The sequence below is a fragment of the Phaseolus vulgaris genome, chromosome 1, assembly GCF_051622355.1.
Source record: "Phaseolus vulgaris cultivar YP4 chromosome 1, ASM5162235v1, whole genome shotgun sequence".
Taxonomy (NCBI): domain Eukaryota; kingdom Viridiplantae; phylum Streptophyta; class Magnoliopsida; order Fabales; family Fabaceae; genus Phaseolus; species Phaseolus vulgaris.
This window is the reverse complement of record NC_143498.1, coordinates 53,319,967-53,461,654: the sequence shown is the minus strand read 5'-3', so window position 1 is coordinate 53,461,654 and position 141,688 is coordinate 53,319,967. Positions and strand designations below refer to the sequence as shown.

The following is a 141,688-nucleotide window of genomic DNA, read 5'->3' as shown; positions in this document are numbered from 1 at the left end:
GGGCAAAGCAAGAGGCAACAACTGAGCATACATATTCTGCAACGAGAGAACATTATATGCAACCGGTATTCATGTCATAAAGTTCAATAGAATAAGAATGTTTAATAAATAATCACAAGGAGATAGAAAATATCAACTAAAGCAGGAAACAAAATAGACAAACTAATTACCTGTTGGGCAATTACTTCCTTCTCTTCTTGCTCTTTAGCCTTCACTTGGCTCTGCGCTTCAATCTTGTCCTTCACCAGCTCATCAACTTTGCCCGTGTACTCACGGATAAACTACAACATTTAAAAAAAGACAGTGAAAGAAAGCACAAGATAACCCGATGAAAAAAAGACATACAGGTCAATGTATAATTAAGTAATAAAAGTAAGCAGCGCAAAAGGAAAACAAACCTGTAAGAGATATGGGAAGGCAAAATCAATCATATTGTTCATCCAGGCCAACTCGAGAGCAATGTCTGCCCGGATCAAATCGTAGCAAACAAATAGACACGAGGCAAAGCATTCTTTCTTTCCCTGCATAAACATGTAGAAAGATGTTAATCATGTTAAATGAAAAGTTTCTAAAAATGGATTATATGCAGTTGAAATTGAATTTGGTACCTGATCAATGAAATAAACAAGCAACTCCTCAGCAAGTTCACGGTCACCAGATTGTGAGGCTGTCTCCATGGCATCTTTGTAAAGGTTATCCTTTTTAGACAAGGCAATGGACTGCTTCCATCTACCTGCCTTCTTGTAAATGTAAGCAGCAACACGCCTCATCTCAAGAAGCTCATGCTTTTCAATCTGCATTCCAGATAATAATAACGATAATCTATCAGGTTCCTAATATTGAATTGAAAATAGTCAACACAGAATAAATGCTGCAACCTTCTGTGCAAGGCCTATTTGGTCAAAGTTATCATGAAAATCAATCGACTCGCGCAATCTATCATAGTCTTCCTCCTCAACATATATTTCATTCAGGGCTTCATTAACAGCAGACACATTGTTACTCTGAACTGCAACCATGTATGGCTTGACAAGACGGAGTTGACCAGCCTATAATACATCACAGAGAAAACATTCATCAGTGAAATAGAAAAAAAGATATTAAGTGAAAAACTAATATCTGATGAAACTGTTGCCAGTATTAATGCTACCTTTCGCATGATGTCAACAACACGTGCATGATCAACACGGAGAGCAAGGACATTCAGAACATCATTGATAAGATCAGGATGCTCTTGTAAATAGAAATGAACGGCCTTGTAATACAACTCAACATTGGCAACTTTGATAACAACATCTTTGAATTGCATGTGATCCCATGCTTCAGGTGAATGGTTCATGATGGTTGTTGCAGCATTATCAAACTCGTCATATTGGATGTACAAATAGGTCAGCTCCTTCCAATGTTGTTGTTCATCACAAGCCCTTATAAGCTTTGGAATGTTGAGTCGGGTAGCAAATAGTTTGATATGCTCCATAAGCTTCTCAGGACGATATCTAGCATATAGAACTCCCAACTCAGTGAAGATACCCATATGTGCCCGTTCTAATCCTAAACCACTCTCCATGAGGGATATTAGCTCGTTGAAGCAACCTCTATTTTGATAATATTCACTGACCTCTTCCAAATCATCCACCTACCAAATTCACAATGAAAACTGACTTAACAAGCATCCAAAAGTGTATAAGCTCACAAGAAGCAGACTCAAGTAATGCTCAAAAACCTTCCAATCATCACAAGTTCTTAGCATACATTTTAGTATAATATTTCTCCATTACATTTTGAAAGAACAAATTATTCAACCTTTATAATTTCAAAATCAGATGACAGCTAAATAAGGAAAAACAAATCAAGTTAATTTAAAATTTTAATTAATGACTTGGCAAATAAAAACAACATTTTACCTGAATAATAATGTTAAGTCCACATATCTGGGCCAAGCGGAACTCCTCTGCATCAACACATGCAAAGCAAACTTCCTTCCATGTTTTTGCACTGTTAGCTTTCCTTGCTGCATCAACTGCACCTTGGAACTGTTTCAACTTCACAAGTGTAACTGCCAACTTGGCCCAGTTAGATATAAAGGCAAATATGATTTTGGCAGCTTCATATAGTTCTTCATCATACAATCGGTCACCGACATTTTGTAGATTGGCTACATTTGGCATAAGAATGAATTCCTCAATGTCACTGAGCCTATCAATCTTTGCATACGCATAAATGAGCTCACTGTCCACCTTGGGTTCTTTAGTCTTCTGCCTAACCATCAGCAAGTATCTCACCAAGTCATGGTAAACATTGGCATTTTCAGCAGCACGGATAACATCCAAAAATTGTGTAGTATCATCTGCTCGTATAAAGGACTCGATGGCATCACTCACTAGTCCTTCCCTTAGTTGAGCTGTGGCCACCTGACTCCAAACAGCATCTTCTTCAACTCGGAAAGCAAACTCCACAGCTCTATCAATGCTATGAATATTATCTAACAAGACATTGACTGCTTGGACATTTAAGTTGAACTTCTTGAAAATTGCAAATGCTTCCTCATATAATTGAGCCTCAACAGCCATTTCTCCAACTGCAGGCCCATCAAAATTATCCAGTCTATTAATATAATCCATAACTCTGGATGGATCGGCCTTTATTGCTGTTAAAATAAGTAGATTCTGCAGATTAAAGTTCCCACTGAATGCAGAATTCTGAAGGACTATCTTCTCAAGAAGCTCAATCAATTCATGAGGTAGATCAGCAGTCATGAAAGCCTTAACAGCAGCCGATACTTGTTCAGGGCTCTTGCTTTCAGGCAGAGCTGTGGATACAACCTGATCAATAAGTTGCCTTCTGTAGGCATTATCAGGGTTAAGAACTTTGTCCCAAAGATCACCATCCATCCTCTCAACAACATATCTGCAATCCAGATAAAATCATGTAACCATTGTATCCAAGGACAATTGTTTAGAGAAAAAAATATATAAATACAACCCACAAACCTTGCTTGTAGTTTAAACAAAGAATTTTTGTTTGTCACATTGATAAGTTCTTCATCACATTGTCCTCGCCTATAAGCTACAACTGCTAAGGTGGGATCACGTTTCTCACAATATTTGCCCACAACTCGAGAATCATAGTATGGGTTGGTAGTGAGAAAATGTTCTGGATTATTGTTGCTATCAATGATGATTTTACCCAAAGCATTGTGAACATGTACATCCTGGCTTCCCTCGCTAACAAGATGTTCCAAAAACTGTGAGAGCAAACGAAGCCGGTTCCTGCATGCCAAATTAACACCAGAGAAAATTAGAAAGGTGAGCACAAAAAAGTGTAGGAGTAGAGAACCAATACTACCTCTTCTCACACTCCTCCACAAGGGGCTCCACTGGCAGTAAGGAACGAACAGAGAGAATCAAGCCTTTGATAAAATCTTCTGGACACTCATCATCTAAAAGCTGCCCAACGACTAAAGGAGCATTCCCTGGGTTCACCTATAAAGCAAAGCAAGGCACACAGTTATGAGTCAGACTGACAAAGTAGACAGTATTCAAGAAATAAAAAGGCTACTGAATTATAATGCAAACTATAATACCTTCTGAACATAACCTTCAATGTAGCGAAGCATGTTGCTTGTGTATAGGTAGTGTGTTAGATCCGGAACAAATCCAAATCGGTCACAAACATTAATCAGAGGTCGTGCATCTGGAAGCTTAGCCTCCATTAGAAAGTTCTTTGTTTTCTCAGCATCATAGAAACTTGATTCTCTAGTCACACGCTCAACCTCTTTGATTTGTCCAGTCTTTGCTGCTGCCTCAATGTACTTAAAGTGAATGTCAGGATCCTCACTGTCCCATATTCAAGGGGGGAAAATTAGCTGATATCAGACCATTTCCCCTTTACAAATGGCATCACTTGTCCACCAGAAAAATAGTTCTATAGAAATGAAAGAATTACCTGGAGCTCAAATATGATCCCAGGAAAAAATACAGCCCTTCATATGACCTGAATTGCTCAAAAAGCTTTATGCAAGGATCAACGCCTAACTGTTCACAATATTCTTTGGCAACCTAGACAGATATTAGTAAGCTTTTAGTTTTCAGTCAAATATTAATAATTACATGTTATAGAAGACAACTATAGTTTCATACCTGCACAATAATCTGTAGGTTGCCTCTAAGATTGACAAGCAATAGGTCTTTCATGCACTCTAATGCCCATTCTCGTGACAGAGTACCAAAAAACTCAACTAGTGACTGCAAAAACCAAAAAACGACCAAGTATGTTTAAAACTAACACAATGTTTCAATAGACAAAATTATAGAAGCAATGGAGCACACAAACCTGTGGTTCAATTGCATGTGTATTTACAATCACACGTTTTACATCTGATAACTCTGTGTAATGCTGCACCAAAATAATGTAATCAATAAAAAGGGGAGGCTTCTGGGTTAAGTAAGAAAAACAGTAAGAATAAAACACATTTGGTGAGTCATTACTTGCAAAGCTCGCACATAAAGACCAGCTTTTTCACAAAGTTGGGCAATACGAGGACGGTCATAATGACTGAACATGCCATTAGCCAAAATTGCATCTGCAACATTAGGGAAAGTAACCAGATTTATCTCCAACACCTTGGTTTGAAGGAACCCATGTTCTGGTAGATTTGGTTTCAGGACATCTAGGAGAAAGGCTGTTGCCTCACGGATCAGATTTCTCTGAACATGACAAAAAGAAGGTAATGCATGAACTGTCAACCGATAATAAATAATTACAGTTAAAAAAAAAGGAAAGGACTGGGTGAATGCTTGTACATACAATCAAGACAATGCCACATAAAGAAACATTTCACTCATCAACGATCATGAAGCAAGAATATTATATTACTAATCACCATAATGACTTAATCATATTAGATAAACAACCTGAAGAAACAGATCAGTTATGGTGTTGTAATCAACTGGGCAACCTCCCTCCATTTGCGACATCATTAATGCAAAATTAACAGCACCCTACAAACCAAAATGAAAAAAAAAAGTTGTTCAATTAGTTAGTACAACTACTAATATTGCAGATTGAGATGAAAAAAGTAAAGTTCCAGAATTTCCATTCAGAACATATATAATTTGATAATCATTTATCTAACAGAGCAGCAGAAAATGGAAAAAATACAAAGAAACAGTTCAACACAAATAGTGAAAATGAACTACATAGGGTACTCCCGTACCTGAGGATCTGTCCGGAGAATGGTTTGCAAAAGGAAGAGATAGTCAGGTGTATAGCCAACCTGTATCAAAAAGTAATGAAGATTTTCAGGTGCAAATATCCAGTAAAATGCAGAGGTAAGATATGAAATGTTAATATAACGGCCAATTAAAATACTCTAGGCCACAGAACAGAACAGAGTATTATTTGATACTTAAACAAGCCTCTACCTGCTTAGAGTATATTAGAATCTTGTCAAATTCCCTTCTCTCAGCAAAAGCAGCAACAACTTTTGGTGTAGCTCTGGCTTTGATGTATATTTTTAAAGCAAGATCATTGTCCACAGTCTACATTGAAACAAATTAATCAAAATTAAAACAAAAAACCCATTTCATATAAAACAAAATCAACAAGCAGTAGTATACTATTAGGTAAACAATTAAAAAGAAACAAAAAGCAAAAAAATAAAAAAATAATCAGTTTAAAGTATTTCAAAATTTCAAATGCAAGCTACCTTTACAAGATCTCCTAGATCCTCACTGCATTCAAGCTTGTCCTCTGCCAACCAGTTCTCCAAAAGGTTTTTCTTGTTCTGGTTCACTACCAACCTTGACAATTCTAATGACTCAAAGGCATTCAGCTTTCCTCTTGTCAGAAGTGTTCCAAAATACTGCAATAGTGGAGGAGTTTGCCCAGCTTGCACAGGAACACTCTGCCATAGAGAACAAAATTGTGACACTTTACCCATGAAAGTCTAATTGACTATGAAAAAGGGCAAACAGTTCAAATTTCCTTTATCCATAAAAACAAGCAAAGATGAATGCTTAGGTTAAATTTGTTGAGGAAAGAGCACAAACAAAATATTTGATGGCTATGTCTGTGTTTGGTTTTCTGTTGTAACCACATTCAATGGGATTTTCCCACTTTCCAAAACAAAAACACAGGAGAGTGTCTGTCATGTTTGATTGGCATTCAGTTAGTTGAAAAGAAAGACAAACAAGCACTATAACTCATCACCAGACCTGAAATTTGGCAACTGTATCAGGTGTCCGAAGGATTCCTTGTGGAGACTCAGCTGCAAGCTCAGCTGCTTCTTTATACTTAGTTTGGGCAAATAGTTCATGGAATCGTTCTACCACCTATAATGTCAACAAGTAGGCATGTTAATGCCTAAAATTCCCACAAAAAAAAGCAATAAAAACAAAATCAATTTAAATGAAGATAAGATACTCTAATCAAATAATACCAAAAAATAATCAAAATATTTTAAAAAAAATACATCACCCAAAAAATTAGCATGCAGATTTCGTTAATAGAGGAAAAAAAGTAAATGACTAAAGAAGAAACGTTTGTGGCCATACGGAATTCAGGTCACTCACATGACCTCCTTTGACCCATGCATCTACCTTTTAGAAGCATACAAATTTTCTACATAAAAAGGTTCATGGTATTAAAGAGATACAGAAAATATCAGCAACAAAAGGAGAATTCTGTTGAACAGATATGTAATGACCAGAATAGAATAAGTAAATGGTGAAGAGAAATATCAGTAAGAATTCCTTAAAAGAGAATGCTAACAATTGTCTCATGGAACTGCATAAGGAATCCAAAGAGAAATTTTTCATGGGAAATTTATCAATGCACTCCAGCGCGACTTGATTAATTTCCAATGCAATCTCACTGTAACTTCCTTTGAAAACTTTATTTCCTAATTCATTAATCAATACCTTTAGGACACTCATTGCCAACATCCTTTTTTAAAACATTGCACATTGTACAGTAGAACGACCATACCAAACCAAATATTACAAAAATTGGCATTTAGCAATTAAATAAAATCCCATCAAAGATAGCATGTAATATCCAATTTCTTAGAACCATCCTAAGTGCTGAAAACACCCCAATGACCAAATAGCAAGTTTGATATGAAAATTGACATACCAATTTCTCAGCCCCAGGAAGATTTCCTCTCTTGGCAAGATTAACTGCTAGCTCCAAATTGTTTAGCTGTGACAATAAAAAAATGAAATTTGTTGAAATGTCACCTTTTTTCCCTTTACAATAAAAAAATGATAACAAGATCAGATACATACTTGACCACTGACAAAATTCACAATCGTTTGCTCATTAACAGTAGCCAATAACACCTGGCCCCTCCTGTTAATAGCATAAAAGCCTCCAACTGATGTAGCTTCTGATGTCAAAAATATAGGATCGGGACTAATTCTGTTCCTATATACAGCAGTAGCTGTCTCCAAATCATAGACAAATAGGAGACCAAGTTTCGTAATCACATAAATCAAACTGTATTTGTGGGATATCTGTCAAAAGAGAAAATTATGAATCAAATACCTGTACAGTTTTATAAATGAACAATTCTAGCAACTTTTGTACCTGCATGGAAACTGGAAAATCATCAGCAAAATCTGGGGGAAAGAAAAGGTCTGCCTGTTTCTTTGTAAACGATGGCTTCCCTGCAAAGACATTTGATAAGGTAAGTTCCAGATTGATGATCAACCAAATCAAAGATGATAAATTATACAAATGATTTAGCTATAATACAAAATATCTATCCATGTTCAAATATCCTCATTCATTTCAGTATGCTGCTCCCTTTATTTGTGAAATTAATCACATCAGCAGCTTCGCTGGCTTATCATTAGATAGAAAATCCAACAGAAGACTGTCATCATCACATTATTCAAAATTTCCAATCATTAATTCAAACTTAGTAATCCCTGTAGCATGGTCAATTTTCTAACAAAAAGCAGTATATTTCATTATTATTAACCGAATCTATTGCCAATAATGAGTAACCTCCTCCATACTGCTAGTGTAAAACATTATCACTTCAATTTATCCATCCACAATTTGAAGTTTAAGAAATCGTTATTCTGAGTTGAAGAATTTAGAATAACAAGACAAATGTGCCCCTCTAGGCATATCTTTTAAGAAGGATCATACTTCTCCCACAATTCTGTTCAATAAAGTATATGACCAGTTTAAATTTAGATTTCTGATTTAAAAAAATAAGATGTGCAATTCTGTTCAATAAAGTCCATTAGATTAATTAATACTGAAGAGACAGATGTGCAAAAGAAGATATATACAGACCTGGCTGTGCACCCAGCTCAATAACATGCAACTTGGATATAATTTGACCAGCATTAAGTGTCTTAGTGGCAAAAGAAATCAAAATAGAAGGATTTTCATTCCCAGGAACCTGTCCAAAAAGCACTTCAATTTTTCTAGTATGATAGTAACATGATATAGAAGTATTTATTGGTAACTACGAAATTAGCGTAGGAAAGTAAACAAAGAAAAGATACACACTTTAAATTGAGCAAACGATGCAGCATGCGCTTCAAGAGCCTGGCTTCGCTGTTGATCCACAGAGAAGAGCTGCATGTTTCCTTTAACCAATTGTGGCCTCTATAAACAACACAGCATACAAAAATAAAACCAAGATCAGACTCAAACAAATTCTAGTAAAAAGAAAATGATTATTTTTAAGGATAACCTATCCCAATAGCGTAGACTATATAAATTGTTTTAATCCAACACCTCCTCAAAGATAAGTCCTTTGAGCTTGGAGTGTTGATTGACACCACATAAGCCCATTTTTTTTCCTTTGAAAGCTTGAAAGGGCGACAAGGATCAAACCCAGACCGCTTAATCAAGGAGGTTCTAATACCATGCCAAGAACAAACTGTCCAATAGCTTTCAATTTTTAAATTTTAATACCATAACAATGGTTGCAAGATTTTACACATGTAAATCCAAAGGAAACCTAAAAGAAATAAAGACAAAGGAATATGAGAAAAAAATCTAAATAACTAAAACAAGAATCATTATAAGCTATTTACTATCTACTAGTGAAAAGGAAACACTTTTGTGTCTCTATATTTTTTAAAAAGTAAATGAAAAATAGAAAAAAAGGAATAATGGTGGTCAAATAATAAATGGTGAGTGATTTGTGGTGTGGTGTGTTATTGGAGGAGTGATTTGGAAAGTGTAAATAAGATTGTGGGAGAGAAATAATAGTGGTATTTACAAAGGTAAAATAGTACACCAAAAGAATGTATCTCCATTATATATAGTTATAGATGAAAGACGCTAGAGAGATACCTCAGGGGAACCTGGAGCAATACCAATCAAGACCAACCATTTTTCTGAAGGATCACATCGATAATTAATTATTTGATTGTTTGCCAAATTCGCTGTTCTCTCAAACATCTTGACAGGTTCTGAGTCACCTACAAGTTACATATATCACACAGAAATATCCTAGTAAAACATTTGAAGATGAGCAACAATTACAATGAAAAGCAATGGATAAACTGAAAAACATAATAGCACAAAACTAAATTGTCAAGTGGAATTGCAGTTCATCAATTTATTACCTTCAATTGACCAATGGTATACAGAGGTTTGTGTCACAAGACCCAACAACTTGGGGCTAATCCATTTCCAAAAGACCACCTGCACATGCAATGAGAGCATTTCACATGGATTAACAAAGTTCTCATCTTCAACCATCATTTAATAGTGCTTCTATAATTGCACGTAATAGTTACCTGCTCAGGCATCTGATAGGATTTCATCTTCGCTTTCATTTCAATGTTAAAAATTTGTAGGTGGTCTTGTGTTGTTCCTTGGAGTTGAGCTTCAAGAGAAGGATGCAACTTAGAAGCAAATATAACACAAAGGTAAATAATAATTAAGATGTAATGCAAACAGAAGCTTGTGACGAAATCAAATAAAACCTTGAATTTTCTCCCAATAGTTGGAATGGTATGAACCTTTAGCCATTTTTACCAATGGTTATTTCCTCTCTGCTAGGGGCTTTTTTTTTTTTCTTAATATGCAACCACTTTCATGGTTATCAAATGATGGTATCGTGAATAATATATATAATCACAATGTGTAATTGGCCTTAGGTAAATTGTGAATGGTAAATACACTATCTGAACAATAAATCATGGAAAAAATACGTAACAGGTTCATAGCATTACAACCAATGAAATCAGTCCATCTTCGATAAACCTCATAGGGACAAAGTGGTAACCTATTGGTGACTTCCCCTAATAGTCATATTAGCTCAGCATGTCAGAACTGAAAGAAAATTACAAAAGTTTTCTTCTCCGACAAAATTATATCACTTAAGATCATGATCTTTTAATTTCAAGTATCATGTGTCATATTAGTAATTAAGAATCAAACGCTCCTGTTTCACAATAACGTACCCCTAATGGACAGGATGCTTAAAGACACACGCACTCGATAATCTAGTAAGTAGAACTAATGCTTCAGAAGCAAGTAAGGATCATAAAATCAAAATTAGCTCAGACTGTCTAGTTCAACTAAGTTCTGATACAATGCACGAAGCGCATATGTTATTTCACTCCTAAACAAGTTGAGACTAAACTATTTTGCTTCAATAGCAAAAAAAAAAAAAACATAAGGAACGTAAGCAAAAAAAAAAAGTAAATATATAAAGAATAAAAACTCCCAAAAAATCTCAATATATACAATGTTATGAAAAATCCAACTCAGTACCGAATTGGCTTTAGTTTGATTATCCACACCATTACTAGCCACAAACACAAGTTACAAGTTCATGAGAAGAATGCAACGAACTAGTAGCCAACCTTTCAAGGCAAGGATTCTGGAATTGGGATTCATAAGAGCGGAATCTGCAGTAATAGGCCTCCTCAGAGGCTGATTCGGCATGTTCATATCAACGATAACCACACTATTCTGCGGAGACGTTTCTCGAACGCATATATACTTTTCGGACTCCATCGTCACATGCGTGAACGTGATGAACTGCGGATTTATGCCAATGCTTGGCAACTGCAATCACAAATCACGCAACACGAGTCAAACCACTCTCAATTCAAAACACAGTCTCACTCCACAGTTCAGAAAAAATAAACATCTAGATCTACTCTAACTCATTAGTAAGAAAACGAAAACAAAGTAGCTCAGTGAACTTCGCAACAGCAGCACCGATCGAATTGGTTGCGGAACACTCCATTCGGAAAATGAAAATCCAGTAAAGCATAAGAGTGATTTGCAAAACTTCGATAGCTATTGTCAGTTATAAAAATAGCAGGTGCAGTTACAGGTAAGTTGAGAAGTGGAGTTGCGAATTAAGCTAAGGAAATCGAGAGAAAACGAAGAGCTCGGAGAACTCACGGTGAGAGCTTCTTTCATGGCGATCGGAGCGTTCGCGGCCGCCATGACGGCTTGGATGGAAGAGTGAGATCTGCGGCAGCGATTGAATTGGAAGAAGAAGAAGAGTCAAAAATCGGTGCGAGATCTGGAAGCAAGTTGGACCCCTCTAAAGCGAAAAGAGGGAGAGATCTACGGGGAAGAAATAAAAAAGGAGGTTCTGACACTAATAAAGCGGACTTAGTGAGAAACAGAATAAGAAGAGAATTGAATTCCTAAGAAAAAAAATAAACGACAGAGAAACAGTGCATGAGTCTATCGTGTTATTAGCTAATAAAGCAAATTTATGTAAATAAATTTCAAAATTAAAATGTTACATATTAGATTTACAGCCTAGCAATTAGCATGCCAGGGATCTGAGTAATTTGATAATGATTTTGTTCATAACTGCCTCAAAAATAAACATTAAGAAATTAATATTTCAGCAAAAAAGAAGAATGTAATAAATAAAATCATTAAAAGTATAACATTTACTGAAAAAATTATATACCTAAAATAAAATATTATTATTTTAATTGAGAACTCCAGTTTATTTATTTAAAATATAACATCATATTAGTTTAGCTTTGTTTTTACGGACAGCGGAACAGTGTAAGGATCCAACTAATTCTTCTTTTGTATCTTTTTTTTTAATTAATTTTACTTCTTCAAGGGATAGTTCAATTCAACACAAATTGATATGAGGACTATACTAATTTAATGTTTGTAATTGATCATTTATTGATGACTATATGACTTTAATGCTTGGTTGTTATTAGAGAAGCTCATAGTAAATATGTAAAAATTAAAGGATTTTAAAAGAAAAAGAAACAGACAAAAGGCATCGTCAGAGAAATACTGTTAACTCATTGGTGATTGATGTTTTACGTCAACACTATTTTGATTCTTTTATAAAAAAAAATAAACGACAAAGATATAATTAAACTAATCTAATTAAATCAGAAAGTATAACATCCTAAATTTATGTAAGAAAACAACAACAAATTTCTTATTACAAAATTTTTTTATTCCTTGATTAGTAAAACTATTAGCAATAGTATTAGTATATATAAATAAATAAAAAATTTAATGCAGATTTTTCAATCGAAAATAATATAATATAGATACTTCGAATGATTTTATATGAATATACTAAGGGAAGTAATATAATCTCAAAGCATTATTTTCATTGAATATAAATAATGCTAAATGCTTATACTTAATCCTTTTAACAAATCATTTAAAATAAACATTTCAATTCTATTTCTTCGTGTTTTGTGCTTTTAAGAATACTTTAAAATTAAAAATCTACTGTGATAAAAAAGAAATATAACTACTAAAAAAATAATTTGATATTATAAAAATATCAATCTTTAAAATTAGGGCATTTATAATAAATATATTTGTGTATCTAAAATCAACTCTTAAAAAGTTTTAATCTTAAGTAATATTTTACTTTTTAACCTTTTACTTATGATAATTAATTATTATAACAATTATAACCCTATATCCCTAAAAACATTTTTTAAGAATTCTTGTAAAACTATATTTGGTTAAAATATTTTAAAACAGCTGTTAGACATAAATTCCCAACTTGAAAGGATTATTAAAACATTGTAACTGAATTGGTAAAAGGACATCAAATAAAATCGTAATTTCCAAAGATAATTAGTATATTTAATCGCCATTGATTTGTTCTAACTGATGCAAATTCAAGAAGAATCCCAGGAAGCCAAAAGAAACAGTTAATTGTACTTAATTCATTCCAATAAAGTAATCTGAATAATAGAAAAGACAAACAACAACCATAATAAGACGCATATTGTTATACACTAGAAAGAAAAAGTATTCTCGAGACATACACACAATTTTAACGTTTTGCACCACAAATATCTTATTAGAGTATATATTTTTAAAGTTAATGGGCTTGAGCACAATAAACAGTATACTTTTTCATACTGTTAAGTCTCATCTAATATTTTAAAATAATAACTTTAAGGACGTACAAGAACAAGTAATTGTGTTTTTATTTGAACACACGCCTATTTTAGACTACAACGAAAAATTTGTGTACATGGAGATTATTTTAATGGTGTTAACCAACCACAACATCTCCAGTTGAGGGTAATCTTTCAATAAAAATCACTTTTAAGCTATTTTTCCTACAACATAATAATAGCTTCAAAACAAATTCTTAGTTCAGCTAAATATGAGCCAAATACAAAATACATGCATTTATGAGCTTGCATCAGACGGAAGAATCATAGCAATTAACTAAGAAAGAAGAGCCAAAAATAACCCATATCATTATCAAATGTTTGAACATGAACACGAAAACAATAAAAGTCAAACCCACAAAACTGTAACAAGATGAAAATTTGCATCTAGCTATTAAGATAAATGTATTATGGGCCATAACAAATTCACCAAAATAAAAATAGATATCGCTCAAAAGACGCGGTAAGATTTCCCCATGGTACTCTTCAGATACAAGCACCTAACCTGAAATTAACAAAAAATTACATTAGTTGATGATATTCTGAGAAAAAATCAACCAGGTACAAAATATTCCAAGGATATGAAAAATAAGGACTAATGTAGGATTGAGACTGCCATGTATGGTCCCCCAAAGTCATCCAAGGGAACAAATTTCAAAACAACGTTAGCCAGCATACGCCAAAATTTCATTCACTGATTTGATATCACATTTTGTACGGTTAGTAAAGAAACTACTCTTAAAACAGCCCTAAAAGTATTCTCTCGCCTATTCAAAACATTAAACTTATAAATAAATAATGCAACAAAATTGTCCAAGGAACCTTAGTAAAATACATTAACTAAATTGATAGGTGTATTCAATACAATAGGAACTATTTCCATATATTTTCCTTAATTATATAGATTGATTATGGGAGAATGTAATACTTAAAGAACCAAATCAGGTTTAATCCGTAGAAATTAACAAACATATAGGAGGGCTTACAGTTGAAATCAGAAAGAGAAATGAGATGGGAAAAATCTACATCACCGTAAAAGCAAATGAGAAAACCTATGTGGTAAGCATATATTCGATCCACGCAAATAAAATGATGCTAACCATTTTTGGTTGCACAGATAAATTTGCTCATGAATCAAACATATAAGCAGAAAACGGCTACAAAAACATGTTTTCAAGAAAAAAACACAATAAAAAATAATGTAACAGAGACGATGATTTTAATAAATATTGAGTGAATTACTCACATTTTGCCAGTTCTTTTTCAACAAGGATACTAGGAAGTTAACACTCAGTTGAACATTTTGGAAGATTTGTTTCTCCTCCATGCTGACATTGCCCACGGCTACTCCCATGCAGAGCACCTTCTTGAGTTGAAATTTGACCATAGCCTTAGACTCATTTACTTTAGACTCAAGAGTTTCCTGGTGAGTAACAAGTGTAGGGAACTTTCCTGCAAAGTTACACAACCAATAAACTCAGCTACAACAGAAAAAAACAATGTAAAATTTATATTGAACATAGTCCACAATATGCAGGGAAGGGATCGTTAAAATGTGAACAGAAAATTATTCCAGATAACATAATGCAAAGCATGCAGTTCCTATTTACTAGCAAAATTATATATCATGTGACAAATGACTTATAATAAGACTACAATGTCCTAGTGTAAAAATGATAAAAAAAAAAGACAAGCAAATCACCATAAATCTAACAAGTTAAAAAAAAATACCCTAACCCAAGAAATAAAATTGGAATACATGCCTGCCTTGTTTAGACCAGGACCCAACAGACGTGGAATCTGCTTAATAACTGCTTCAGAAGCTAAAAAGGCATGGTACTTCTTAGCTAGCTTCTTCACCAACTTCTTATTCTTGTTAAGCTTCTTCAAGGCTTCCACATCCATCCAGTCCAGACCTATCTTCTCGGCCTGCAGATTAGAGCAAAAAACATTAACACAAGAAACTTAGCAACAACTGAACAACAATTATCAACAAACAAGATAAAAGCCACATGGCTGACTTTCATTTCATGGATTGCAAGTACAGAATTACAGAAACGTTGTCATTTCAACTTTCAAGATAATGAAGCAATTACTAACAAAAAGTAAATTTAATCAATCAAATAGCAAGATTCTAAAAGAAGGAAACAGAAGAAATCAAACATAGTTCTGCAGTCAAAATTAGCATACAATGTGCATGAAATACTTAAAAAAGATAATAATAAAGCTCGAGTTTGAAACACGTCAAATAACAATGAAATTATTTTGATGAATACAACAGGTTGATACCTCTTCGACATGTTGTGCATCACCAAGCATGCAAATTTTCATCTTGGGGCGAGGAATGTGGGGCAACTTGACAGAGCCGCTGAAACGCTTGTCCTTTTGTGGATCGTAGTTTTTCAGCCCAATCTGGAGTTCGATAGTCTCCACAAATTTGCGATTCTTCTCCTTGGAATCGGCCATGATTCCAGTGATAGCTTCTCGCAAGGCATCACTCTGAAGCTTACTACACCACAAACATCAAACAACAAATCAGAAAGACATAACACAATAGTAAATCTTATTCGTCAATGAATAGCAGTGAGGTATATTGTACATATAATAAAAAAGCGTAGTTAAAGAGGCAAGAAAATGTAGAACAGAAGCAAATGGAAGGAAAAAGCATAGACACCTCATCTTTTTCAATCAGCGACTAAGGATCTCTCACAGCGCTGTGAAGAAAAGAATCACACAGACAAAATGGTTATCTAGCGGAGCAGAACAAAGAGAAACAAAAACCCAGTGGCAAACGTTCAGAGTGTAAATACCTGAAGTCGATAACCCTAACTAGGTCATGCGGCTGAAGGAATCTGTATATACTATGGACCGGGGGAAATAAGTGGGCCGGGCCTGGTTTCCATTCAAAATGGGCTTTACCCAAAGGATCTCATTTTTAAAGGTTTTTTGTAAAGAAATCTTAAAACGATTATTTTAATAAAAAATAAATTACGAAAAATCATATCAACACGTAATCTTCTTTATCTTACTTTCATGACTCCATTCAAAATATATATATATATATATATAAGGCAACACCACATCTATTATTTTCGCCAAAATGCAATTGAGTTTTTTATTTATTTCCAATAATAACAATCCATAAGTTTAAATATTTCATGTGATTACAGTTATTATATATTATTAATAGTTAATTAAATAAGTGCGATCAGTATTTATATTTTAAATTAAGAGTTTCTAAACGAAGAAAAATAATATAAGTTTTTTTTTTAAATAAAATAAACTACAAATGTGACATTAGGTAGACTTAGTATTTTATCAGTAGTAATGTTTATAATTCATAAACCAACAAGACATTAACAATAAGGTTTTTACTTTTATGAATAAATTTGATATTCACTATCAAATCATATTATATTATATTATATTATAGATAGATATCCTGAATAACTTTCTTAGATGTATCATTTCAGAGTTAGACAACATGAATACTAGTTTAAAAGTCATTTCTCTAACAGAAGTAGATTTAGCAACATCACAAAGTGAGGTTTTTATAAAAATAAACACCAAAAATAATCAATATTAATTAATGAGTCATGATAAAAACATATAAAAAATAAAAGAACTACATTCAATTCAAAACCTAAAAAAAATATTAGTGGGTATATTATTTTCGTATCACAGTGGATTAAATCATAATTTAACTATGATATTTTGGGTGTTTACTCTTAATTAGAAAAGTAAACAGAAAAGTTATGAATGTTATGATCTATACAAATTTGTTTTTCTATTGATAAAAATGAGATGATAAAACTGCAAATACTCGTATTTTTTTAATCCTTGTACATATGTCATTTACTATGAATAGAAAAATAAGATCTAAAAGTTATTAATAAAAATTAGTCGCTTTTGAAAATTTCAAACAGGCAGTCATAAGAAAATTACCAAACTGGTTATCACGATATACATTTTTTTTTCTTTTTAAAGACTCCTTGAATACACTGTATGTATATTTTAATACATTTATAATAATATACGAGAAGTTCTAATTTTTTTGTTAAAATAAGTTTCATGCTTTATTTAATGCACTTATCTTCTGTGATTTAATTTATTTATAAATTTTATTTTATATGTGGTTGTTACTTAAAAATATTTTATCCTTTTAGTTTATTTGTCGGTTTATTCTAATATAAGTTAATTTTTTATTAGTTATTAATATATACTTTTGAGGTAAGGATAGTGTTTTTGTATGTTAATATATACTTGATAAACTTAAAAAAGTTGTGGAGTTCAAGAAGCCCCTACTAATTTGTTTGATGTTTGCATTATCCTTTTTATTTGTTTTTTATCAGAGCATGTTGATGTTTGCAACACTTAACATCGTGAGCAAAATTATTGGTGCAATCCACTTAAACTGGTTTACTTATTTATTTAAACTGTTCATTGCAATCCACCTTTGCAGGTAGAAATCAGAATATCTAGACATATTTTGTTTGTTTAATAACACATGAGTCTTCTTCCTGTTCAAATCTCTAGAAAAAAACACATTTTAAGTAGGTAACTAAACGAATAAGTATACAATTGTATCTGTTTTTTTTTTTATCAACAAAAGAAAATATAAATCAAAGAATGATATAATCCTTATACAGAAAAAAAAAATATAGAACCTCACTTCAAATTCTATCACAAACTCCAAATAGAAATTATCAACAAATCCTTGTCCCAAAAAACAAAAGAAATTCACCCTCTTGACAAAAGAGTATACCATTACATGAAACTCCTTAATACATACAAACATAAATTCAGGTTCACCCTTGACAAAAGTTAGGAAATATCATGACATCAAACTTCAAAATACATACAAACATAAATACTTTATCAAACTAGCCTCCAACCATAAAAGACCTTTCTTTTTTTTAATCAATCCCCTATAAAAAAAAACACAGTACTTTAACAAACCACAAACACAACAAAAACAGTACATAAAATTGCAAGTGGGTGGTTGTGTGCAACGATGAAGAACAAATATAAGTCGCAAAACCCATTTTTTTTTAAAGAAAAAAAAAGTATACATAATAAAGGGAAAGCAAGTTATTTTATTCGAATTTGTATTAATTAAATAAAGATTGTACCCATATATTCTCACCCCGCATTACAATATTGTGCCACGAAAAAGCTCCCAACTAAAAACTTCAGGGATACAATTGGACTTGGAAAGAAATTTGCAACAAGACATCAGAAGGATATTACCAAATCACAATATTTCTTTTCTCGAGACTCATAGTAAGTTGGAAATCAACACTCAAAAGAATGCACTGCATTCATGAAAGAAGCTATTCTTGATTGATCTTTACGAATGCCATCTGATGCACAAATGCCACTGCTGACATCCACCCCTTCAGGCTTGAGAGTGGATAGAGCCTCTGAAACATTCTCAGGATTGATCCCACCGGCTAAGAGCCAACCGTACTTGCTTCTAATTTTTGGTAGTTTCAACTGTGCCCAATCGAATGCTTTTCCACTGCAAAAAAGTCTTATTAGTTCTATGTTATTAACATTCACGGGGAAATGAAGATTCTTACAACAAGTTGATGGACATTGAGCTATACAAGATGTATGCCTTTACCTGCCACCTTGTGCACTATCAACAAGGACCCAATCAACTAGAGAACACTCTTCCTCAGAAATAGTGTTCGAAAGATTCCCATCGTCATTTGCATGGAGAACATATATTACACGATTTTCCTGAATTAAAGATGGGAAAGCTAACCGGGAACCATGTCCATGAAGCTGCATTGTCCAAATGTTATGTAATTAAGCATTTAACTATCTTAGACAGTACATTAACCTTAGGCAAAAAAAGTACCTGCACAAATTCAAGGTTTGCCGCATCAGAAGCTCTTAGAATTGTTTCTGAATCATCATCCACGAATACACCCACAGGCTCTGCCCCATAATCTCTTGCAACCTTCGATATCTCCTTTGCAACCGAAAGTGAAATAGAACGTTTTGAGTTAGGCCAGATGATCATTCCAATTAAATTTGCACCAGCTTCAGCTGCCATTGCAGCATCTTTGGCTGATGTAATGCCACACATCTTAACCAAAGGTTGACTCTTTCGCATCGATGAGCTTGAATCATTTCCCCCATCGGTAAGTTTGCAGGAAACTTGATGCTTAAGAAGAAACCTTACACTCGTACAAAATTCCACCCTCTCTCCCCTTAAACCTACAGAAATAATTTTAAAACATTTGAATATTAACTCTTTTATGAATTATGACCTAGCCACCGAACATGATCAGTACAAGCAAAGACATGAAATTAAGTCCACATGACATGAGGATAAATGCTATACAAATCATGCGACATAAAGGAAAAGTAGGACAAAGAATTGGACTACCAGAAATTGGTATTTTGTGGAAATTTGCAGTTCTGAGTCGCAAGTAACTCCCAGTGGTCGAACCTGCAGAAAAAGAACGCCAAATCTAGCAAGGTCAGCAGATTTTATTTTATTTTTGAATTGCAGGGTTTGACATATGGACATGGAAACTTCTTTCTCACTGATGATAACTTGAAAATGCTAAATAGATACACGCTTCAAAACAAATTTGAAAAATATGCACATAATATAACACAGCCTTATCAAAATTGTGAAGAAAAATAGCATTTTAAAGAACATAGTCTGTCTATTCAAGTCCTTTTCATGACTGCAATAACAACGGCAACTAAGCCTTTTCCCACGAGATAAGATTGGTATAAGAATCAAACCATGTCACAACATTCTATTGTGGATCACGCCAATGGGCAAACTATGAAGGTTTCACCTATAGTTTTCCCTGGTCTTCCTCTACTTACCCTTCATCTATTCTACCATCCTTATTTGGACAACTTCAACAGGACTTCTACTACAGATCTAAAGGGAATATAGTATTTTTTATGACTGCAATATAAAAAAAAAAAAAAAAAACACACGAATATGAGCTGGTGACAGGCCCTGTGAAATTTAAGGATAACCTTGTCTCAACTAACAGAAGTTACCTCTGATAAAACCAAATATAAGAAAACAGGGGAATTGAAAATTGCAATCCCTAAAAATTTATGTTACCTGTGAATGAGGACAGGAAGGGCCAAATGAGCAATAAATATTTTTTCTTTCGGAGAAACCAGTCAACAGTCTATAACACTTATACATGAATGAATTGCTAAATAAGTCTCAAAAATTCACAAGCATCATAAACTAATGTTTGGTCATCACAAAATCTATTCAGGTAGGAACTTCATCAAACATATGGAATCCAAGTGTATCAGGTAATAACCGGAGTGGCAAGGATTACACAATGCTCGTGAAGGATTGCAAGATGGGTAACGCAAGACCGTTTTAGTGGTTCAGCCATTTACGAATGAGAGAATTTTGATAACCCAATAGCAGACCCAAGAAGAATGCAAAGTGAAATGATCCATAAAAGGGGATGAAAAGAAAAGTGATGCAAAAAATATACACTTTTTGGCATTACAAAAAAGAAACGTAGTTTGCCGAAGCCTGATAATAACAGCATGAAATGGGTAAAGCAAGAAACCTGAAAGCATGTTGACAGCCACTAAATCGTCGCTCTAGGATGGGATTTGGAGAAGCCGATGTCGCAGGTACTAAACTCAGGGCCTGTGTTTTTTTTATGTTAACTTTTTCTGTATTGAAAATTATTGTTTTTTCAACATTTCATCACTTTCAATAAATAAAAAATTAAATTGTGTTTTAATGTTTTTTTTTTAAATTATGAACTGATAAAAATATTTTTCGCAAGGCATCACTCTGAAGCTTACTACACCACAAGCATCAAACAACAAATCAGAAAGTCAAAACACAATAGTAAATCTTATTGATCAATGAATAGCAGTGATGCATATTGTACATATAATAAAAAGCATAATAAAGAGGCAAGAAAATGTAGAACAGAAGCAAATGGAAGAAAAATGCACAGGCACCTCATCTTTTCCTATCAGCGACTAAGGATCTTTCACAGCGCTGTGAAGAAAGGAATCACACAGACAAAATGGTTATCTGGCGGAGCAGAACAAAGAGAAACAAAAACCCAATGCCAAACGACCGGAGGAAATCAGTGGGCCGGGCCTGGTTTCCAAATAACTCAAATGGGCTTTTCCCAAATGTTCTTATGTTTACTTTTTTTAATCCAAATATGTACTTTTATTTTAATCTTTGGGAACAATTAAAGCATGTTTACCAACTGTAAAATTTAACTTATTTTAATAATAAATTATATGAATAATTAACTATTTTTAAATCTCATTTTTAAATTTTTTTGTAAAGAAATCTTAAAACGATTATTTTAATAAAATAAATAAATTACGAAAATTCATATCAACACCCATATTTTTGGTTTATGCCTCCATTCAAAAAATAAATAAAATATAAAAGGCAACACCACATCTATTATTTTCGCCAAAATGAAATTGAATTTTTTATTTATTTCCAATGATAACAATCCATGAGTTTAAATATTTCAGGTGATTACAGTTATTATATATTATTATATTATTATTAGTTAACTAAATAAGTGTGATCAGTGTATTTTATTAAAGAAACTAAGAGTTTCTAAACAAATAAAAATAATATAAGTTTTAAAAATAAAATAAACTACAGATGTGACATTAGGTCGACTTAATATGTTTACCACTAGTAATGTTTATAATTCATAGACCAACAAGACATTGACAATAAGCATATTTATCATTTTTCATTGACTTACTACATATGATGTCTTGTAGTACTTATAAAAATCTTGTAATACTTATAAAAACGGGTTTTTTTTCCTTGTAGTTAATAGTATAATAAATTACGAATTTGATGTATTAAAACAATAGGAGTTGTTAAAAGAGGAAAAGAAATACAAAAGTATAATTTTAATAGTTATTATTTAAACAAATTCAAAATATAAGTCTTACTAATGTGATTCAGTATTGGTTTGTGTTGCATTTACTAAAAAAAAATTGTTTAATAGGTGGAACACTTGTTTTAACTATGATGGAAAAAATTAGGTTTAGGGTTTCGCACGTTTTTCATAAAAGAAATGCAGGTGTTGATAAGCTTGCTAACTTAAGTTTTATTCATAAATAGTATTTTTATTGGTAAAATAGACTATCATCTAATATTTTCTTAAAATTCTTTATTAATAGATTAGATTACCTATATATATTTTTTTTAATATATGAGTTTTGGTATAATCTTCCCATATTTTATTGTATTTTTTTTAATAATATTTTTTTATGTGATGACAGATGATTGTTGTTAGTTGAGATGTCAAGTTTCACAATGATACTTTTAAAGGATGAAACAAAATTATATTGTTTTGTGATCCCACCTTGACCTAACATGCAAGATTGTTAAACAGATCACACATTAATTCATTAATAAATTAATGTGTAAAATTTTAAAAAGGGATGAAAAAAAAAAGAGAATGTAAACATAAAATTAAATAATTAAGAAAAAAAAGCATAGTGTATGCACCTAATATACAATTGCTCAATCTCATTCGGTTCCACCCAATACTTTGGCAAAACTCAAATCCTAGCCTCAAACTAGCCACACAATAAATTCCAGATGACAGCTCATTGTGCCTACCCCTTCTTCTCTTATGGCACCATCAGAGTAATGAAGTTTTTTTTTATATATAAATGTTAAAATAAAACTTTATACAGCACAACTTTTTCAAAAAATAAGACTAAATAATTAATCTAACCTAAACTATTTTTTAGTATTTCACTCAGTAGGTTTAAAAAAAAAACAATTTCTCTCAATTTCACTTGAGAAAAATATTTGAAAGAAATTCCACATGTTGAATACGTGTCTATTTCGCTGAGTGAAGTTCGTACAATTAAGTATTTATGTAAAAAAAGTCAACACTCAAAATTTAACATTTTCATTCTAAAATTATGCCATTATTTCCAAATTATAATTAAAACCAAGTTTCAAGATTTCAATTAACAAATATATTTAACCAATACCATAATTTAAGCATAAATTTCCACTTCTACAAATTAAAATTATAAATTTCACATGCAAATAGACCCTAATAACAAACAAGCCCTTACATTTTCCCCAAACAAATCTCAACTTTATATATATATATATAAAGATTTTTTTAAATTGTAGTATTTTATAGATTTGACACTTTGCAATTTTTTTTACATCTAATATAATATTTTTTGTACATAGAAAATAAAAGAATTTGGGCAAAATATTTTGTAAAGATTCTCAAGCTACCATGTAATGTCTCCTAACATGACCTTCTAAGACATTTTAACTAATGTTGTTTTCCTCAATTGTTTGATTTGTTTATCATTGATCTTAGTAGGTTTTATTTCAATAGACAAGTTTCATGCTATCTTATCAACTAATTTAAATTTAAACAAATCTTTCAATTGTCAACTTAAATGTTAATCAAACAACTCTGATTATAAGAAGGACAAATAATTGCATATTATAATTATAATTACCTTAATTAGTATAATTATATATGATGAATTAACAAATATTTTACATATTGTTTTAAATATTTACGAAATAAATTTCTATAATTATCTCATCTCAAATGGTGTATATCCGGAATTTAAATGCTCGTTTCTTTTAATATACAAAAATAAATATTCTTTTAAATTCTTACAAACTATAAAAACACAATTATTCTCTTTCAAATAAATTAAATCAATAAAAAATATTATCTTATCTTATTTTTAATCAAACATGTTTTTAATAAATTAGACTAATTTTAATTTAATAAGATAATTTAACACTAATTACATTTTTTAGTTATATTATATTTTAGTTTTTATTATTCTATTCCATGTCATTAATTATATTAAAAACATCAAAAATATAACTAATTTTCATATATCCATATTTTTTTAAATATTCATAAAATGACACACACAGATACCACAGTTTAAAATTTTCAAAAAATAAATTTCTACTACAATCATTAAATTGAAATTTTAATACATTTTTAAATTGATCCTTAATGGTAATTTTAATTAATACAATACGGTTTGAAATTTTGTATATATCTAATAACTATTAGATATTGTTTTATTAATCCTATTACGCACATCACATTGTATAGTAAATTTAATAAATATAATATTATTAATTTTAAAATATATTTTATGAAAAGTTTCATTTATCATGTAATCAACCCATACATTTAATATTATTATTTTTTTATAAAAATTCGCATGTTAGAAATCATTATAAATCTTGATCTTTCAACTAACACAAGTAACAATAATCATTTGTCATTACATAAAAAAAATTATTAAAAAAAAATACAATAAAATATTAAAAATTAGATCAAAATTTATATATTAATAAAAACAATACACAGGTAATATGTAACTATTAATAAAAAATTCTAAAAAAATATAAGATGAAAGTCTACTATACTAATAAAAATATTTTTTATGAATAAAATCTAAGTTATCAAGTTTATCACCATAAACATTAAATATTTACAAACACACACAAAAATAATTATTCATAATTATGATTTTATAAAAAAAAAAACCTACATAAGTGCATGTTTTTAAAAATATGAAGTTTTCAAATTTAAAAACATAGAATAAAGATATGATCATTATTGCTATGATGAATCTTATTGTTATCTCCTTAAGTCCCAGCACACTATCATCACAATTATAAAAAATAATCCAATCATCTAACCAAAAGTTACAAAACTTAAATTCTATTAATTATATAAAATTTCCCACATTTTCAACTAAATATTATGCATGTTTCCTCCAATTTCCATGCATATTATGTCATCTAAAGTTAAAGGATTAAAATTATCATTTTAAAATGTAATGTAATAACGATAAAAGAAAAATCAACATAGGATTCAGCCAATACCAGAATTTTCAAATTAACAAGTCATTATTGAAAATTAATTAAGGAAAGTCTAGTCCAAATTCTAATCCAAAAACTTCTCTATCTAAAAAAATCAAGACTATGATTTATTTTTTCATAAATGATTCAAATTTAACGATTTGTGGTATATTCTAACCAGACAAAAAGTAATTTAACCGATCAAAACAATTTTATATACACAATTCTAACTTCGATCCATATTTTTGCTCACAAATTGAAATTAATAATTTAAATTATTTAAAATAAAAAGTAGTCTCTCTTCAAACATTTCCAGGTTTTAGAAACATCTTAATAAGTAAATCTATATATAATTTAACATCATAAATGTCCTGTAAAATAAGATATATATTTTATTTATATAGTATGATTTATATAAAAAGTATTTATAAAAAACATATGGATAAAGATGGTAGTTTATTTAAACTTTAAAAACTTTTGAATATAATATGATAAACGAAACTAATGATTGATTATATATATTTTTATTCAAAATAGTACAATTTATAATAGAATGAGAAGTGATGTCATGGATGAGATGAGGTCGAAAGTTGGAGAGGCGTGTTCTAACCCAAATCATTTGCTGTTACCTCCTAATTTGGCGACTCATACTCCTAATTCATTGCTATTTGTTACGTTTTATAATCATGTTATGCATTAAAACATACAAGACTTTAACATTCCCAATTCAATGTCTTATTCCAAAATTAAACTCATAAAAGTAACATCTACTTTTTCATAAATTAAAATTAGCGTCGGAGTGTGGAAAGGAAATATTAATTTGTTGCTTTAAACTTGCAAATAAATTAATTTTATCTTATAAGAAAATTAATTACATTTTTCTCTAAAGGTATTTATTAACGTAAATATTTATTATTAATTAAATGTGATTGAAAATTAAAAATAGTACGTATGTTAAAAAATGTGATAGAATTGGATCACATGCTCAACAGAGTCTATGGACCACAAAGTGCGACAACCATGATCCTGTCCCAAGATGGTTATCGGTTTTATTTTAAACCGAATAATTGTTTAATAATGATATTTTAGAAATTTCAAACATACGTGTCAACGTCATAGAAAACAATCAATAACTGATTTTTTAACTTCTAACAGATATTAATTTTTTTTTAATGAAAATACGAAAAAGACTTTATTGAAAGATAAATAAATAAATTTTATTATTGTGTAATTATCATATGGCTAGAGGAGTTCCTTACTTGTCCCCACATCGAATTTTCTGGTGTATTGGAATTAACTTGCAGAGCCTTCACACTGACGCACACAGCTTTAAAAACCCACAAACTTCACGTTTTTTTTTACGTTCATTTCTCTTTTCATGCCACCACGGTCCCACCCTCTTCTCTTCGTTTCACTTCCTCCATATCTCATCCCTGCACTCTTCTTCTTCTTCTTCTTCTTCTTCTTCTTCTTTCTTTCTCTGTCACAGATTCAAATCTTTCTCTTCCTCTTTCAATTCCCTCAATTTTCAAATCAAGGAAATAACCAATTCCTTTCATACTTCACTCTTTCTTCATAAACACCAACCAGCCAAGCTATATCCAGCAATGTCAAAAGAGCAACCAGATTGGCCAGAACCCATTGTTCGGGTTCAGTCTTTATCCGAAAGCTGCTCCGATTCAATCCCTGAAAGATACATCAAGCCCTCTACTGATAGACCATCATCCACAAGCTCGAATTTCGATGATGCCAACAACATCCCCATCATCGACCTCGGAGGTCTAAGTGGCGCCGACCATCGTGTCTCATCCTCAATTCTTGAGCAAATCTCAGACGCTTGCAAGGAGTGGGGCTTCTTCCAAATCACAAACCATGGTGTTAATCCTGATTTGATGGACAGGGTTAGGGAAGCTTGGCGTCAATTCTTTCACTTGCCCATGGAGGTGAAGCAACAATACGCAAACTCACCAAAAACTTACGAAGGGTATGGAAGCAGACTTGGAATCGAGAAAGGTGCTATTCTCGATTGGAGTGATTACTATTATCTTCACTATCTTCCCTTGTCTCTCAAGGACTGTAACAAATGGCCTCACTTGCCTCCCCAATGCAGGTAAATTCACTATCAGTATTGTAAAGAGTTGGACAAAACTTTGCACACAGTTCTGTTCTTAATATACTCAATACTAATTTGAATTATCAGAATGTTAGAGATATAATAATCGTGTTATGATTGAATTGATAAAACTCTACTCTGTCTGATTCAAGCTTTCCAATTAAAAGATCAGTAATTATACTGAGATAAATCTCTGATTCTAATTGAAAAACAACATTAACAACATCTGAAAGTTGTGTCAAAAAAAGAAGACATGAAGTTTGTTTTGTTTGTGTGGTGGGAATTAACAGTGTGTTGTTTGATGTAGGGAAATGTTTGATGAGTATGGGAGGGAGTTGGTGAAGCTATGTGGGAGGTTGGTTAAGGCTTTGTCGATAAACCTTGGATTAGATGAAAAGATTCTTGAAAATGCTTTTGGGGGGGAAGAGATAGGGGCATGTCTGAGAGTGAATTTTTACCCTAAGTGTCCACGACCAGAGTTAGCACTGGGTCTATCATCACACTCAGACCCTGGAGGAATGACTATGTTGCTTCCAGATGATGAAGTTCCTGGTCTTCAAGTTCGAAAATGCGACAATTGGATTACTGTGAAACCTGCACGCCATGCTTTCATAGTTAATATTGGTGATCAAATTCAGGTAAATCATCTTCAATCTCACTGTTATCCCTGTTCACAAATGTTTTCCTAGACTAATTCCTCACACTATTGGATATTGGAGATTCCACTCTAAAAATTAGAGCATTTCACAAAATAGTAGAAAACCTCATCTCATAATCTGCATAAAAATAAACATGGCCACCTACATAGGACACCTGAAGTTCAGTTGTTGCTTTAGTTTTTGTTTTCAACCATGGATGTGGGGAAACGTGTCCTTTAGCATCTTTTTTTGAACATTTAACATAATTTTCCACACCACTTGTGTTGAAGGATGAAATTTAAAACGAGGAGTTTTGTTAATACACTCAAATACCAAATATCTAGAAACTGACTTTTACTATTTTCAATGTATATAAAAATGTGTTCAAACGAGCATGTTAAAAATATGTTGTTAGTTAGTCAATATTTTCAACTGTCTTAATTAAAAGTAATGACAAATTAATTTTGTTATTTCTATTTAAATCTTCCTAAAGGGTAAAGATTTTACAGCATTAATCGGTTGAAAATATTATAAACATCAGTGCTTTTATCATGATGTTAATTTATAATTAGATGATGGTATCATTACATTTTTAGATTATTACTTTATTATTTACATATTTAATTATTTTAGATGAATCAAATTCCTCGGAGTGGAATAAAAAGGTTGAATAAGTGATTAACTTTCTTCATGTTTACGACATCTATGATATAAGTTTTGAAAATTAGGCACTTACATAAAGTGGATAACATTTTGACGCTAAAAGTTTAAGGATAGAGTCATAGGATTTGATGTAAAAGAGATTCCTTCACAGTGTCGAAGAATATATCAAAATGGCCCATCGAGCTAAAGGTCAAGAGTGTGAAGGAATCTCTTTTATCTTGGTGAAAAAAAAACATAGAAAAAGCTGAGTTGTGCTTTTTATCTTTGTGAACTGTAAAAATTCCACTGTAATGTAACTAATCAATAACCAACTTTATGAAATCGGAATCATAACCAAAACACAGTCACCGTTGACACTCGTGTACATCGTGACTAGCAATTATTTATGTGTTTAACTATTCAAGATCCCATAGGCCAATATGTTTCTTATGAAATACTCTTTCCACTCTCATTCAATTATTATTTAATTTGCAAAAAAACTTCATTATCACATATTGTTATCGTTAAAGACTTCATGTAGTAAATTTCACATAAACTAAAAATCAAGACTTTCATAATATATGAGTGAATCATCTTATAAATTGATTTTATAAGGTTAATTTATACTTAAAGTTCACTGTCAAACCACCCATAAATCTATAATCTCACGCACAAGTTGACAATTTCAACGTGAGAAAATGTTAGAAATCACACCTCAACTAAATATTAGAATATTTAATAATTTTGTTAAGATGACCTATAGTTAAACTTACTTCTTAGTATTGAACCAAATGAAAATAAAGTCAATTTACAATACATAAATAGAAGTAATTATCATTCTAAGAATTGATTTTGTGAGATATGTTGAACTTAAACCCACTTCTTAATAATAATAAAAGTTAAAATAATATCAAATAAATAAAATGTATATATTAACATTACTTATTTAAAAATAATATGCAACATAGAATAAATTATTTAGAAATTTTAAAATTTTCGGGTGATTGATTTTGAATAATTAAGAAGAACCACTTCAACTTTTGGATGCGACTGGATTGGATATATGTGTATTACCAATATTTCTGATTGAAAATGAATATTTGTTTGTACATATAATATAATGGTTAATGGTTTGGTTGTGTTAATGTAGGTACTAAGCAATGCAATTTACAAGAGTGTGGAACACAGAGTGATAGTAAATTCAGATAAAGAGAGAGTTTCTCTTGCTTTTTTCTACAACCCCAAAAGTGATATACCCATAAAACCAATAAAAGAGTTGGTAACAATAGATAGACCCTCACTTTATCCACCAATGACCTTCGATGAATATAGACTCTTCATTAGAATGAGAGGACCTCGAGGTAAATCTCAAGTTGAATCTCTAAAGTCTTCTAAATGATTCATGCTCTTGTACACTAATTTTATTCTTCACATTCTAAGTCTATATTTTCAAATGTAATTTTATATTATTTCAAATTTTTCAGTTAGACCAAATATATTCTACAAGTTTGAAATTGGGTTTAGGTTTTTAAAATTATTTATGATCCATGCATCTATTAAAATTTTAATGATACACTTGTTTGTTAAGTAATTGTAGTAATATATTAGCTAGTTTAATAATTATCTAGTAACTTGAAAAAGGTATAATTAAGTTTATTGGGTAAACAAACGTTAGAGCATTTGTTTACCTTTTTTTACATAAACTATTAGTTATAGCTTGTGAGTTTTTTTTTTATCTGTATATACTCACTATTTTTTTTTATCAATGGCACCATTCCTTAACACTTCCTTTTCGTTTAAAATATTATCATTAAAAATATTCAAATAATAAAAATATTAATTTTATTTAATTAAAATATGTTTTTTGAAAAACAAATAAACATATCATAAAAATATCATTCTCAATAAAACATGATCAAAATATCTGTATACACAAAATATGTTTTGTTTATTTTTGTTTTTTTAAAATAATGTATACACAAAGACAAGTTAGTTGTGATTAAATAATTAAACACGTCTTACCAATAATCTCAGTTGTCACCAAATACTTTTATTAATTAACTAGTTTATGCATACTCAGTTTTTAAACTCCTAATTCTAACTTACAAATTTTCAACTAGTTTATAAGTTTGATTTTCACACACGCCTTGTAAGTATTGGGTTGCAACTTTTTTGCAGTTCTTGTAATAAAAAAAAATAGGTTGCACTTCAAATAAAGAGAAAATTTAAATAAATAAAAAACTTACGATATAATTAATATTTAAAAGTATAAATATAAAAAATTTGGTTTTAACTATTTTTCTCTAAACAAGAAAGTAAATTATTAAAAGGTTTAATTTTCATGTACCATCACTTTAAAAAAATTCTACTACTTAAATGAAAAGCACTCTAAATACAAATTTTAAAGTAACTAGTTATTATAAAAATCAACAATAATATGAAACAAGACAATCAATAGTGTAAATTATTTTTTGCCGAATCAATATATTTAAATCAAATTTTAAAAATTGTATACCATAGCATTTTCTGTATGTAAAGTTTACCTACATGCATCTTTATCATTTAGTATGCAAATACAACGATGATTGTTTAAGCTGAATTAATAATCTTAAGTTTAGATATAAAATACGCTGCTAATTACTACAAAAAAGTTTTAAATCACATTTAATGACTCTACAACCTCAAATTAAATTATCTCTTTTAAATGATACATTTAGTTTGTATAAAAAAATCTGAATGCATAATTTTTTAGAAGCAGATTCACGTGACATTGTTTTTTAAAACAATTTGTCTTAGTGTGGCAGTAATGTTTTTTGTTTTCTTGCCGTCTTTTATTGTATAGACACATTCGTCACCCTTTAACAAGAATTAACATATGACGTCGTATTCAACAAAGACAAATTTATATTAAATGTTTGATGTCAACTTAAACTACTAATTATATAAAATTCAAAAAAAATGGCTTAATGGCAATACATGTTTAAATAGTATACAACATTTTAAATTTAAACATTGTCCACAAATTAAAAGTCACACTAAAAATTAATAATACATATTCACAAGTAAGGGTCATTTATCTTTACAAATAGATTGATCATCATAAACTCAACACGAATATACGTATAATTTATAAAATGTATAGGATACGGAAATACGAATCTATATATTATAAAAATTTGTTCCTTATTTTTGTAATCATAATAAAAAAAATTTACAATAAGTTTGAGTTTTTAGAAAATTAATCTATTTTTAAAATTGTATTAGAATCATGCTAGAATTGTCAGAAATCTAATAAATATTTATTAAATTGGAAACTTCACCGATATATGTACTACGAGTGTCGGTGTTCGATACGTATGTCAAATACGGACACACCATTTAAGAGAAGTGTCTTAGTCTCATAATCTTTAACTTAAGTGTACAAATAGTTCATTTTAGATCGAAATCAAATACCAACTATTGGATACAAAATATATAAAAACAAATCCCAATTGAAAATTATATATATATAAAAATAAATAAGTATTCTTAAAACAAGTTACTTGAGGTGTCAGTCTAGCTGAGATGTCAAGTAGTATAGTGATGCCTAACATGAAATTTTTTTATATAAAAAACCTTAAATTGTAGACAAGTTCAAATAAATAAATTTATTTCTAAACTAATTCTATTTTATAAAAATACTTACTTATTTTAAATTTGTATAAACAAAAATTATTTCTAATTCCAAGTAACCTTTGTTGGTGAAGAATCTTATAAACCACATTCTTGAAATTTCTTAAAATCCTCGATCTTTCTTTCATGGTTTCTGAGAATCATAAGCTGTGTCACTTTCCATTTCCCCCTCTTATCCGAATAACAATTTGTGATCACAAAAGTGAGGGGACAAATGTTACGTACCAGCTAACATATCTCCAAATAAAATAACACAACAAAGATTCATTACAATAATTTATACAAAACAAAATATTTTAAATATAATATTTGCAGTTTGATCTCTTTCAAGTGCAAGAATCATCACACCACATGTCAATGTATTTATTGTGTTTCACTATACACTCAAAAAATATTAAATAATTTTTTTTAAAACTAAAATAATTAATTATTATTTAATTAAATTATAGACTATTTTATAAACTAAAATAAATATTGGTTTTTAAAATAATTTGTATTATTAATAAAAATTTATAAAATAATTTTTAAATTGGTATTTAATCTCTAAGCTACCAAAGTTTTAGCTACTTAAGTTTTAGCTACTTACTACTCTATACTTTATATTCTAAATTAGTTCCTATTAGTTTTTCAAATATCAATTTAAAATTAATCTCTAAATTAATATCTAATTTAATTAATATAGTAATTAATTATTTTTTCTCTAAACTTAGTTGTTATTTAATAATTTTCTTATAATAATATGTTATTATTCTTAGAATTTACTTCCAACCTATATTTCATTACTCTTATAACATTTATATTTTAATTAATACTTTATTTAATTATCAGACAAAAATAAATGTTTTTAAGATAATTTGTGTTTATTTGTATGACTAGTCTGATTTAAGATCTATAATATTCAATTTAGTGCCTATAAAACATACTTGAATAAGGATGACTTATAAAATTAATGCTTTAAACTCGGTGTATAATCTTTCCTACAAAGGTGTTATTGATTTCAAATTTTTCTATATTTATACATTATTTCCGTATAGATACATTATCATTACATTTAAAAAGTAATATATAAAAAATAAGGTAAAATAATAATTTAAAACTCATACAAATTAATTTACAATAAAAAACTAATACATTCATTGCCTATAAAACAACATCAATTAAATATTTAAAATGAGACAACTCTATGAAAGTTATATTAAGATTAAACTAAAAAACTAAAACAAGTCTTACAATATTAATTACATTTGACAATCTTCATATATTAGGTAATCTCTAATGATTTTGTATTCTTCGAAAAGAAGAATAGAAAAAACATCAATTCATTTGTACTTTATCATTGTGATGTGAGTTGTCATTGAAGTTTAGATACCTATTGAATTTTTTAATTTAATATTTATATTATCATTTTAAAATAAGATATTTTATTACAAAAAATTATTATATAAAAACTAATTTTAAAAATAAAAATTAATTAGTTACCTTATTTACTAAATAAATACTATTTTATAAACTAAAAAAATTATTAATATCTAAAGTAATTTTTATTATTAATAAAAATTATAAATTAATATTCAATTAGTTCTTAAAATTTTAATTATTAAATTTATAATATTTAATTTAAAAACAAATATTTTCACTTATTTATAAATTAATATTTAATTAATTCTCAAAATTGTAGTTAACAACTTTATAATCTTTAATTTAAAATATATATATTTTCACTTTTGTCGGGGCTGATTAATTGAAAGGTTAAATTATAATGTTAGTTTTAATGTGTGATATGGGATTTTGATTTTTTAATTTTTGTAATTTTAATTGAAGCTTTAATTTCATATATAGTTTGTTTTGTTTACTATTATTTAAAGTTATAGATTTAGCATATTCGTTTAAGTAATTAAAATATAAAAATTAACCTCTTAAACGAAGCACCAAGTGGGTTCTAAATGGTGTCAGACGATTCAACTTCCAGGGTTAAGTCAAAGTTTTCACCAAGATCTGCATCTTCAGAAATCAGATCAAAAATCGAATCCAAAGATAAAAAACTGCAAATTAGGTTTTTAAGATCGGGATTTGGGAATAGAACGATATATGCAAAATACAAAATTAACACGATGTTAATATTAAGTTTAATATCTTAAAATATAAAAATATAAAAAAATTATATCAAAATTATGGGTTTTAAAAGTAAAATTAATAAAATGATAAAAAAAAATCAAAATCACGATGCAATGAAATACAAAAGTTAGCAATTCAATCAAAATTAAAAATATAAATTGTCTCACCAAAACATGCACAAACCCTCACGAAGTAAGGATTTGAAGTATCACCATTGTTTATTATTAAGTGGTATTTGGTGGATCAATTCAACTTTACTCACTTATTAGTAAACTTTAAACTCGATTTGGTTGGTGAGTTAAATAACTAAGTTCACTTAGTTTAAAAAATATGCATGTTTTTTAATATAAAAATTGGAATTAAATTTCAAATTATTGGAATAACATCATTAAAAAATTAGCATATTGATATATATATATATATATATATATAATATGTAAATGATAATTCTAAATAACACAAATAAAATCAAAAAAATATTTTAAATTAATCCAATAGATTCATTTTAAGTTCAAAAGTAATTAATGACTTGAATGTGATTTTGCCTTAGTTAATGGTGCATTTATTGTTATGACTAAAGTTTCGTAGATATTTCGTGATTTGTGAAACACTTCAGGTTTAGGGTCATATTTTTTGTGGGGAGATGCGTTTGCGGATAAACTGACTAACTTATGATTTATTCATAGAGACTCATTTCATTGGCATAATAGACTTCTATCCAAACAATTCTTAAAGTTCTTTATGAATAAATATAAATGACCTATTTATCATTTTTGTTAACATATGAGTTTTGATATAATTCCCCATTTTTTTGTATTTTTTATTTTTATTTATTCTTTTAATAATACATTTTTCATAAATGATAACAAATGATTGTTGTTATTTGATATGTCAACCTAAATAAGATGTCAAGTTGCATAATGATATCTAACATGAAATCTTTTATAAAAAAAACTTAAGTTCCAAATAAAAAAATACAACCCAAATAATCTAAAATTCAAGACACAATATAGTAAAAATACAAATTATTATCCGACATAAAATCATTAATGTCTTTGGTTCTTCTAGTACTAGAGTTAAAGTCTAAAATAAAAAGTGTTAACTAAACAATAAAATATTAAGTAATAAATAATTAAACTAATTTCATACCGTAATAATAATAATCTTACTTGTTAGTTAAAGACCAACCAATTTTGAATTAAAACGAGTGTCTCAACATTTTCAAAAACAATAAAATAATAGTATTTGATTAACACATGAGAACCAAAACTGAAGAGAGACTCGCTAATAATTTTATTGATCAAAACACTAATTGCATCACAAATCATTTTAGAGAAGTTTGGATGAAGATATAACTATTCCTCCAATAATTCAATAAGTCTAACTTATAAAAAAAATCATTATAAAGATTGAATTTAGACATACCATTTTCATTAACAAATTTAAGATATTATAAGAGATTTTTTTTTAAATAAATTTTTTTATGATAGACATTATTATGCAACTTGACATCTAACAACAATCATTTATCATTATATAAAAAAATATTAAAATACGGGAATATTATAAGAGAATTTTAGTATCTGATTTATATAAGAAATAAGAGGTAAATGAAGCAAATTGTGATAAAAGGGGATTTGAGAATTAAAAACTTACATTAAATACATCCATGAGTGTTCATCATTTATAAAAGAAACAAGTTGTGGTGAATGAGAAAATGGATAAGTTGAAGCATCTGAGGGAAAAATGATTGGATATGTTTTTCATAAACATAAGAATGTGACATCGGATTTGAATTTTCTAAACACGGACAGCGTCCAAACTTAGAATTCTCATATATTCATTAAACATATCCCTGTTCTTTATAAAATAATTACCATTCTAAATTATTCAATTCTTTTAAATAATAATTAGATACTCTTAATTGTCACGTGCTTAATTGAAACTGGGCATAAACTAATATAAAATGTTTTATTTTGTTACGTACATGATTGAGCCATTTTCTTAATTTGAATTTGAATGTGGCGAAATTCAATTGGCAGTTAGCAACACAATATACAATAATATTCACTAATGGTGGAAGCAGTTATTGATGTGGGTCACCTTTCTTTGTCTCTAATTGTTTTTAATGATAAAATAAGCTACCTTTCATTTTCTTTAAACACACTAGTTCCTTTTTGTAATTTTCTTAGCATTACATTAATAAATTCTTTTTTTTTATTAATTTTTATAACTTTTATAAAACATAATAAAACGTTTACATGGAAGTTATCTTTCATGAATAGATAATGAAAGTGGAAGAAAGATGAAGAAAAATAAGTAGAGTTCTTTGAAAATCTTTATTCTTATAAAACGAAATAAGTGAAACAAAGAATGGGGAAGAGATAACGCGGAAGACTTGTTTATTTTTACTGATGTTATACTGATGGAGTCTAAACGTGGATGGATGAACGGGTTATTTCCTTGTTTGAATTAACATGTTTGAAGATGAGGGTGCAGATAAGGGAGTGAGTTTTATCTATTTTCCTTTTATCTTTCATACGCAAAAATTACCGCAAATGTACATGTAGGATAATAGTATTTTACTTAAATATCCTCTTAAATATGGATATCTCATCGTTGTGTAAAAAAAGACATAATCGATTATGATAACTTGGTGACACAGTTGTTGAGAATCGATTTTGGCTTGTGAACACATGCAAGATAATCAATTCTCTCGGATCTCATGCTATGTGAAATTGATTTTGGACTCATTTTTACTATAAGATGAAATCGATTTTCTTGGTTCTCAATCTGTTGTTGACTTGATTTCGATTTCATTAGGGAAGATTATGAAGGATATGTTCATGTTTGCTAATACCACCCCTATATCTTGCTAAGCCCATACTTTATTATTCTTTTTTTTTTAAATTTGAAACAAAATAAATCTCTTTCCAACCTAATTTTAAACCCATCTATTTATGTATCAACTCCTAAATTATATTTTCAACACTCCACTAAAAAAATGCAACCTACAACTTTAAATTAATTAAAGATTAAACACATGAGTTTTAATTGTTACTTATAATTTATTCATATATTTATTTTTTTTATCATACAAAACACGGGTCCTTACAATAATAAGGCTTTAAATAAAAATATATATCTTGATACTAAAATTATATTATATATATATATATATATTAAAAAATTTGAAAAAAAAGTGTGGGCCTATGGATCACGGAACAAAAAAATAGTTTCGTCTCTGATCATGGACTCTGGAGTGTTGGATATACTAGAATGATGGCAAATTCTTCCTGCACCATATCAATTTTAACCTCCACCATATCAATTTTTTAAATTTCCAAAACTACCCTTATTCTAAATTAAAAAATCCAAAATAATAATTTTAATTGAGAAATAAAAAAATACATGCTGGGAAAAAAATTATGAACACAAAACTAAAAATAAATTCTGGATAAAAAATTTCAGAACTTAAAAATATGTTCCGAAAATTGAAATAAAAAATATTTCAGATAAAAGTTTCAAAAATAATTTTTCCCATTTTTGTATAAGGTTATTTTCGTCATTTAGAAGAGGTATTTTTGTCATTTTCTAGAACTGATTGGGTGCATGCTGATATTGATATGGTGGAGGGAGAAATGGCCTAGAATGATTTGCACATGACAAATTCTTTCAGTAACGTATCAATTTCAACCTGCATCATATTATATTTAAATTTTTTCAAAATTATTTTCTATTTTGGATTTGAAAACTCAGAATTCAAAAATACAATTAAAAATCAAAATCTAATCCAGGAAAATAAAACCCAAAATATAAAAAATATATGGTGGAAAATAAAATGGAACACAAAATCTGAAAATACATTTCGAAATTCAGAAATGTGTTCTGAAAATCTAAATCTGAAAATGTATTCGGGAAAAAGGATTTTAGAAATATTTTTTTATTCTTACCTTCCTTTCTTTCATCTAAGGTCATTTTTGTCTTTTTTCAATTTTTTTTTTATAATTTTAATGTAAAATCGGATTAAGTTAAAATTGATATGGTGGAGGGAGAATTTATCCTTACACAATGGAGTCTTAAGCTATGTTTGGATAAAGTTTGAGAATATAGTGTTAGGATTTTTCATGTACCCTTTTTAATCCTAAAACAGAGAATAAAAATGAGGATTTTACTGTTTTTAAAATAAAAGTGATAAGAAAGTCTGTGTGCGAAATCGATTTTCCCTAACGGGTCTGGAATTTCTTCTGAGAGTCCATATAAGCCCAACTTTAATTGGGTATTTGTTTTTGCACCCCAATAAATTTCTCCCTGCACCCAATCAATTTCTGAAAAAACAGTTTTACCCTTTTTAAAAGTGATTTCTAAATTACTTTTTCCAAAAAAAATTCGGAACATTTCCAGAATTCTTAAAATATATTATTGGAAAACGTTTTTCAGAACATAATTTACGGAATAAACTTTCAATGTGATTTTTGGAATAAATTTTCTAAAATATGTTCTGTAAAGAACTTTGACGAATTAGATAGATTATTTTAGTCATTTTACTAATTAATGAGGAGAAGGAAGGAATTAGACAGGGTGCAGGAAGAAACACCTTTTTTTGGTTTCTACAAGAAAAATTTGGTCTAATTTTCTTAGTAAAAAATCTGGTCTAGTTCAAAAACTTATTAAAAAGTTTATTATGTAATAACATCCTTAAATAATATTAGAAATTCAATGTCAATTAGAGATATATATTTTATAATATAATTGTATATAAATTTCATCTTACAAATTTTAAAATGTTGAATTAAATTTAAAATTCATTTCACGTTTCATTGGATATCTCACATCGACTAAAATTTTTTTTTTTTTATAATATAGATACATAATTTTAAGAAATGGAAAAAAATACACATCAATTACAATATACTGCTTACTTTTATCTAACTATGTCAATTTCTTAGATATAGAAAAAACTTTTTTATCATCCTACAATCTATTTTATTTAAATATTTTTTTCAAAAATAAGCAATATAATTTATTCATGCCTTTGTTAAAAATTGGATAGATGTTATCAAGGATTTGAAAAGAGAAAAAACTTCTACAGAATACCATAAGTATTGTAGGTACTCTTCTCCAATCACATTTAAAGTTTACTTTATTAATATATAATGTATTTAATAAAAAAAAATTATAAATTTGATCAGTATCTACATTAGGTAAATTTTGTTCTTGGAAAAAGCTCACATCCTTCTTTGCAAAGACTATGTCATGGTTTTCACTCTAGAGTTATAAATTTAGCCCCTTTATGTCCCCAAATTATTGGGGTTTACTTCAGTATGGTGCTGGATGAGAAATTGTGGCTTTTGCTTTCTCCTTCCCATGTTTTAAAAAGTAATTTCATTTAAAAAATATAGATTAAAAGATAAGGAGTACTAACAAACAATCAATGATTGAATTTATGCTATAAATGCATACATGAATAATAAATTATAGTTAAAAATTTAACTGCTAGTTTTCTAATCAATAATCATAACCGCACATTCACTAAAAATGCATCATTCCATTTATTAGAATTGATAAATCCTTTTTATTGAATATATATATATATATTTTGGGGTCTAAACGGATTCATTAGTATTTTTATGAATCAATTACACCATCTAACAGCTTAGGAAAAAAATAAAATAAAAGAAGGCATTTGATTTAAATATGCAAAGGATAATCACACAAAGCACTAGCTGCAGATTACATATTATACACAATTAGAACCTAGACAAACAAACCCAACAAAATAATAGGATTGAAGGCTAAATTAGTTTCACTATATGCTACAGCTAAATTATACATCCATGCAGAAACAGACAACATTTGGTGGTTGGAATTCAATCTAAAATTATCCTTGGGGGAAGGTGTACACCAGGAGCTTGTTCTGGATACGTAGCAAGTTTTACAATAGAACTAGATGTGAGGTTATACCTTCTCTGTATTTCTGTAAATCCTCCACAAAGAACTTCCTCCACCCAGTTCTCCACCTCCGAATTCCTGTCCGAGACATATTGAGCTGTAAGCAATTGGTCCATCACTTCTGTCTGAATCTGTAATACACATTCGGGTCCAAGAATCTTGTTGAAGTTACCTCTGATCACTTTCAACAATCTATCCGCAAGTGCATCAAAATCACAAGGTTTAAAAACAACTGTTTCATCAACCAGATCACACAAATTTTGCAACCAAAGGCTTCGGTTCTCAGTTGAGACATGTTCAGGGTTTCCTTCATTTGTTAGTTTCTGTTCATTCTCTTCGGCTGGGAGATTCAAATCTAACTGCCAACCTGATGCTGTATGTGCCCTTTTAGCTGTATCAGAGAGAATATCTGGATCATGAAATTCATCGTCACCAAACAACTTACGTTTGTTTAGGAAATTTAGATTAGGCATGGCATCCATTGAATTGTTAGTGACACCTCTGCTTTGGCTTCTGTTGTCTCCAATCACATGTTCAACGTGTAGCTTGATACCTCCCCCCTTTGCCTTCAGTATTCTTTCCAAAGAATAGTTGGAAGGTTCCCCACTATTTTGGTAATCTGAGAAAGATAAAACAAACACTGTATTGTTTACACTAACTTCTCGTCCATGCGAGTCTGTAATCTTTCCCGTTTTGATGGCCTGAGACAAACTTTTTTGGGCTAGAATATCTGCCTTGTCTACATTTTCAAGGAAAACCACAGACAAGGGTTTCTTGCAACACTCCCCTACAATAAAATCAAGGGTAGTTTTCCCTCTGAATTTCACATTGCATCCTTTCATTTCTTCAGAACTTAGATCCACAAAAATAAAGCTTTCCCGGCTGCCATACAATAACTCCGCTAGAGAAACGGCAATTTTCTTTTTACCAAGTCTATCAGGTCCAACAAAATTCATCCAGATGTCTCCAGGCTGATTTTCTCCACGGTGTTTAACCCTTTTTGTTGAGCTGCAAACTATTGTTTTGATGACAGCCTGTAAAGCTTCGTCTTGCCAGCTTACCTCCTTGGAAAGAGCTTCAAAAAGAAACTTGGGATTTTTTGCATCGACTTGTCCACAATAGTCGAAACTTAAGCAGGATGAAGACTGCGATGGATGCTTCAAGATATTCCCATCAGCCAAATTGAAGTTTGAAGAAAACCGACTTGGGATTTCCTTTGGAGGCTCCATTTTATACTGAACAGTAGGTTTTTTTAGCTTATTGCTGGTAGGAGAAGAGCATATTCCTAACCCGAGGTCTGTGGTTACAGAAGTTACAGATGTAGGAGACATTTGACTTCCATCACACACGCTTGAATTGGACATGTTGCACGATCTTAGGTCACCTGACTCGTGATCTTCCACTTTCTGAAACATCTCAGCAAGTTTTGAAGTATATTTCTCCTGCTTTGCCTTGAAAACTGCAGGAAAAGGACTACTTGAGTGTGACACAGGCATCATTTGCATGCCAACAGATACATTGGAGTTGAGAGTGATGTATTCACTAGGTGATTTGTCTGTGATTTTGCTGCTGCAATGGTCAGCATCTTCCTTTTTCTTGTCAGCACCACACTGAAACCCCACAACAGTTTGAAAAGTATTTGTATCTCGCTGGTGCAGGTGCTGGGATAACTTGTCGAAGTTCTTATGCAGTGGCCCAGATTCACTACTATCGAGCAAAACATCATTATCTTTGGTCTGCACTGAATGAAAGAAAAGTGGTTTTTACACAAACAAAACAAAAAGGACTTCATTGATACAGTATAAATCAATTGCAGATGCTTTACAATACAATCAACAGAACTAAAGTTACATTCAAAAAATGATGTGCAAGGATGTCTCGTAGGAGATGAAGGTTGGTTTCTGCTCAAAAGTTTAAATGTCCTAACTTATTAACTACCAATACAAAACGAGCAAATAGAAAAGATTATAATGCAATATGGTTATTTTGTTTCAATTAATTTAATATCACATGAACCAATAGTCCACGCATCAGATATTAAAGAACCGACACTACACTTGATCTTAGCCAAAAGGCTGAGAAAGACATCAAACTAAGTACAACATGGTTATACTAAGTACAATTATTACAATATGGTTATAGTCGCAAATGTGAGCCATTTGATTTTAAAGGCACAATTACGATCAGTCAGTAAATATACAAATGCTTGTTTAGTCTCATCTCCGTTCCTGTGCAAAAAAAAAATATCAATTCCCTAGAAAGGCAAGGATCAACCCATTTTAAACAATTCATCAGTGAATTAAATTTTAAGAAAGATACCCATCACAACTACAGAGCAAAATAATCAACCGATTTTAAACATCTCATCAATAGAATATTTGTAAAAAATTTACTCGTCACCACAGCAAAGCAAAATTGTGTAACCAGTTACATGACATCTTTGAAACAAAAATGACGGTATGGAATATTTGATACAAAAACAACGGTTCGATTTGTATTGATCAGCTGTTAATACCACACACCTGGACAAATTAAAGAGAGTTGGTAAAAGGAGTTTTAAGGCTTTTGAAACATTAAATTTAAGCAGATGTTACTAGACTGACCAGTTATTTTAGAAAAGCAAAAGCTTGTTATTTCAAGAATTGCACAAGCTTAGAACGATAATTGGGTACAACATTTTTTAGCGGGAAAAAGTAATTTGAAAATTCACAATACAAAATAGGTCCATTTCCCATTATAACTTATTTTTTTCACCCTAGCTATAGCTTGACCTTAAATCAAGTTTGTTTTAATTTTTCCCTTTTCAAGATGGTAAATAACCCCACTATTTTTTTTAAAATACCCTATCTGTGCAGATTATACAAATAAATTTATAATGAATCAGATTGACGTGTCTGAATGGTACACACCTTAACATTCAATCCCTTTGATGAGCCAAATTCTGCAATCTGTAACCACGGAGGCAAGCTAGATTGAGGCGAATCGACAGCTGAAGAAGCTGAAAACCTTTCCTTAGAAGCAACAGGGACATCATGTTCACACCTTTCACCACACTGATGACAGTTCGGAACACAATAAAACGATCCATTCTGTGGACCTTTCAAATCAGACTGTGACGAAAAAAAGCCACCAAATGGCACAAATGAATCCATTAAGCTGTAAAACAAAAAAAATTACAGTTTAGACAAAACATGCACAAAACTAACCACTACGTGAAAAATCCAGAGTCCACTTCGTCATTCAAAATAACAATAAAACTATCACCATAAAACCACTTACTTCATGTCCACAAAACCCAATCCAAACTATATGCTTTAAAATGCCAACAATAGCGTTTTAAAAATACTTTTTTTTACGTATATGATTGCAAGTAGTATAATTGATTGCTGACCAAGGCTAATTACTCAAACGTAAGTTACTTCCATCCAATCAGATTTTTTCCATACACAATCAAGTCTCAAATACTTGCAATCCGAACCCATCACAACTAAAACCAACCACTTGTGAGTACGTATTGAAAAACACTTGAGTCAAATTCATAAAGCTCATCCCATGAAAAAAAAATAATAAACAAACTTGCACACGGGGACATCAACATGCCCCTTCTTGAACTTCAAACTTTGGTTGATATTAAATATTAAAAATTAAAAAGTAATCAACACATGCACATACGTAGGTGACACGAAGGTTCAAGAAATGGAATGATAATAATATTTAAAAAAGCACGTTTTACCTGGACCTGGGGCGTTGATAGGATTCAGAAGGCTTGACAGAGGTAATAGGCAGAAGCTGCAAATCCCACTCTTTCTCTATGCAAGGAAACTTCCCCACGAATTTCAAGTAACTCTCATAACTAGCAGCGGCACCCATTAACCAAAACTTATCATAATGAACCTGCAACAGCTTCGCCAATTCCCCAACCACTCCCCTCAAACCCTCACCACCACCTTCTTCATCGCTCACAAAACCCTTCAAGTCCCCGAAACTCACCACAACACCAGGCCCCACACACTGCTCCGCCAAGCTTCCAATCTCCCTAACGCGCTTCCCCACACCCTCCACGTCCCCACGCGCGACCTCCTCCGCAATGCAAACCACCTTCAGCCCGGACAACTCCACCGGCAAAACCCCCTCCCTCCGCTTCTCCACAGCCTCCACAAAGCTCCGGAGAGCGTCGCCGGCGCACGCTCCAAGAAGCAGCGGGTTTCGCCCCCGGCTCCGGACCAGAAGCTCTCCGATTCGCCGGAAATTCTCGCCGCCACCGTCATCCCCACCGAAGAAGAAAGGAAACCGCCGCGGCGGCTCGGATAAATTGCAGAGGAAAATCGGCGGGCCGCGAGGGCGCAGAGGACGGAGGATGGCGAGTTTGATGTCGGAGCTCCGGAAACCGGCTTCGGCGAAAACTCGGCTTACGACGGGGTCGTCGAGGATTGACAGAATCAAATGCTGAAGCTCTACTTTGACGGAAGAAACAGAAAAGGGTTGTTGGTGGTTTTGGTTTTGGTTTATGTTTAAGTTATGGTGAGTTTGTTGGTGGTGATAGAAGTGGAAGTTGTCAGGGTGGCGGCGCTGGTTGGCCTGGGAGCGTTTGATGGCAGCCATGAGGGAGTTGGAGACGGGCGGGTCGTGGTCGGAAGAAAGGTGGCTGTGCGACGACGGCGCGCGGTCGAGGGAGACGGAGAGGCAGAGGTCGAGAGCCTTGAACTGCAGGCGTGGGGAGTACGCGCAGTTGCGGGCGCGTGAGCAGGCGTCGCGAAGTAGGGAGGAGGAGGGGAGGGAAAGCAGGGCAGAGACGGCGTGGAGAGAGGTGGTCTGGGCGTGGCCACGTCGGCGGGCGACGGAGACGGCCTCGTCGAGGGCGCGAGCGGCGTCGGCGGTTAGGCATTGACGCGCCGCTGCGACGGGCGTGGGCATCGGAGGGAGTGAGATTGAGTGGAATTGGGCGAAGTTGGAGTTTCCTTATTGGGGAAAAACATTAACGAGAGGTTTTTTCTCCTTTTATTTTGGGAATGCAAATTTTGAAAAGGCCTTTTGTGTTGTGTCGTGTTCCCAACTCAGTGTGTAGAGTGGGGACTCGTAATTTTTCGTTTAGCTTCCTCTCCCTCTTTAAATATTACTCTAACTCTGCTTACCATTAACTAACCAAGGATTAACTTAATTACATCTCTCTAATTACTTTTACTTCAAATCTCACATTATTAACAATTTTCCCAATTATAATACCTTTTTTCTCTAACCATATCTTTTAATATTATTTATATTTTATATTAAGGATTCAACCTCTAATTTTAAACATACTTTATAAATATCTGTATTTGAATAGTGTCTACGTATGACAATTCTTAAGGTCATATATATATATATATATATTTGTTTTAATATAATTTATTGTATGTTAAAAAATAAATGATTTAAGTAACAAACACATTTTAACTAATGTTGGTTTAACAGAGGAGAGGAGCATATGATATTTTTTTGAGTATCAAATTGTCTGCATCGTCGTGGTCTTCATGATCATGTTTATGGTTGCTTTCTTTTCTCACAGAAAATAAATAATAATAATAATATATATATAGAGAGAGAGAGAGAAATAGATAGATATAGAGAGAGATATGGTGCCTCCACTAACCTTCTCTGCCCCCACCTTCCACACTCCTCTTACCTCCTGTTACAAAACATTTTTCTTTATTCCTTTCAACATTTATTTTATTCAATTTTACTATTTAGAAAAAGGCCTGTTTTTTATTTTCTGAATTTCTAATTCATTGTTTGGATCAATTTCAATATACTATAGTCCAAATTAACCTTTCTTAAAAATTCTACAAGTTGAAATTAATTTTTATATAGACTATCTTAAAAAGAACTAACACCAGAAGCATTCACCAATTAAATTGTTTTTTTTACTTCTTTGTGTATTTTTATTCGTTGATAATTTATTAAATGTAATCATATGATAAATATATGTATACTTTAAACCTAAATGGTTCATAAAAACAATGTAAACAACTAGAACAAGACATTGAAGAGGGGAAATGACATTAGTGAAACATAAAAAATGAGTAAAATGACGAAAATACTAAACTTATTTTTTTTTTGTTTAAAAAAATAGCAGTCTTCGAGCAAGTTGTTAACCCATGATTACACTCACTAAACCTTCAAGTTACACAAATGGAGATAAGAAAATTATATTTAAAATTAATTTTATTTCTTCGTGACCTATCAAATTGTGACTCATACTAATTTGTGATTCTGATACGAAAATACACCTAGTTAGTTATATGATTTTATGATAAATCACATTCATTACATTTGAATAAAATAACAACCATATCTTTATAATTTTAACAAATATTCACCTTTATTTTGTTTTTAACAAAACTATATACCCATTTTTTTATATTTTAATAAAATGACCCTCTTATTTGTTTTAAAATTTTAATAGTAACTAAAACTTCAATAGAAAATTATGAAAACTAAAAAATAAATTATAAAATATAAAACTAATTTTTATAAAAAAATAAACATTTTCATTATTACATAACAATAATATCTAAAATAATTACATTGTTATTTAGCTGTATAAATTGTCTGTAAAAATATAATTATTTTTTTTGAAAAACCATAAACTACAATTTACTCATCAAAATTTGAACCTCGGTTTAAAGAGAATTCTAATCCAACATAAAACTAAGTTGAGTGAATCCATTAATCTACACAAATCCATACTTAAAAATTGCTCTAAAATTCCTATTTTTTATACATATATACACATATTCATACCAATTCAATTTAAAATTGAGTCTTTAATCAAAACTTTAATTGCATTTAGTCAAATAATACCTCCTTTACTTGAAAATGACTTGCACTCTAAATAATATCTAAGGAATAGTTAGACAACACACAAAAAATCAAGCTTTGTTTAATTAGTCGACAGAATAATTTTTCATCAAAATCAAGCTTAAATAATGACAAAAAAAAATCCAAAAAAAAAAACACTTACTATGAGTTAACTTTTGTTGAAATAGAAGTGATTAGAAATTTACCAATTAGTTCAAAGTAAGATATTATGTTAAAAACAATAAGAATAGAAGTGAAATATTACTTATAAAGATAAAAAAAAAAACTAAAAATATTAGTTAAAAAAAAATAAAAAATAGAAAAAAAGGAAGGGAACAAAAAGAAATATATATTGGCATGTAATTTTTTACAATTAGCATTAAAACTAATCAATTTATCCTTGCATATACTTTCTTGTATTCTTACATGCTCTTCCTCGTCACTTTTAGATGTGAAAGGTACACATACCATAAACCAAACACAACAAATTCATTAAATCTATAATTGATTTTTACAATTAAATTATGATTTAAATCACACATAACACATTTTAAAATAGTAATTTATTTTATCCATCTTCTAAATTATTGTTTGAACTCTTCAATGCAGAAAAACCCGAGTTACTTCAATTAAAGTCATATTTAAAAATTTAAACCCAACATTTATACTTCACGTGAATGAAGGAGCATTTTCAAATATGACTTTAGAAGAATTGTAGTGATTTTTTAAATACATATATATTTTTATTTTAAACTTGAATTTTACATATTTAAGTTAAATTATTTATTTCCAACGTTAAATGCTAAACTAAGTCCGTCAAGGTGGCCAATATCTTATCATATGTCTATTTTGTTTTTTTATATAAAAGTTCTCATATTAAATATTATTATAAAATTTGTTACATCAACATCGATCAAATAACAATAATCATCTATCGCCACATAAAAAAATACAAGTAAATATAAAAATAACAATAATCATCTATCACCACATAAAAAAATACAAGTAAATATAAAAGACTATATCAAAATTCATATATTAACAAAACTGATGCATAGGTAGTTTATATCTAATCATAAATAACTTTAAGAAAATACTAGATAGAAATTTATTATACCAATGAAATTGGTCTTTATGAATAAATTTTAAGTTAGCAAGCTTATCAACATTAGCATCCTCTTCCCAGAAAATGTAAAAAACTATAAACCTAATTTTTCCAAAGTAATTAAGACAAGACACAAGACAAATGTTCCACCTATTATGAAGGATACAATAAACATTAGTTATAACAATAAATGTAGCACAAACTAAAACAAAATCAAATACAAATTATAAATTAGTAGGATACGCCTTTTTTTCAAGTTTGTTTAATAACATATGATAAAAAATAAAATATTTTTAAACACTTACTTTTTTTTACAAATATATTGTTTTTTTAATAATTTTGGAACAATTTAATTTTTTAGATTTAAATAATTGATCATGATACCGATTTTAATCCCAACAAGACAATGAGTCAAACCAATGATTCCAGTCCAATTTTAAAATTAATGGTTTTACAACGAGTTATATAGATAGTGGGTAAAGTTTTTAAACTTTTTTTTACCAATCACTTTATTGTTTTATGACATTTGACCGTAAAAAAAGCAATGGTGTTGTAACATTTGGTAAATAATACTTTCTATCAACTCAAATAAAAAACAATTATATTTAATAATTATATATAATTTTTTGACTAATTCATTTTCTTTAGTCTGTATTTAAAAAATTCTTATACTTTTTTTACCTGAAGGACGGACATCTTCAATTGCTTAGAAACCATCTAAGCAATATTTATTTATTTATTTATTTTATGGAATAAAAAATTCAACAGACTTAATATATATTCTAGCAAGTATGAAATTAAATAATTTTATGTATATTTAAGTTTAAAAGTGATACTGTTAGAAACAAAATTCTTTTATAACTTATAGTTCATATATGCATATATAAAAGAATAATAAATTTAAGACGTTTTATTAGAGATTTTTTTTACAAATTAGTTTTTATTCAAGTTAATTTTAATCTTAAAAAATGTAAAACTAGTTTAATACTTGTCATAATCCTAATGAGTGCATCTAACTGTCTAAACAACCCTAGCTAGCACCTTTCTATCTTAGGAGTGGTGAAAAAAAAACATCATTAAAGCATTGAGATGCTCTGTTTTTTTTACTGGTACCTCACAAATTCAGATTTTGCGTTTACCAAAGTGATAAGATAATGCATTTTTTAAAATGTGGGAGTGCATAATTGATTCAACTCACGGTCTATATTTTTTTAATCAAGTTGGTGAGTTTATTATTACCCACTATAATCCAATACCCAAAGTCAAATCAACACTTTCATAAATAAATGTTTAAAGTGAGATTAGACACTTTTTTTTTTTTAATTTTTAAACTGAGAGAAATTATTGTTGGCCACTAGTGTATGAAAAAATCTGGTTATAAATTGAAAAAAGCTTACACTAAAATTGAAATTATGCAAAGTTGAGTGAGTGAAGTCCAAGTTATTGATAATGGGTATGAGTGTCTCCAACTCTTTGAGTCAATGGTGGCTAGCGTTCACACTGGTCAGAGGTCCAAGTCAATGTGTATTACTACTATTCTGTAACTTTTGAGAGTGGAGAGAAAAGTTAGAGTGGAAATAGAAAATATCTTATGTTTTTCCATAATTTCTCATTAATTTTTATATGCAAAACTCCAGTGTATTTATTTTATATATATTTTATATATTTTTAATAAAAAAATTTATGTTAAATATCATTATGCAACTTGATATTATTTGTTATCAGATGAAAAAATTATTATTAAAAAAAAAAATACAAAAATATGGTGAGATTAGACTAAAACTCGTACGCTAACAATATTTATATTTTTTACACATTAGATTAATTTATATAATTTATGTCGAATGTTTTCATTAGTTGATTGAATGAGAGTTTTAGTAAAAAAATTTCTTAATAAATTATAAGTTAAGAAAAAAATGATTTTTTATGGAGTTTATGAGAATATATTTGGAAATATATTAGTTGAAAAATATTACTTTCACAACATTATAGTTAAATTAGTTTATAGTCTTTTAAAATTTTATTTTTTAGTAAATATTTTTTTTACTTTTAATAGTTGTAATATGATCATTCACTATTCGTTTGTCAACCTCTTTATGACTCAAATTTTTCCTTCTACTTTAAAGCGGTTTTAATATCATTTCAAAAAAATCATTAAATAACAACTAATTTAGAGACAAAAAATAATTAATCACTATATTAATTAAATTAAATTAAATATCATTTCAATGACTAAAAAAATATTGATATATAAAATAGTTTATATTATTAATAAAAAATTATGAAATAGTTTCTAGAAACTACTTTATAAATTTTTATTAATAATTGAAATTATTTTAGATACCAATAATTTTTTTTTAATTTATAAAATAATATCTAATTTAATCAATATAACAATTAATTATTTTCATCTTATTTTTCTATTTTACAATTCTTTATATTGTATTTGTAAATATAATCAATCGCTTTGTCGTCAGCACAGATTGGCTCATCCGGGTGGCAGGGGAGCACGGCCATTTTGCTGTCATGCTCCTTATGGAATAAAAGCTCAGATTGGTCCCCTTTCCTTAATCGGTGCACGCCTAACGTCGAGTTTATGGAAGAGGTTTCTTTCAGCAGAGCAGAGTTGGCCCACGGATAAAGTTTCTTGTAGTCCGGAGTGGGAATGGAGGCTCCTCCGGCGACTGGTGGAGTTGCCTGCGCAAGGTTGGGGCGAGAGGTTGCGGGCCTCTCAGCCTGAGAAGAGGGAGCACCAGATGCTCGCGGTAGGTTATGCGCTTGGGATGGAGGGTTTCGTGATGAGGGAGGAGGATTCGCGGTGGTCTTTGTACGAGCCATCGCGGGAACTGCAAAGGAAAAAAGGAAAGGAAAGATGAGCGAAGGTTGTATAGGTCGACTCGATTGTGAACGAAGGATGAAAAACGAACGAACGAACGAAAGTTCGTTGTGATGAAAGTAATGGAAGACGAAGCCCTAAAGTTACGAAAAGGGAGAAGAAGAAGAAGCAACCCACAGCGTATGCACCAGACAGTTAATGGATGATGCGAATCGGTTAAAATGCAGCAAATATCAACAGAGGAAGTAAAAGAGGTACCTTTCGATGATCAGATAAGCGTTGAAGGGAGTGGGGGATTGAGAGAGTTGAAGAGCGTCGTGGGTTTGCAGAGGAAACTCAGAGCGTTTTGAGAAGGCAAAGAGATGATGAAACAGTGAAAATGAAAGGGGTTTAAGGGTTTTTCAAGCGCTTTCGGGAGCGCAAACGACAACTAAAGATGACCGTTGATGAAGCCACGTGTCGAGCGATTAGAAAGGTGTTTGGTGGAGCGTCAGAAAAGCAGAAGGTACGAACGTTTGGAATTCTGCGCCAGCGCCACGTAGATCGGCAGTGACGTGACCACTTAGTCTTTTCGCTGGACAAGTCTTCGCTCAAGACTGGGGGGCTTGTGTACCGTCCAGGTAGTCGGAAGTGATGACGTGGCAGCAAGCTACTATGTAGGCGTGTTAAGCAGGTCTCATGGCTGGCGGAAGGGAAGGAAGTCGGGGGGCTCGTGTAGTCGCCAGTTATTAAGTTGGCGTGCTCCGATCTCTAGCATACCTAAACCGGCGGTCAACGGGTTTGACATGAAGTCGCCGGATGTGAACCCAGACGACCACATGGTTAGAGATCGCCGAAGGATCAGGGAAGCTTGTTCCAGGCTCTCGAAGCAGAGGATAAAGTCGTCAGATCGTCATTTCCTAGCTAGCCAGAGGTTGAGGTCGGGGAACAGCTCACCTGGACATGCATGATGAAGCAAGTGAAGTAGATCATGAAGGCGGCCGGTGAGACCACAGGGAAGGTGTGTATGAAGGCACCCGTACTCGCCACGCAGAAGAGATCACGTTCCAAGGCAGCTTTGCGCTGAGTTGTTCCATGCATAAGTAACTTAGCCAAAAACCTGAAGAGTAAGAGGTGGCGCCCAAGTCGAGGATGCTCCAGATGGGGACACGTGTACAGTTGGATACGAGCCACGTGTCCAGATGTGTAACTATCAGGAGAGAGAAAGTGCACAGGTATATAAGAGTTTCTAACGAACTTTGAGGTACGCGCGTTTTAGATTACTTCTTTTACGCTTGCGAGAACTTGAGTACGCTGAGAGAGAATCTTGCACGGTTCCTGAGAGTTCTTGAGTTTTCTCTTAGTATTTGGTGGTTCAGTCGCTGACTTGGGCGTCAGAGCGTGATCGGCCGCAGCGGCGCCGTTCTGTCTTTTGCAGGTTCTTGAGGTGAATCACGGTGAAAGACGGAGGCTAACACGGCGCAGAAGTCGATCCAGGTTTGACGAGGCAAGGTTTGACGAGGCAAGGTTCTTGCGTCCCGGTCAACCGGCAGGATCAGTTTCTATTATTAATAAAAAATTATGAAATAGTTTCTAGAAACTACTTTATAAATTTTTATTAATAATTGAAACTATTTTAGATACCAATAATTTTTTTTAATTTATAAAATAATATCTAATTTAATCAATATAACAATTAATTATTTTCATCTTATTTTTCTATTTTACAATTCTTTATATCGTATTTGTAAATATATGAACCTCATATTAGATTTTTACGTTTTGAGATTATTTTATTAAAAATATTAGAAAAAGCATTTTTGAAGTGGGTTCTTTAATGAGAAAACCTTAAAAGAAAGTTGATAATATCTTTGAAAAAATGAAAAGAAAAAGGAGAAAGGGTGAAAAGGTGTGTTGAGATTAGAAGAATGAAGGAGGACCGCACACATATTAGTGAGAAGCGCAATATTGTTAGGGTTTTGAAGGAAGGAGCATCCCCTATCACCTTCACTTTCCTTTTACTCTCTCTCTTACCCCACCCCAACTCACACACACATACACAAACCTAAAAGAGCTATGGATTTGACCTCCATTTTTGTTCCTAACCTTCCAACCTTTTCATCTCCTTTTCCTTTTTCTTTCTCACTCTCCAATTTTATATACCATTTTTCCTTCTTCAACCTACCCTTTATTCTCCTTATCTCACTATTTTTTCGATTAATTCAATTCAAACTTTTTCAATCACAAAACTACCATTTCATACAATTTTTAATTATTAAGAAGTTAACTTTAAGTCTAATTCATAAAACCGACTTATAAGATGAGGTTTACGCTCACTTTTTTTTTTATCGGCAACAAAAAATAAATAAATGGGAATCACTTTAGGGGTGGTTCAACCCTTATACATAAAAAACAAAACACCTTACCATACTCTTACCACGAAACGCCTACCTGATTATCTAAGGAACAACTAAACTAACCACAGGAAAACATTAAATTACCATCCTCATACAATCCATTGGGTTCAAAACCCAATTAGAGTACTCGAAGGAAGCACAATGAGACTTTGCGTAAATCCACGACCAAACCTTTACTTGTACTAAGGCAAATACTTCGAGCGCATCTACCACCCCCCCTATCGAAGGACACGCAGTTCCTATGATTCCAAATACCACTCACAACTCCAACCCAAATTGCACCCCAAACGTCATTAACCGAATCTGAAACCTGACTTAACTTGAACTGTAGAAAGTTTGCCAAAGAATCCTTATGAATAACGAAGGATACGCCTAGCCACTTAAAACAAAGACACCAAACACGCCAAGCGAAAAACACGCTCACTTGTATACTATGAAATATCCTAATATCTAATCAATGTGAAAATTTCTACAATAATGTATGCAATAAAAATATAAACACAATTATTTGAGTAAAATTATGATGTATAGTATTTTTTAAGTCCACTGACCAGTATTATCAACATCATAAAAGTCTCATGAGATTTCTAACCAAAACCATTAATGTTTTCTTGTTTTACAATAATCAAACTCCAATATTATAGACTTGGTATAAGGGTATATATCCACCCTTTTACATATTCTAAAAAGACAAAAGTATGTTCTTAGATTAGTTTTTAACTTCCAATGTTATTTGTCATTGAACCAAATATCAAGGAGAACATAAGCATATTAATCTAACCACCTTACTTCTTATCCTTTGAAAGCATGCTATCCAGCATGAAAATAGAGGACAATCCTTATCATTTATAACCCATTCTTTCCAACTCATCATATATGAATAGTTATTTATTGGTAGACATGAAGATTGAATAAAAGTATACCATTAAAACTGATGCAATTGCTTAAAAATAGAATGTTATGACAGGAGGTATTAGTTTTTTTTATAACAATAAAGAGCAATTATATAATAACCATTTCAGTTATATCTAACCTTTTTATATAAAACATAAAACACAAGACACAAACACCCTAAAACACTACCGTCAATAATCTAACAAAACTACTAAAACCTTGGACAAACACTACACCCAACTCAAGAAACAACACTCCACCAACCTAAAACATAAACTAACGTACTAAATCGAGAGTAGACATACCAAAAAAACAAAACATCAATCTGAATAGAAAAGGTAAGCAAGGACAATTTAGAGGATATTAATGATCAAACTTTTAGTTGAACAAAAGAGAAGTTTTCAAAATATCCAACACTTCATCTTTAAAAATGATCTTATTCCTATGACGTTAGATCTCATTTATCATCGTAATGCAAACATTTTACAAAACTAAGTTAACAAAAAAAACTAAGAGCATAACACAAATTAAACTCTAAGAAGTAAATGTAAGTTGAATGGGATGAATTAAACACATGCAATAACAGAAATGAATGGGGTTTGTCTTTACTTTTCTTCTTTTCTGCACATGTCCACTAAAGATGAATTGAGGTGGAGGTGCATGCATGTTAAGAGAATTGCAAAACAAATGGGAACATACAGCTAATAATAATGTTAAATCAGATGACAGCAATCAGATGAAATGTTGAGCGTGAGAGAGAAAGAAGAGCAGCATAGGATTCGTAGGACACTGCTTGATAACGATCCAGAGGAAGATTGATTTCATCATCACAAACAAACAACAACATATGTATCAAGACAAACCAAAACTTCCAAGTGTCATGCCACAAATTAACTACTCCAGGGGGACACAATCGCACATCAATGGTTTACCAACACATCCACCTTTCTTCTACATACTCTTATTATTCTTATTTTTCCCATTTTTAAATGACTAATCACTGTCTGCAATTTATCTTATGAACATTATTACATGCAAATAAATGGTGATTTCAGATCATTCTCAAGTCAAAACTTTGCATATATATGTTGTTTTGGATTGCTTTAGGTTTGGCCAAGTAGTTGGTAAAGGTTCTCCAAAGGTGTATGCAAATAATTGTATGGTAGTAACATGAATAGTCATTTTCACACATCAATATTCATATTTAATTTTGTTGGCAGTCTTGTACCCACACAAATTTTGGAGCTATTTAGGGTTTTCACTAAAAAGTTACACAATAAAATGATAACACGTGTATATATCACTAAAAAAATTGTAAAATAAAAATTAATTTTAAAGATGAAAATAATTAGTTACTATTGATTAAATTGACGATCATTTTATAAATTAAAAAAATTATTAGTATTTAAAGTAATTTCTATTTGTAATAAAAATTTATAAAGCAGTTTCTAACACTACAAGAAAATCATGAAATAGAAACTAATTTGTAGAAACCAAAATAGTTAGTTGCAATAGTAACTAAATTAGAGATCATTTTAGAAACTAAAAAGAAATTTGGTTTCTAAATTAGTTTTTATTATTTTCTATTATTGTTAAATAATTTATAAATTGGTATCTAGTTTTTGCTACCAAATTTAGAAACTAAATAATTGGTATTTAAAACCTGCTAATTAGATACCAATTTAGAAACTATTTAACAATAATAGAAAATAATAGAAACTAATTTAGAAATCAATTTTTTTTTTTAGTTTCTAAAATGGTCTCTATTTTAGTTCCTATTGTAACTAATTATTTTGGTCTCTAAAAATTAGTTTATATTTCATGATTTTCTTGTAGTGTAAATTGGAATCTAACCATTAGTTACTAAGATTTTATCTACTAGATATTTATATTTTAAATCAGTCTCTATTACTCTTTTAGAGATTAATTTAGAATCTAAAATAGTAGTAGATAAAACTTTGTTAACTAATTTAGATACTAATTTAAAAATTATTTTATACATTTTTATTAATAATAGAAACACTTTAGATACCAATAATTTTTTAGTTTTTAAAATAATTTCTAATTAAATTAATATAGGGATTAATTATTTTTAGTCTTTTTATAGTATATATATATATATATAACATTTTTTTCTTTAATATTTTCTCACACATACATGCTAAAAATGAAATTATAGTTAAGGAGACACTCGTTTTAATGTTCACAAAATGTTTCGCTCAATAAAACACTTTTTGTTATTTTGAGTCAAATTATTGAAAAATAAAAAACAAAAAAAAGCTAACCACAAGTGGTTTCTAATGATATATGACTTGTCCTTTTCATAAAAGTTATCAATATTGATATATATCAATTTTATCATTTTTAAAATCACATATTTTTTATACTCCCATGAATATGGAAACGGGTTACATTTTTTAAGGGAAAAATGTTTGATCTCCATACACCTTTTTTGGGTGGGAAATAACACACTATTTCGTCTCTAATATAAGGAGTTAAAATCTCAAAAGTTGCATCAAGGAATTTCATTGTCAACTTAAAATATGCCCAAAAAACTAATTATCTTTTTAATAAAAATAAGGATAGGTCTACCTACAACATGGGTCAGCAATGTCTCAACTTCTTTTGAGTAAAAAAAGTATAAAAATTATAATATTTTAATAAAAATATATAGGTGTGAGTTTGACTACACTTCAAAGTAAAAAGTAAAGTATTGGTGCCCTAGCAGGTAGCATCCACTAAATTATTTTAATGATGCAACTAGTTTCCCATATATACTAAAGGGCAAGAACGTCTTTGAATTTTGGATCTTTATGTATTGTATATTGATCAGCACGTACAATACTACTTCTTTTCATTTTTGTGAAACATTACAAACACACACAAACACACATGTAGAGTTAAAAGAAAGCTCTTGAATCACATCACTATACTCCAAAATGTTTCATATCCATGTTTTTTTTAAAAAATTCATGCAAAAAAATGTCACGTTTTAGTTTTTTTTAATCTGCAGCTAAATGATAGTAAAAAGTATATGCAGAACTCAATACTTTCTCATCGCTGCTAAATTCAACAGCAAATAATGAGATTAGGCAATCTAGTTGAAAAATTACTTGTTTAATTCAAATGCCTCTTAATGGTTGGTGGAGTTAATTTGTAGGGATTAATATTAGTATGTTTTTGACTATTTGGTAATTGATTATATAATATGGTTGGAGATCGTACATCGACTAGAGATTGAGACATTTGGATGTAAATTTCACTTTATAATTCGATTTTATAAAGTTGAGTTAAGTTTAAAGTTAACTTATGCTAGAGTTATTTTGAGCTTATCTTAGTGATTGTTTATTGGTTTTATCAAGTCATCAATTATCGGACCGTTATTAGACCATCCATAATATATAGTCTCACGCATGAGTTGGTAGGACCACCCATAATATATAGTTTCACGCACGAATTGATAATATTTCATTTATTTGTTGGACTTATCAGGTCACCTGCTATCGGTCCTGTAATTGGACCATGCATAATATATAATCCCAGACACAAGTTTATAGTATTCCATAGTATATAAGTGGATGCAAATCTCACCTTATAAAACAGTTATATGAAACTAAATTAAGGTTAAATTCCATCTTTTAATAAATATCATAATCCAAAGTTCCAAAATATACTTAGTGTTTGATGAATTCAAATAAAAGTATAGAAAATTAGCGAGAGGGTCACTGTTAGATTGTTATCATGAAGATATTTAAATTATCCTGGAATCTACATCACAATCAAAAACGATAGTCCACTAACTGGGCACTATATTTTTCTGCCTAGGATAAACAAGGTGGCATGCTACGTGTAGCGATTTGCATCCACAAATACTTTTGCTCTGTTTTATACACAAAAATGAAATGATATATACACAAACACATGGCAAAACAATTAAGCTATTTTAGTTATAATATTATTATTATTATAGAGTTTCGTAAGCTTCTTGACAGTGTCATTTTCATGGCATCTGAGGGGACCAAAAAGACATACATTCTTTGTCCCACCGAATATAAATGGCTAAGATTTTGCAGAGAAACAAACGATCTGCATAATTTTCTGATGAAGAAAGTTAAAAGCAAGAGAATCTGCAGTTGGAAGATCTCTCAGCTCACGAATCTCTAATGTTGCAGCCTTTCTTTTCACACTAAATTTAGACTTCCTCTCTGTTTCTCATCAATTAATCATCACTTCTAATCAATTATTCGTTTATACTGTATATATATATATACATATTTATATTTATGACAGCAGCATAAAAGATTAGAGATGTTGATATCACATCGATTAGAGATTAGAGTCTTTCATGGTACATAAGTGGATGCAAATCTCAACCTCATGAGCCAGTTTTATGGGGTTGAGTTAGGCTTAAAGTACACTTCGTAATATATATCACTGAATTATATAATCTATTATCATATATTCCAGCATCTGCATATATATGATGATGCAAATCAATGTTCTGGACATTATTAATAAATATATAGCAAAATAATTAAAAAATTATACTATTTTAATGAATGGAATATGGAGATATTTTCAACTGAACAAACAACGTACTGATAGTGCATTTTTTTTTATGATAAAGATGATGTTTTAGTAGCTCTTATTGTAAAAGGCTTTCAAAGATTATTGGCTTGGTTATACTTTCTTCTTTTAGTTGTTGTTGGAATTCAAGGAAGAGAAAAAAGGAAAGGAAACTAAAAGTAAATGAAAAGTGAATTTTCTTTGAATTAAAGAAAAGTAAGTGAAAAATAAATACAAAATCTAATAATAAATTTGGTTGATGTAATAGAATAAATTTGATTATATATTAATATGTTTAGAAAAAAATTATAAAATAAAATTTTAATTATTTATTATATTATAATAAAAGAATAAATGTTTTATTTAGTTTTAATCGATTAACTTTACTTTAATTTATTATAATTCTTGTTTATAAGTAAATTAATCAAATATTTATGAAAATGGGTTTTCTTCACAAACGAGGATGAGAAGTTTTACGTAATTTTTTTTTTTCATGATTTTAAATTTCATTTTTCGAAATTTCTTCGCCTTCTTTCGCTTGATATGTTTCTATCTTTAGAAATAAACACACTGTTTTTTTTTATCAAATTTAAAACAATTTTCAAGTTAGATAATTATCATAAATTGAAAATAAGAAGGAAAACCAAAACGGGACAAGATAGTTCATAAAAACAAAAAATAAAATTATTTGTTTGACATGTTACATTCAAATGAAAACAAACCAAATCACATCTTAATTTTATATTTAGTTCGAATAACATTGTTGCCTAATATTTCAACATAATTTATTTATTTATTGTTTTATCTTTTAAGATGATTCTGAAACAGAGTCCATCATATTAAAAAATATTTGGAATATAACATTAATCTATGGACTAATAAATTGTTGGAGATTATTATTTACATGTCCCTTGGTTTTATATTTTTGTAGATTTTTTTTTAATTTAATAGAATCGATGTTGTGTTGTTAATTGCGTTGAAATACGCACGTCTAAATTAATTTCAGTCATAACTTTTATATTAAATTGTACATTGCGAAGTAGAAAATAATTTTTTTTAAAGAAACCACAAATATTTTTGTTCTAAATATCAAATAAGATAAAACCATTATCATAATAATTTTAAAAAGAAAATATTTAACGTTATGATGCACTTAAGACTTAAACCAAGAGCTGATAAATATATTTATTTAGGATTTCAATTGTTGAGTTTGTGGTGAGTTTTGAATGTTGATTATATGCTTGTTGGTGAGACTAGTTTTCATGAGTTTGTTTATCCTTTTATATGAATGTTAGTGTTCTTTTTTGCACTGTTATCTGGTCTTCAACTGGTATTTTCTTTTCATAAAAGAAAAACTCTGCATCCACCTCTAAAGGTAAAAAAACAGAGTGCTTTCTACCCTAAATATTCTCTAACTTTTCAACTTAATCATATACCACCTACCTAGTTCTGCACTTTCTTCCTCAATGTTATCTAACCTTCTATTATTGTAAATATTTGGTGAATGATTCACAAATTAATGTAGTGAAATATACAAAATATAATGGATATAATATTAAATATTATTTATATACGGTTTCGATATGATTCAAATATAATCTCATATGGTTTAGGAGTCGTAATAGTTAAAACAGTTTAAACATACTGTCATCTCTTAATCCACTAAGAAGTCTTTTAAGGAAGAAAAAATTGCAACGGAGTTTAAATATTCCAAAGCGGACAATACCTCAGATACAATGATTGATTCGAACAACGCTATCTCAATGAACCCTTAGCTCTCGACATGGAGCACAAAGCTCAAAAACTCCAAAAAGAACAATACCTCGGATGTTGTAATTGATTCCTCCCTTAACTTATCAATGATGGAGTTTAAACATCCCAAAACAGACCATACTTCGAATACGTTATCTCAACGGATTTGAGGTCGTAACATATAAACACAAAACAATTTATAGTTTTGTCTTGTTGTAATTTAAGAATAGGAGAATGTGGAGGTGATCCAAGTGATTAAACTGAAAAACAAAAAAAAGGAAAAAAAAAAGAGAGATTGTTTTACAAGTCCCCCTAGTAGTTGAAAGGAGTATGAAGTTGCATTCGTAAGTTACTTTTAATATAAAGATGTGATAATATTTGACTTTCAACTTCTTGATGGCCCATGGACCATCTCTTATCAGTGGCTAGTGCGCATCAATTGTATTCTTAAGTCCTTTCTTCTATATGCCTTTTTTTCCCAAATGCACTTTCTGCTTTTTTTAATCAATTCCATCCCTTTTCCTAAGTTTTTCTTTCTTTTTCTATGCACACTTTTTATTCTTCATATCAAACTTGTTTCAATTCTCTTTTATATTAAATTAAAAAATTCTCCATGTTTACAAGGGTTAATCATGGCTGTTCATCTTCAAAAAGGAAATCCAAAGTCAGAGTTCCAATTCTAACCCACTTGTCAATTCTCACATAACACAAAATTCTTCCTTCCCAACTCTAATATTCGACCAAACTTTTCTAAAAGCCATAATCATAACGCATTTTACCCTTTCTTGCTTCCTCATTGTTAATGCCAATCACTTGAAACTATTTATAAACCACCACTCAACAACAAGTGCTTTCTTTTTTCTTTCAAATTTTACTTCAATGCCCACATATATTAAAGCTATCTTTCCGAATTATGCCTTCAAAAAGTGGACAAAAAATCCCGTATAAGATTTTGTTTATTTATGCATAATCCATGACAAGATTTTATGATATTTACATAAACAGAAACTCCCTTTTTTTTATTATGTATAATGCATTATTTTGACCTTTTTAAAGGAAAATTTGATCATAATGATTAAGTGATCAACAAATTTCTTTTGGTGTCCATATCAGTTGCGTGGAGCGAATATTTTTGTGCTGAAAAAATGAGTAGCTGCATTCGAAAAGAATAATACGTCAGTGAATGATATGCAGACTTAATAGAATCAAATGATATAAATAATTGACAATACACGCTTTAAAAAGAAATGAAAGTTGTACAGTGATTCTACTATTTAGTTTCATTATTTCTGTATAATGAATAAAAACATTGCATGTGTGATGTGTGTGAGAGAGAAGCTAAAGATTATCATTTTAAATCGACAGAATTAAAACTCTATACTACTATTTATTCTTGAACGAGATTGAAATCAAAAGAATGATTCTCCTTACCTCTTGGTCGGTCTGCTCCTTCTCTCTTCATGTAAACTCCTTACACTCCGCGTTCTCGTGTACTTCAAGTTCGGATATACCTGCAAAAGGTACTCCGACACTCAAGTGAGATTTTAGTATTTGAGCACTCGATGTATTCAGTATAGAATGATGACGAACCTGATTCTTTGAATCTGTGCCTATTTATATGATTATCATGAACCTTTTGTTATTGGGTCGGATTAAAAATATGGATCATAATTAAGGATATATTATCTAGTGTTTAGTTGTTGATTGACCTTGTTAGGGTATGATGATATCGGTCTGCCTTGATCGGATAATGTGATCTTCATCCTATCGTTCGGTACACTATGTAAGACTAGTTTTCTACCTGTGTAATTTTTTCTGTTAGTTTTAATGTGAGTTACATAAAGTTTACACAACTTATGCAAACTCTGGGATATGAAAAAGGGGGTTATGGTTGGATGAAATATATTATAATTAATTATGAAGCAAGGAGAAAGACAGAGTTTGACGTTTCGGCAGCACTAAGGATTTTGTATATTTTTTGAACGTGATGTGCTATAGGTTTACCTTTTCGTGGTAATACATTCACCAGAAAGTGGGGTAGGCCACAGATGCCACTGCCTTTTGTGATGTGCTTGCGACTGTTAGTGCTTCAATTCTACAATCCTAACTAAACACAAAAGAGTACCTCATTAGTTTAAGTGTTTCTTCTGTTCATTAGACTTCTTAACATACCAACTCTTTTCTATGCTTCATTCATATAAAGCTACCCTTTCATTTTAATCTTTTATGTATCTGAGTGGAAAGAAAATATGGCATGGATTTCTCTTTCAAAAGGGGTGTTTGATTGCCTAAACAACCCCTAAGTTGAAGTAATATGTAGCCAATATTCTACAACACTCATGCACAGAGAAAAAGAGAGAGAAATTAAACTGATATATTGAGAGAATCGGAAATCTTATCAGTGGAACCAATTGGTACCTAGAAAACATTAATGTTACAAAAAGTGAAGATTGGTCTATTCTAAGGCCAACAACCATAGAAAATGAAATCAAAATGCTTATGCTAAATGATCAGTGGTGATTGAAATGGTGAGGGTGGAGTTAAAGTGACCACGAATATATTCAAAACCACTATCAGTTGCAGGATTGAATAATCTCACTACTCACTCACTCACTACTCACTCACTAACTCAAGCACCATTACAGAACATGCTTGTCGCATAAAGGGCGAGTGAGATAGGACTGCACTCTTTCTCTTTCAAAATTTCCATTTGCTTTTGGTGAAAACATGTCCTGATATGCTTCAACCATATCTTGAAATGAGATGATTAGTTTCTTAGGATTAATAGTGATTCATAATGAAGAGGGGGGTTGATGCCTGCCAAGGCATGCAAGTCCAATTTTTGTGTTTAATTTCTTTTGCCAAAAGTGGATCCCCTACTGGTGACATGACCCAAAAGAAGGAGAACAAGGTGAAGAAGAGAGGAAGACATGACACCAATACTAATAATTTCATAAGGGCACCAGACAAGGGTACCCCCACTTGAGCAGAACAATCAGCACCACCTTACATTATTAAGCCTCACACAAGGGGGCCTCCAAAACTCTCCCTTGCATAATAATACTTGTGCACAACCTACTTAATTACCAGTATCTTCTATGCTCCTTTTGTTCATGTAGGATCCAAGTGTTTATAGTACTTTTTGTCCCCACACTCATCACCACTTCATAATATAATCACTAAAGTTGAACAACATCAATTATTTTTTATTTTTTAGCACAGAGAAAGAGAGAGAATGTGGTTGCGTCCCCTCTCTTTGTGAGGATTCCTATTCTTTGGTATGCAGAGGGATGTGATCCATGAACTGTGGAAAAAGTTTTTCTTTATCAAGTAAAGAAGAAAAATATGAAAAGGGCATATAAAAGGAGAACCAAGATCTGTCAATAAATTTTTTTATTAAAACCACTCTTGCTTTTTTCCCTTCATGCCTTAAATAATTTTCACAACACTCACTACCTTTCCTTTGTGTTATTTGGTCAAAAGTTTATTCGTTTTTCCTTTATTATATTAATTGCACTTGTTCCTCTTTTTTTTTTCTCTATCAGGCCAAATATCTTTAATGGAAGAAATGTAATTCAATTTTGCTTCCCATCAAAATTATTAAAACTCATAATATTTAATACTTATTGTTCTAGACCAAAGACTTGACGAGTTCACCCTTAGAACATTCACTGTAGTTAAAAATAAGTGTATTTTCAACTTAAAATGTGAACATGTCTTTGCTCCTCATGTTTATCATGTATACAAAAATTCTCTTTCTCACATTTTTTTTTGATCGGTCCCTATTGTCAGTCTTGTTCAATAATAAATGTCATTGTCCACTTACAACTCACGATCTATACTTCTGATTTGTGCTGATATGATATTAAATAACCTTAAATAAGGAGATCAGCAAACAATCGATTTATACAACCACATCAGACTTGATCATTCACACTACACTTATATATTTAAGGTTTAAACTTAAAATTAGTAGTGGAATAATAACTCAATATCAATTGTTTCATATCATTCATAATTGAATTTGTTCTCTAACTATATTTAACAATTAATTTTGTTTTAAAAATCTAATTTTAAATATAAATAATTTTATATTAATAATTTATTAATTTTTTATTGTTGATAAAAAAATATATAACTAAATATTTATAAAGCACCACAAATGAGTTTCTTTTTTAATGAGTAATCTGGATTTGATCATCCTATGATTACTTTTTCACTACACTTAGATTTGCACACCCAAAAAAAAAATGAGAGAATTTATTCTTTGTCTAATTTCAACGCTAAACTTTTTTTTATTTTTATTTTTCCACAAACAGTTCGCTAAAGATAAGGGAAATTTAAAATGATTTTTTTTTAAAAATTTATTATTCGTGCTTGTGATTTGCATCCAAAATTTGGAGAAAAGACAAACACAGTGGCTGAAAAATAACCTAGCAACCATTATTGTGAGTGACCCACGCACAAGATTAATCTAATTCTTATAGTTTCGTTGTTTATGAAGTTTAATTTTAATTTTTAGTTGTTAATTAGAAAATTATTTTCAGGTTTCTATTGTTCATATCTTTTTTGTTTGTATCTTCTTCTTTCATCTAACTTTTAAAAAACATTTGGGCAACCCATTTTATAACTTGTTTAAAAAAACTTAAAAATGAAAACATAATCATATGCACATGTTTGTATTGAAAATTCTGAAAGTTTTGAAATTAAAAAAAAAGGAAAAAATAAAAACTGTGCCTACAACTCGATTTTGCCCTACCATGCTCCCCACCCATCACAAGTTGATGTGTTATTATCTCAATTTGAGGTATTCTGATTAAATGATTTAGAAAGTCTTTTAGAAGAAAAATATATAACAGTTAAACTAATTTATATATAAGTTGAAAATAAAATATAAAGAAATTATTTACCAAATATATTCCATTAATTAATTTATGTATAAGTTAGTGTATAAAAAAACATCAATTTTGTTTTGTCTAAAGTATGAGGGAAGAAGATCAATAGGTTAAAATGATTAATTACATTGATTTTTTTTTTCATTTCTATAAATTAGAGAAGAGTAACTGCATATATTATTCCAATTTGTTTTAGATAAATTTGTATTTGAAGGAATACTTTTAAGAGAAAAAAAACCTAGTTCAAAATAAACTATTTTTATAATTTAAAGTGATGCAAACTAAATTCTTTGGAACGAATTATAAATTCTTTTGTAGAATCCAATAATCGTAAACAAATTTTTTTATCACTTAAAAATATAGGATACTTTTTTTCCAAAAAAAATCATAAGATTTGAATTGAATTTGAAGTAAAGTTATAAGGATTATATAAATGTGAATACAGGTCTAAATTAATATGTACTTTTTATTGGTATATAATAATAAATACTCACATAATTGAGAATTATTTATTATATTTTGCCAGAACTATTTTAAAATCACATTTAGGACCATTTTTATGAGATAGTGTAAAAATCTTCATAACAAAACTGAATTAAAATTAGGCTCTATTTTAAAAGTAACACTATATCAATTCAACCAAATTTTTGATTTACATAATTAAAAATCAAATGATTTGAATTCATGTCTTGGACCATTTTGTTTGAAAATCAAATCTCAACTAACGAGAATATCTTGAGTTTTTTTTTAAATATTTTCAGAAAATAATGATAAATAATGAAATGAAATCCAACTTGTACTTTGTTATTTAAATCACAGGTCATACTCATATATATATATATATATATATATATATATATATATATATATTTATAGACATAAAATGATAAACATTAATTTATATATATATATATATATATATATGTGTGTGTGTGTGTGTGTGTATAAGAAAAGGTTAAACACTAAAATGGGGTCATAAAGTGGCCTACTTGCTTAGTGGTGCTGCTTCCTCTTCCTCTTCCTATGTCTTACCATAAATAGGAACTTTCCCTTTGTCTCAAATATCTTTCAGGATCCTTTTTGAATTTTCAAATAGTTTTTTTTTTAATAATTTTTTTAGTTTTTTCTCTATAAATTTAAGTTTCTTCCATAATTCAAATTTCATTATTCTTTTTCCTTATGATTCTAAAGAGAAAGCTTTGCATCTGTGCTTCTGCAACACTACTGTAGTCACTACTATCATCAAAACTTGTTTGACCTTTTTCATGGTAGCAGTGTATAATTACATATGCAATTGTCCCTCTTCCTTGTTTTTCTTCTCTTATCGTTTTCGATACAGAAATTAAGTTTCTATCAATTTTTACATAGTCATAAGATAATTGATGTAATGAAGACAAATAAAAAGTAAAAAATTATTATATATAAATAGTATAATTATTTTCTATTTACCTGAAACTTATTCTATGAAAAAAGGAAAAAAAAAATGATAAATGATATCGAAATTTATAAAATAATCCTCAATTCAATTTAATAATAATAGATGACTTTTTTAATTGATTCGATATGAACACTGCTATTCAGTACATTAAATTGTTGCCAAGTAGTTGTTGTGACCTGTGACAGAGGTTTTTTTTACTGAATAGTACCAATAATTCATTCTTCATTTTTCTGAAATTTTCTTCGTGTCATTTAACCATGTTCTTTCAAATTTTCTAACTAAAATAAATAAAAAATTCATATATTTTTTTTTTCAAATTTCAAATTACTGTCAAATATTTTTTTCCTCTTATCTCATACTAACTACGATTTGTGCAGTCTTTATCCTTCTACAAATTCCCCACAGTGTGATCAATTGGCCCAAGCCCAGTTATGATATTGAAAGACATAGAATATTACTATTGACATCTCAAATTTGCTATTAAAACTCTTCATCTTTTAATAAATGTGTTTTTTAGGTGCCCAACATTTAATACTTCTACAAAGTAATGATTTTTTTTTTCTTTTATATGTCTCTAAATTTGTATCGATATATCATCAAATACATAGTTTTGCTCTTTGTTTGAATTTCTTTTTTTTAATACACAACATAAAGGCATTTTTAATGTAAATATAGACAATCTTGTTTAAGTATTATATGAAAATATGTTTCATTATGTATCTTGACAATATCTTTTAGTACAATAAATCATATTTTCTTTGGGAGTGTATCTATGATGAAAACAACCTTTCATTCTGATGGAGTAAAATATTAGAGATGTTTTCATTAAAATAAGTGTATTAGAAAATAGATTTGAAATCTTACTCAGCTGTTAATATTAAAAGTAAACTTTAAGTTTAATTGAATTTTATAACACCATTTTATTAGATTATAAAATATTTTTATTTATAGTTTATTTGATATAAAAAAGGTTATAATTTAGCAATTAGGGGAATGACACTGCTAATGACTAAACACTTATTCCGGAAGTAGGAGATAAGAAGGTGACATATTTTTCTTCCTACACCCCCTACATTATTTGAAATACCAAAGATATCCTTTCACAGTTTTAGATGATTCCGGAATAGGAGTTTCGTAAGAAAAATATTTTCAGAATAAGAGTTCCATAAAAAAAGGATGTTTCTAAAATAAGAAATCTGGAAGACAATAAATCATTCTGAAATATCTTTCTCAGAACACATTTTTTTTAATTTCTGGATTGATAAATCCAAAATAAATAAAATATATTGCAGAAAATATGTTCCGAAAATATTCTGGAAAGAGCAATCCGGAAATCATTTTTAAAAGGGATAAAATAGTCTTATTCGAAAATGATGAGGAGGTGCAGGAAGAAATTTGTTAGGGTGCATGAAGAAAGAGCCTAATGTTGATTGTTAAGGTTTCCACTGGGCTACCTCAGAGCACTTTTGCCTTCTGCGCCCCATCATTACTAACTGCACTTCCATAATTTTTAAAAGTGACATTCTACTCTTCATGGGTTAATGCAATGGTGCCTTGTCCTTGTGTCAATTTTCTTGCTTTTAGGTTTGTTGTTTTTTTTACTCCATTGCAATTTGTATTCTATTGTTACAAATTTAAGGATTCAGAGAAGCTTTGGTGGTGATTTAAGTTGATTTAAGACTCCCATTGAGAAAGGTGTAGCAGAGGGAAGAATAGAGAAAAATGTAGAATATAGTAGGGGAGAATTAGGTTGAAGATTAAATTATAAGTTAAGGGCAATTAGTAATCACGGGGTGAAGAAAGTAAAACCTACATCTGAACCAATGATTGAGCCCAAAAATTGCTTCACAACAAAAGCGCACACAAAAAACACATACAACTTGAATAAATAAAAACAAGTTTATTCCAACATATGAATTAGTTAACATAAATGATTCCACTTAGGATGTCTTTTGTCTGTGAGAACTTTTTCATTGGTCTTTCTTTAAATATACTTCTTATTAATGAGAATAGAAAACTTACAATTTATTCGTTGTCCACTCTTGTAATATTCGGAAAGTGTGCATCAAAATGCGGAAATCAAAGTGTTCTCCAATATAAAACCATGATTGGTTATGAAATTTAGAATTAGAATTATGACCTTTGCAATTATTAACGTGAGACTTATATGGAACAACGAATCCCTTAATACCTTGATAAAAAAAAGGTTCTCTTTTTTTGTTTGATTATATAGGTTTTATTTATACTTGGACAATAATTCATTTGCGGTGTCAGAACGTCTCTTTTTGACTTCAAAGGCTGCTTTCAATTGTTAATTATTCTACACGTAAGGCTGGTAGTGATTTATCATACCAAAGACATTGATTTAATTTAGTACTTTAGATTCAAACCCTAGTAGAACCCTTGAAAATGACACATGCAAAAGGGTCACATAAAAAAAAAACCATGAAACTCGCGTGGTCTCTGCATCGATTGCAGACATGATTTGCCCACAAGACTAAACAAATGCACATTTACATAATAACTATAACATATATTCATTACATTCAAGTTCTGATTGCAAAGTATTAACAATTTATTTAGCAGCATCTAACTTGTAAAGAACTTATACTTCATTTTTGTATTCTCATTGCACTAAACTTTTGCAGCAGCTATGATTATACTCGCACCATCATGTCTTGTAGCCTTCTGCTTGCTGTTTTCTTACCCATTACTTTAAACTTAAAAAGTGGCACACACACATGCACCCCAGAATCTCTTTCTCACACTTTTCATACAAAACTTTTCAAAGTTTTTTTCAACCTTATTTAGATTAATCTCTCTGTTCATTTGTGTTGTCTGTGCATATTAATGTTTTAATGTTTTATGCGAAAAACTGCATGAAAAGGTTGATAATACCCCACATGTTTAGCCACCAAGTATGCAGAGTGATCCGTTTATCTTCTGTATTATTACAAAGAAATTTGTCAAAGAAAAAGTGACTACATGTAGTTGTCTGTTTCTGCATTTTGTATGTTCTAGTTTGAAAAACAAGGCACTAGCATTTAATTCGTACACACTTGAGCTCGAAAGTATTTTCTCCCAAAATTATTATTAACTAGATGAAACCTTTTGATGGAGATTCCATATTGACTAGAGATGAGGACAATTTATTGTATATAAGTGAGTGTAAATCTCATTTCATTGAACTGATTTTATGGAATTGAGTTAGACTTAAAGTTCACTTCGTAACACCTTTGTGTTATAAATAGCAAAAATAATAACTAAGAACAAATAAAAATAAGGTTATTGGACTGATTAATCTCGACAAATTTGAACTTTTCGCATATTCATTGGAGTATAAATTTTCGAATTGCAACTTGAAAGTTATTTACCGAGAGAGACAAAGTTCCTTAATAGGAACGATTCTATTCTTGGATTTTTTTTTATCTTCTTTATTATTTGTAATATTTGTTCTTTAGTTTGATTTTACTTCAGTTGTTATGTTATGCATTTTTTCTATTCACTGATTTGAAACTCTTTTGTACCATTATTTTAGTTTAAACAAGTCATAATTTTTAGATTTTCTATAATAAAAACAATTTTATGTCGTGTAGTGTTATATACAAAAACTACCATATATTATTTCCCAATCTGGAACATCTTTTTTTAAATTATTCCTATACGTATAGAAAAAAAATATTCATTTACACGGCACATAAAATAAACCCCATTTACCAATATTTTTAAAGAGGATTCAGTTGAAAATAATAAAGTGAAAAATAAAAAATAAAAGTTCTAATATGCGTAATGAAACACGTGCAAAGATTATATATTCATTTTAAGCATTGATTTTGTTTTAAAAAATGAAAATAAGTAGGATTAGTGTTGTCTGTTTACACTATAATCAGCTTTAGCACTAAATTTTGAGCCCTTAAGTGTACTTATTTGACTCCTCCTCATCAAGATTTGGTCTTCAACCCAAATTTTAAGTTGCCCACTGGGAAAGTACCCACCTCTAATTTTCTTCCTACTTTTTTTTTTATAATTAAAATGTGAAATAAACATATAATAATAGATATTATTTGTTCTAAAGAGAAGGTCTAACAAAATCATTTAATATGTTCTCTTTTTAATTAACATGGTTGTTCTATTTTTAGTTTCTATTCACTGTATTAGTTATATTTCATTAAATTTTTTATTCGTATTAAAGACAATTTAGATGTCTTAATACATCATGAGAATTTACCTATTAATTAGGTTTGATTATTAGTTGGATTTTACCTTAAAATCAATCCCAACATATCAATAATACTAATGAATCATTCCTAAATCCATAGAACCTGCTCATGATGTCACACTATTTAGTTTCATCTTTATGATATAAAAAAAAATTAAATTGATTGAATAAAAAAAAAAAAAATATATATATCTAATTTTTTTAAAATTAAAGATATATATATATATAATTATTTTTTATAAAATTTATTTAATAAATAATCAAGCTTTTGATATATTTATTATTGGATTAAAACGAAAATGAAAACAAAATTTATATTTATTAAATATTAAATCATGAATAAATATAAATTTTTAGGTTATGAACGAAGATAATTATAGTAGAACTGGTATCTGCGACCAAACAGTGCAAAGAATTGGTCGTTTGGTTTGACCGTCATTGTGAGTCTGGGTCACCCTTTTGAATCATTGCTATCGGTTTAGAAGATTCACTTTAATTCTAATTAAATTATCGATAGCTTAAAACAGGACATTAATTAAATAATTGAGTTCAGGTACCAAATTTGAAAATCCAAATTACAACATAGGATTTAAAAATTAAATTAAATAAATACCCGCAGCCTTTTCTTACGTTTTATGATTACGGTCAAACTCTGATTATTATTAAACCCATCTCTTCCACGCTGCTTCGTCCCATCAGAGACACGTGGACCTTCTCCTACTAAATATTAATATTAAATTTAACACCATAAATTCACGACTTCAAAAAATACTTTTAATCTTAATACGATGTAACACATTATTATTTTTTAAAATTACGAAGTGAACTTTAAGCCTAACTCAATCCCATAAAACCGGCTCATGAGGGTGAGGTTTGCATCCACTTATATACTATGAAAGATTCTAATCTCTAGTCGATGTGAGATCTCCAACACACCTCTCACGCCGATGCTACCAATACGTGCATGAATATATATGTTATAGATGGTCCAATAACGGTCCAATAGCGGGTGACATGATAAATGCAACAAATATTCGTTAGGATAGGCTCAAAATGACTCTGATACCATGTTATGAAATGAACTTTAAGCCTAACTCAATCTCATAAAACCGGTTCATGAGGTTGAGGTTTGCACTCACTTATATACAATGAAGATTTTCTAATCTCTAGTCAACGTAGGATCTCCAACAATATGAAATAATAATACAAGTTAAAATAAATAAAAAATTTGATGGTATTGCATTTCGCAAACTATAAAACTGACGACACTACGTTCCTTTCCTCGAAAGTCCTTTTGGTCCCTTCATTCACTGTTGGTCCCAAAAGCCCTGTTTGGCTTAATCATAATCCGACAAACAATGAATTCAGTTTGGGGTCACCAACTTGATTCTTGAATCTATGGAGTACTTCCATTTAGCTTCAATGTAAAACTTCTTACCATTACATAATGTAAATAAGTTTCTAATAGCATTTCGTTATTAAAATATAATTTATGATTCAATTTCACTCTAAATTCAATTTAAGACCATTTTACCTTTAGATTATAATATTTTAAAGATTCATTTATATATTTTACCTTATATATATATATTAACTTTAATGTAGTGAGAAAAAAGTAGAGAGACAAAAAGATTAATAAAGCCTTAATTAATTATAAAGCCAAACAGGACTGAAGGGAAAAATGAACAGGAAGAAAAGAAATGTCTTAACAAAATGGGAGATTGAAGAGTCCACAACTACTCCCTCAAAGTTCAAACCATTATACCTTCTTTCTTCGTCTTCTCCTCCTTCTTCATTCTTCGTGTAAACCAAACCAAACTCTGCAAATGAAGCAGAAAAATCAACTTTGCATCATTTTCCATTCTTGTAAATGAAAACACTAACTTCCTCCTCCGTCACCCTCTGTCTTGTCGTCGCCGCCCTGCTTATACTTTCTCTACCACGCTCTTCCCATGGCCTCGGCTCCGGCGCCACCCTTACCATCTCTGACGCCTCCTCCACCGTGTGCGCCGTCGTGGCACGCGAGTCCACGCGCCGCATTGAGTGTTACCGTCAGGGGCAGATTGCCTCCATCACTCCCAACGCTAGTTTTTCAACGATTTCGGGTGGGAGGAACTACTTCTGTGGTCTAAGGTCAAGCAACTCCGATTTACTATGTTGGAACACAAGCTCTTCCTTCGAAAGGAGAAGGCTTTACAACGATAGTTCTGTTCCATTGGAGAATCTAGCCGTTGGGGATACCCACCTTTGCGCCACCGAGGTGGGCGATGGCGCGGTGAAGTGCTGGAGAACCGGTGACACGTTTCAGCTTCCTTCTGCGACTGATAAATTCGCTTCGATTTCATCTGGGACTGGCTTCTCTTGCGGAATTTTGAAGAATAGTTATCGGGTTCGGTGCTGGGGAGACACCAGCGTTTCGGATTTAACGGAACGCATTGAGAGTGTATTTGGGAACATGTCCATGTTGAGTCTTGTCGCAGGTGGTTCACATGTTTGTGGATTGAACTCCACTGGGTTTTTGGTATGTGGAGGAAATAACGATTCTGGGCAACGTGATTTTCCTCAAGGTGGGGCTTTTGAGTATTCTGGGTTGGCGCTTGGAGCTGAACATGGTTGTGCTATAAGAGGATTGAATGGTTCGGTTGTGTGTTGGGGTGGCAATGGGAGTTTCTCGGTGAATAATGTTACTGAAGGAGTTTCCTTTGAGGTAATTGTTTCTGGGTCTAATTTTGTTTGTGGATTGACAACAAACAATTTGAAAGTGGTGTGTTGGGGTCCCGGCTGGTCAAATAGTTCGACGTTTGAGCTTCCTTTTTCAACTGTTCTTCCAGGTTCTTGTGTTCAATCTTCTTGTGAGTGTGGTTCATATCTTGATTCTCAATCTCTATGCTCCGGCTCTGGTAACATTTGTAAACCAATGACCTGTAAGCTTCAAACAACAGCTCCGCCTCCGCCATCACTGTCACCGCCTCCACCGTCAATGTCACCTCCGCCACCACCACCGCCACCACCTTCGTCATCACGATCAAAGACCTTGACGAACGGGTTATTGGCATTTGCTATTATCGGTTCTGTGGGAGCTTTTGCTGGAATATGCACTATAGTTTATTGCTTGTGGAGTGGAGTTTGTTTTGGGAAGAAGAAAGTCCACAGTTCCGTGCAGCCTACAATCACAAGAGGTAGCAGTGGTTCAAATGGGGGAGGTGCTTCTAATAATAGCAATTCTTCAATATCGTCTATGATTATGCGTCAGACTTCAATGATAATGAGGCGCCAGAGGAGTGGAACCTCATCAACAAAGCACCCAGACAGGGCTGAGGAGTTCACCCTGGCTGAGCTTGTGGCAGCCACCAACAATTTCTTACTTGAAAACAAGATTGGAGCTGGAAGCTTTGGTGTTGTGTACAAAGGCAAACTCGCGGATGGACGCGAGGTGGCTATCAAGAGGGGTGAAACTGGTTCCAAGATGAAGAAGTTTCAAGAGAAGGAAAGTGCATTTGAGTCTGAATTGGCCTTCTTGTCTCGCCTACACCACAAGCACTTGGTTGGACTTGTTGGGTTCTGCGAAGAGAAAGATGAGAGGCTCTTGGTGTATGAGTACATGAAGAATGGGGCGCTGTATGATCATTTGCATGACAAGAACAATGTGGAGAAGGGTAGCAGTGTGTTGAATTATTGGAAAATGAGGATCAAAATTGCTTTGGATGCTGCTCGGGGAATAGAATATCTTCACAATTATGCAGTTCCATCAATTATTCACAGAGACATAAAGTCTTCTAACATTCTTATTGATGTTACTTGGACGGCAAGAGTATCAGATTTTGGATTGTCTTTGATGAGTCCAGAACCTGACCGTGATTACCGACCAATGAAGGCAGTAGGAACCGTTGGATACATTGATCCTGAGTACTACGGTTTAAATGTATTGACTGCAAAGAGTGATGTGTATGGGCTTGGAGTTGTACTACTCGAACTTTTAACAGGAAAGAGAGCTATATTCAAGTATGGTGAAGATGGAGGCACCCCACTGAGTCTGGTGGACTTTGCAGTGCCTCGTATTTTGGCTGGAGAAATGGTGAAAATTTTGGATCCAAGGGTTGGAACACCCGATGAAAAAGAGGCAGAGGCTGTGGAATTAGTGGCCTATACAGCTATCTATTGTGTGAATTTGGAAGGGAAAGATAGACCAACCATGGCTGACATTGTGGTCAATTTGGAGAGGGCTTTGGGTATTTGTGAGAGTAGCCATGATAGCATTTCCAGTGGCTCTATCTCTGTTGTTTCAGAATGATAAAGTTCAGCCCCGGGAAAGGGGACAAAATATTGAAAATTTTGTGAATTCTTATTCATTCTTTCTCAATTTCATATCTTTATTGATTCTTTCCAATATGGGTATTCCGTGCCTGTAAAGATTTAGAGTATATTATGCTCTAATTTGTAGATTGTAGAATCTCACAAACTTGCCTATTGCCTACCAGAAAAATTGACCAGTTAGAGTCTATCTGACACTTTAACTTAGTACGTAACTGTTTAAGGTAGTCTGGCGGGAAGTGTCTGATGCACTTTGTATGTGAAAACCTTTTGCTGTTAACTAGGGGCGTCTATAGCCTGATTGACCATCTACACTAGAACTAATTTAGTGTGATAAACCTGTATCATGCGTCATTATTCTGTTGAAATATAAATTGTGATGTGATCTGTGGAGTTACTTAAGTTTTTTCCTTATAGACCCTTTGTATAAAATACATATATTTAACTTCTGAGACTTTTTGTTAAAACCACTGTTCCAATACATTAGACGATCAATTATTACGGGTTATGGGTTAGACGATCACCTTCTAGTATCAGAGTGAGCGTCTAATACTTTGAACAAAGCTAGGCATTCACACTAGGAAGGTACTAAGAGTTTAGCATTTGTGGGAAAATGGGGAACGTTGGAGAGTTGAAGCAGAAAAGTATGCAGTTGCGGTCTGATTTGAGAAGTTGAGGTTGCAGAGACATTATAAGCAATGGTCCCCAGCGTAAGCTTTGTCTCTGTCTTTGAAACGTGTTTGTTGACTTCCACGTTGACGCAACCCAATGGAATACCAAATTAAGCAGCCGCTTCATTAATGCATATTAATTGCCTTTTCATTACACGCCAATAATTTTGTAACATAATGACCCACCCACCACACCACCTTTCAATTCACTACTCTCTCTCTCCTTTTCTAATCTACTCTATATATTCACCACTTCTCAACTTCCTAAAACAATTATAACCCATTCTTAAACATGTTCACATTCTATTTTTATAATAACACTTAATTCTCCAACATGTATTATATATTATGAAACGTAGGGATAAATTCAAATCCATTTGGTTTTGAAATTCATATTATTTTAACTAGATTAAATTTATTTAAAATCTTTCAAAATTCATTTAAAGTAGATTAAATATAGGTTAAATTCATTTTTTGTCAATTAGATTAAATTTATTTTGATTTGGATACGGGCTGACTTGGCTCAATCTGTGCTAAACCGACTCTACTTAGATCCAGACCAACTCAACTAGACTTGGACCTGAACTGACTCGACTCAATCTAAGCCTGAACTGACTCGACTCAATCTGGGCCTGTGCTGACTCGGCTCGAACCCACTTGGCTCAACATGGCTTGAGCCGACTCAACCTGACGTGGACTCGGTGTTAACTCAACCTGGACTTGGCCCCATTCGGCTCAATATTGGCTTAGACCCACCCGACTTGACATGGATCCAAATCAACTCGACTTGACTCAAAATGGACTCGGATCGGCTCGTCACAGGCCCAGGTCCACTCGACTCAACAAGACACGAGCCCAAACCCACTTGACCTAGACCTAGACCCACTCCACTCAACCAGGATCCGAACCGACCCTATGCTCCACATGGTCCCATGAGAATTCACAAATTTTATCTACTATTATTAGGTGCATGGTTAAATATTTTTATATTATTAAAATTATTATAAATAAATATAATTCAAAATATAACTCGTTGTGTGTGTCTTTCTGTCTGCGTCTCTATGTGAATAATTTAAACTATATTATTAATGAATTAATTTTAACTATTGATATTTTTTTTAAAAGTTGAAATTTAATTTAGAGAGGGATATAAAAGATGGTATACCGAAAGAGATTAAATCAAATATAAAAAGAGGATATTTATTAGATGATTGAGATATTTTTTTAATTATGAAAGTGTGTGAAATGTACCTCTAAACAAAGTAGTAAATGAAATATTTATAATTTTTAATATGTAAAAGGAGAAGAACGTGGCTCACATATGTAAATTGTGTGTTCCAATTTAAAATATGAGAATATATTTGTTGAGAAAATATTCATGTTAATTAATTTACGAGGGGTAGGGGATGTTTCCCAGCAACCAAGAGGCTTTTTTTCTTGCCCCACCATTACTAACTACACTTCCATTCTACAAAAACACTAAAAAAAATACTTTTTTTCTTCCCGCACCACACCAATTTAGTTGCCGCCACACTAAAAAACTAAATATTATTATTATTGTTATTATTTTATTTATGTAAGATCTTATAATCAATTTGATAAAAAAATTACATTAAAAATTATTAAATATCAACTAATTTAAGGATAAAAACTACAAATTATTATATTAATTGAGTTATATATTATATTATCAATCAAAATTTAAAAATAAAATATTATTAATTATTATATTAACTAAGTTATATACTACATTATAAATCAAGATATTAGTATTTAAAGTAGGCTTAATTAGAATCTAAATAGATAGTAACTAAACCTACTTTAATAGTTTATGACAAATATCGATTTAATTTTTTTTATTAATAATATAAATTAATTTAGATAATAATAACTTTTTAATTTATAAAATTTATTTAACTTAATTAATATAATGAATAATTAATTTTTATCTTTAAATTAATTGATATTTATTAATTTTGTTTATAGTATACATATATAACTATATATAAAGTGTGAAATGTAATAAAGTTGAACTATACCAATTAAAATAAAAATATTTGAATTACAACTATATACCTTTGTAATCTTTTTAACTTGTTAATGTAGCTAAACTATATATAATATTAATGTTTTTTTTTAAGTTTTAGTTAAATTCTCAAATATAATTTTTGATGGCAATAATATGTTAGCTTTAGTTTGAAGTGACTTATGAAGAAGAAAGTGGTGGAAGGTTACCCTTCTCTTGCCTCGCACCTTCTTAAAGTGAGTGTTTCAGAAAAATAGGAGAAAAAACGATGGAGCTTTGCACTCTCTTTGTTTCCATTGTTACTATGCTTAAAAATAAATTACACGTGTGTTAAATATAAATATATATAATAAAAAATAAATTTATAATTAAACAATATGAAAAAATATTAAAATGATTAGGAAAAAATATTGAAATTATAGTATTCGGGGGGTTGTAATGTATATAAAAATTCTAAAAGTTATGATTAATGGGAATGGCTCTGAAGCACTTTGGCAGAAAAACGAGAATGTATTGCTTTTCTTCAGTTACAAATGCAATGGCAGTGCTCTTTTTATAGTCAAATCATCCACCGCCTATTTTCAAAGTCGGTATTTTTAAGATAATTTTGTACCTGTCTTGGACTTTTCACTCATTTGTTTTCGGGGAAATCATGCATACACATGCACTGTTGTTTCTTTTCTTAGTACTTTCTTCTAAAAATTTGTAGCAACTGTATATATATGTGTGTCCAAAGCGAGCATGCAGTAGATTCACAAAGCAAAACATTTGGATTCGCTACACACATAGTTTCACAGTTGAGGCAAGTGGGAAAACAAAAAGATTGAACTTTCAAGCATATATGGCGAATTCAGGAGCATCCCTTGTCCATAGTTTTGCTTCGATAGTGGAATATGCTATTAGAAGTATTGGAGGAGATTTGGGGGCATTTCCTTTGCGTGATTTTTCTTTCGCAGTGGAGAATGCGTGGAGTAGTATTGGAGGAGATTTGGGAGCAGTACCTGTTCGTGGTTTTGCTTCTATAGTGGAGAATATGATGAGAAGTGTTGGAGGAGATTTGAGAGCATTACCCGTGCATGGTTTTGCTTCGGCAGTGGAGAATGCAATGATAAGTATTGGAGGAGATTTGGGAGTATCACCCATGCAGGGTTTTGCTTCGAGAGTGGAGAATGCTATGAGTAGCATTGGTGGAGATTTGGGAACATCCCATTCCCCTGTGCATGGTTTTCAAGTATTCACCTTACTTGAGCTTGCAGCAGCCACCAACAATTTCTCAGTTGACAACAAGATTCGCGCTGGAAGCTCTAGTGTTGTGTACAGGGGAAAACTCGTTGATGGTAGTGAGGTTACAATAGAAAGAGTAGAAAGGTGGAGCAGTAGAACGGTGGAAGAGGCCTTCTGGTGGAGGAGAACGTCTAGTTTGAAGATTTTGCCCGGTTTACGTCCCAAGAACTTGGTTGGGCTGGTTGGGTTGTGTGAGGAGAAAAATGAAAGGGTGTTGGTGTATGAGGGCATGAAGAATGGGTCATTGTATGATCATTTACATGAGAAGGGTAGCAGTGTGTTGAATTCGTGGAAAATGAGGATAAAAATTGCTTTGGATGCTTCCCGAGGAATAGAATATCTGCATAAGTTTGGAGTTCCATCTCCTGTTCATGGAGATATCAACCCTTCCAACATTCTTCTTGATGCTACTTGGACAGCAAAGGTATCTAACATTGGGAAGGCAGCAGGAACGTTTGGATACATTGATCCTGAGTACATTGATCTGAATGTGTTGACAACAAAGAGTGATGTGTATGGATTTGGAGTTGTACTGCTTGAACTTTTAACAGGAAAAAATGGAGGCACCATATTACATGTACCCTCTGCAGAGGTTAGTATTTTGGGTGGAGATTTTGTGAAAAATTTGGATAAAAGGGTTGGAGAACCCCGTCTCAATGAAGCCAAGGCACTGAAGTTAGTGGCCCATACTGCCATCAATTGTGTAAATGTGGAAGGAAAGGTTAGACCAACCAGTGCTCAGGTTGTGCTCAATTTGGAGAGGGCTTTTGCTTATTTCCGGCGGTACTAGTCAAATTGGAGATTTTTACATAGTTTATAGAGTATAAATCTCATTTTTGTGAGATTGAATAAAATGATGGAATTAAAAAATATAGTTAAGTTTTGGGTTGTGTGCTACGTAGCGATAAGAATGGTCCCTCATGTAATATTTGATCTTGCAGAAGGATTTTATGGGTATCTTTGAAGTATGAATTGAATGTTTCACTGTATACGGTACGCGTCAATGAGTGAGGTTGAGTTTCTCTTTTTCCTTGCAGCTTCTCAACTAGTACGCGTTAGATCCCTGCAACTGTGTATATAAGTGTTCTTTAACATAGATTCATTCATTTAGCTGATGCAGAGTGAAATTTAGCAGAATTGAGATGGCTAATAACGCAGTTGATGCAAGGAGTTTCAGTTGGGCAGTGGACAGTGCCATAGCGAGTGAGAGTGCGTCAAATTTGGGAGAATCTCGTGTCCACAGTTTTGCTTCGGTAGTGGACGGTGCCATAAGGAGTAGCACTGCTTCTGAAGCGGATTTGGGAGAATCTCGTGTCCACAGTTTTGCTTCGGTAGTGAACGGTGCCATAAGGAGTAGCACTGCTTCTGAAGCGGATTTGGGAGTATCACCCATGCAGGGTTTTGCTTCGAGAGTGGAGAATGCTATGAGTAGCATTGGTGGAGATTTGGGAACATCCCATTCCCCTGTGCATGGTTTTCAAGTATTCACCTTACTTGAGCTTGCAGCAGCCACCAACAATTTCTCAGTTGACAACAAGATTCGCGCTGGAAGCTCTAGTGTTGTGTACAGGGGAAAACTCGTTGATGGTAGTGAGGTTACAATAGAAAGAGTAGAAAGGTGGAGCAGTAGAACGGTGGAAGAGGCCTTCTGGTGGAGGAGAACGTCTAGTTTGAAGATTTTGCCCGGTTTACGTCCCAAGAACTTGGTTGGGCTGGTTGGGTTGTGTGAGGAGAAAAATGAAAGGGTGTTGGTGTATGAGGGCATGAAGAATGGGTCATTGTATGATCATTTACATGAGAAGGGTAGCAGTGTGTTGAATTCGTGGGAAATGAGGATAAAAATTGCTTTGGATGCTTCCCGAGGAATATATTATCTGCATAAGTTTGGAGTTCCATCTCCTGTTCATGGAGATATCAACCCTTCCAACATTCTTCTTGATGCTACTTGGACAGCAAAGGTATCTAACATTGGGAAGGCAGCAGGAACGTTTGGATACATTGATCCTGAGTACATTGATCTGAATGTGTTGACAACAAAGAGTGATGTGTATGGATTTGGAGTTGTACTGCTTGAACTTTTAACAGGAAAAAATGGAGGCACCATATTACATGTACCCTCTGCAGAGGTTAGTATTTTGGGTGGAGATTTTGTGAAAAATTTGGATAAAAGGGTTGGAGAACCCCGTCTCAATGAAGCCAAGGCACTGAAGTTAGTGGCCCGTACTGCCATCAATTGTGTAAATGTGGAAGGAAAGGTTAGACCAACCAGTGCTCAGGTTGTGTTCAATTTGGAGAGGGCTTTTGCTTATTTCCGGCGGCGGTACTAGTCAAATTGGAGATTTTTACATAGTTTATAGAGTATAAATCTCATTTTTGTGAGATTGAATAAAATGATGGAATTAAAAAATATAGTTAAGTTTTGGGTTGTGTGCTACGTAGCGATAAGAATGGTCCCTCATGTAATATTTGATCTTGCAGAAGGATTTTATGGGTATCTTTGAAGTATGAATTGAATGTTTCACTGTATACGGTACGCGTCAATGAGTGAGGTTGAGTTTCTCTTTTTCCTTGCAGCTTCTCAACTAGTACGCGTTAGATCCCTGCAACTGTGTATATAAGTGTTCTTTAACATAGATTCATTCATTTAGCTGATGCAGAGTGAAATTTAGCAGAATTGAGATGGCTAATAACGCAGTTGATGCAAGGAGTTTCAGTTGGGCAGTGGACAGTGCCATAGCGAGTGAGAGTGCGTCAAATTTGGGAGAATCTCGTGTCCACAGTTTTGCTTCGGTAGTGGACGGTGCCATAAGGAGTAGCACTGCTTCTGAAGCGGATTTGGAAGCATTCCCAACCCATTATTTTGCTTTTGCTTCTGCGTGGGACAAAAGAACTGTTGCTGCACGATTATTCACCCTGGCTGAGCTTAAAGCAGCCACCAACAATTTCTCAATTCACAACAAGATTTTTTGTGCTGGAAGCATTAGTGTTGTGCACAGAGGCAAGCTCTTTGATGGTCGTCAGGTGGCTGTCAAAAGGGCTGAAATCAGTTCCAAGATGAAGGAGTTTCAAGAGAGATTTGGCTATTTATGGACCCTTTTGCTCCGTCTACACCATAAGCACTTGGTTGGCCTAGTAGGGTTCTGTAAAGATAAAGATAAAAGGTTGTTGGTGTACGAGTACACGAAGAATCGGGCGTTATATGATTATCTGCATGACAAAAACAACGTGGACAGGGAGAGCAGTGCGTTGAATTCTTGGAGAATGAGGATCAAGGTTGCTTTGGATGCTTCCCGGGGAATAGAATATCTTCATAAACATGTAGTTCCATCCATTATTCACAGAGACATCAACTCCTCCAACATTCTTCTTGATGCAACTTGGACAGCAAGAGTATCTGGTTTTGAATCGTCGTGTTTCATGAGTCCAGAAGCTGAGCATGTTTACTCCGATACACGTGTGTTGACAGCAAAGAGTGATGTGTACGGGCTTGGAGTTGTGCTGCTTGAACTTTTAACAGGAAAGAAGACCACGTTAAAGTTTGGGATAAATAGAGAGACAAGTATGGTGAAGATCGCAGGGCGTGTTATTTTGGGTTGGAAAATGGTGAAAATTTTGGATCCAAGGGTTGGAGCACCCCATGTTAATGAAGAAGCAGAGGCACTGGAAATAGTGGCCCATACAGCGGTTAGTTGTGTAAATTCGAAAAGGAAAGATAGGCCAACTATGACTCAGGTAGTGGCCAATTTGGAGACTGCTTTAGCTCTTTGCGATAGTAGGCCATCCTAGCAGAAAAATAATCTATAGACGATCTCATACCTCCTCAGAACATTCATTCAAGATAATAATTAAGAACAAGTGTGTTTTTAGTTTAGTGTATAATCTGTCTTTTCTAAGTATTCTCCAATATATATTAAAGTCTGTCTCCTTCTCCTTCTGATCTTGTTGTTGGTTTTGAATTTGAGGTCACTTACACTCTTATCTATAACAGTACTATTTGCACTATTTTATGGTAATTTAATTTCACACAATGTATATGCAGATCCCATCACAGATCAAGCCTCTATACTAATATTTTTTACAATTTTCTTTTCCGTGGAAAGTTGGGGTGCCGTCCTAGCTTTTCACTAGTTATTAGTTTATACTAGTGTGGTTTTAGGATTCAATCAAGAACCAATTAAGTAATTAACTATTTCAGCATTGTTATATATGTGAAGTAAAAAAGTATGTATATTCCATTTTGTTTGAAAATACAGTGAAGTTGCGTTCTTATTCTTAGAAGTTGAACCTGCAGACACTTTCTCTCTTTAAGGTGCTGACTACGCTGTTGTCGTAGGGCACACGTTTGGGGCAAGCAAGGAATGACATTAAATTAATTGTTCTTGATTACCCAGTAGTGAGGGGTACAAGAAAGATACCTTGTGAATTGTCCTCGGATATCATATTTTTTTTTTAAAATTAAAATAATTTACTATTTTGTGCATCATTTTTATCCTATTTATAAATAGGAGTCTCTTATGCATTTTATTTAATTTTGATTTGAGTAATAAAGTTTTCTAGAATTTGTAAACATTTTTACTTTTTAAAAGTTCTGTTTAAAATTGTCTTCTTGTTACACAAATTTTTAGACTGTGTTGATCCAACTTTATTTTAAAAACTAATGTCCTGTTTGCTTTTGCGGATGAGGTTGAAGTGAGGAGTGAGTCACCTTGTTTGTTTCCACTGTTTTGGAGATGCCTGTGCGGATGGAGGAACGGGTAGCTAGCAAATTGACATCTTCACACAAATGCGCGGATTTGAGATGATTATACGTAGGAGCATACGTTTTTACTCTGATACCCTTGCAAGCATCACAATTTTCTCAAATTGGGCACTGTGCAAGGAATCAAAGAATTTTGAAAAAGGTAAAATCAATTTTGCATGCAATGTGTAGAGAACGAAAATCGATTTTCCATATAGGAAAATCGATTTTGGGCACTTTGTACTCATGAGAGAATCGATTCTCATACCTTTATAAAACACCCAAAATCGATTTTGCTTTCTTTGGTGCTATTGAGAATCTATTCTTCTTCAATTTGAAGAGAATCGATTCTCCTTGTATTTGAACTACATAGAGAATCGATTCTCTTATTTTGATTCTTTTTTTGTTGGTTTTTTCAATTTTTAAAAATTTATATTTATATTTTCTCTTGTTTTTCAGGTTATATTTTGAGTGGTTGGAGTTGTGTAGTTGAAACCTAAAAAAAATATTTGATAGTACTTCAAACCTAAAAAAATATATATACCATAACTCATTATTTAAATATTTTTAATAGAAAGGGTAAATTTGTAAACTTACATTTTATACCTTTAAAAAAATTTATAAATTCTCTTCTAACTATCACATTACTCACAAATCTCAATAAACCATCCTCACAAATCCACTTTATCATCTCTCAATCCAAACAACCTCACACATTCTCTCTGATCTTCACAAATCCACTTTCTCCTATCCTCACAAATCCTTTCCCGAATCCAAAGAGACCCTAAATATTAGTCTAATATCAGTTAGATTCACTGTCATAGTTTTAAAATTTTTTACAATTGTTCATGTTTCTGCATATCATTTATCATCACTAAAAAAACATTATTTACAATCAGTTTCTAATTTAATTTTCTTAGTTGTTGTCATTTATTGCAATGAAATTCTATTAATCCTAAAAAAACCTTAATCATTGGACTCTGATAAATAAAAAGGATAATAAGTGTTTATTAAGAGTAATTAACTAAGCTTGAGAATCTGTCAAGGGCTAATTCTGGATGTGTTTCCTATTATTTTGATGAATAAACTGCTCTACCAAAGATGTGTTCATGTACCCCTAATATTGATTATGACACCTGTCACTCATATCCTTAATGTTTTCTTCACTTACTTCTCTGGGCAGGTTGCAGAAAAGCAAAAATGATGATGTAGAATACTAAGCATAAGATTTCAATTATTTGTTATGGTCATCCCCAATCCAACTGTATTTTAGGTACTGAAATTACGACTGTAATAATTCATTATTAATGATCTCTCAACTAAACTTTTTCTATCCATATATATATATGTGTGTTAAATCATTAATCTGAAGCATATTTATTTTAAGATTACTTTTATCATTATGTTGTTGTTGTTATATTAAGACAAATCTAAATGCTCAAAAACTAAGTAATGATACTTTTCTTTATTTGGTTTTATGAAATTTGCAACATTTTTATCTTAATGCTATGACGTATATTAGGAAATCATTCACAAGGTATATATATAAGAAAAAAATCATAGAAAAACATTTTGTTTTGAAACCAAGTGCAGAATACACTAAAAAAGTAGATGTAATTTAGAGGTAAAGGTACAAAAATTATTCATAAAAGACTTTATTTTATAATAAAGCATTTGAATTATCCTATAATATTATCCTTGAAGTTGAGTAATAGTAGTCTCTAAATTTTCAAAGACGCACAAAGAAACGAAAAGTTGAGTGGTGGGACAGATGGTTAGAATGGTGAAATGTTAGTTACAATGCTTTCATGCTCTGAAAATCAAATTTTGTTGACTTAGAAGCTCTGGGTTCACATTGTAATCCATAGAAGCTTCCTTACCAAAACCAATTTAGTGGAATTTCGTCAAAATACCTTCTCCAACTCTATGTTGTACAATTATTTTTACATAACGATCAACAATGCCTAATAGTTAATCATTAATTAATATCTCCTATATGAAATTAGTGGACTGAATGACCAACAAAACCGTGTGACATTTTCATATTGTCGGGTCATGAAGTAAAAATCTTGTTGATTAATCTAAATTAGAGATTGTAAAACATCATTAAAAGTTTGTTGGGTCTGAGCTAACGTCATTAAGAAGGAAGACTCAATAAAAAACTATAAAAAGAGGAGAACCCTCATTGTAACTATTACTAATGTTCTAGTTCTAAACCTAAATAAACACCAATACCTAATATGATTTGAGCATTAGTGTCTTTACAGGTATTCTACTTTTTTTAGACTTGACGGACGGATAGTGAAAGAAAAAAAAAAAAAAAAAAAACTTGATAGGGATATTCTATCTCTTCTATTGTAAAAACATAATCCTGAATAAGGTGAACTAATATAAAGGCAACGAAAACAACTACAATGCTCACACCAGCATCCCAAAATTTGACAGAATTGTAAACGAATATTTTTCTGCACAGTTGGTAAATTTGCAAATTGAACACTTTCCTATACAACGTAATGCTACATAGTTTTTCTATCTATACAGGCCAAGAGTTTACCATATTATTATATACATCAGAAAAGAAACAGTAGAAGTTTCAACATTTTTCACCTCTTTTTTCCTATGGCTGAACTATCATTCTGAAACATCGAAGATAGTATGGTTGGAAATGCTATCATGGGTACTACTGTCACAAATAATAGCCAAAGCCCTCTTCAAATTGACCACAATTTCAGCAAGTGAAGGTCTATCTTTCCCTTCCAAATTCACACAGTGGATAGCTGTAAAAGCCATTAACTCCACTGCCTTTGCTTCATTCACATGGGGTGCTCCAACCCTTGGATCCAAAATTTTGGCCAAATCTCCATCCAAAATTGGAGGCACTGCAAATTCCACCACACTTAATGGGGTGCCTCCATCTTCACCACACAATATATGTCTCTTTCCCGTTAAAAGCTCAAGCAGCACAACTCCAAACGCATACACTTCACTTTTTGCTGTCATCACATATTGACCGTAGTACTCAGGATCAATGATGGTTCCTACTGCCTTCATCAGTGACGACAAACCAAAATCAGATACTCTTGCCGTCCAAGTATCATCAAGAAGAATGTTAGAAGACTTTATATCCCTGTAAATATTTGTACCTGCATAGTAATGAAGATATTTTATTCCTCGGGAAGCATCCAAAGCAATCTTGATCCTCATTTTCCACGAATTCAACTCAACGCTACCCTTGTGATGCAAATGATCATACAACGACCCATTTTTCATGTACTCATACACCAAGAGTTTCTCATCTTCTTCTTCACAGAACCCAACTAGCCCCACCAGCTGCTCGTGGTGTAGACGACCCAAGAAGGTCACTAAATACCCAAACACAATCTCTTGAAACTCCTTCATCTTGGGACTGGTTTCGTTCCTTTTGATGGCTACCTCCCTACCATCAACAAGTAAGCCTCCGTACACGACGCCAAAGCTTCCAACTCCAATCTTGTTGTGAAGTGAAAAATTGTTGGTGGCTGCTACAAGCTCTTCCCGGCTGAATAACTGTAAGCCTTTAGCAACGTGTCCTGTGACATTCGCCGCCATTTGTGATGCTCCTGCAGCAAAAGCAAAACTATGAACAGGGGAGGTTTCTGAATCTGTTCCTCCGCTACTACTCCTAATCACATAGTCCACTCCCGAAGAAAAACTGGGCACACGGAAAGATCCCAAATTTGATGGAGTCCTGTCCTCTTCAAAAGCAAAAGAATGGGTAGAAGATGTTTCCCAGTTTGACGAAGTCCTACTCCTTATTGCAGTGTCCACTCCAAAAGCAAAAGAATAGGCAGAAGATGTTTCCAAGTTTGACGAAGTCCTACTCCTTATTGCATTGTCCAATCCAAAAGCATAAGAATTGGCAGAAGATGTTTCCCAGTTTGAAGAAGTTCTACTCCTTATGGCAATGTCCAGAAGCGAAGCAAAACTATGGAGAGGGGAAGATGCTCCCAAATTTGACGAAGTCCCACTCCTAATCTCATTGTCCACTGCCAAACTAAAACTGAATGCATCAAATGAACCATAATTCCACATCTCAATGCTCTCAACGCTTTCACTGTCCATTTCATTTGATTTGCAACAGAAACTGAGTGTGTCTGTGTGCGCTTTGGCAGAGGCGTGGACACATACATATACATAGAGAGACTCAACCCAACACGTATTGTATTAGTTCAGATGAGAAGGTGCAATGATAGAGAAGCTTCCCTTGACTATTGGATCATATTATTATTGATTTTAGTACACAAAATATTATGATTGTACATAAAGACCATAATATTATAATATATTGACTTTTTTTTTATAAAGATCATAATATTATAATATATTAACTTTTTTTTTTAATTTTTTTTTTATAAAAAACTTTCATGTTAGACATCACTATGCTACTTGACATCTCAACTAGGCTGACAACTCAAGTAACAACAATCATTTGTCATCACATAAAAGAAGTATTATTAAAAAAAATAAAAATATAAAGACTAGACTAAAACTCATATGTTAACAAAAACGATACATATGTAGACTATACCTATTAATAAAAAATTCTTAGAACAGACTAGATGAAAAAGACTAGATGAAAACCTATTATACCAATGAAAAAATTTTCTATAAATAAATCCTAAATTATAATATATTGATTTGACTATTGACTTAATAATACATTTTTAAAATATATTGCATCATATTATAATATATTGCATCATATTATGATAGATATTTACAAAACTTTATACTAATTTTGTTTTATATTAATGTAATAATAAATTTCCAATGGTATATTATTTAAATCCCCATATGTTTTAGTCTTTGATTAAAATCCCCATCAATATGTGAACATCTTTGAAAGGACCAGGGACTATTTTAGTGAATACCCATTTTTGTCCTTTATATCTTTGCTTATCGTATGATTCAAGAGAGTTGTGTCTTCCTGCCTTTGTTGAATGGTTTGTTAACTACGTTTGAAGCTAGTTTGGTGTTTTTCACTTTTCAACTTGCCTGTGGCTGGGGATAATGCAGAAAATGAAAGCTAGTTTGGTGTGTTTCACTTTTCAACTTGCCTGTAGCTGGGGATAATGCAGAAAATGAAAGCTTTCAACATACATATTTCCATAGATATATAGTTTCAGTGTTCTAATTGGCAAATGAAATGATACTTTCTATTATTATTCGAATGTAGATGTCAGATTTTTTCCAGTTACAATAAGGGTACCGAAAGGTCCAACCCAAAGATGCTTTAGTGGCTCCAAAATCAATTTTCTGCAGTTACCATAACTACAAAATTCTTGACAATTTATCCAGACCAAAAAAAGTACTATTCAGTAAAAAATTTATTCGACCATAATTTCCTAAACTTTTGGACTTTGGAAACACTCAGGATGTCTAAATGTCTATTCTTCCTAGTATAGGATTAAAGAATGCATGGAAGCATACAAATAATGTAATCAGACTAACAAAAAGGGGGCAATCAAACTGATAATCATTTGATTCCAGAATATCTTTGTCTTCGTTCATCCACTTCATTCATCCAATCAGAGAGCCACAAAAGTCCCTTGTACCCATAATATGTAGCAGCAACAAGTATGATCAAAATAAAGACAAAAAGAAGAAGCCGCTTTGCTCCGGAAATTATTTTCTGTTCAATGATTACATTCTTAAGTGGTCAGCGAAGAAAAAGACAATTGGAACTTAAATATAGCTCTATTACTAAGAAAAGTAACATTACCTGTAGTTTTGATGTTTCCTTGGATTCAAGAACCCGTTCCCTCCTTTTTCTTCGCTTTCGAGCAGATTTTTCTGTATCTTGTTCTTGTACCTTCAATAAGTACTAAAGTATTAGACACTATCACGGCACATCTCAATAAAAGCATGACTCCTCAATTTAATGAAAACGAAAAAAAACAACATAATTTATAAATTAGAGTAGAGAGTTTTTATGCATTGTATAAGATCTTATAATATTTATAGGTATTGAAAAAATTTGTTTCAACAAAATAAACTTGTATATGGTAGAAAAACACGAAGAATTTCACTCTTTCCTATCCTTTTCTTTTCTTCCCTCTCTTCAAGGAGTAAGCATCCAAAAATACACACAATATTTTGCCAGACATCAGTATCTATAAGTGTATTTGTAATTTGGTATATAACTCTAAGTTGGTTCTGAAATTTATTAATACCATAATAAATAACACGCACACACAAAGATGCCTGTATAAAAGCAAGATTTTTTTATGTGTGACCAAACCTTATAAATAAAGTAGAGAAAAGGTTATAGAGTATATGTGGAAATTTCTGACAGAAACATGATTACCTCAGTAACCCTAGATTTACGTAATTGTAGTTCTGACTCAACAACCTGCACTTTACTCTTACAATCAGAATTGCAAGGAATTAGTCCAATTCCAAATTGATTTTTTGGTGTATCCTTTGGATGGCAACCCATATGATGATATGCTGCTTGAACATCTTGACAAACCCACTCCTTTTTCAGTGTTTGGCATTTGCATCGAACTGTGACCTGTGAAGAATGATTTCATATTTTAGAATTCAAATTTAATCAATAATAGGTGTATTCATTTTCTCCGAATGCAGTAGAAAGAACAGTAGTACAAAAACATCACTTGAGCTAATTGTGTTATAACTATTGAGTTCTGTAATACCTTTTTACAGCATTTCTCAGCATTTGTGCATTGACCAGGATGACATGTCTCTGGGCATAGATGCGTACAATTTGGCAACTTTCTGCAACCATGCGAACAATAGGGCTGTCATCTAGCTTTACTAACAATTAACAGAACAAGAAACAAGGAAGAAAGAGGAAGGAACCAAAGTCTAACAGAGATTTAGAACTTAAAGTTGGTTTCAAGGACTAAAACAAGATTTAAAAAAAAATTCTAGTCTTCAATTACCTGTGACATGGCCCACCACATGAACGGACAGTCTCTTGACCCTTTGCGGACAAGCTATTGTAATATAGACACTCAAACACATGAACCATTGCACCACAGTGACATGACCGCTTAATGAGTACCTTGCATGGAGGACAGTCTCCAGGATGGCATCGCCGAGGGCAACTATGCGGACATGCAGGCTCTCGTTCCTGATCAATGCAGTTAACACATCAAGCAACAAATTATCAGTTATGATTTTAGAAATTATACAGAAGAGTTTCTTAATTTTACACAGGAAGACAAATGAGAAACTTCATTGACTAAGCATAAATGCAGTGATAAAACATAGAGATTACATCAAATACTATAAATGACAAAGCCGCCAGTGAAAAATAAATATTAAAATACAATGAATTAATGGAATTAAGGAAGATCTAACACCTGTTGACAAGGAAGATAACAATCTTCACATGGTTCACTTTCTCGTAACTGGTTCTCCAAGGCATGGCAGGTTTTTGTACAATAATGATTGCCACATGGTAGAGGATTACCACATAAATTTTCACAGGAGAACTGTGATTTATCAGAGCAAACCATCTGATGGTAGGATGAAAAGATAACAATGACTATATTAGCAACATAAAAGAAGTTGCTTTTGGGCAAAATCATCAAATCTTGCACGTCAAAGTTCATATAGAGCTTTGAAGATAAGCAAAACTAACCATTCTGTCAGCTCCAATGTGTTTCCCAACACATGATCTCCACTCAAGTTCTGGGCAAGGAGGGCATGGAGTGCCAGGAACACCTTCACTTTGTTGTATAATCTTCTTTTTCTTTGGTTTCAGAGTAAACTCTTGATTAGGAGGAGGCTTAGCACCATGACACCTTCACAAAGACAAGAGTTGAGGAAAGATATTATTACCTAAAAGTTAAATGTATGGACTGGTTGTTAACTCGTGTGATACTAGACTATGATGAACCACATGCATTACTTTGTCCAGAGTTAAGAACTTGAGTAGAGAGACGAGTGAATCTTTGTTTTAGGACTTCCCATTCTTGCTAAATGCTCAAAATATCTTAAGTCCTAACATGCAGGCATTAATTTTATCATAGATAAAGAGAACTTTTATCAAACCTTAATTTGCATGTATGACCACATTGGTACTCTTTGGCACAAGGTAGCCGACAAGGATGGCAAGCTCCATAATGGCATTTATGTGGCTAGACAAAAACATATTTTGTTAACAACATGGAAAGAAAAAAGATGAACCGACAAAAATTAAGCATACACTTCCTTTCGAAAAATTAAAGATATAACTATAATAATGATATCTATGGATAGTTTTCTAATCATTCAGATTTAGAGAAAAACAGCAATAGAAACTCGTCAATATATACTATGAATATTTATTTTATAAATAAATAATTGCATAATGAAATGTAATCATCCATTTTCAAATTTAATTGTACCAAGCATTGAAGGAAGTTAACTTCATTATTTAATGGATATTTTCAACACCAGAAACAGTTACAAATAAAACAGGAAGCTCTATTTTGATTATGGAATTTGTGAAGCAACCCAAGAACAAGATAATCCTCAAGAAAGTATATTTTGTTGTAAAGACTTACTATTGCACTTTTACAAAATAGGGATAGCAAACAGGTACCAAATCATATAAATGGTTATACTCAAACCAAACGAAAGAAAGGGCTGTATGACCCAAACCTGCTCCAAACTCATTCAAAATATTCTACAATATAATAAACATGTCTTGGTAGAAAATGATCATACTGTAAAATGATAATATTTCAAGTTAAAACAATTAAATTAGTGCTTCATAAATTTATACTTCATATGATTAGCTTCTGCTCAAATACTAAGGGTCTCGTCTGAATATTTGAAATCAGCCACAACGAGGAGAATTAGACACTCATGATGATTCTAATGAAATAAGTTTTTTGACATAAAATTTTAAAAGTCAAATCCACATTTGATCTTTGACAGTAAACACTACTTTAAATTTTAGACCTCATGGAGAGCCAAATTTTACTATCTTCCCACTTTCCCTTATATTCCAATTATTTGACAGTTGTACAAAAAAATTATTTGTTTATTATATCGAGAGCATAACCATGTATCAGGGGACCAGGGATCAAATCCCAAAACCTAATGGGGAATTAAAATTATTTGATTTCAAATCTTTAAAAGGTTTGATAAAAAAATACCACAGTAGAATGGGGATAGACATCCTATTAAATACATCACATTACCAATAATAGAAAAACGAGCCATAATTTTTTTTTCTAAATTATTTATTTTCTACCATAGCTTCAGCCAACTATAAATTCAGTATATCTCTGATTGAAAATGTAAATGCCAGAGTAAAAACTAGTCAAATCAAATGGTACCTTGCAATTTGATGCATGCCGACATAAAGGAGTGATAGGACATGGTTTGGGACATCTAGGAGGCTTTTGGTCCATTTCGATACCACAAGGAACCTGGTAGAAAATCCAATACTCAGCACAAGATAATTCAGGCAAATTTTACTAAATTTGAAGAGATCCAAGTATATAGGATCGAATTCCAGAATGTCCTATAAGATAACAGTGCCATTTTGACCAAAGGAAAAGAGAAAATAGACCACCATAAACAAACACAAAGGAAAAAATAATAAAGAATACCAGTGTTTTATGTGTGTTTATTGACCCAAACAACTGGCAAAGATTAAGATCAATTTACTTAAATTAAAATACAAAAGTCCAAAGGAAGCAGCAAAATGTAACCCATTGTTTACATGATCCCTGAACTTCCAATTTATTAAATGGAATGCACTAAAAAAGGCTGGTCTAACAAGTAATATACAAATAGGAACATCACACTTACTACAAAATATAGTACATAAATTAACACTAATAAACCCCCATATTTGATATTATGCATTTACCTTTGTTGTTTCCCAGAATATGTTCAAAATTTTAAATGACTTTGCCTTCACATAAATTACCACTGTATTACAATATGATTATATTTCACAAACAAAGATGATCTTTTGTTAATCAAATGTTCAACACCAAAGAGACCTCCCCACAATCAAATCAAACCTGCTAATGACAATTATGAGTTCTGATTTCTTTTTTTTTAATATAAAAAAAAAGTTTGCAAGTCAGAGCCTTTCAAAATATAAACTGGACTTTTCACAATAATCATAAACATACACATTTCAAGAGTTATATTTCATGTAACAGGATTAGATGTACTCTCATGGATAAATCCAAATGTCCGCATTCATACCTCAAATCGTGTCTCTCCACACGCACATGAAATTGTCACCATTATTGGGCAAGGAGCACAAGGACCTCTGCAAGAACAAATTTAAGTATCATGATGATGTGTTCTTAGTTGGAGAATAAAATATAGTTCTGTAAATATATTACGCATAAGAGATCATTTTGGTTCCTCTATTCTTTTTAAATAAAATAGTAATATGTTCCTTCTCTATCTAGTCCATTGTGATCACATTTTATGACACATGAATTGGCATCCATGTGCCAAAAGCAGCATATGGATAAGAACTTAGAAGAGCTGATTGTTGCAGGCAGATAGCAGGATTTAGCCCTAAAGCAGTTGGGATGGCCTGATCTCAGCCTAAAGTAGCCTAGCCAACATGGGTTTCAGACTAAAAAATTAACCGGCTGATCTGATTTCAGCTCAGATCAAATATCATAAATGGTTTCAGTTTAGGGAATCAAGAAACTAATTTTCAAACAACAAAGAAAGCAGTATTTCAGCTCTAGGTAACACATACAGAGGACATACCTATGGCATGGAGAAGGGCATTTATGGTTCTTACATCGAAGCCTCCTTCCGCATATCTAACAATTTTCATAAACAAAAAAATAATCAATGTCATCGCCATCACAACTCATAAATCCTTTGCCAAAGAAAGCAGCTACAAAAACAGGCACGAACCTCTGAGCAGGGAGGGCAATCCCCATCACAGCAGCGCCGTTTGCAAGCATGCCGACCACAGTCACGCATCCTCTGGCACTTCCTTTCACATGCCAAATCTTGATAGCAAGGAACCTACTCTGAGTTCAATCAACCTTACCTACCATAAACCAAAACACATCCAAATTCAAAAAAACAGAAATCACTTACATCTTTCTTGAGGCTCCCGCATCGACAGGACTTCTTCACAACAACCCTACAAGTCTCAACGCACTGTCCACGATGGCACCGCTCTGGGCACCTGTGGTAGCCACAGGGCAACATCTTATCACAGGTAGCCCCACAAAGCTGCACAGAAGCATCACAAGGAATTCCTTCATAAACCCTTTTCCCACAAGGGCACGTTCTCTTCCCCTTAAGGGGACACTCACCACACTCACCAGGATGACACCCTCTCTCACAAACATGCTTCCCACAGCCAAGCCTCTTCTCACACGGATGATCACACTGAAAAACACGATCACAACACTCCTTCTCCTCTTTCACCCTCCCACACTGGCAGGCATACACGCCACGTGTCCGGCAAGGAGGGCAAGCGCCACGGTGGCAAACCTCAGCGCAACGGTGAACCCCACAATCCAAAACCTTGGAACACGGATTATTACATGAAAATTCCTTGAATCCACATCGTCGAACATCTTCAATGCACCCACAAAAGCATCGAACTTTAACGAGTTTGGGGCAAGAGGGGCACGGCCCGGGATGGCAGAGTAACAAACAATGGTGCCCGCAATTGTGCTTCAACGGTCTTCCGCAAACCTCACCGCAAGAGTGTGGCAAAACCCACGGATCGTTGGGAGGATTATCCACCTTCCCGCAGAAGCAGAGATACGTTTTGGGAATGTGAGATTTGGGGTACTCCGATCTGCATTTGGGGCAGTTCCAGAGGGCGGTGTCGGAGGCTGTGGCGGGAGAGATAGGGAGGCGAGTGGCAGCGCGTGCGGCGGCAAGGTCCGAGGCCTGGCGGGCCCAGCTCTGGATGCAGATGAGGTGGAAGACGGCATAGCAGAGGGAGGAGCATGACCAAGTGGGGTCGGAGGGTTTGATGCGTTCGAGGCAGATGAGGCACGAGAGAGCACCGGCGGAGGAGGACGTCAGGAATGATTGGATCTTCGAAAGGTCGGCGCCTGAGTGGCCGGAAAATTCGAGGTAAGGCTTGAATATGGAGTCCGACAGGTCGGAGTGGCGGTGGATCTCCGATGCGGAGGAGCCGTCTGCGTCGGAATCAGAGTCGGAGAGTAGAGTTGGCGGTGACGGGGATGGGTGAGAGTGGGGACGAGTCCAGGCTGATGTCATGTTGGCAGCGATGTCTGATATCTGATGGGGACTCTGCCTCATCCTCTGTTTCTCTTCTTTCTTACTTTTAAGACTCCTTTCTCTGTTTTTTCATTATCTCTTCTTACTCTAGAGGTACTAATACTACTCCTTTAATTCCTAAAATCATTTTTCTCATTTTGCTTAACAGTGTGGTTTCATGTTTAATGACTGTGTATATATATATATATATTTTCCATTTAGTTTCTCCATATTTATGATTCCAATAGTTTTGTTTTTTTTCATGTTTTGTTGTTCATAATTTTTTTTCATTGGATATGATGCACATATAATGTGGTTGGGGGAATCAAAATCAAACAATTTATTTTGTAGGTATGGAAGAGGGGGGCTTTAATGAAAATGAAACATTCAATCTTTATGAAGAAGAGATGAAGGAGGCAGTATGAAGTTAAGAGAGTTCAAAAGAGTGTAGTCCTTCACATTATCAATTTTACTTTTCTAAATCACTTTCAAAGTTCTTAAAAAGAAAAATGTTAACATCTCATATTAGAAATTAGGACATTTCATATTTTATAAGTCAATTTATAAGTTAAGTTAATTTTATAAAATTGAGGGTCTAGAAATTAGGACATTTCATATTTTATAAGTCAATTTATAAGTTAAGTTAATTTTATAAAATTGAAATTGAGAGTCTATCTTTGTTGTACATTAAAATTCACTTCTAAATAAATCTATTGGTTTCTGGGAGGAGTATTATGTGAATGGAAAAGTTTTACAGTTGTTTGAGCTTATTTCAAGACTAAACGTAGTGCTAATTCAGAAGGTAGTGGTGTTAATGTTGAGCAAGTAATAGAAACCCTTGAACCTCTGAACTTTCAAAGAGTTTTGGGATGAAACTGAGCAGGCCAAACAAATAACACAGGTACTACTTTCATTATTTGGAGTTACAACTTAAGCACATTTGTGGATTCTAGGGTAAAGACATGGGCAATGGAATGAAATGTATCAACCTGCATAAAAATGGGGAAAAATGCAAAGTATCAAACAGTAGTGAAATGAAGTAGAAGCCCTCCTTTCAGACCACAGCCCTCTCTGGTTTATATTACATAAAATGAATATGAACAAGCCTTACAACACAAATGACAACTCCTTCGCTTGTCCTCGAGAAAACCAAAGGAATTTATATAGTGTACAACCTTGTTTCTACAAAGAAATCTTAAAAAAAAACAGTGGCAACGCACTCCTTGGAACAACATTGGTATACTAACACCATTCAACATAAGCAACATTTACAGTATTACACAGCTACGTAAACACTTTTACTATGACATTTTAAAGACTGTACAAAAATGGAGGAGAAGGATGCACAAAATCAAATGAATTCAAAGCGCATTAGAAGCTTCACATTCTCGTACTTTTCTCCTTTTTGGGAATACAGTGGAACTGCTCGAATTCCACTTCTTAGTTCCCACACGGGTAAGCACGTTTGGCCACCAAAGTCATCCTTCTCAGACATGTCATACTCATGAACTTCTACACGAAGCAGAGCCAGTTCTGGAACAGAAAGTGGAAACTCAAATGCCTTATTCCATGATGGAGACCAATTATCCTCTATGGTCCCAGTTTTTTTCATAACAGCATCACAAGGGACTCCAGCAATCCCCACCTGCATCAGAGCTCATCAAATATACATAAGGAAGCAAAAATGAATTTATAATATGGATATCAAATCAATGTAACATAATGATCCAGTAGATTATCATAACATACTCTTGCATAGAAGTCAGGGGGTGAGTATTGATCAAAGTGTGTGTGCTTGAAATCATGAAACCATCCTTCCCCCATATATATAGTCACCTAAATAAGAGTAACAAAAGTATAAGCTTTATTAGGATCTAGATTTTGGACTAGAGTCACATAGAAAGGAACATCATTCAATTCTCCTGGCAATAAAGCTTTTACTTTCAAAGTTTTCTTCACGGGCAAATCAGCTTTAGGATCAAAGACCTCATCATTAAGACCAGACTCTAATAGAAAATGTGGTTTCTTAACATAACCACATCCTCCATTGGCTTTGAACATTCCCTGCATCAACCAAAGAGATCTACCGTATCCCTGTCAATGAAAACTGATTAGTGGACATCTTTCATGACCTCAATATCATTTAGTCAATACACAATGAGTGATCTTACAATCAGTATAACTTAAGTAATTTTGAGTAAGAAAACATTCACTCTTTTTCACCCTCCGTCTGCACCTCTCTATCCCTTTTTACTTTCTCAAAACTTCATGAAAATCCAATATCACCCACTTCCTGGATATAAATGGAGTAAGCCCAAAATACTGCGAAACACTAGTTATCCTAAAAAGTGCAGCCCTAAATTTTAAATAGTTGTGATGTATAAAAGTATTTATATGTCAAAAACTCCATCATGAACTATTATGTCTCTCTATCTATCTCTTCATTACATTTTATCTCCTATAGTACAAACTTTGTCCCTTTTTCTAGATGTTTAATGGAGTTTATTGTCCAGTAAACTTTTCCTGACTTTCAAAGTGTAAAAATGCTAGCTAGACTTCAAATGTTTAGTGTAGTATTTTGTTATTTATTCTGTTATTCATACAACTCGTTTTAACACCTTTTCCCTATACGACTCTCCATTAAATCACCCATTACATCTCACACTTCTCTCTCTTTTGTCTCTTTCTCTCTCATTGTTGTAGAATATATTGTTTAATTTATCATACAAATGACATTTTTCTCCCATTCTTGTAAAATTTATTGTACAAATAGAAAAATGAAACAGAACAAGTGGGGGAGGAAGAAGTAGAAACCTGCATGTTAAATGCAACCATCTGGGCTCCATGCATCCACCCAATCAATGGATTATAATTTGTTGAGGTAATACGAGTGCCTTTTGGATACACCCTCAGAATATTCCGCTGAGTAAACCTGCCAACAACCAAGAAAAAAACACTTCTCTTTTCATTTGCAAATAAACAAAACTTCCTGATATGGATTTGTTTCAAAGCAGAATAGAATAGAAGGGCTTTGGATATGTTTCAATTTACAACGAATAAGAAAACCATGAGGTATGTCATCTAAAACATAACGCAGTTTCCAATATGGTTAATTACTGTATCATACAGGTGCCATTAGCACATGTATTAAGTAGTTAGACACTAAGGCTTTAAACTATCAAAAAACCTGAAAATCTTAGCTAAGAACTATCTAGTTCTGCCTCATATTTCTGACTAGTGAAATCGTAGAATACATAAACAAAAACCCATAAAACAATCATTTTTTACCGCAATCTCATTCTAAAATATTGTTATATATCCAGTTCATAACAAATTGAGAGCACTCACAATAGAAATGAGTAAGGACTAACACAAAAAGTTGACAATACCTTACAATTTCTTTTCCATGAGTTTCAGCAGCCTTTTCAAGTTGTAGCTCACTTAAACTCAGACGTCTCACTGTATCAGGATCCACTTTGAGACATTCCTTTAACCCACCTTTAGGCTTCCCAGCATGAATGGCAATTAAGCGTCTGTATTCGTCTGATGCATTTTGACGTGAATTTTCTGCTTCATCAGTATCATCTCCGTCATCAAGATCATCTTCATCCTCAATGTTCTACAAAAGATATTAAGCTAAAAAATGAATCAACCAATCCCTCCCTTACAAACAGTGTCAATTAGTGTGCAACATTGACTTAGTCTCAGACCTTGTAATCAGAAATAGTGCCACCTCTCAAACTAGGGACTTCCTTCCCCCATGCTTCTTCATCATCCACAGGCTTTTCCTTTTGTGATTCCTCCTCCTCTTCCTGAACGTCTTTTGCCTCATTGTACTCCTTAGGTGGTTTGGTTGATATGATAATCCTCCTTTTAAGCGATTCAGGAGAAGGAAATTCCTTCAAGCTTTCTGAGCTAGGAGAAAATAGTATGTCTCCAAATGTTCGAGTAACCATCTAAAAATTTGAACAGGATCAGTGTTATCAATATCAGATAACGGATCATATCGGAGACCCCAAATTTCTTTTATAGAGTTATAACGAAACCCATATCGGGTTATGGCGGAAGCATGGCGGTCTCCGATATATAATATATATTTATATATATATATATAAATAACTTCAAAAAATGCAAAAATAACAAAAGAGACAATCATAACTAAAGATTATATTATGTCTAAAGATTCAAATAACAATAATATGAAATCAAAACATCACAAATTTAAAGTTCAAAACGTAAAACAACAACAAAACCAAAAGAAATTGTCTTATGTTTCTAACTATCAGACTCTTCTTCAATCCCCACATAATTGTCTTCAATATTATCTAATGGGGGCATATCCCTCCTCCTCTTCCCCTTCGGAGAAACTCTTGTCAAAGTTTAGTAATTTGATTTCTTCAAGTTACTAACCTTAGCCACTTTGGCCTGAAGATCGGGTGTGAGGTGGTCTTCTAAGGTTATTACAACTGGATATTCTGAGGCAACAAAGGCATACTGCTTAATAGACCTCAAACATTTGATGAGTGCCACAGGAGATGTCAATGTCCTGTATTACCAAAAAAAAACAGACATTTTCAAACTGTTTTGGGAAAAAATATAAATTCAGATTGTCATTAGTAATAATACATTGGAATAGTATCATTTTCATGCCAAGCCATATTGCACCATTTTGTTTTCAATTAGTAAATACATAAATAAGTCTTCGTGGCATTGCTGGAAACACCATTTCCTCTACAAATGTGTTCTCTATGCAATGAATGCTTACGTTGGATGGATTGATTTCTTTATAGAAATACATGAGGAAGGGGAGTAAGGGGCAAGGGAAACAAGGGAGCAGTGTTAAATTCCTGTTTAAAAGTCAGCAACAATGAACCAGTAAACTAACCTTCCATGAAGAACATCCACATCATTCTTTGATGCATTAGGCCATATATCTAATTCAATCACCCTTACACCCATCTGCAGTGCATTGATGATGGGGAGGTCACTGCAGTCACTGCTAAGTTGGTTCCCAGTTAGATAGGAATTATGACCAGTATAAATGAAGTAATGAGACAACGGTGAAGACATATCTTGGTGCACCTGCAAATGGAATAGTAGAAAGAACATAATCACACAAGCACTACAACCAAAACAACAAAGTTCACTTCATCAAATACATGATACAATATCAATGTTCAATACCTATGCAAAGCAATTATTATTTACAGTATGGAAGATATAGAATTATAACCAAAATGAAACTGACTCAAAATAAACAGAACTGAAACATCGTATTAACTGTTGAGAATTGAGATAGAGAACTATAGTGACTAATGAGTAGGTAACCAACATCGGGTGTCTAGATGATACCAACACACAAAACTATAAAAGATTAGAACATAAAAGACAAAAAAAACAAAACTTGCATACCAGTGAAAAGACTTGTTAAGAAATCATTAAATAAAAAGTTTTGATCGTTGGAATTGTATTAGAATGTGCACTTTACATTTCTAATATAAAAATTCACTCGATCATGTCACTTGCTGATATGAGGGCACTAATTGACATTCTCTAAAAAGCAGAGCATAAGAAGACGATTTATTCATTCACAAATGGAAAACACATGTACATGAAACCAAAAAGTTACCCCAAGAGAAGATGAGAGAGGTGGATTATTATGGTGACTGAAGAGATAGTTGAAGAAACTCTCAAGATTGAGACCTCTTCGGTGAAAGATGCTGAGATGCTTGTGGCCATCGATGATGGCCTGTGCATCCTCCTCAGTGGCACTCTCCTCCTTCTGCACCTCAACCAAGAAACTGCGGACGTGAGAGGCTGTCATGACGCCTTGCTCATTGGAATAGCGGTGGAAAAGGGTCTTTATCTCCGGAGGGGCCTCCGACACAGGGAGTCTGAAGCGGCGGCGGAAGCAGAAGCAGAAGCTGTAAGTCTGTTTCGACATGCCTTAATCAATGTCTTGCTTCTCTTCACTCTCTGTGTGTCTCTCCCAACCCAACTCCTGAAGAATATAACCAATGGGGTGAATGCGTACGGCGCGCGTACTTTGTAGATACGAACATGGGTGCGTGTGCGTGTTGGGTGTGTGTTGTTCGGAGAATGGATACGTTTCTTGCGTTAGGTGGCAATGAAAAGGTTGTCTTGTCGTGGATACTTTTCCAGAGTCGGAATGAATGGAAGGGACCCACTTCCAACCTCCAATCTTTTAGATGTTGGCCACTTGGCACTTCCCTCTCTTTCTTCAACTTCTTCAGATCAAACCAAATGTGGAATCAAATCTTGTTCTTATCTTCTACATTCTTTAATGCTAAGGAAAAAATACCAAAACATTTTATGTTAACAAGATAACAACACTCCACTTGTATAATACACGATTGGGTCACCAAAAGGATGTTAATTTTCAAGTTATAAAAAATAAAAATAAAAATATAAAAATAGGATTTTTAATAAAAGCTTCACTGCAAATCTCTTAACAATATTAGAATTTTAAACATGTGTTCATTATCTTTTTAGTTTGGGACAAAAATAAGAAGGGCTTAATTTTAAAGGTTTAAATGAAATATTTTAAAAAATAAGGGAGTTTTTGTTGTTTTTCTTAATTTCAAAGACAAAAGTAATGAATAACAAAAATATAAATCTATGAACTATGTTAGTCATTTATTTATTCTCCAGAAAAATCTAAATAGTTTTTTTTGGAAAGTTATTCAACTCTTGTCATCATCTCTAAGGTATTAAGCATCTAGAAAGATATATTCCTGAGTATAAAGTCAACTCAATTTTATATCTGAAACACATTTCCTTGATGATACCCATTTCAGAGGTCTTTGCACACATCTGTTGCATTGTTCGTCCAAAACACACATAATGGGAGGATTGAGAGAGCGATTGGTCCATCCAAACTAGAAAGTTAGGTTCCCCAGTTCTGGTTCTGGGAATGATTGTTCTGACGATAAGGGTGAAACACTAATCTAAAAAATAAGTAATAAACAAGGCCAGAAGAGAGCTCGATGAACTTTTGCTCAGCAGATGACATTCTTTGCTCCTAATGGTTCTTGACAAATGAAGTTGCTTTTTTGTTCATATAGGTAAATGATTCAATGAATCAAGAAGTAAATCAAGAAGTATTTTTCTTTTATGCAGACATTATTGGACTATTTGAAAACACTCAGTAGCTAGACGTGTATAAGAGTTTAGGCGTGGAGAAAATCTCTCTGTATTTGGTATGGACATTTAAAGTCGTTTATGATGTCTTAAAAGGATGCATTGTCACGTTCCAATTTTACGACTGCGATCATACTAGTTATGTGATATGCCCATAAAAAGAATGTAATGTGATATTTTCGTGGAGGAAGAAAAGGAAACATATGTTCTATGATCTGTGTCCGCTCTAAACCATTATCATGTGAATCTATGATAAAAATGAGCAAAATACTGAAAAGACGTTGGAACTGGATTTTTAGCAATCATACTGGTAATAGACCAATCTTTAGGACCACTACAATAACAATAATAATGTTAGAAAAAGCAAATCAGTAGTGCATCGTGAAAGTGTGACACTCAAATATTTAATTGTACTATGGAGACTTTCACTCTCGAGAAAAACAAATGTTTCAAGCAGAGGTGGTAGCACCATGTTGTGTGGCTAGAATGAAACGCCTCCATCACCCTAGATTCATGGATCTTTTTTCCATTTAGAATGTATGGTACAACATTCGGGTCTATATTATGGCTTTTTGGTTCCATGCAAAGTTTTAAATAGTGATAGTAGTTTGATTTCGATTCTTGATACTACAGAATGATGGTGAACGTGATTACAATTGTGGTCACGACACAATTGCTAATATTCCCGAAAACCATTGACATTGTGGCTTCAATAGTAGTTGCAAACAGGAATTTAGAACGATCTCAGGTCTTGAATCAGTATATACCATAAACTTGTTTGCTATAAGTATGATCTAAGAGGCCCCTGTTACAATATTGGAACTTCTTATACTGTTTTGTATTGATGTTGATGATGCAGAAAAATGACATAGTAAATCCAAAAATACAAATGCAAATAAGCACCTAATGATAAAGATAATTATCATTACAATGGCCATTAGATTATATTATTATAGGCTGATCCTGTAATTCATCTAAACTGAAACCGCATTAAAAGCTTCACAGATTTAAATTTGTCACCCTTTTCATCATATAGAGGGACAGATCGGAATCCAGATTTTAGTTCTGAGACTGGCAAACACGTCTGTCCACCAAAGTCATCCTTTTGACGCTTATCATTTTCTCGAACCTCTATGCGGAGCAAAGCCAGCTCTGGAACAGTCAAAGGGAAATCAAACTCTTCTTCCCAGACAGGAAACCAATTATTTGAAATTACCCTTGTTTTCTTCTTGGCCATATCAGCCGGAACTCCAACGATACAAACCTGTGTATAAATTGATCAAATGTTTAGCATATGGACTATAAACTTGTGTGTCTCGCTTCTATCAGAATTCTAGTCATGGCCAACCAAAACATTTTTTTACAAAGTAGACTGATCAGAAATATAAAATCCCTTAAATAGTGTTAAATGAGTTGTAGAGGAGGTTAAATGAATTGTAAAATGTCTCCTCACACCAACAAAAGTTCAACTATGTCCATTGCGATATTCGTACTTCCCAATCTGCAATATTAGCAGAATTACCCAACTTACCTTAACGTAAAAGTCTGGTGGTGAGTAAGTATCAAAGTCTGTTGGGCTGAAATCTAAGCTCCAACCGTACCCCGTGTAGACTTTTACCTATAGGCAGAGGAAGATGGTCAGATGTCACCAAACTAACTAATTCTCTTTTCTATGTAATATCTCACCTTTAATGTTGTCTTCACTGGCAATACTATTTTAGGATCAAAAACCTCATTATGTGGACCTTTTCGAATTAAAAATTCAGGCTTTTTCACATAACCGCACCCTCCATTTGTTCTAAACATTCCTTGCATGTACCAAAGTGATTTACCATGCCCCTAATAAAGACAACACCATATTAACAGGTCAGTATATTGGTGTTGAAGTTTAAGCATAGAAATAATGTGCATTGACACAACTTATTTTATTTCAATAAGCATGTAAGATTGCTTCACAATAAAGAATAGTCCAAAGATCTAACATTGATTCACTAGTTTCCTGCTTTAAAGTTCACATACACCAAGAGATATATATAATAAATACTGCAGGTAGTACGGATAAAAATTATATATAGTGGATAACCCTGAAAAAGGACACGGTGATCATTAGTCTCAAACCTGCATGTTAAACGCAACCATCTGAGCTCCGTACGTCCACCCTATGTGTGGTTTGTAATTTGAGGAGTTGAGACGTGTTCCCTTTGGATAAACTCTGAGAATATTGTTCTGCGTAAACCTGGAAAAAGGCATAAAAGTATGTCGTATAGTTAGGAAGTTTTAAACTGCCAATAAAAATTTGCATTTGCCATTAGGAAACTCCAGTGTTAGAAACCTACCTGACAATATCAGCTCCATAAGATTCAGAAGCCTTTTCAAGTGCTTGCTCACTCAAGCTTAAGCGCCTAACTTTACCAGCAGCTTTTAATTCGTCCTGTATCTCACCCTTCGGTTTTCCAGCATGGATTGTAATCAAGCATTTGTACTCAAGTGAACTCTGCTAGAGGGATTTTTCATCATATAACATGCATTCAAATCATCCTCAGTTAGGAGATAAAATTATATAAATCAAATGACACTTGAGCATATAACATAGCTCAAGAAATTGGGAACTTAAAATTTAGGTAGAAGGTCATAAGTCTCAATTCTATGGATTTAGGGAAAAACTATAAATCAAGTTTTGTCAATATGCTCACCTTATCATCAATTCCTTGTGCATTAGTATTGTCTGGCAATGAGGAAACCTCGTCATCTGATTCCATGTCATTGGATTCAAGAAATTCTTTTGGTGGTTTTGTTGATATAAGAATTCGACCTTTCATTGATTCTGGTGAGGGGAATTCCGTCAGAGAATCTGTCTGAGGGATGTGAAGCAATTCTCCAAATACTTGTGTGGCCATCTACGTATAAGAAGTGGAAACTCACATTCAACACCTAATAAAATAGGGATGTGAAGTAGATGCTTTGGGGGAGGGGAGAATAAAAAGGAGTCCGACCTTTGCAACTTTAGCTTGAAGATCTGGAGTAAGGTGATCTTCTAAAGTTATAACGAGTGGGTACTTAGATTTAACAAAAGCATACTCTTTTATGGACTTCAAACATTGGAGGAGTGAGACAGGAGTGGTAAGAGTCCTGTAATAGTTCAGAAGAACGTCTATAAGTAGTTTTACAAGGTTGCACGATATAAATATCTCACAAAACTACAAAGATCGAAATATTAGAAAGGACAATCAATTGAACTGAGGATAGGCTAGCACCTTCCATGAACTACATCGATATCATCTTTATCCGAATTTGGCCATAAATCTAGTTCAATTACTCGCACACCTCGTTGCAAAGCCTTTATGATTGGCACATCACTGCAGTCACTGCTCAGTTGATTGCCGGTCAGATAGGAATTGTGCCCAGTGTATACGAAATAATGTGACAATGGAGCATTCATATCATGATGTACCTGGAATAAGACATCATTCGTTCGTATTACTCCCCAATGAAATGGGAAGACAAAAAATATACATACTATATGCAAAGAATAAGACTACACTAAATTCACCAAAATAAATAAATACACAAGCGCCACTAATTTTTACTTTATTTTATTGAATGGATTCCTTCAATATTTTTCTGTTCATGTTGGCTCTCTGACACTGTAAACGGGTTTTAACCAATATATAATGGAGATTTAATTTTAGACACTGGTGAAACTGTACAACTATTGATTGTTCATGATCATTGTCAGATTAACAAATGAAACACCTACAGTTCCAAAAGTTTGATCCAATTTATTAGAGATTCTTGCAGTAGATAATTATCTGAGACTGATTGGGATAGTGCACAGCATATACAACAATTTCTCCAAAATAAACCCTTATTCTTTCTGGGAATTTGCTGGATTTGAAAATAGGGTATGCAGAGAAGAAAACTGTGTGTGAATATTAATTTTCAGAAATGAAAGCATCAACTCTTCTGTTTTCTACTTAAGGAAACTGTGTGAATACTAATTTTCAGAAATGAAATCATCACCTCTTCTGTTTTCTTCTTCTGTTTTCTACTTATTTTTCCATCTATCCCTTATCCAAATTCCCGTTCTGCCCTTTAGTTGGGGTTCATTTTGTCATAATATTCATGACTTATGATACCTACTCAATTACAGCAAAAAACTTGCTATAAAAAAAAACAGCATAAAACTGTCTGCTACACAATATGCACACAAAACAAAACCCTATTACTCAGTGTTACTTAGTGCTGAGAAATTCCAAGATTGAAAAAAATATGCATACATGAGTTAAACAAAATCCATTTTTAATCAAATTTGTGAATCAATTAAAACTAATTCACACATTCAACAAAAAATATTTTTTAAATATTATTTTGATTTTTTTCTTAGAACCAAAAAATGTAAAGTATTTTATCATTTTTTTAAACAAAATTATTTTTTAAAATATTATTATGTATCTTAAATATTAAATATTAAATATTTAAATTTTATATGTATTTTGAATATTACAAATTTATTAAATGTACTATTTCAATTTTTATATTATTAAAATATAATATTATATTTTAAAATATTATTTATATATTTAATAATTAATTTTATTTTCCTTATATTAATTTAATTACTAATTTAATAAATAAATGTTAAGTCGATATCCATCTGGTCTTTTAAACATAAATTATTATCAGGATTTATTATCTGCAAGTGCAATGAATGATATTGAATGTGCGAGAGCTCTATATTCAATGCTAGTAAGATATTTCTACACCGACAGTGTCCACTTTTCCAACTATAATGAAGATAATGAAGTGTGGTGAAGTATAGTGACACTTCACCATCTGATGTTGCTCCTTTCATTTCTTTTTAACTAATTAAAAATTAAATATGTTTTTAATTAATATAAAATAAAAAATTTATAGGACTTTTTTATTTTTATCTTATTAACTACCATTGTATCTCTAATATTGTATAAAATTAAATAATTACATATGTTTTAAATAAAAAGTTAAATAACAATTTAAAATTTGAACGTAACTGTTGTGGAAATGTGTCAACCGGTTTTACAAATGAACAATTCATGCATCAAAAACAAATTAAAAAATATACAAATGTCACATAATCAACAATCAGTTATCAATTATGTCTTGTAAACATTTAATCAATATTTATGTTGGTTTTAAAATTATAATTAATTATAAATTTTACATAATAGTCATATAATTAATTTTAAACTATAGTGTAATCATATTATAATTATTTGTTAATATTTACATTGATTTTAAAGTTATAAATTAGACAATCTTCTTTATTCTTTTCTCGTTCTTTTTTTATATAAAAGGAAAAAAATTGCATCATTTTCTCTCTTTTTTAAGATGGGTAAATAAACATGCATATGTAAATATTGTCTCAACTCATTAATTTTAACTACAAAAATTCATTAATTGAGATATAAGTATAGATAATTTTATTAATGGAGAGATAAGTATAGATAATATCTTATTTTTGAGAATGAGAATTAATATATATAAATTCATATTATTATTTATTGTAAATTACTAAGGCATAGTAGTAATCTAACAAATTTATCTTTCCTACTCTTTTTTTTCGTATTTCATTTCATTCTCTTAACTAATTTAATGAATATCTACCATGTTCACCTGTATCCTCTCTCACTGCAACCTCCAACACTTTTTTTTTGTAATTTTATAAAAACAAAACAATCATAAAAAAAAAAGTAAAAACTTTTAGTTATCTCAAAATAAATTACACTAAAACATAAATTAATTCTGAGATTTGAGAAAGTTAAAATTGAAATAGACAGTATATTGACATTCGTATTAATAGGGACAAAAGTGATTCCTGACTTAAACAAACAAACCATAAAGTGTATTTATTTAGATTACATTTCAAAGCCTAAGATTCTAAGAACATAGTTTTCACTTTCTAAATAGAAATACTAAACCAAGCTAACACGCTATAGAACTTTTTCCCAACATACTCATAATTATTTTGTTAACAAGGGTCCCACTTTCTTATCTATAATAAATGTATTTACTTCTATCTTCTTTAGTTTAGTTGAGTCGGGTGGGTGCCTCCAATCAGTTTGCACCACAAAGAGTGTATGAATAAATGGAAAATGATAGAAAATTAAAGTTTTATATAATTTTTGATGTGATAGATTTTAAAAAAAAATTAAAATTAAATAATATTAAAATAATAGTATTGAAAATTTTAATATAATTGTATAAAAAGTGTTGATTGTGAATGTATAATTACAGCATGTTATAGACATTTTAGTATCTATTTAAATTCACATTTTAATAGTTAAAATTTTCTGAGAGTTTTACTCATTAAGTGCAAAAATAATTCAAGGTATAACATATAAACAAATATCGTTTTATAATTTTTTAAAGAGGACCCAAATGTTTAAATATTAGCTGGTATAAGTGTGAATTGTGTTGTTGCAAAGCAATTTTATGCAAATTTTGTTGTGGACTGAAAAATAATTTGGACTTGACTTTGGATAAACTTTTTAATAAATATATAGGCGAAGATAAATTAAATTGAGATTTTAATATGAATTCATATTAATTTATGTATTAAAAATATACTAAATTTTGATTAAAAGATTACTTTCATTCAACATTAATTTCGCGGACATTTTCTCAAACACGTTAATCTCATCTCTTTTTTTTTCATCAAATCATGACGTTGAATACAGCAAAAAATTTACGATCCTAAAGAAAAGGATTGGGAAACTTAACTTTTTTTCTGGGGAAAACAAAGAGTAGTAACAAGAACACACCTGAGATTTCAAGGGAGCGTTGAAATCGTTGTGTTGCAGGAAATGGAAGAAGTCGTGGAGATCGAATCCACTTTCCCGGTCATCTTTCCTCGATTGCTGGAGGATCTGGTTGGAATCGGAAGCGGTGCAGTCCACTTCGCCCTGATGCTCCGCCAGAAACCGGAGGAGGTGATCGGCGGACATGGAGGAGGCGCCGGCAGAAAATTCAGAAAAGGCTTTTTGGACGTCGGGCAGTGGCTCCGGTTCGGTGAGTGTGAACTTCCGGTTGAAGCAGCTGAAGACTTTGTAGTTGTGGGTGGCCATGGTGAAATGAAACCTAATCTAATCACATGAAGAAAATTGATGAGAGAGCGTTGTTGGATTTGGTGTGTTTCAGAGAAGAAATGGCGATCGAAAGGAATTGTGAAGGCTACATCAGGACATGAACCAAGGACACCGTCATTTATGGAAAAATATTTATATTTAATATTTTAAACATAATTTATAAATATTCAAACATTTTGTTCTTCGCCACAAAAAAAAAGATCATTTATAAAAGGCTTAAAACCTTTAAATAATTTTTCTACTTTTTGTTTATAATTTTTTTTTAAATAGAAAATGTTTCTCGAGTCAGATAGAATATAAAAAATTAAATATTTGATTATTAGTTGGTTACCGGTTTTTATTTACGCTGTACCTATCTATTCTTAATATGTTAGAATTCTTGAAAAAATATTTTAGCTAACTGGCCGATTAACCTTTAATTAAATAATTTCACAATTTAGTTTAAATGTTACGATGAAATTTTTAAAGAAAATGCTAACCTGATCATGAATTAACAAAACTATAACTTGTATTATAGTTAAACTTAATTATTATAAGCCGTTTACATTATTTAAAATTATTACAAAATTATCCACTAAATAATTTATATATGTATATATATAAAATAATAATAATATGATCATCTTTATCTCTCAAAATACTTACAATATTTACAATATGTATATATATAAAATTTGTAGTGCTTTAGTTTATATAAAATGGGAAGAGGAAAGATAAAATTAAATAATATTTTACAATGTCAGTAAAAAATTTTAATTATTGTAAACCATTTTATAAATTTTTATTAGTAATATTAATAATTTTTATAGTCTCTAAAATGTCTTTTATTTAATTTAATAGTAATTAATTATTTTGAATTCTAAAAAATTATAATTTGATGATTTTTTTATGTAAAAATCAGTTAAAAATAAGTTAGAAAATATTATATTGACAACGGCAAATCTTCAAACATCGGTTTACAATTATAATTTAACTAATACAGTTTTAAAGTTGATCCATTTCAACAAAATATTATTTTTCTTTTTGTTATAATCTCGTGTAGAGTTCAGAATATATCAGTTTTTAAATTGCAACTAAAGCATGTGATGTTGAAGATTGAGAAATTTGCCTCAAAGTGTTTGTAGCCGAGTAAAGGTTGTTTCCATGGATTGTATTTTAGAACAATACAAAATGTTGAAATGAATGGTATTCTACAATTTATCTAAGGTTTCAATCTTAAAGCGCATTAGAAGCTTGACAGATTTAAATTTCCTTCCCTTGGGGTCAAACAGAGGAACTGACCGAAATCCCTGCCTTAGCTCTGATACTGGCAAACAAGTTTGTCCTGCAAAGTCATCTTTCCCCTTATCTTTGTCCTTTACTTCTATCCTAAGCAAAGCAAGCTCAGGAACCCTCAATTCAAATTTAAGTTCTTCATCCCAAACAGGATACCATGTGTCCACCTTTACACTTGTTTTCTTCTTCACACAATCACCTGGCACTCCAACTATACACACCTGTCCAACAAATTCTTCAAACACTAAGATAAATGTACAAAACATTCTATACTTCTCCTATTGTTTTGCTGGATTACATTGCTTCTTTAACACTCTTGGTTGTTGTGGATTACACTGTATCAATATTCAATACTGAAAAACTAGTGTTGGAAATCTCACATCAACTAGAAATTAGGACATTTCATAATATATAAATGAGTGCAAACCTCACTTTAAAAGCCGATTTTATGAGGTTGAATTAAACTTAAAGTCTATTTTTTAATATGGTATCAATGTCACTTTAAATTTATCCTATATTAAACTTATCTGGTCACTTGCTATGAGGTCGTTATCGTTATCGGACCCACAAGATAACTAACATTGAATTTGATGGTAAAGAATCACTCATGCTATTAGGTTAACCTGAGTTTACAATAATATTGCTCCAAATCTATCAAATATTTGTGTAACTGACCTTTGTGTAAAAGTCTGGTGGAGAGAATCGATCAAAGTGTGTTGGACTGAAATCTAAATTCCAACCATCTCCTTTGTAGACTTTTACCTGTTGTTGAATATGAAAATGTACAGATGTTATGAAACAACTCAATTTCCTTTTAGCAAAGTGAATAAGAATATGCTTACTTTTAAGATCTCCTTCACTGGCAGTGGCTTTTTAGGATCAAACACCTCGTCATGTGGAAGTGTTCGGATTATAAATTCAGGCTTTTTAACATAACCACACCCTCCATTTGCTCTGAACATTCCCTGCATCAACCGAAGTGATTTGCCATGCCCCTGTCACAAGACAACAAGTGTTAATATTCCTGATCTTTCTAGTACTGTAAACATATGATATTTGGATAACAACATTTTGTTAGAGCTTAAAGAGCTTAAGCTTTTAGGTAAAAAAATACTCCTTGACACATTTTTTATAACAATCACGCGACTCAGTACTACTTCAATATGCATATTAGATTGCACAAGCACCATGACATAAAAGTCAATGTGCCGAGACACCATTTTATCTAAGACTTTGCTTTATTGATTTGTCATAAATTTCCAACCTGCATATTGAATGCAACCATCTGAGCTCCGTACATCCACCCTAAATGGGGCCTGAAATTTGAGGATTTGACACGTTCTCCTTTAGGAAAAACCCTGAGGATATTTTTCTGTGTGAACCTGGAAAGGATAACAATTTCTGTCAAACTTTGTCAGGTAGAGAAATGCTGATCATCTCTTCAGCTACTGCTAATGTTCAGATAAGTTTGAGAGGTACCTAATGAGGTCAGCTCCATGAGACTCAGAAGCACTTTTTAGTTTCTTCTCACTCAAACTAAGCCGTCTAACTTTAATGTCATCTTTCAATTGATCCTTCATAGAACCTTTTGCTTTCCCACCCTGGATTGTGATCAAGTGTTTGTATCGAGACACACCGAGTTGGTTTGGAATGTTATCGCTTGTGTTTATATTTTCCCGATCTCCATCACTTGCATTCCTCTGTCAAAAGAGAAAACGTGAATTCAAAGGACTAACAATTCAAATTTCACTTTTATACCTTGTTTAAAAGTGATGAAAGTATTTTTCTCTCACCTTGTCCCCAGTTTTCAGTTTAGCCACGGAATCTGACAATTCCAGTCCCCATGATTCTTCTCGTCCCCATGATTCTTCTTGTCCCCATGATTCTTTGTCAGGGAATTCAAATCCATTTGACCCAGCTTTTCTTTTGCTGATATTATCAGATTGCTGATTTTCCTTTGGTGGTTTGGTTGATATAATTATCCGGTTTCTCAATGATTCTGGTGAGGGGAATTCTGTCAAAGAATCTGTCTGCGGACAATAAAGAATTTCTCCAAGTATTTCAGATGCCATCTGCATGAATAGAGAAAAAAACAAATGGTGAAAAAGAAATCAAAAAATTGTCAAGATCCATAGTTTTTGTTTTCTTATTTAGAGGGTGATTGCAATGAGTGCTTACTTCTGCAAATTTATCCTGATGTTTTGGTTTTAGGTGGTCTTCCAAAGTAAGAATTACTGGGTAATCTGATTTATAAAAGGCATATTTCTTTATGGATTGCAGACATGTGCGTACGGAGATTGGAGTGGTAAAAGTCCTGCATTCATAAACAATATATGTAAGAAAACAATCATCCAACTCTATAAGATGAACTACTTATTCCTTTTTTTTTCCTCTGCTAAGAACTCTCACTATATATGGCTTTAATAACCAACTAGTACCTTCCATGAACCACTTTAATACCATCTTTAGTTGAAGATTTAGATGGCCATAAATCTAGTTCAATTACTCGTACACCTTGTTTCAAAGCCTCTATAATTGGCTCGTCACTGCTATCACTGGTAAGTTGATTCCCAGTCAGATAGGAATTGTGTCCCGTATACATGAAATAATGTGACAACGGAGCACTCATATCATGATGTACCTGAAAACATATATATGATTTGTTATTTATTGTCAGGAAACTACAGGCATTGACATTAAAATAGACTACATGAAACAATGAACATGTGTTGCTGTAAACTTTGTGATTTAAGAATGTTTTTTAGTATTTGGCACAGACTTTTGTGTGCAGCAAGATATATAAATAACAAATCATACATATGTTTTCAAAAATGGTCGTGATTGAACGTCAAATGTTTTATTCAAAAGATCAGCCTCTTAGTTTAGAACATCAAGTTTAATTAGAAAGAGTGGTTTCTAGTCCTCATCGTTCTTACTTCCCTACTGATCTTCCTTCTTTCTTATACTAATTCCCCTAACTTCGGTATTTTTCCATCATTATTATCTATCCGGGTATCAAAATTATAAATCCATATATAAAGTCCAATGCAAACTACAGGCATTGACATTAAAACAGACTAAATGAAACAATGAACATGTGTTGCTATAAACTTTTGTGATTTAAGAATGTTTTTTAGTATTTGGCACAGGCTTCTGTGTGCAGCAAGATTTGTGTGCTCCAAACACTATCCCCTGACCAGGCAATTTTATGCAATCAAGCAAGTTATATATAGGAACATTTGGTCCACATGTCAATCTATGTTTGTCTAGTATTTGGTATCACCTGAGTTAATTTTTCATACGCAGACAGTGTAAAGATATGTAGAAACCAGAAAATAAACAAAGCAAGACGAGGCAAGGTAGATTTAGCATTGTGCAGATGATTAATAAACTAGGAAACAGAATTTTGACATCTTGAAGAAACTGTCTGCTTCAATTTGTCAGCACTAAAACAGACAGAGAAAGTGCAAACCTCGTCATTCAAGACAGCATTGAAATCATGCTGAAGCAGAAAATCGATGAAGTCACTGAGACTTAACCCTTGTTTCTTGTATACATCAGGAGTTCTTGTAAATCTTGTTTTAGAGCTAGAACTACAACTCCCTACTAGCAAATATTTCTCAATTATTTTATCCAAATCCTCTTCGCTGCAGATATTTTCTCCCTGGTGCTCCACAATGAACTGAAGAAGCTGACTCTTATTCATTCGGTTCCCTCCTCTTGCAAACTTGGAAAAGGCTTCCTTAAGATCCAAAGGTGTTTCTGCCTTGTAAACCTCATCCTTTTTGGTCAACAAACTTAACATCCTGATCTTGAATGCTTCAATTTTCATTCTCACCCTTCCCTGCCAACACAAATATTTATCAATGGAATTGTGAAAAACCAAACATGTGTAACCAAACAACATTTACAGTCCAAGAGTAAGACAAGTGAGTAAACCTTGGAAAGAGAGCCTTTGTTTTTCTCTGGTTTCATTGGCTAAAAACCTTTGTTTCCTGTGCCTTTACTGAGGAGGAAGTTTTATTGTGCAGGTTGTTTCTGCAAAGTAGAAGAATTATATATTCATGCATCCGATGAAAGTCGAAGAAAACAAAGTAAATTAAATGTTCACACACGAGATTATTTCTTTATCTTTTTCCATGAGATTAGCAATTAAAAAAATATTAATGCATGGACCTGAATATAAAATGTAATTAATGAATGTAGTTGGAAAGATTATTTTAATTCAAGTTGATGCACTGTGCATTGTCAGATATCTGTAAAAATAATGTTTGTTATCTTTTATGACGTTCGGACACTTCTCTTAAATGATGTGTGTATATGGACACCGACACCATACGATATTCATAAAACATATATCGATGAAGTATTCAATTTGAACTAATCATAAAAAGTATCTTTTTTATTAAAAAAAATTAAAACATAATTGTGCACGTAATTATATAATATATAAATTTTATAAAAACTATATACATATTTGTATGTGTTGTCCATATGCTATATAGGTTACTTTTACTTTGGTAATAAAATAGGACAGTACTACTACTGACTTCTTCTGGTAAGGTGGGTTATGATGTTCACATTCAGAGTAATGTTTTGTGTAAAAAATATTCAGCATTTTTACGAAGAACAATCCTATTAAAGTGAATAGGATCATACAAATGTTAAAATCAAAACATTTAACAGAGTTATAATTATAAAAGACTAATTCAAAATTGTCTATTAAACTAAATTAGCTTAAAATATTTATAGTTCTAGTAAAATAGTTCCTTAGAATTACCATTTTATGCTTTGGAATGTGTGAAATTTTGTTTGTATAGTTGGAAACTGATATCCAAACATTGCAGAAGTATGCTTTGAAGGTGGGAAGTGTCAAAGGTTGTTAGTGTTTTGGGATCAAACCTAGAATTGTCGATTGACTTGGTTAAAATATTGAGATACTTGATTATGAATTGTACCAGAAAGTCCACTAATTAAATTGCATAAATCAGTAAAATCTTATAATGAAATCGGTGCACATTGAAGGCAATGAAGGGGTGGTGGTGACATTGGAAAACGTCCCTTTCATGTTTTGAGAAAAATAAAGAAACACACCTTTGCAAGCCAATAATGTATGCCTCTGACAATTAGATTTGAAATTTTTTGGCGAAGTGTTGCAGCGAAAGCGTTGAAACTGCTACATGCATATTGGTGCAAACAAAGGGAGGGAGAAAGGTAATTGTAGTTACTTTTGGAATGGAAATCCCAAAGGGGCATAAATGCTTAGGGTTTCTAAAGTACATTAATTACATTTAATTAAATTTTAAATATCTTATCAATTTTTATTTTTTAAAATATTTGCTTTTATTAAATGTTTAAAATTTAATTTTTTTGTTTAAGTTTTTTCTTTTTTGGTACTTAAATTTAACTTTTTGTTTAAGTATTTGTTATTTAGTTTTTTGTCCTTTATCAACATAACAAAGTGATCATTACTTTTGGTCTCTTCCAACTGGTTAACAGCTTAGAGTTGAAGGAGATTGGAGGAGAAAACATAAGTTGGTTGATGAGATAGATAAGTAATTAGCATGTCATGTTGTTGATGATAAAATCAAATATCAGTATATTAAACAAAAATAAAAAATATTTTAAGCATCTAATTAAAAATATTTTTAATAGAAATTCAATAAAAAAACATAAATTTATAAGATACTTAAATTAATTGGTAGTTAATTAATAACTAATTTAGAAATTACTTTATAAATTTTATTATGGTTAAATATTAGTCTATGTATCATAACACAAAATTAATTTTTGTTATTGATCCAAATTTTAGACTATCTAAATGCTTGTAGTAAATAAATGATTAGATTAAGTCATTCCATATGTAGAATTAGTTCAATTTGAAGTACCACTTCATCAATCCACATAAAGTAGTTCAATCAAAACAATAATAAATTTTGAAAAAAAAACTATCAATCTTTGAAAAAAAAACTAACAATCATTTCACATACAAAATAATCATTTTCAATCGATAATCAATTTCAATCATTTTCATACTACAAGTACTTGATAACAAAAATTAATTTCGTTTTTCTATTTTATTAATAGTAAAAATTATCTTATATACCAAATATTTTTTAGTCTTTACAATAACATATAATTTAGTCAATATAATAATTAATTAATTTATGTTTTATATTTAGTTTCTATTTAATGTTTTCTGAAATCCATATTGAATATTTATTGTTGAATATATTTTATATTTCTCAATTTATAAAAGAAATTATAACAGCCTTTAGATAAAATTAAGTATTATGTTGGTACATTTATCACTTTGTTGACTTTACAATAAAAATAAATTTTATGTTTACTGAATATCATACGAAATTAATTAATGAGTATACAGAATAATAAATAAATTATTATCAAGTTATAGATATATTTTCTTTTTTTGGTATACGTTTTAAATTTCTTATTTAAAATTTGTGTTATAGAAGATACCGCTTCAATGTGATTTTTAATGTGTATATAATTTCTATAGCAGATAGACTCTAGTAAACTATCTTCAATAAAAATGAATATATTGAATCTAATAAATATCATAATTAATGTATTATATGTGAATTTGATTGTTGGATAACATTAAATATAACATGGAGTCATTTATTAAAGTTAAAAAAGGAAAGTATGTAATTGTTAGATTAAATTATTTTATAAATTTGAAACTATTTTATAATTTTAAGCCATTGGCAAACCTACTAATTCACACTCTTAATATATATATATATATATATATATATATATATTACAATTTTAAGTTTAATGTTTTATTAAGCCTTTTTTTTAAATATTATCTTAAAAAATAAATAAATAATTACATAAATTTTATTATTTTAATAGATTTATTTCTCTAATGCTAAGAAATCAATATTAAAATGAATTATAAACTAAATTATTATTATTATTATTGATAGATGGCAGATAAAGTCCTTAGCCTATTCCTTAACAAAGATGAACCAATATAGGAAATGACCAATCGCCCAACTCGTTCCATTCTCAGTAGCTCAATTCAAAACTAAAGAAATTGAATTGGTTCTTTTTGAAAAATAAAAATGATTTATGATTATTTTTTACATAAATTCTTTAAATACTTGTAAATTTATAAAATATTCATTCCTATAAAATTTCATATTTTATAAATTCTTTACAATCTAAATTACAAAAATCTTTAAAAAATGATTACATTATCGCAAAATCTTTTAATTTTTTTATTAAAAAGTCTTAAATAAAACTATAATTGAATACATCCTCAATTAAATGATTTTTAATTTAAAAACAATCCATTTATTTTGAATTAAATTGTCCTATCTATTTTTTTTACTGATTAGATGGATTAAATTAGATTTTAGGTTAATAGACACTTTGAATAGTATAAATTATTGAAACTAAAAAGACTTGTTTTTTAAGGTTTTCGGAAACTAACTATAAACAGATTTAGTATAAAAAAATGAAGAACAAAACGAAAATATCCAAAATTTGATATATCAATAATTTATAATTATATTTGGTTGACAACAAACTATGTTTAGCAATTGATCGACAATTTGCATCAGCTGAGTGTAATGGCTTCCAGAGGAACTGGAACGCTGATTTGGGTGTGTCTGTTATGGCTTTTCTTCCTCTGCGCCACCATTGCTTTCTTTCAACTCCACTTGGTAGACAACAGAACCAATCAACCTTCCTCTCGCAGTAATCTCATCAAGACTCAACAGCTTTCAGTAAGAATTCATCTTCCTGCCACTCTTTTCCTTCATTCCCTTCTCTTGGGTTCAGTGGGTCAATCATAGATTGATGCAAATCAACCATTTTCCCTGCTTTCTAGGATACCCCTTTGGGACAGGATTCGGAGGGTGTCACTCACAAGGTGTATTTCGATATAGAGATCCATGGGAAATTAGCGGGTATGCTTCAGTCATTAGAAAGTTCAGTTTTTTATTTCAGATAATTTAGTGTTTCGTGTGTGCCTTTTCTTTGCATCTGTTGGATTGTGGCAATTATTTTGTAGATAATGATTTGGAATGTGATAGCAGATTGAGTGTAGGCTGCGATTTTAGATTCATTAATTCGACACATCACTCACTGATTTAAGATGGTTTGTGTTATGAGGCACTCCTTTGAGAATTATATGTAATGAATTGTGCATCAGAAGAGGTGCCCTGGTATTCTCAAGTATGGTGCAAGGAAAATAAGGGTTATTTGATTCTGAAATTGCATTGAACGTGATGAATAATTGGATGGGATTTGTATAATTTTGAGAATGAGAACGTGTGTTGCAACTTGTGTTTATACTATAGAGATATCAACATACATCATGGATTTGAAAAGAAAAGATGCCTGGGTAGTTCTATTTCACGGCAGTCTAAAATGCAAACTTTTGCAACGGATTTGCCAGCTGCCATCTGAATGGTTTAGATATAATTTTCCAAATCATTTGTACGAAAGAAAAATAAGTAGAAAAAAATGATTTTTTTTCCTTCATATCCTAAATTAGTTTTTTTTGTAATAGTTTTCTTCTTATGTTAACTTTTTGAAAAAATGCTTTTTAATTTATGTTTAAGTTAATTTTAAGAAACTTTTTTCTTTTTATTTTCTTCTCTGTAATGCTTCTAGAAAAATTTATCCCAATTGGTCGCCATAACACTTGGTCATAACCTTCTTCAAAACATTGTATGTACTGCCTTCTTGATTGCATGTGTCTTGTTAGATCATATCCTCATTTGTTGAAGAAGGTTGAGCTGGATTTTCTCCACTTTTCTGCCTTAGTTGTTGTGTTCTTTTTACGGCTTAGGGCTTAGTTATCATAGCATTACGATATGATCCCGAATGGGTCACTCAACACTAAAAATCTTGTGGTTGATTGATGTTTTGTAGAGTATGTTGGATTCCAGTTGGTTGAGTGTTAAAATTTGGTGTTGAGTTTTTTTGGTTAACACACCTCATTTTATTTTATTTATTCTTTGTTGATAAAAAATAATAAAAAATTTGTTTCTCACTTCAGGTCGCATAGTCATCGGCCTTTTTGGAAACACAGTTCCGAAAACTGTAGGTATGGTATGCTATACTATAATGAAATGCTAAAGATGTTTATTCAGAACAGATATTAGTTTCATGTGCAGGATTTGGTTACTAATCATATCATCCCTTTTGTGCAGAAAACTTTCGAGCGCTTTGTACTGGTAGCTCTGCAACTATGGTTACTTTCCTTGTTTGACTTTAAAGTGGTGCCACTACTTATTTTGCTGATAGTTTTCTCCCTTCTATATATGATCAGTTGGAATCAATCTTGTAAATTTGAACAGCGTCTCATTTCAGGAGAGAAAGGAAAGGGAAGAAGTGGGGAGTCTCTTCATTATAAAGGAAGCACATTCCACAGGATTATACCAAGCTTTATGGTCCAGGGTGGTGATTTCACCCGTGGTGATGGAAGAGGGGGAGAATCAATCTATGGTGATAAGTTTGCTGATGAAAACTTCAAGCTGAAGCATTCTGGACCAGGTGAGCTTACATGTTTTTGTTACTGGTATTACATTTATATCCATAATTATGACAATGTTCATATAATTTATATTATTGCACCTCTTCACCCTTCTTGCATGATTGTCTCCTTTCAGGATACTTATCTATGGCGAATTCAGGGCAAGACACCAATGGCTCCCAGTTTTTCATAACCACAGTTAAAACGAGCTGGTAATTTTTTATTACTTATTTTGCATACTCTCGAAAGTTGAATAGTATTAACTTGTGACAACCTTACTGTGAAAGGTATAAATGTGAATTTTTCTCAATGGTTTTATTTTCTTTTAATAAAATGCGATTCTGGGTTTGGTGGAAAAGAAAAGTTTATTCCATTTTGTGCACAAGCATAATCTCAGTTAGAAAGGTCCATTTTCCTTTCACTTATCAGGAAAGGATTTTATTTTGAACATAAATGAGTATAAAGCTGAACTTCTTAGACATTCATGATTCAACTTCCTAATATAGAATAGACGCTTTCTAACATTTATGTATAAGAAAAAAGAGCCTAAGATGAAAAGGTAACTTTTCAAGTTTGTATGTATGACTACTGTTGGGGGCCCTTTTCAACAAACTCATATGCCTCCATTTGTTTCTTGGAAGGCTGGATGGACGCCATGTTGTATTTGGCAAGGTAATTTCTGGTATGGACGTTCTGTACAAGATTGAAGCAGAAGGAAGTGAAAGTGGCTCGCCTAAGAACAAGGTCGTCATATCAGACAGTGGAGAATTAACTTCCTGAGATGGTTTATTTATACAAGTTGAGATTGATTCTACTGTGTTAACAAGCCAGCTTTGCCCAACACCCTGATTCACAAACTCTGTGCATATTTCATCATTCAGATATTCGTGTAATTTAAGTCTGGATTGTTGTTTTGCATGTTTGTTTCTCTACACTAGTCTTGCTATAAGGGAAGAAAATTTATTAGGGATTGCTATAGTGGGGATACTCATTAACAATATACATCAGGCTGTGGTCTGTTATCTGAACTTTTCTTATTTTATAGGTACGAGGATAAATTATTTATTCAAGTGCATCATGTCGTGTCCTCAGCTACATTCCCCACTTCCACCACTGCAATTTAAATCCAAATTACAAATGCACCATAATAAAATAAAATAATATTAACAAATTGTTATCTTTTACCTTGTCCTGTGAAAAAGGCAGAGGTCATCATTATTCAGATTTTACACAAATATGATATTGCACCACTCCTTTAAATGGTCACTTTTTTCCACACTATTTTCTATCTAAGCAAACTGCATCAACCCAGGACCAAATAGTAACATAACTTCGAATTGAGATTTGAACTTTTGATCTGTCACATTATAAGAGGCTACTTTCTTCAGGTAGATTCAACTTAGTCTTGATGTGGTTAGTTAGGCACTGTGAATTTTAGATCTTTCAAAAATGTTGTGTTGTAACCTCACTGTTGATGATGGTCAAGTAAAGAGCAAATAACTGGTCTTTTCTCTATAAGCAAAAATACAGATATGAATCTTCCATTCACATGCAATGAACAAGAACAAGTTATTATCCAATAAAAAGTTAATTTATTGATTTAGAAGTACAGAGAGAGTGAAGTAACTGAAAGGTACAGTAGTAGAATGTGTAGAAAGAAGTAAAGAGGACGATATAATGCTTCGCTTTTCACCGTCCTTATTGACAATTGATGAGGAAAGAAAGCCCAAAATCACCATCACAAATCTTCATCTTCAACAACAGACACAGACACATATATAGATAGAGAGACAGACACAATTAAAAAGGAAGAAACCATGAGTGGCTTTATTTGGAAGGGGTTTTGGAGCGGTGTTGGCAAACGTTTGTGAAATTGGAGTTGAGATCAGAATAGAGAGAGACAACCTTCGAGATGTTGCCGTTGAGTTCCTGAATGAGGGACACGTTTTTTACCATGTTGTCGTGCATCCGTGACTGCTGGTTCTCGTTCACCTGCTGAATCAGTTGCCGGTTCCGGTCCAGCACCGACTGCACCTGACGGAACCCCTTGTTCAGGGACGCCCACGCCTCCGTGTCGCCGTCCTCCGACTCCCCGGTGGTCGTGCTCACCGTGGTGGCGGCGGGGTGGTGGCTGTTGTGGCGGCGGAGGTGCTTCTTGGAGCGGGTGTGGTTGGAGAGGTCTTCCATGGTGGAGTCTGCGGCGGAGCAAGATGAGTTCATGTGCTGTGCATGAAACACAGAGACGACTCAACCAAGTCTTGTTGGTTTACACATTTTGTGACTTCACAAGGGACGGGGCAATGCTATATATACACACCACTGCAAGGGCAAACATGTCATTGCCTAATTTTAAATTTAACTCGTAAAACTATTTTAATATATGTTTTTTATAAAAAGTCTTTCACCATATCTGATTTTGTTTTAAATTGCTTCATCACCATACGTTCTTTTTAAGATTTTTCTTACAAATTCCTTCATTTTTCCTTGTATTTCAGTTTTTTATAACTTAAAAATTAAATAAATATCATAATTATTTTTATTTATTTATAATTAAAATGTTAAAATTCAATGAGATTTCTTTTAAGACCTAGTTGTTAGTTTAAACTTAAAGATACTCCAAAATTTGGTCAAAACAATTTTCATCAATCTTTGGTTTGATTATGAAATTTATATGTATTTGTTTTTTTATTTAAAATGTAATAATTAAAAGGACAATTTTTTCTTTTTATTAAATATTTGAACTCATTTTAATCTTGAGAAAATATTGTTATTTTAATTTCAGAGAGAGATAATAACAAAACTATTCACTATCCATTGGCGCGTGCAGCACACCTACAGATGGAAGATAGATCTAGGAAGAAAAAGTCAAAAGTTCAATTGAATACTACTTTAGGCCCACTTTACATGAGTGTTTTGTACTTCATAAATCTTTAATCAAATCACTATTCAATTTAATTCCTAATTTATTACACACTCAAATATCTAAAAAAAAATACAAACATAAAAAAATTATATTACTTTTCAAATAATTATTATAAAACCCTATAATTTATTGTAACGATACTTTATAAAATTATTAAAAGGTATATTTTTGTGAACCCTGGACGAAAAAGGTTTAATTACAATTTTTTAAATCTCTTGATCGAACTAAGCACGTCTTAGTTTTAACTTTTTTTTACTCAATTAAAATTTTCCCATTTTTAAAATCAAGTTTGTCCATTTTATCAAATTTTCATCTAAGTATTCCAAATTTACAATTTTAATCCAAATATGTAGAGTTTTATAGTGAGTTTAGAATACAAAATATCTTAATAGTTTAGAAGTAGTATAAATTTAATAAAATTCGAAGGATTTTAATGTAAAGTTAGGATTTCAAAAGGAAAAGTGGGTGTTTTCTATGTTGCCTCAAAGTTTTAATTATAGAGTTTTTGAATAAAAATAAAATATTTGTAACTCAATTCGAAATAATAGATGAAAATTTAAAAATCGGAGATAAATAAAAGTTATTCCAATATCAAATTTGAGAGATATCATTGTTAGGGTCAATCAATACATCTGAAATATTAAAGTCAGTATTCTGATACAATTTTATTTTTAAAAGACGTCTTAATAAGTTGAAGGAGGAAAGAATGTATAAATTGTTCTTCCTATCGACTTCTGAACGATTTGAGATTGCATGGTTAGAATCGGAATAAAAGTAAACTTTTTAAAATAGAAAAAAAAATGTTAAAACTCGAGTAATGTGAATTAAAATAAAGTTTTAGGTTATTTATATTAAAAAAAAGTAGTGGATGCTCGTAGAAAATGCAGAAGTGAATCTATGGGTGGTCCATTAAAAAAAGGTAAAGAGAAGAAAATGTTGAGGAAGTTGCACGCGGCAAAGGTGAGAGTGGGGAAAGCATTAGGTTGAAAATATCTAAAGGATTGGATGCAAAAAGCGAAAAGTGCATTGCCACGAGGACTAAAAGAAGCATGCTTCTGCCTCCGTGGATTGGAAAGTGCATAAAATATCTAATTTCATGTCTCACGCGCCACACAACTGAGATAGATACACCAAAATATCTCCCACAGTTGTTAGGCCTAAAAAGGAAAAAAAAAAAAAGATGGAAGACGAATATATACCTGCAAACGAAAAAATCAAGAAGGGAACATATTTGGTCCCAACACAGAAAAGAACCTTACTAGTTATAGGGATAAATTATGTTATCAATTTTATTCACTCTGTCATTGTTTACTTCATCAACTACATTCAATTTCAACCAAAATATCTTGGATCAAAAAATATCTTCATAAACTTTCCTTTTTTTACTTTTCAGTGTCTTTTAATTTTGGTTATCTTTTTTAAGTATTTGAGAAAGAAGGTAGAAAAGAAAAGAAAAATAAAGTTGTTTGAATGAAAAAGAAACAATATTAAGAGGATGAGTAAATGAATGAAAGATTGTAATTGATTTGGTTAATGTAATAAAACAACTTTTTTTTATCAGCATAATAATAATAAAACAACTATATACATATAAAAATAATTTGATATAAAAATATTTTAAAAAATATAAATTAAAATTAAAATATTGTTATAAAATTTAATAAATAACAAATTATATTTCAAAATAAAATATATATTAAAATAAATTAATTTATAAAATATCAAAATTTAAGCTAATAAAATTTATCTTATTTATTAATTTAACATTTTAATTTCAATATAATAAAATTCTAAATATAATTATAATAAAATATAATATATTACATTAAGAGACAATTGATTGCATTAAAAAATTTAACCGATTATATACTACTTCCCCTTCAAATCTCTCTTCATTTGAAAAGAAAATTTCTCGTCAATTTCTCATCAATAACGATATTTTAATTTTCGAGATTTCAACTTTATTGTCTACTTTTTTCCTTTATCTGAACACATTTTCTCTATGTTTCTCCGCTTGAAAACAAACACGCCATAAATTTAATTATAATTAAAACTGGACTATCCTTTTCATAAATATTTTTCAAAAACTAAAATTAGTTTATATGTATGTATATACACACTCATTTGTAGAAAGTTATTTTATACAAACTATTAAAATATTTACTTTTAATCCGTATATAAGTTAATTTTAAATTATTTAAAAATATATTTTTTATTTCTAAAGTGTTTATGAAAAAGTGTCTAGATAGACCCTGAATTGGCATCTGTAAACAAATTCTAGAGAATTATATTCATGTAGGGTAAATTGTTATGTTTTATAACTGTAATAACCCATTCGTGTACCAAACTAATCGGTAAGATAAATAAGTGGAGACTTTTTATAAAAAAAAAACACAGCAAAGGGAATGAAATTATTAAATTAATCTGTTGAATGTAAAAACCATGGTACCATTCAAAGAACATTCTTAGGCTGTTATCCTTTTTCTCAATACAACCTGTAAACACCCTGTTAGGGGCCACCTAAGTACATTGCAGGGACAACCCATGATCAGTGGTATGGTACAGAGGATTCAACTATCACTGGCACACAAGATAGCCACAAGTGGTCAGTAAATTCACTTCTATGTTTATGTATCAGTAATTGGAAATTACAATACAACACATTTTATTTGTATTAAGTCTACATGCACATTAAAATATTGACATTTTTATACCTATTCAGAATAAATATCATAACATTGGCATAAACAGATGCTTACAAGGTTAAAGCCAATAAACTATTCAGTGGATTTTCTCTTTTTTCCCAGAACAGAAGCTATCTGAAATCTGGGCCCTCCCATTCGCCACTTCTTGAAGGATGCCATTGCGGATTGAGCGGTCTCATACACTACATCATAAAGGATTAGAACAAAAATTAAATTGAATATCTCAAGAGGGAAAGAGATGTGACCACACAAGTTTCATTTAGCAAGGATAACGCCTCACAGTTGATCTCTTCTTTTGTAAGAATAGTCCAAAATTTGGAACCAGCAGGAAATGCTACAGAATGTGCCTTCGTGAGAATTTCCTTATACCTACTTTTAAAAGCAGACAACAGCAGAAACCCAATGGTTCGGTCGCCAACTCTGCCATAAATGGAAAATAAATCAAGAATGTACACAGAACATGTTGCCAATTTTGAGTAAAAAGGTCAGGAAATTTGTGGTAACGCCGGAAGGAAAAAAATTTGTAGCATGGATACTCTCCCTTAAAAATCAAAACCACATATCATATTCTCTGTCCTGTTTTATTAATGTGTTATGACGAATTAAGGGCCGAGTTGCTGGACCAAATCCAATTTTTGAACATTTGGCTATCTTACATTTATCAGGTTGACTGAACTCATGACGGAATTTGTGATAATAAATATTTGAATGAGATGCTGCATGAACCATGTAACACCAAAAAGCTTCAGAATCCTAGGTCCAATCTAGATATGACACGTGATACATGACAGCTACATACTATCATCCTAGACAGAAATAAAATATTTAATCAACAAAATATGAGAAAACAGTAAAATAAGTCAGTTAAATTTAAACCGAGAGAAATAAAAAGCTAGTTCAGATCATGCAAGCAAGAAAATACAAGCATAAGCAAGACTTACATGGGTGCTATCTTGCAACCAAAATCATAAAAGAATGGACATCTGGACCTCAGATCCACACCGGCCGAATCAGCTTGGATCTCTAGCCTTGTTCTGAAGTCAAACATCATCAAATATAAGATTAGGAAAAAAATGTGATACTTTCGAGACATCAAAATTCCTCTAGTACAGCTTGATATAAATGGTAATGCAGCTTAGCATACATATGCAATATCGGTTCTTAACTATTTCTTTGAAAGCCATGTGCATTGATTATTGAATTTGTTGTTACCCAAAGTTCCATGCAACAACATGCACTGATTATTAAAACCAGCATGAAAATTGGGGATAAGAAAAAAATGAGGCTCCAAAATCCATTTTGAAGCCCATGAGGCAAGATATTAACAGGAAATGTCTGCCAAAACATTTCAGGCGCAACAGAAATAGAAGTATACTTAAAGAGTGCCTCTGAACTCGTCAGCGTCATGCATGCTCCATTATATGATAAAAAGTACTCATAAGTAACAAAAAGATGGTAAATAACCACTACTTTTGATCAAAACAAGAGGGAACGTTGACTGATACTGCCTGTCTCATCTGTAACTCGTGAGCAAGCCAAAAAGGCAATTCAACTTTTGAACCTGTTTCAATCTGAAAATCAAACAATATAATGTCAAGTCAAATTACTAAGCTTACAGAGCAGGTATCTAGTGCCACTGCAAATAATTCTTTCCTTTGGAAATCTAAAAATGAGTGTGAATGGCTCTTACAAAGTCCATTGCAGAACTGGGATCTATTCCAACTCCAGATGCAGCTTTCTGAAATATAACTGACACAATCTGTGACCAGAACATATCAAACCGTAGTATTAGAATAAGAAATTCAGGTTGCATTCTGTATCTTAATTGTATAGACGATGAATTGATAGTTGATTTCTGTTAAAATTAGCAACAACGTAAAACATCATGCGTAACAAAATCTTAAGAATAACTCCCCTATAGAAAAGCTTTTCCCTTAATTATAAAAACTCGAATGTTCCAAAACTGTTATTCCCTTGCATATCAATTGGCAGCAGATTTTGAAAAAATGAAGAATCTGAAGCCTACCCCTTCTTCCATAACAATATCATCAATATCATAGTAGTTAGTCATCGTATCCTCCTGCCTGCTGCTTCTGCACTTCCCTTAACTCATCGAAAGTGTGAACTGAAAATTAAAAAAAAAACGTTTGAAATATGCCATACATTTAAAAAAATATATATGAGATAGTTATTCAAAAAGAGAAACTCTAACATTATCATTCCTTTTTAAATCTAATGGTTTTAACGAGTAACTTATCTTAATCATTAGAACTCATGAAAATGAAAGGTGAAATTGGAAAGCGTCTCCTTTAGAGCTACTCTTAGAATGACTAGTTCCCTCTTATTTTTTATTAATAAAAAAAAACTTCTCTAACTAACCATAAAGACAACAAAATCAAGCAAACAAAATCCGAATCTGTTGTTCAAATGACAAAACTTCATTCACTAGTTTTGATGTTTTATAAAAACTGAACTATCGATATGAAACACGCCAACAGCATCTGGTGCTGCACTTCAATTAAAAAGAAACTCATAACCACAAAACATTGAAGTGTGCATATCATATGGAAAAGGGGGGAAAATAACTTTCAAAAAATAATAAAACAAGAGTAATCAGTAGTAGAGGAAGCAGTGGAGAGTTGAATCGAGCAAAGCAAAAACGTAAATTCTAGTTGAAAGTTGAAATTTGTTTCTACAATTAGGATCTCAATCTGAAGCTGTGGAACTCGTTACTATCAAACAGAAGAAATTTAAGCCAAAAAAAACCTCCTTTTCAATTCGAGACATCAATATGAAACCAACCCAACACCCAGACCTATTACACAAGTCAAGGCCGAAAATCTCACAGCCAAAAATCATAAAAACCATCAATGTCGTGGAATGATGCCAGCACCATTGTTAATTCGTCAGTATTTTACCTTAATTAAATAATACTTCTTCTTTCTAGACAGATTGTGGTTGTACACAGGGAACGACCATCCCAATTTCCAGAAAAGCAAAATAAAAAAACATGAAAAGAATCCAGCTTCAACCTTACCTCGTGTGTACATAAGTATTTGTACAAAGTTTCGTAACATAAAGATGGCAAGCAGAGGATAATAGAATTTAGAAGATTTGAATCTTGGATAAATACTTGAACGCAATTTTGATAAGAAGACATCGGTTCGGTTATGCATTAGATCTTAAAGAAGGAAGTGCACCTGAGCTATGGCGGAGTGAATCGTGCCGCCGCGAGAGACTGACAAAGTGAGCAGACACGACAGCTACTGCGGAGTGCTGATTAGGGTTACTGTGATAGTGAGTTAGGGTACGAAATTGGAGATCGAAGTAACGAAAACCAAAGTGAAAGAATGAAGTGGCGAAGTGATTAAGATGAAAATGAAAAAGGGAAGGCGTTTGATTTTGGGGAAGAAAACTAGGGTTTGTTTTTCTTGCAATTTTTGTGATTTTGAATATTGGCGCGTTTTCAAAATTTCAGTTTTAGTGATGGCGCGTTTGAAATTTGTCGTATACGGATTAGCCGCCTCCGTGCAAAACTACATAAAAAAAATCATTCTCGATTTTAATTTCAATTTTTAATTACAAAATTGTTACTTATTTTTATTTTGTTTTCTATTTTTAATTATTTGGAAAACCCAACTTTTCTTCTCAACGTTTGCATTATAAAATTTTAAAAATATTAAGCAAATTAAAATTAGGATCACTATTTTGTAATTTAAAATAAAAACATTATTTTCAACATAAACCAGCTTCAAGCTTTCAAACAATACAAATCTAATCACGAGAAGTACAAAAAAAAAATATTAAATGCATCCATTGTTAAAACTAATTTCATGATTTCTATGAAATTTATGTTTAAATTTTTTTTTTGGAAAATATTTTGAAAAATAAATGAATTAACAAAGTTAGTGAGTTATTTTGAACTTGATTACCACGAAATAAGAAAAGATCAATTTAGTTAGATATATTTGAGAGGTAACCTATGTTACTCTTAGATCAAAGAGCACGTTACTTTAGGATTTAGAATTTAAGATTTTTAAAATATTTCACGAATACTTTTGTAATTACACATGAATGTAGGGGTGGAAAAAGAAAAATGTAGAGGTGCTAAAAGAAACACTTCATTTCTTTTTGGATTAAAAGATAAAATATGAGAGAAAGAAAAGAAAAAAAATTAAATTGAGTATTTTAATGAAAAATTAAATAATTTTTTTTTTATTATAATAAAAAAACATAAGAATTAATAACAATTACTAACATAAATGATTCTATTAAAAGTACAAACATAATTAATTATGATCTTACAAAGTGTAACATTTATTGTGTAATATTGCTATTTAATATATATATATATATATAATATTTTAGAATATGTCTTGATATATCATTTGATTATATATAACTTTTTGTGTGCAGAAAATTAATGTAAGATTTTTCATGTTTTTAAATCTGTAGTGGTTTTATATGTTTTTATTTATTTATTAGTTGTGTGTCTTTTCTTGTTTTCTCCACCCTAAAGCATTAAAAAGATAGACAGAGTGAATAGGATGTTATCATTAGTGAGGCTGGTGATGACAGCACACCAAGGTACTTAACCATGATCCAGTTGGTATGGATAAAAAGGTCTAGGCCAAGCTATTAATGTAACACATTTAGCCTCTGCATCACTGTAAAAGCCATCGCAGTCTCCAAATGGTGCAGCCTTTGTATAGTGACATATGGCATATGCTCATTTTTTTCAATCACATTCTACAAAACAAAAGCTTCTGCTATTTTACATTTTACTTTCACAGATTCTACTGTCATTTAAAAAATATAAGTAGATATCTATTATTAAATATTTCCACAGATGTGTACTCTATTTATAACACTGTTTTTATATGTGTAATGCATCTAAAGTTGTAGTTATTGTAAAAGTTGCAATCAAATTTTCTTATGGTTGACTATAAGTGGCTACTTTGTCCCTTCCCACATGTATGAGAACAGAAAATAGCCACGTCAAATTTCTAAATTCTTCTAATTTTGGAGTTCAAGTTCATCAGTTATATTAAAATAAGATATTATTGTTTTCAAAAACTTTGTAAGATCAGCCTAAGCAAAAAACTGTCTAAATTTGTATTTTAAGGTTCATAATTTCACAGTTTTTTTTTTTGCAAGGCTCTTAATTTCTATAACCAAGGTTAAGTTTTGAAATAATGAATTGTCTCATTCCTTATACACTCCAGATTCATAATAAACTCCAAATTCTATATTTTACCAATAAAATCTGCAGATAGATATGGAAGAAAGAATCTATTGAACTAATTTTCAACTGAACCATCATAAAATAACATAGATTATCTAAATTATAGGGCAATACTATCACCAAATAGTTAATGAAGATGTCTGATAAAAATGTAAATAGTATATGAAACTACTAAATCATGTGGGATTTGGCAGACAGAGATTGAGTCCTGAATGGAGGTCAGAGCAAATAGATATTATTAAAGTCGATAACCTAACAACCTAATCCCACTGAATCTCTCTGTAAAAAGTCCACTCAGAAGGATTCAATGTAGTTTTGCCATCAGCAGCAACCAGATCATATGGTGAGTTTTCTGAAAATTCAGTGGACAAGGATTTCCAGTGGAGGCAAGGCTCCCAGTCAGCTTCCTTAAGCACGCTCAGTATCTCTTTCACAACGATTTTGCTTCCCTCAGCTGCTAAATGAATACCATCACTGCAAAATTCATTGAAGATGACAACAAATTATAAATATTGTCTAGGTGAACTTGTCTGTTGACATCATTCTCATTCACATGTTATGACTGACTATGGTAAAAGAAGGTTGTTCTTTAATATATTTCACAAGACATTACTATAAACAACAATTTCAAGCATAAGGAGATAAAAAAGTATCATATGAACTTTGGTTTTAGCATCCTGTGACTTTATTGTCAACTCTGTTCTATATTTTTTTTAGAACTAAACATGGAGTGCAGATAAATTTTAGAGAAAAAATTCATTTGGTCCGTGGAAGGTTTGGTTTACATCACTTTGGCCCCTAACTCCCGAGAGATACGTGCATCAATTAAATGTCTCAGACATGGAAATTAACACAGAAATCATCCTTGGATTTAGGGACTAATTGGATGGCATATTTCTATATTATTGAGGATCTAATGTCAATTAATTTAGAGAACATGCAATCTCCAACTTTCCCATAACTACATTAATATCATTTATCTATTAAGATCAAAAACCAAATCAATGTCATTCCAATCTTTCAAGGATCAACACTAAATTTTATGGACATGAAAACCAGTGAATTGAAGAGGAAATGTCACAACTTACAAGCAAGTGATAAATGCAGGTTTAAATTAACCAAAAGATTGCATCAGTCAACATGCCTTTAAGATGGAAGATTGCAGGCCTAAATCATCTTGCAAAGAAAACAAAATACTGGCGAAGAGCAACTAAAGGATTTGGGTATTAAACAATTAGACTGCAACATCACACCATTCTGAAATCTCATAGTATTTGAGAAAAATAAAAGATAAATCGTGGAGGTAAGGAAGCTTACGTAAAACAAGCATTCCTCCAGTCATCTCTCTTTTGTAATGCAGTAAAAAGATCAACAACTTTGACATCCAGTTCCTTGCATAGCTTAATACAAGCTTCTGAGTAGCTTTGGCACAATTCATTGGTTCTTACCAACTCACTAAGAACTCCACTGATTAAGAAAGGGAAATAAAAAGCTAAGATTGGAACTTGGTGATTATCTGAATATATGTACATTGCAGAATTGAAAATGTGAAAGAAAATATATCTTCAGGCTACCTAGTGTTTCCACGCACTTTTTCCTCATTGACAGGAGGACAACTGAGAACAATGATCCGTGTCCTTTCAGATAGACCCTGACAGTCAATATGGTCACGTCAAATTACAAATAATAGTTTCACTTTCAAAAATGCATTTATGATCATCATAGTAGGCAAAGAACATCATGTCTAAGATCTATTTTTCTTCAGTATAGAAGTTACAATCTGCTGCGTTGCTGCAAATCATTTTTCAGTTTTTTCATAGATATCTTTTTCTTTTAGGTGTTTTCTCTATTCATATTTACCCAATTCATTTGACTTGGTAATATGTGGAAAAGACATTAAATGAAATAGAACAACATGCAGCCTCTTTCAAAGGGTGTTCACTATTATCCACAAACTATACTTTCTTGACACCTCCTCGTCTTAATTCTCCAACCGACATGTTAAACTATCGTCCTCGCGCAACTAAATTCCATAACTGGTACGAATCATATTTGATTTATGTTAATGAGTAATGTGGGAGTAACAGTTTTGGAGAACCAAGGATAGACAAGATATACATGTGATGATGGCTGGTTTTTCATCTACATTACATTATGTTTGTCAACAGAAGGTCCTTCAATAAATCAATTTATTTCCTAAACCTTGACATTTTAAAGAAATGGTTTAGCTTTCATATTGACAAAATCAAGAGTTTAGTGCTCTGTGTCTTGAAGAGAACATATCAGTCTCTACTGAAAGGCGATGTGCACTAATAAAAAAAAACAAGTAATTAACATAGCAGAACTACCTGAATATGAATCAGAATCTTTCTCATGTTTTCAATATATTCAGGAAGAGGAACATGAGGGCCTAGGCCAGACGAATGAGGACCCATGGAATCATTACCTCCAAAATAAACTATCACAAGAGAAGGCTGGGTTGCAGCATCCTGGGGAGTCAGATAAATCAAATTATATAACGTAGGAAGGATAATAGGCTACAACAAAGGAATTATTTAAGAATGAATTGTGAGAGCATAAAGTTAGCAACATATATCCCACATGGAAATTAAAATACATTAAGAACCAGAAAAGGATCATGTATTATTTCAAGAAATTGTGTGCTATGACCCATACATCATTTTAAACTAAAGCATAACACAATCAAACATAAGATAAAGTGAAGAATAGCTACATCAAATGCATAATTTTAGTTGAGTTCTGTCATGTGAATGGTTGCTTTTAAAGTACAATACCTTTGGGAAAACTTGATCCATGACTTCGAGGGCACGTCGAGAGTTCCACCCATAGTATCCTCGCAACACTATGTCAGCCTACAGCAAGAATTTTGTATCATCATGACTTAAAAATGACCATTCTCAATAGTTCACTAGTGAAGGAAAAACAAAAAGAAAAAGGTTCTTGATATGGACACACTCCCACAGAAGAGAGTGCATGCGTATTTAGATCAACTATTTACACACACTTGTGAAATATAAATGCCTGGATACAGTCTTTGCACAGGCTTTCTACTTGTAATCATCCAGAGCCTCGTTTAGGAGGGCATTAAGAAGGGTAAATACAAAATTTGAAGGCATGACCAGGACAAAGACAGTCATAACCACAAAGGAAGTCAACCAAAATGAATTCATTTGGCTCAATTTTGATAAACTTTTAATAAGCACGTGTAGGAAAAGAAAAGAAACGAAAAACTATAAATCAAGCTTCTCTCACAAGTTATTATCAACTTATGGACCTCAACAGTCTTGGATGATGTTGGACCTTTTTCATAAGCTAATGTTTGTAACTTTATTTTAACAAATAGAGATGTTAGATTCATTTTACTGCATTACTTCCTCTTATTTTCTTCTCCTACGAGTTCACGTAAACATTGCCCAAATGAGGGAATACTTAGCCATGTGCAATGATGGTAATACTTCCAGAGAAGTCAATCATGGTGTCACACTTGAATCAACAATAATTCATGTACAGAAGTAAATTCATTCAAATTCACTTCTTTGTTTGAAATATTATACTCAACTAATGAGACAAAAAGTCAAAGATAAGATAAGTGACTAAACTGGAATCCTTTAGAGCAAATGACATGAACATTAGAAAAAAGACACAAATTTAATCCCTCAATCTCGTTATAATTAGTGAGAAAAAGAATTATTTTGATGCTAATTTTCATCATCGAGGGATTAAAGAGTTAAATACCTGCTGCAGTTGCGGTTTGAATTGCAGGAAATTGCAAAGAGATGCAGCCACAATTGCGCAGACAAACACCCAAAAACCTTAAAAGAGTCGAGGCCAAAATTTCAGTGGCAGGACATTTTTTAAAACCTTGCTTCCCATTCCCATATGGAAAAACATCTAATCACGTATGTTTGATCCCAATTTGCACAAAAATGCAAAAAGGTTTTAAATTGAATAATTGGTAAGCGCCACTCCAAAGAAAAGTGAAAGAAAAAAAAAGAGTAGCAGTGAGGTTGTTGAGAAAACCACGTAACATGACATATACAATATGATAGATGTGATGCAAGGATGCATGTGATGATGCTGCAATTGTAATGGTACTGTAGAAGAACAATGGAAGAAAGGAGTGTTGAGGGGTAAAAGAAAAGACAATAAATGAATGTAGTTGAAGGAAGGTACCTTACGAGAGTAGATGTCAGAAAGATGGGCGCCCCAACCGCCATGGCCGAAACTAAGCTGAACGATGGAGGATCCGAAGAGAACAAAGTGGGGTCTAGCAGGTGCAACCATGTCTGAGATTGAGATTAAGAATGAGAGAAAAAGAGAGAAAAGAAAGTGAGTGTGGCGTGTAGAAGAGAGGAAGTGAGCGTTTGTTCCTGTGCTCGAGGAGGGTCAAACCAGACATTGTATTTATAACATCCTAAACCAAACAAATCAAACTCTCATTGGTTATGGTTAAAAGTCTTCCTCTTTAACTTTTTCTGCTTCTAGAGAAAAGTTTTGTTGAGACTAACATACCTTTAACACTTTTTACAATAATATAATAATATTTTTTAATTAAAAATAAAATATTATTTTATTAAAATATAAAGTATATGTTTTTATTGTTAAGGGTGTTGACCATTTTCTATATACTCTAAAAATATTTTTAATACCCACAATTTTCAATCATGATGTAATGAATCTCATTAAATATTACTTTTGATCTAGGAGAGCTAATATTTTATTAATGAACTTACATGAAAATTATTAAAAAATAATTATATATTTAATTATCTTAAATACTAATAGAGTTGTTGCATTTATGGTTATGACTAATGTTACATAAATGTTTCGTAATCTATAAAATATTTGTCTTAATTATTGTGAAAAAATCATTAATGTTATTTAATAAATGTTTTGTAATCTATAGAATATTTGTCTTAATTACCGTGAGAAAATTATTGATGTTATTTGATGTGTCAGTTTAGCTGAAATTTCCAAGTTGTATAGTGACGACTAACATAAAAAAATTTATAAAAAAAAATACTAATTAAAGTTTATGTAAATTATTTTGTTTAATGTGAAACTTAACGGACTATTTAATCAATTTTAATATTTAACATATTTTATGCATATAGATATATATGTTTAGACTGTACTTCATATAGTTAATAAATTAGTTAGTAATTTATAATTTAGATTGATAAATATATAACTTTGTGGTAAGGTAACTTAAAATAACTCTTCTAAGAAGTTTTTAAGGTATAAGCTATATGCTAATTCACTTGTATAATGTAGCTTATTTTATTTTTAAAAAATATATTTAATATATTTTCTTATTCTCTTTATTTTATTTTTATTTATTATTATCTATTTTAAATTTATGACTATTACAATATTTTTAATATTTATTAAATTACTTTTTCATTTTTATGTATTACAAGTTGAAGTAAAAGAATATTTAAAAATTATATAATTATACAAAAAGAAGGTATATATGTGAGAGCTTAGTTATATATTTTTTAGCATGAGTTTGGTTTGACCTACATATTTTTATATTTTTTTTCCTTTTTATGCAAACTTTCATGTGATGAATAGTGGTTGAATTTCGAGATGTTAATCTATCTTAAATGTCAAAGTAAGTAATGATGTCTAAAATATAAAATTTAATAAAAAAAGAAAATGTTTAAAAATTGGAAAATAAGAAATTTAATGTAAGATTCATTTATATTGAACAAGTAAACGTATTAAATTTTTAAAAAAGTAAATAAAAATTAAATTTAATTAATAGATGGATTTATTTAAATTAAATGACTTGTCAAAAAATTATATTTAATTTTTAAAATATAGACAAAAGTACTAAAATTTTAATAATTTGTTATTGTAAAAACTTTAAAATTATAATTACATAATAATATAAATTTTATTTTTATCATATAATTTTAAATTGACTAACTTGAGAATTTATCTAACTAATTTGTCGATCATAAATGTTAACCAATATTTTATGTCTTATTTGATAAAACAGTTTGAGTGAAACTCGTAAGTTAACTTGTAAATTAAAATTTTATCAACTGCTTTATCGGTTATAGTATTGACTAGTAACTAATCTAGAAAAAAAAAAATATATATATATATATATATATATAAAATAACAAATTCTATAAAAATTAATAAGTTAACGATTTTTTGTGAAAAAATAAATATAATAATTAATCAATTGGTGTAAATATTTCATTAATAAGATATTTATTTACAATTTTTTTACCACTCATTTTATTTGATAATAATAACTCATTTTTTAATATAACATATTTTTTAGTTTCCAACATCTAATTATATAATTTTTATTTTTACTTATTTTCAAATGAGATATTATTATTTATTTTGAATCTTTTTTAAATTAATTTATTCATTCAAAGTATTATTTAATTATTTATTTTGTCATAATTAGTGTGAAAGACACTTTTTCGTCTAAATGAGCACATGCATTTTTCTAAATTAGGATATGCATGCAAATTAATTAGAATGTATTTATGTGTATTAAAAGTAATCTTTTAGCATAAACTTTCAAAAGCAACTTATAATTTTATATAGAACAGAAACTTTAAATTAATATAATAAATTATATAACATTTATTAAATTCTACATTATTTTATTTTATACTTAATTAAAAATATTTTGTTATAAATTATAAGAATATTTTTATAATAAAAAAAACATATAATAATGAAAACAAAAAAACAATTGAAATAATTAATCTTTAAATAAAAAATAGTAATGTAAACCAATTTTAAAACTCAAAAAATGAATTATTCAAAATAAATTTTAATTTATTTAATTATTATATAAACATTTTGTGTGTGTATGTTTATGTTTAATCAATTACTTTAATAATAAATCTTTAAATATTTACAATCTAATAGGTTAATTGATAAAAAAAAATTATTCAATAAATTTCAATTATTGAATATTTTTTCTAGTTAAATTTAACTTTTAATTTCTTTAATACTCTTTTAAAAAATATATAGTTTATAGTTCATCAATACTATGTTTAAAAATTAGATATAAGTATTAAAAAATGTAATTAAAACTTTATAAAAGAATTATTATGTGACTTTATATCTACCATTAATATTTAATATTACTTTTACTTAGACTGATTAAAGATCTCACATATCATTCATAAAAGTTTTACATGAGTTATATGATTAAATATAATTAAAGCATTCCCACCAAATCCAATAAAATATTAAAAAAACAATGAACACACAGAGTTTAATAACATAAGATTGGATACACCAAATCAAGGCATCAATCCTTAGAAAAATAGATTAAAAAAAGGGAAAGAGGAAACATATTAAAAAAATAATAATTATAAACAATTTTATAACCATTGATGAGTCAGAAAGTTGAAGTTTTGTAAAAGATTGTTGAGTAGGTTAGGTGGGGAGGTAGAAATGAATGAATGAAGAGTACAATAAAAGACACAGAAGGGATGTGAGTAGGTTATCTTTTATGGCTACCATAATGACATTTCATATCAACACAATCCAAAAAATTCAAAATAAATAAAAAAATGTTAAATGTTTTAGGCATTTAAGATATGCAATGCTGCCTTTCACTATACCTTCTCCATTATCATCATGTTTGTTTGCAACTATCAGTCTAAATCTAAATGTTTGGCATACACTACATCTTGTTTCATTCCATTATTTGTTTTCTTGTACTTTAAACAAGTATTCACATATTATTCTATATTTATGAATATTTTATTTTATATATTTTAATTTTAAATAAGATTATTTAAAAATTATTTTTAAAATATATGTTGGACATCTCACGTCGATTAGAGATTAAGATATTTCATAGTATATCAGTGGGTGCAAACTTCACCTTATAAGCCGGTTTTAGGGTTTAGGGTTTAGGATCAGTGGATGCAAACTTCACCTTATAAGTCGGTTTAATGAGATTGAGTTAGGTTTAAAAATTCTTTACTTAATATGGTATCAAAACAATCTCGAGTCTATCATAGTGATTGTTTGTTCAAATTATCAGGTCACCTGCTATCGAACCATCCATAATATATATTCTCACACACGAGTTGATCTCATATCGACTAGAGATTAAGACATTAGTCTGAGTTAGGCTTAAAATACACTTTTTAATAATATAAAGATTGTAAAGTGTAATGTAATCAAATTATAAGATAAGATATAACTAAAATTTGTTTCTTAAAAAATAATTTCAAATAAGTTAAATTTAAATAAAATTAATTTATTTTGAAAAAATTAATTTCACAAACTTAAATAGAAAAATATAAATCTATAACTAGTATTCTAAATAAATATTTCCCCATTATTTTTTCACGCACAAATACATAATTCTCAATAATAACAATTTAAGAGATTTATTTTATTATCACACACGGACTTTAATTTTGATCTATCACATCCTCATCCTTCAATATTTTCCAACCTTTTTTTATTGATTCAATATTGTTTGGTGGTAAAAGTGTACTTTTTAGGCCATCACTTAACCATCTCATCCTTAATTATGTTATAAGAGAAGAACAAAACATGTGCAATTACTTCAAGCTCTTCATTACATAATGGGAAACTAAATACAAATATGAAGTTTTTTTTTGGAAAAGCTAGTGTCTTGTTAGCAATGTATTCATTGTTAGTCTTTATAATAAGGATTTTGTTTTTAGATAGGCATATGTTATTTTATAATTTAAAAGTCTATTTATTTTAGTAAAGCTATTTAAAAGTGTATTTTGGTTAGTTTTATAATTTAAAAGTCTATTTATTTTAGCAAAGCTATTTAAAAGTGTATTTTGGTTAGTTTTATAATTTAAAAATCTATTTATTTTCATAAAACACCTTAAAAAATATATAATTTTTTTCAGTGTAAGTGTATATATATTTTAACTTTGACAAAATGGTATCTAAAGCTTTTTTTTATCATGTACAAAAATTTGGTCCATATAGGTTGGATAACTCTCGAAAGCAAGAAATTGAGATCAATATAGGTGTAATGTAGATGAAACTGGTTCATGAAAGTGACAAAAAAGACTTAGTAGTAAAAAAAATCTAAATGTTTCAATT

The 141,688-nt window shown here is 31.5% G+C and overlaps 17 protein-coding genes and 2 pseudogenes across 27 annotated transcripts in view; 6 read left to right on the top strand and 13 right to left on the bottom strand.

Moving 5' to 3' along the window:
- Window positions 1–11,687, bottom strand: part of LOC137815092 (clathrin heavy chain 1) — a 12,125-nt gene extending 438 nt beyond the window's left edge. Inside the window, exons 1-29 of the mRNA XM_068618132.2 lie at window positions 11,395–11,687; window positions 10,845–11,049; window positions 9,771–9,859; window positions 9,597–9,675; window positions 9,322–9,449; window positions 8,527–8,625; window positions 8,308–8,416; window positions 7,588–7,667; window positions 7,287–7,514; window positions 7,135–7,200; window positions 6,216–6,332; window positions 5,708–5,905; window positions 5,424–5,540; window positions 5,216–5,275; window positions 4,914–5,000; window positions 4,488–4,706; window positions 4,333–4,395; window positions 4,140–4,244; window positions 3,946–4,058; window positions 3,584–3,836; window positions 3,346–3,482; window positions 2,991–3,269; window positions 1,905–2,907; window positions 1,151–1,636; window positions 879–1,049; window positions 609–794; window positions 399–521; window positions 171–281; window positions 1–36 (exon numbers count right to left, since the gene is read on the bottom strand). The exon at window positions 1–36 is cut by the window's left edge and continues 438 nt beyond it. Coding sequence (XP_068474233.1) covers window positions 1–36; window positions 171–281; window positions 399–521; window positions 609–794; window positions 879–1,049; window positions 1,151–1,636; window positions 1,905–2,907; window positions 2,991–3,269; window positions 3,346–3,482; window positions 3,584–3,836; window positions 3,946–4,058; window positions 4,140–4,244; window positions 4,333–4,395; window positions 4,488–4,706; window positions 4,914–5,000; window positions 5,216–5,275; window positions 5,424–5,540; window positions 5,708–5,905; window positions 6,216–6,332; window positions 7,135–7,200; window positions 7,287–7,514; window positions 7,588–7,667; window positions 8,308–8,416; window positions 8,527–8,625; window positions 9,322–9,449; window positions 9,597–9,675; window positions 9,771–9,859; window positions 10,845–11,049; window positions 11,395–11,439 — 4,992 coding nt within the window. The 5' untranslated portion in view covers window positions 11,440–11,687. The remainder of the gene's footprint in view (window positions 37–170; window positions 282–398; window positions 522–608; window positions 795–878; window positions 1,050–1,150; window positions 1,637–1,904; window positions 2,908–2,990; window positions 3,270–3,345; window positions 3,483–3,583; window positions 3,837–3,945; window positions 4,059–4,139; window positions 4,245–4,332; window positions 4,396–4,487; window positions 4,707–4,913; window positions 5,001–5,215; window positions 5,276–5,423; window positions 5,541–5,707; window positions 5,906–6,215; window positions 6,333–7,134; window positions 7,201–7,286; window positions 7,515–7,587; window positions 7,668–8,307; window positions 8,417–8,526; window positions 8,626–9,321; window positions 9,450–9,596; window positions 9,676–9,770; window positions 9,860–10,844; window positions 11,050–11,394) is intronic.
- A 2,006-nt stretch (window positions 11,688–13,693) lies between these two features.
- Window positions 13,694–16,237, bottom strand: LOC137815091 (large ribosomal subunit protein uL1). The gene is made up of 5 exons (XM_090294532.1): window positions 16,081–16,237; window positions 15,696–15,915; window positions 15,170–15,335; window positions 14,653–14,858; window positions 13,694–13,911 (listed from the first exon to the last, which is right to left on the bottom strand). The coding sequence occupies exons 1-5, from the start codon at window positions 16,083–16,085 to the stop codon at window positions 13,858–13,860; spliced, it is 651 nt and encodes a 216-aa protein (XP_090150658.1). The 5' UTR covers window positions 16,086–16,237; the 3' UTR covers window positions 13,694–13,857.
- A 2,245-nt stretch (window positions 16,238–18,482) lies between these two features.
- On the bottom strand, window positions 18,483–21,543 carry PAI2 (phosphoribosylanthranilate isomerase 2). Of its 4 annotated transcripts, none has more exons than XM_068618129.2 (6): window positions 21,390–21,543; window positions 20,984–21,066; window positions 19,807–19,869; window positions 19,273–19,634; window positions 19,033–19,196; window positions 18,483–18,927 (listed from the first exon to the last, which is right to left on the bottom strand). In XM_068618129.2, exons 2-6 carry the CDS (start codon window positions 20,991–20,993, stop codon window positions 18,702–18,704), a joined length of 825 nt encoding a protein of 274 aa, XP_068474230.1. In that variant the 5' UTR covers window positions 20,994–21,066; window positions 21,390–21,543; the 3' UTR covers window positions 18,483–18,701. The 4 variants fall into 4 exon arrangements, with proteins under 4 accessions (XP_068474230.1, XP_068474229.1, XP_068474227.1 ...); XM_068618128.2 differs by having other exon boundaries at window positions 20,984–21,092; window positions 21,390–21,502; XM_068618126.2 differs by having other exon boundaries at window positions 20,984–21,226; window positions 21,390–21,475.
- Window positions 21,544–26,665: 5,122 nt separating this feature from the next.
- Window positions 26,666–30,226, top strand: LOC137815089 (jasmonate-induced oxygenase 2). Its single transcript, XM_068618124.2, has 3 exons — window positions 26,666–27,409; window positions 27,720–28,050; window positions 29,843–30,226. Exons 1-3 carry the CDS (start codon window positions 26,907–26,909, stop codon window positions 30,089–30,091), a joined length of 1,083 nt encoding a protein of 360 aa, XP_068474225.2. The 5' UTR covers window positions 26,666–26,906; the 3' UTR covers window positions 30,092–30,226.
- A 9,916-nt stretch (window positions 30,227–40,142) lies between these two features.
- Window positions 40,143–45,606, bottom strand: LOC137815082 (protein SMAX1-LIKE 8). 2 transcript variants are annotated; one of them, XM_090294505.1, is made up of 3 exons: window positions 44,165–45,606; window positions 43,341–43,587; window positions 40,143–42,172 (listed from the first exon to the last, which is right to left on the bottom strand). In XM_090294505.1, exons 1-3 carry the CDS (start codon window positions 45,343–45,345, stop codon window positions 41,927–41,929), a joined length of 1,674 nt encoding a protein of 557 aa, XP_090150631.1. In that variant the 5' UTR covers window positions 45,346–45,606; the 3' UTR covers window positions 40,143–41,926. The 2 variants fall into 2 exon arrangements, with proteins under 2 accessions (XP_090150631.1, XP_068474219.2); XM_068618118.2 differs by having other exon boundaries at window positions 40,143–42,167.
- Window positions 42,407–42,519, bottom strand: LOC137816751 (U2 spliceosomal RNA; annotated as a pseudogene).
- A 27,438-nt stretch (window positions 45,607–73,044) lies between the features above and the next one.
- On the top strand, window positions 73,045–75,729 carry LOC137815080 (putative serine/threonine-protein kinase-like protein CCR3). The gene has a single exon (XM_068618116.2). It carries the CDS (start codon window positions 73,240–73,242, stop codon window positions 75,658–75,660), a length of 2,421 nt encoding a protein of 806 aa, XP_068474217.2. The 5' UTR covers window positions 73,045–73,239; the 3' UTR covers window positions 75,661–75,729.
- Window positions 75,730–78,975: 3,246 nt separating this feature from the next.
- LOC137815081 (putative serine/threonine-protein kinase-like protein CCR3) lies at window positions 78,976–80,451 on the top strand. The gene has a single exon (XM_068618117.2). It carries the CDS (start codon window positions 79,219–79,221, stop codon window positions 80,449–80,451), a length of 1,233 nt encoding a protein of 410 aa, XP_068474218.2. The 5' UTR covers window positions 78,976–79,218.
- A 74-nt stretch (window positions 80,452–80,525) lies between these two features.
- Window positions 80,526–81,988, top strand: LOC150029703 (putative serine/threonine-protein kinase-like protein CCR3 pseudogene; annotated as a pseudogene). The gene has a single exon (XR_016515164.1). The product of XR_016515164.1 is annotated as a putative serine/threonine-protein kinase-like protein CCR3 pseudogene (transcript).
- Window positions 81,989–82,330: 342 nt separating this feature from the next.
- LOC137816116 (putative serine/threonine-protein kinase-like protein CCR3) lies at window positions 82,331–83,596 on the top strand. Its single transcript, XM_068619207.2, has one exon. The coding sequence runs from the start codon at window positions 82,341–82,343 to the stop codon at window positions 83,445–83,447; it is 1,107 nt and encodes a 368-aa protein (XP_068475308.2). The 5' UTR covers window positions 82,331–82,340; the 3' UTR covers window positions 83,448–83,596.
- Window positions 83,597–86,835: 3,239 nt separating this feature from the next.
- LOC137815078 (putative serine/threonine-protein kinase-like protein CCR3) lies at window positions 86,836–88,704 on the bottom strand. The gene has a single exon (XM_068618112.2). The coding sequence runs from the start codon at window positions 88,498–88,500 to the stop codon at window positions 87,031–87,033; it is 1,470 nt and encodes a 489-aa protein (XP_068474213.1). The 5' UTR covers window positions 88,501–88,704; the 3' UTR covers window positions 86,836–87,030.
- An 868-nt stretch (window positions 88,705–89,572) lies between these two features.
- NFXL2 (NF-X1-type zinc finger protein NFXL2) lies at window positions 89,573–96,803 on the bottom strand. 2 transcript variants are annotated; one of them, XM_068618111.2, is made up of 13 exons: window positions 95,488–96,803; window positions 95,299–95,412; window positions 95,146–95,201; window positions 94,621–94,687; window positions 93,735–93,827; window positions 92,461–92,546; window positions 92,048–92,210; window positions 91,767–91,922; window positions 91,344–91,534; window positions 91,095–91,176; window positions 90,746–90,952; window positions 90,161–90,250; window positions 89,573–90,070 (listed from the first exon to the last, which is right to left on the bottom strand). In XM_068618111.2, the coding sequence occupies exons 1-13, from the start codon at window positions 96,673–96,675 to the stop codon at window positions 89,915–89,917; spliced, it is 2,649 nt and encodes an 882-aa protein (XP_068474212.1). In that variant the 5' UTR covers window positions 96,676–96,803; the 3' UTR covers window positions 89,573–89,914. The 2 variants fall into 2 exon arrangements, with proteins under 2 accessions (XP_068474212.1, XP_090150614.1); XM_090294488.1 differs by having other exon boundaries at window positions 95,299–95,396; window positions 95,488–96,728.
- An 865-nt stretch (window positions 96,804–97,668) lies between these two features.
- LOC137815075 (phosphoinositide phospholipase C 2) lies at window positions 97,669–102,762 on the bottom strand. 2 transcript variants are annotated; one of them, XM_068618109.2, is made up of 9 exons: window positions 102,263–102,762; window positions 101,519–101,715; window positions 101,044–101,179; window positions 100,344–100,589; window positions 100,023–100,252; window positions 99,448–99,565; window positions 98,575–98,727; window positions 98,383–98,469; window positions 97,669–98,278 (listed from the first exon to the last, which is right to left on the bottom strand). In XM_068618109.2, the coding sequence occupies exons 1-9, from the start codon at window positions 102,575–102,577 to the stop codon at window positions 97,985–97,987; spliced, it is 1,776 nt and encodes a 591-aa protein (XP_068474210.1). In that variant the 5' UTR covers window positions 102,578–102,762; the 3' UTR covers window positions 97,669–97,984. The 2 variants fall into 2 exon arrangements, with proteins under 2 accessions (XP_068474210.1, XP_068474211.1); XM_068618110.2 differs by lacking the exon at window positions 98,575–98,727 and having other exon boundaries at window positions 102,263–102,742.
- A 1,842-nt stretch (window positions 102,763–104,604) lies between these two features.
- On the bottom strand, window positions 104,605–111,121 carry LOC137815079 (phosphoinositide phospholipase C 6). 2 transcript variants are annotated; one of them, XM_068618115.2, is made up of 9 exons: window positions 110,595–111,121; window positions 107,049–107,245; window positions 106,788–106,923; window positions 106,488–106,691; window positions 106,131–106,288; window positions 105,913–106,030; window positions 105,481–105,633; window positions 105,326–105,412; window positions 104,605–105,058 (listed from the first exon to the last, which is right to left on the bottom strand). In XM_068618115.2, the coding sequence occupies exons 1-9, from the start codon at window positions 110,895–110,897 to the stop codon at window positions 104,765–104,767; spliced, it is 1,650 nt and encodes a 549-aa protein (XP_068474216.1). In that variant the 5' UTR covers window positions 110,898–111,121; the 3' UTR covers window positions 104,605–104,764. The 2 variants fall into 2 exon arrangements, with proteins under 2 accessions (XP_068474216.1, XP_068474215.1); XM_068618114.2 differs by having other exon boundaries at window positions 106,131–106,291; window positions 110,595–111,108.
- Window positions 111,122–112,001: 880 nt separating this feature from the next.
- LOC137815072 (phosphoinositide phospholipase C 6) lies at window positions 112,002–116,289 on the bottom strand. The gene is made up of 10 exons (XM_068618105.2): window positions 116,133–116,289; window positions 115,666–116,037; window positions 114,632–114,834; window positions 114,372–114,507; window positions 113,987–114,265; window positions 113,673–113,893; window positions 113,458–113,575; window positions 113,036–113,188; window positions 112,869–112,955; window positions 112,002–112,414 (listed from the first exon to the last, which is right to left on the bottom strand). Exons 1-10 carry the CDS (start codon window positions 116,166–116,168, stop codon window positions 112,109–112,111), a joined length of 1,911 nt encoding a protein of 636 aa, XP_068474206.1. The 5' UTR covers window positions 116,169–116,289; the 3' UTR covers window positions 112,002–112,108.
- A 3,356-nt stretch (window positions 116,290–119,645) lies between these two features.
- LOC137815073 (peptidyl-prolyl cis-trans isomerase CYP19-4) lies at window positions 119,646–122,777 on the top strand. 2 transcript variants are annotated; one of them, XM_068618107.2, is made up of 7 exons: window positions 119,646–119,950; window positions 120,055–120,133; window positions 121,231–121,278; window positions 121,385–121,408; window positions 121,545–121,727; window positions 121,844–121,919; window positions 122,349–122,777. In XM_068618107.2, exons 1-7 carry the CDS (start codon window positions 119,795–119,797, stop codon window positions 122,485–122,487), a joined length of 705 nt encoding a protein of 234 aa, XP_068474208.1. In that variant the 5' UTR covers window positions 119,646–119,794; the 3' UTR covers window positions 122,488–122,777. The 2 variants fall into 2 exon arrangements, 1 of the variants encoding a protein (XP_068474208.1); XR_016515155.1 differs by having other exon boundaries at window positions 119,733–119,950; window positions 121,504–121,727.
- Window positions 122,778–123,393: 616 nt separating this feature from the next.
- Window positions 123,394–123,973, bottom strand: ELF4 (EARLY FLOWERING-like protein (DUF1313)). The gene has a single exon (XM_068618108.2). It carries the CDS (start codon window positions 123,925–123,927, stop codon window positions 123,535–123,537), a length of 393 nt encoding a protein of 130 aa, XP_068474209.1. The 5' UTR covers window positions 123,928–123,973; the 3' UTR covers window positions 123,394–123,534.
- A 3,060-nt stretch (window positions 123,974–127,033) lies between these two features.
- LOC137815071 (DNA replication complex GINS protein PSF3) lies at window positions 127,034–130,795 on the bottom strand. Its single transcript, XM_068618104.2, has 8 exons — window positions 130,536–130,795; window positions 129,362–129,460; window positions 129,026–129,094; window positions 128,806–128,906; window positions 128,277–128,369; window positions 127,616–127,755; window positions 127,390–127,517; window positions 127,034–127,210 (listed from the first exon to the last, which is right to left on the bottom strand). Exons 2-7 carry the CDS (start codon window positions 129,404–129,406, stop codon window positions 127,408–127,410), a joined length of 558 nt encoding a protein of 185 aa, XP_068474205.1. The 5' UTR covers window positions 129,407–129,460; window positions 130,536–130,795; the 3' UTR covers window positions 127,034–127,210; window positions 127,390–127,407.
- Window positions 130,796–132,639: 1,844 nt separating this feature from the next.
- Window positions 132,640–137,083, bottom strand: LOC137815070 (SGNH hydrolase-type esterase superfamily protein). 2 transcript variants are annotated; one of them, XM_068618102.2, is made up of 7 exons: window positions 136,780–137,000; window positions 136,337–136,413; window positions 135,376–135,453; window positions 134,929–135,069; window positions 134,155–134,231; window positions 133,898–134,047; window positions 132,640–133,054 (listed from the first exon to the last, which is right to left on the bottom strand). In XM_068618102.2, exons 1-7 carry the CDS (start codon window positions 136,883–136,885, stop codon window positions 132,841–132,843), a joined length of 843 nt encoding a protein of 280 aa, XP_068474203.1. In that variant the 5' UTR covers window positions 136,886–137,000; the 3' UTR covers window positions 132,640–132,840. The 2 variants fall into 2 exon arrangements, with proteins under 2 accessions (XP_068474203.1, XP_068474204.1); XM_068618103.2 differs by lacking the exon at window positions 136,337–136,413 and having other exon boundaries at window positions 136,775–137,083.
- Between the last annotated feature and the right edge of the window lie 4,605 nt (window positions 137,084–141,688).

Bases quoted from the DNA above. Each gene is read 5' to 3' on its own strand.
- LOC137815091 (XM_090294532.1), bottom strand. The intron at 15,336-15,695 runs GTATCAACCTGT...TCTAATCTGCAG, and splicing joins ATGCACAACATGTCGAAGAG to GCCGAGAAGATAGGTCTGGA. The intron at 14,859-15,169 runs GCATGTATTCCA...GTAACTTTGCAG, and splicing joins TCCTGGTCTAAACAAGGCAG to GAAAGTTCCCTACACTTGTT.
- LOC137815081 (XM_068618117.2), top strand. From the start codon at position 79,219: ATGGCGAATTCAGGAGCATCCCTTGTCCATAGTTTTGCTTCGATAGTG.
- LOC137816116 (XM_068619207.2), top strand. From the start codon at position 82,341: ATGGCTAATAACGCAGTTGATGCAAGGAGTTTCAGTTGGGCAGTGGAC.
- ELF4 (XM_068618108.2), bottom strand. From the start codon at position 123,927: ATGAACTCATCTTGCTCCGCCGCAGACTCCACCATGGAAGACCTCTCC.
- LOC137815071 (XM_068618104.2), bottom strand. From the start codon at position 129,406: ATGACTAACTACTATGATATTGATGATATTGTTATGGAAGAAGGG. The intron at 128,370-128,805 runs GTAGTGGTTATT...GTTTGACTTCAG, and splicing joins CCCTCTTGTTTTGATCAAAA to AACAAGGCTAGAGATCCAAG. The intron at 127,756-128,276 runs GTAAGTCTTGCT...CATTTATGGCAG, and splicing joins GGTTGCAAGATAGCACCCAT to AGTTGGCGACCGAACCATTG.
- LOC137815080 (XM_068618116.2), top strand. From the start codon at position 73,240: ATGAAAACACTAACTTCCTCCTCCGTCACCCTCTGTCTTGTCGTCGCC.
- NFXL2 (XM_068618111.2), bottom strand. From the start codon at position 96,675: ATGAGGCAGAGTCCCCATCAGATATCAGACATCGCTGCCAACATGACA. The intron at 91,535-91,766 runs GTGTTAGATCTT...TGCATTGATCAG, and splicing joins GTTATCTTCCTTGTCAACAG to GAACGAGAGCCTGCATGTCC. The intron at 91,177-91,343 runs GTAATTGAAGAC...GCATGGTTGCAG, and splicing joins TGTGGTGGGCCATGTCACAG to AAAGTTGCCAAATTGTACGC.
- LOC137815089 (XM_068618124.2), top strand. From the start codon at position 26,907: ATGTCAAAAGAGCAACCAGATTGGCCAGAACCCATTGTTCGGGTTCAG. The intron at 27,410-27,719 runs GTAAATTCACTA...TGTTTGATGTAG, and splicing joins CACTTGCCTCCCCAATGCAG to GGAAATGTTTGATGAGTATG. The intron at 28,051-29,842 runs GTAAATCATCTT...GTGTTAATGTAG, and splicing joins ATATTGGTGATCAAATTCAG to GTACTAAGCAATGCAATTTA.
- LOC137815073 (XM_068618107.2), top strand. From the start codon at position 119,795: ATGGCTTCCAGAGGAACTGGAACGCTGATTTGGGTGTGTCTGTTATGG. The intron at 119,951-120,054 runs GTAAGAATTCAT...CCTGCTTTCTAG, and splicing joins TCAAGACTCAACAGCTTTCA to GATACCCCTTTGGGACAGGA. The intron at 121,279-121,384 runs GTATGGTATGCT...CCTTTTGTGCAG, and splicing joins CACAGTTCCGAAAACTGTAG to AAAACTTTCGAGCGCTTTGT.
- LOC137815072 (XM_068618105.2), bottom strand. From the start codon at position 116,168: ATGAAACCAGAGAAAAACAAAGGCTCTCTTTCCAAG. The intron at 113,894-113,986 runs GTGAGAGAAAAA...CTCTTTTGACAG, and splicing joins AACTGAAAACTGGGGACAAG to AGGAATGCAAGTGATGGAGA. The intron at 113,189-113,457 runs GTTGGAAATTTA...GTCTTGTGACAG, and splicing joins TGGTTGCATTCAATATGCAG to GGGCATGGCAAATCACTTCG.
- LOC137815079 (XM_068618114.2), bottom strand. From the start codon at position 110,897: ATGGCCACCCACAACTACAAAGTCTTCAGCTGCTTCAACCGGAAGTTC. The intron at 107,246-110,594 runs GTGTGTTCTTGT...GTCTTATTCCAG, and splicing joins ACGCTCCCTTGAAATCTCAG to GTACATCATGATATGAATGC. The intron at 106,292-106,487 runs GTGAGCATATTG...AAATCCCTCTAG, and splicing joins CACAAGGAATTGATGATAAG to CAGAGTTCACTTGAGTACAA.
- LOC137815070 (XM_068618102.2), bottom strand. From the start codon at position 136,885: ATGGTTGCACCTGCTAGACCCCACTTTGTTCTCTTCGGATCCTCCATC. The intron at 135,454-136,336 runs GTATTTAACTCT...TTCTTGCTGTAG, and splicing joins TCAAACCGCAACTGCAGCAG to GCTGACATAGTGTTGCGAGG. The intron at 135,070-135,375 runs GTATTGTACTTT...CTGACTCCCCAG, and splicing joins TGGATCAAGTTTTCCCAAAG to GATGCTGCAACCCAGCCTTC.
- LOC137815078 (XM_068618112.2), bottom strand. From the start codon at position 88,500: ATGGACAGTGAAAGCGTTGAGAGCATTGAGATGTGGAATTATGGTTCA.
- LOC137815075 (XM_068618109.2), bottom strand. From the start codon at position 102,577: ATGTCGAAACAGACTTACAGCTTCTGCTTCTGCTTCCGCCGCCGCTTC. The intron at 99,566-100,022 runs GTATTGTCAACT...GGTTGTTGGCAG, and splicing joins CATGGAAAAGAAATTGTAAG to GTTTACTCAGCGGAATATTC. The intron at 98,279-98,382 runs GTATGTTATGAT...GCTCTGATGCAG, and splicing joins CCCCTGACTTCTATGCAAGA to GTGGGGATTGCTGGAGTCCC.
- LOC137815082 (XM_068618118.2), bottom strand. From the start codon at position 45,345: ATGCCCACGCCCGTCGCAGCGGCGCGTCAATGCCTAACCGCCGACGCC. The intron at 43,588-44,164 runs GTAAAACGTGCT...TTTGTTTTACAG, and splicing joins TATCAACGCCCCAGGTCCAG to CTTAATGGATTCATTTGTGC. The intron at 42,168-43,340 runs GTGTGTACCATT...CATTCAGTGCAG, and splicing joins CAAAGGGATTGAATGTTAAG to ACCAAAGATAATGATGTTTT.
- PAI2 (XM_068618129.2), bottom strand. The intron at 19,635-19,806 runs GTAGTCCAATTC...TTATTTCTGTAG, and splicing joins CCACAAAATACCAATTTCTG to GTTTAAGGGGAGAGAGGGTG. The intron at 19,197-19,272 runs GTACTTTTTTTG...TGGACAATGCAG, and splicing joins CAAACCTTGAATTTGTGCAG to CTTCATGGACATGGTTCCCG.